We start from the raw sequence: 144179 nt of genomic DNA, 5'->3' as shown, positions 1-144179 counted from the left end.
CAAATGACTGGAGAAAGTTGCTCGCTTTTAGCAAGGAATGGAACAATTTACGGCCTCATTTCTACAAGAGGTCTCAGGAACGAGCGGATAGCGAGGATGATCCTGGGAAGAAGCATAATCTACTCAAGTTTGCAAGGAAATTTAAAGAGGTTGGTTCTTAGTATTTAATGAAGCTTGTAGTTATGTGAACTCCCTATTTTACTTGGCTGGCAATGCGATATCTTTCTTAATTGTGTGTGTTTTGGTATGGATTAATTTGTGAATTTTGTTTCGATAGATTGATGAAGATATGCAAAGGCATAATGAACTTCTTGGAGTGATCAAGAAGGCACCATCGGAGTTAAGTGAAGTTGTTGCCAGACATCGTAAAGACTTCACGAAAGAATTTTTTGCGCATCTTTACACTGTAGCACAATCATATCATGACAATCCAAGTGAGCAAAATGGTGAGTGTGTGCTCTCACCTTTTTGGTGATGTATTTATTGATAATTTGTTTGTGTGAACACTGTATTCCTAGTTGGTTGTGGCGGGGTGATCAGATATCAAGTCTAACTGGTAGCAAGATTGGAAGTTGTATAATTATGCTACCTGTTGCCTGTTCTAGAGATAAAAAAAAAACTGATACTGTTATATAAAAATATGCGCTTTATTTTCTTGAAAGATTGATTCACCTCCATCCATGGCAGTGGCATGTGAGCTTGTGGCAATAGCAGTCAGATCTCAATCACCTTGTCTGCTGTAACTTCGCTGAGATTTTCAGACAAGCATACTCTGTTGTCATAGCTGTGCAAAGTCCATGATGGGGATAGGCTTTTATCCTTTATTTTCTTCAAGTATAATTGGATGCTGCTCCAATGATTGGGCTAATCCTTCATTTGTCAAAGACTTCTTGTTGAACGTTAGCATGAATGGAAAACATGCCATTAGGATTGAGCTGAAAATACATTTTTTTCCCTGTTTCGTCTTGTGTATTGGGTGATACTCAGTTGTATTTTCTCGTTTGCAAAGCCCTGGCAAAGCTTGGAAATGACTGTGTGGCTGCTGTACAAGCTTATGATAGTGCAACAGAGAACACAGAAGTATTGAATGCTGCAGAAATAAAGCTCCAAGATATCATCAATTCTCCTTCCTTAGATGCTGCTTGCAAGAAGATAGATGATTTGGCTGAAAAAAATAAACTTGATTCAGCATTGGTACTGATGATCACAAAAGCATGGTCAGCCGCTAAAGAGTCCAACATGACAAAAGATGAGGTAGAGTGATTTCTGGCCTCAGACAATTGCTCTCTTCTCCATTCATAGATAGTGAGACAAAATAGAAGAGCAGTCATGTTACGCAGATGGATCACATGAAATTGTCAAGCAGGAACCATTACAAGAAGCAATAGTGTTTGTTACTGTCATGTCGTTTCCCCCTTCTAAGGGGAATGGAGCAGTGATTATTTGTTTGCCATGCCATTTTCATTCAGAATGCACAAACCAGCCCTTGGAAAAGAATTATCAGATTCATCATTTTATTTCTTTTTGTTAGATTGTTGCTCTAGCGTGGATCATCTGTTGCTCTGTGTTGCAGGTCAAGGATGTACTTTATCACCTATACAAGACAGCAGTAGGTAATCTTCAGAGGAATGTGCCCAAGGACATTAGAATACTGAAGTATCTTCTCACAATTGAGGATCCTGAGGAGTGTTTGTGTGCCTTAAATGATGCATTTACTCAAGGAGAAGGACTTGAGGGGGAGGATGTGGACTCTCTATACACGTATGTACATGAAATTTGGTTGTTTTATGTTTATTGTGCATGGATTTATCAGCTGTTTCTTAGTCATTGCTAGTTTGATTGACATAAACATCCTTAGTCAAGGTTTCAAGCATATACTTGGCTGTTTCTTGACCAAGGGAAATTGCCCTGATTGAGTACTTTTGTTAAAAATCATAAAGAAAATGATGGATACTATGGATAGGTAGGATTGCTTAGATCCTTCCTGCATGATTTTGTGATGGAAGCAGAGGTTTTTTTCCCGCAACTTCTCAATCTACACGTACAGAACATTTCTTTAATAACTTCATTACATTTGAATTGCTGCTATTTTGTAGGACCCCAGAAAAGCTATACAGCTGGATAAAAGCTATGGTAGATGCTTACCATTTAAGTCAAGAAGGCACACTCATGAGGGAGGCTAGAGATCTGATGAGTCCAAAGACCATAAAAAAGATGGAGGAACTGAAGAAGCTAGTGAAAGACCATTTCATGTGATTCTGGACATGAAAGCGAACCTTGATTAGCGTTGTCGATCACTCTTATCTTGAGGATAGTATCTGTAAGACTAACATAGATGATTGTTGAAACACCAGTAGCTCTTATAGTCCATCAAGGGTTGTTTTTTTTTTTATTTTATTTTAATATATTTGCAAATAAGAACTCCTCTGAAGCTACTATAATATTAAACATTATCTTAGGCCTAAATGCAGACAGGACCCTTGAAGGTTATAAACAACCTATCCCATCTAGAGAACACTGGCAGGCCCAAGGCAAAACTTCCAAAGATGGTTAGAAGTGAGTGCCACGTGGCTACACCATTAACCTACGCAATCGAAACAGGGCCCACACCCAAAACTTGAACCCATCTCATTGGCAGAAACTGAAAATCGTTGGCTACAGCTTCGCGCAAGGAATCACGCCCACAGCAAAGATTCCGCAAAACTCTTCAAGGACGGGCTTGTAATCCACATTATGTGGAAACACATAACTCTCGTTTAAAATATGTAATTATTTTTAAAATATATTAAAATAATATTTTTTATATTTTTTAAAAATTATTTTTAATATCAGTGTATCAAAATAACCTACCTGAAAATATAAGAAAATATATTAATTTAAAAAAAAAATAAAAAAAGTTAAATTTTCTTTTAAAAGCAATTCTAAAATGTAAAAATAAAAGTAAACAGTAATTGGACTTGCAAAAGAGGATTTCACTTCTCAAGAAAAGTGTGGCATATGTAAACTCGCTATGTTTAGATATTCCTTTTGATGCATCTACTTTCGAAGCATTTGCGAAATTATTGGCAACACTATCTTCATCCAAGGAAGTTCGATTTGTTTTTAACTTGAAAATTGCTTGTTCAAGGTATATATCTTCAACATTTCATTAATTCTCTACTCCAGTAAATTTGAAATCGAAGAACACTTGTCACTGTTAGCATTTTGATCATAATAACGATGCGTTTATTTATTTATCTTTACCTTCTTTTATAACTTCATTTAATTTTGTTTATTGTGCCACTTTCACCTTTGAGTTTCAAGTCATGCAAGCAAGTGCAAAAGTTGAACAATCTGTATGAAATGAAAACTCTGCCATTTCATTAAATACACTGTTGGAGAGTTCCCAAGCACTGCATCTGATAGATTGTCCTTAACTCTGTTTTTGTAAAATGTTAGAAATTTTTAGCTGACATTTCTAATCTTTATGCTCTGAATTTTCTTTTGCATGATATTCTCCACCTTCTCTTTTCCCCACCTTTCTTTTTTTTCGGAAGTGTTCAAAATAGAATGTAGCAAGATATTGCATTCCCTCTAAGATTAGTTGATAAGTTGAATACGTATTGCATTTCCTTGTAATTCATTTTGAACTTATGATGTAAAGATTGCACCTTTGTTTTATCAAGTTTCGGATAAAATTTGTAAGAGAAATGTAATTTGTTTCAGCAAATGGCTTTTCTGTAACTAGATGGGATAAATTGAGGAAAGTTTTATTGAATTCGGTTGGAAAAACCAAGAGAAATAGGGATACAATTGTAGAGGAAAAAAATTTGGTAACTAATTAGAGTTTGGTCGGGCTTCCTTGTGTTAATTCCCAAAATAGCTCAAAAATTGCACACTTAGCATTTCCTTAATTAAGCTTATATAAGCTGGTTTGATTACAATTCAGATTTAAATTGGACCAGTTGGCACAGATTTCATGGGAGTGACCAAAATTGGTTGAATTGGCTTTCCATGAACGAGAACGTTTAATAAAGTAGAAATAATGATTGCTAGCTATAACAACTGAAATGCCAAGTGTCACATTCTTTGCTTCTCAAGAATTTAGAGTGTCTTTGTTTTTGCATTTAAAAAATTGCTTTAAATTAATTTTTTTTTATGATTTTTAAACATTTTAATATGTTGATGTCAAAAATAAATTTTAAAATATAAAAAATATTATTTTAACGAATTTCCAAAAAAAAATCACTTTAAAAAACAACAACTATCACAATTTCAAACACTACCTAAATATCTAGGTCTTTCCTTTAGTCTTTGCTCATTCTATTGGTGCATCTCTCTATTCTTCTCACTTCAAAGAATCATTACACTCCCCTACCCATCAAGGAACCTTATCCTCAAAGTGAGGATAAGTCTCTTTGATCCAATCTACATAAACCCAATTAGCATCCTCCTCTGTTTGGCCTTGGAACTTTAGAAATAATTCTTTTTTACTTTCTTTTCTTGTCACTCGTTTTCTTTGCCTCAACACTGCCTCTGATTTATGTTTCATTAACTCTTCCTAGAAAAGGGGTAGCTGCGGTACAAGGTGGTCTTCATTCCTCACCTTATTCTTCAAGAGTGAGACATGGAAGACATTGTGCACCATAACGTATTTGGGAGGCTTCAATTGGCAAGCCTACTGCACATCTTTTTAATTTGAAATGAGTTGTAAGCTAACTTTTATTGTTTATTCGATGAAATGCTTAATTGATGAAATGTCTAGTGCTTGAGGTAAAACCAGTCCCCCTCTTTATATTTTTTGTCTTCCTTCTTTTATTAGCTTGTATCTTCTGTCTTTTTTGGGCTTTGAGTAGATTTTGTATATTGTTATGTAATATTTTTGTTCTATGTTTGAGATGACTTTCAACCACTTAGTTTACAGTCAACCTTGGAACATAATTGAGTGATATGGGTGGTTTGTAACTATAAAGGACCTTAAAAAAAGGTAGTTTGTAGGGAACAATGGTGGTTTCTATTTAAACATCACTCTGCCATGACCAAACCACCTAGATAAGTTTTTAGAATTTTTTCTGGTGAAACACCACAAGTACATTTCTGGAGTTTTTTTGGTAGCTTTAGTTTGTCCATCGGTTTGGAGGTGGTAGGTAATTGACATTTGATTCTCAACAACTTGAACCTTGAATAGCTCTTGCTAAATTTTTTTGGTGAGTCTAGAAGTTCATGTAACTTTAGAACTTGTTGTGAAAACACATGTGCTGCCTTAAAAGCTGAGTAGGGGGTGAGGCAATGACATCAAATGGGCATAATTTGAGAGTCAATCCACCATAACTAGGATTACAATATTGTTTTCAGAAAGTGGTAACCTCTCTATAAAATCCATTAAAATGGATGGTTAGTGTATTTGTGGAATTGAAAGTGGTTGCAATAAACTAGAGGGTTTAGTATTTCTAGCTTAGCCTTTTGACACACCTTACACCTTTTGATGTGAGCCTTTCCCTCATATTTCATACATACCTGGAAGAAATCCCTCCTAACCTTTGAGGGTCTTCTCAAATCCTAAATGCCTTCGTATAGGACTATTATGAATATATTTCATGATATCAGGCTTGAGGGGATAACGTTATATATATATATATATATATATATATATATATATATATATATACATATATATATATATATATATAGTTCCTCTCTTTATAGAATAGTAATTCACCATGTAGTTGATATTTTAATGCCTTGAGTGAATCCCCTTCTAGTTGTTTAAGGATTTTCTATATTTTTTAGTTAAGAACATATATTGCCTTTCACTCTTCCACATTGTAATAGCTAATAATTCTCTACTATTTAACTTTTATATTCTTCTAGATAAGACATCCATAACTAAATTATCCTTCCCAGCCTTGTTGTCAACTATAAAGTCATACCCTAGAAGTTTAGAAACTCATTTATACTGAACCGAGGTTTTAATTTTCTATTTTTAAGGTATTTAAAACTTTTTTTTTGCCAGTCTTGATTCTGAATGTTTGGCCCAATAGATAGGGCCTCCATTTCTACACTATCATCATAAGACCTATAACCCGTTGATGAATCACATTTAACTACAAATGGTTTAGCAAAATAATGTAGAGCTAGCACTGATGGATAAGACATTGTCTGTTTGAGTTGTTGGAAAGCCTTTTTGGCTTTTAGGTTCTCACAAAAGGCCTTCTTTTTAAGTATATTAGTTAATAGGCTAACTAGGATACCATAACTTTTTTATGAATCTATGATAATAACTAGTTAGGCCTAAAAACCCTTAAAAAGACTTAAGGTCCCCAAGAGGCGTAGCGTGGTGGTAAAGGGTTTAAGATCTCCACAGCAGGTCTCGAGTTCGAGTCAGGGCGTGCACCTCTTGTAAGAGCCTGGGACAGCCGGGGTTTTACTCACTTACCTGGGCCCACAAAGTGTGCTTTCCGGGAAGTGGGGTTTCCTCAAATCCAAAAAAAAAATTATTAGGCTTAGGCCATTCTACCATGACTTTTATCTCAAGTATTCAACTTTCTTAGACATAAATCTACATTTAGATGTTTTAGCATGCAATTTATATTGAGTCATGACTTTTCAAAATAGATTTCAAATGATTAATATGCTTTGTTTCATTATTGATGTATACTAAAATGTCTACAAAAAACATTAAAACAAATTGTTTAAGGAATGGTTTGAATAACTCATTCATGAGACTTTGAAATATGGATGGTGTATTAGTTAGCCTAAATGGAATTAACAAAAACTCGTTATTCCTTTCATGTGTCTAAAATATCATCTTTGGTATGTCTTTAGACTTCATTCTTATTTAACGATAACCATACCAAAGATCTAGTTAGATAATAGAGTAGCTATGTAACTTCCAGGTAAATTCTTGTATTTTGATTTATTTTTTTTTAAAAAGGACAAAAATAAATAATAATAATAATAATAATAATAATAATAATAATAATAATAGAAATTGATGGAGTAGAAATTATGATCTAATGAGGTTAATGTTGAGCAATGATGAAATTGAGTGTCAAACTTTTGGATTTAAATGTTTTAAAACAAAACAAGGAAGTCCTTAAACGAAAAAAGAGGGAAAACTTGTAAGTATTTAAACAAGTGGGGAGTGAAGAACGAGCCATACTTGGCCGACCATGCTAGGGCTTGAAAGGGAGAAGAAATTGAGTGAAAATTTATCAAGACTCATCCAAAAAAATTCACAAAAGAGATAGAATTAGTGATTAAAGTGTAATAGGAAGGGTTTGAACAAGAAAATCTCAAAGGATAACAAGGAAGTTTTTTTTTAAAGTGGGCGATATTGAGAGGAAAATAAGGAAGAAGAAGGAAAATAATTTTTTATGGTGATTTCAAGCTTTTCATTTCTTATTTCTTTAAGTTAGAAGGTAACAAACCATTTTCTCTTAATTAAATTGATATATTTAGTGTATTAAGATTTTATTAGTTATATTAATGTATAATTATGGTATGAGTTGTGAGGTTGATTGGGTTAATCTATGAAATTGTGATGAATTAATGTTTAAATAAATAAAATAATAGTGAGTAATGTTTCAATTTGTAAAATTAAAGAAAAATTATCAATCCCTTTTCTTGAGAAGGGGTTTTGGCCTAGAAGAAGAAGAAAAAATGATGAATCAATAATTGATGACAACTTTATTAGGATGTGAATTATAAAGGTGTTAGATTAGTAAAAAATTAATGAAGAAGACATGCCTATATTAAGTACTCATGGCCGACCAAAGGATATAAAATATGCATATAATGAAAATGTGTTTATTTGATTTGAATTATGATTTAGCAATCCATAATATTATGTGTGAAATGAGTTGATATTGTTGATTGATAATTAAATGGGTTATGTGATAATGTTGTTGATGAAGTAATTAAATTAGTGATGAGTTGATATTGTTGATTTATAATTAGATGAGTTATAAGGTAATGTTGTTGATGAAGTAATTAAATTAGTGATGAGTTGATATTATTTATTGATAATTAAATGGGTTGTGTGGTAATGTTGTTGATGAAGTAATTAAATTAATGATGAGTTAATATTATTGATTTGATAATTAAATTGGTTGTGTGGTAATGTTGTTAACGAAATAATTAAATCGATGACGAGTTGAAATTATTGATATGGAATTAAATTGGTGATGTGGTGACATTATTGATATAGTAATTTAATTGATAACGAAATGAATCTGCAGGAGTGGGCGAGGCTACATGAACCACTCAGCAGACAGGTTCAGCTGCAAGACGTAAACACCAGGTAGGTGTTTAACACCTTGAACTTTTGAAACTTTAGAATTTAAACAATCTCCATGATAAATGAAATTTTATGCGTCATGATGATAAATTTCTGATGTTAATTTGTTTTCTGATTATCAATTGGTAGGCCAATTATCATGGTTTGGAACTAGTGCCCTGTGAATAGGCAACTGGCGGACCAGTTATCCTGGGTTGGAACTGGCACCCTATGAATAGACATTTTGAATTGGATTATTGATTTGTGACTAGTACTGTGCAAATGGGTTATAATTTTGGAAATTTCTTTGTAAGTAATTAATATATAAATGCAAATTTTAATTTGCTTTAATTGACCATAATTATCTTTTAAATCATCATGTAGGTTCATCTCAATATCGCGCGTGCTAGTAGCTTTAGAGATTACTCTTATTACTAGTAGATCTTTTGGTCATGTTAAGAAAAAGAGAAATATAATACTTCCTGTATATTTTAAAGATCATTTTGTTGTATATGTATGAACTTAAATAGACTAGCTTATTTAACTTGTACTTTGTTATGTAACTATTTTCCAAGCATAATGATGAAATATAAGCACTTAGTTAATATTATTTGTTTAATAATATTACATAGAAGATTAAATATGATTGAAGGAGAAATATTAAATGTATAATTTGTGATTATATGTGTAATTGTTAAGATAATAGTTTTTCTTTTAATTTAGTTAACATGATTATTCCTTGAATTGATATGGTAGAGAATATGAGATATTGTTGATTGTGAAATGTTGAAATAAAATAGAAATACTAAATTGTTGAAAATGGTTTGTTTGAGACTAATATTGAAAATGTTGATAACTTGTGATAGACTAAATTAGAGGAAATTCTGTCGAAATTTTTATAAAAAAAAATTGTGAAATTCCAGATAAATTATTTGAAATTTTAAGGCTATTATAGGCTCCATGCAATTCATCCAAGAGTTCCTCTACCATTGGTACGAGGAACTTATCCTTAATAATTTTTTTGTTTAAATCTTGGTAGTTCACACATGTTCTTCACAACACATTCGACATCCTTATCAATAGAATTGGGGGAAGAAAATGGACTTTAATTAGGTTTTTTGGTTCTAGATGATAATAACTCAACTATCTTTTCAATCTCTAATTTTTAATAATATAGGTAATAATAGGGCTAGAAATTTATAAGAGAAGTTCCCTCTTTCAGCATAATTAAATGGTTTTGGGCTTTTATTGGTGGAAGCCTTATAGGTTTGAAAAAAGTTTACTAAATTCCTTAATGAGCATCCACACTAGGGTTGGAAAATGTTCTGAAAATTAGGCTTGGGTTTCCAGGCTTTAGATGCGCAAAACCAATCTTCTGATTGCCTTCTTCAATTCTTTTAAAAAATTAAGCCCACAATCACCTTAAAGGGTTGAACATCTATGCTCATTAGTTAGGCCTTAACTCCATTTTAGAACTTCATGGTTACTTGAGCAAAGTCCCACAACTTGAGCCCTAAGCGCCTTTGAACCACATCACACGCAACACCATGCAATATTTTCCTGGTTGGATTACCCAAGCCTCACTATGAAGCTCAATCATATTGTACTTCAAATATGAGATTTAGACATCTTCTCTCACTCCAAATCTTATTCTCATATTTATCCTTACTCTTCCATTTCTTGGAAGTTGGAACTAGACAATTGCCTTTCCTTCCATATAAAAACTAGCCAAAAACATGCGGTGATAAGGGTTTGTGTTATAATAATTGAAGAACAGTTTTCTGACTTGAATCTAGTTGTCCCTCTATGGCTCTGCATCTCTGCGGTGATGTCTATTAATCGACGCCAAATGAGTATTAGGTGGTGATTCCATTAGTCTTTTCCTTTCTATTGCCCAATTCCCCCATTACTAAATAGCCAAAAACCTGCTGGATTGACGGACCTGACCAAACCAGACAGTACCGATTATCAAGAATCGGAGATAGTGAAAGCTAGTTACCACCACTCGGGACCCATAATATTGTCCAAGTCATTGAATTTAAAGACAACTCGACCTCTACTCAGAACACAGAATTGGTGGCCCAAAGCAAGTTCTAAATATGTCGTAAGTTACCCTCAATCACTAACTCCTTAGAAGGCACTGTTGCCAATGGCATATTGGGCCGAAAAGTCTAGCATTCAGCATCTGCACAAGCGGCTTCACCACCCATGTTTGGAGATGAAGGGGTTATATCTCTTAATGGAGCAAGATAGGCATCATTTTGGTCAATTGGCTAGTGGGAGGATGGATGCTCTTTTTCGGCCTTTAGACACCAAAGATCGTAATGAAAAGGGAGCGTGGCATTTCAGGTGGGTGGCAATGATGCCCCTAAATCTGGGAGGGAAATTCCCTCCTTAGTCTTTTGCTAGTACAGAGTCTTTTGAAGTCTTAAGAGAGTGACAGTGATGAATCCTTTACAAAAGATTTCGAGATTGTGAGTTGTGAATTTGTGCTTGGAGTTCTTGAGAAACAACCATCACGCATCTTGCACGTGAGAATATTCCCTAAATATTTGTCACCCACTTCAGAATCTAAAGTGGCTTTGCCACTTGAGAAATGCACTTTAGACTTTCAAGGCTCAGGCAACATAAACCACGCATAGATAGGAACAAAAGCTTTTTCATTTCCCACTGGCTCACAATCTTTCCTTCTCTTTTGCCACCGAATTTAGGCATAGATTTCCTTCGATTGAAGTGGTAGAGTGTGTGCATGGGATACCTACAGACATGGGGAATCTATGAACAATTAATTATTAATGTTCTAGACTTTTAAAGCTATACGTCTGCACACACATCACTTGAAGCATTGCTTTATTCATATGCATTTCTAGATTCCTAATTGATTGTTCAAAATAACTTTGATATTTTGCCTGGATTCTCCTCTCAAAATAAAAAAAAGCCAACGTAAAATACAAAAGAGAATGCAACAGGAATTTGTTGTTATTTATTCGTAAAAAAAAAAAAAAACCATTGTTTTCTATCCCTTCGTCTTCTACTTTATTTTTTTCTTTCCAAACCAGAAGTATTTTCTAGAGGTAAATTACTAATTTTTTATATGGAGGTTTTATTGTTGAAAATTATTTTTTTTTACATAATTATTGTATATAATTGAGATCAAATTAAAAATAGAGTCCAATTATATTTAGAGTTAAGACTTTGTTTGGAAATATTCACCAACATAATTACTTTAACATGGAAATTAACATATTTAAAATCAATTGTGGATTAATGAAAAATAATTCTAAAAATCATCATGCAGTTGACAAAGTTTTCAAACCCAGAAACTTTAATTTTACATTTAAATATTACAAGATTTTCAAATGGTTTGTATAGTGGTGCCTTGAAAAGTAAAAATAGACTAGCACCAGAGCTTATAAAGAGAAAAGGGTGGCTTTGGATTAAAATTGAGGTACGCTAGAATCGAGCTAGGGTTTGGGTTAATTACAAAATATTTTTTTGTTCAAAAAATTATTTTTTCATCGGGTTTAATACTTTGTTTAATTTGTGTTTTGGTTAATATTTTAAGTGTTTTTAATGTTTGATTTAATATCTGAAACATTTTTAACTTTAGACATTTATTAATTTCCTTATTAATAAATGTCTTTTTTATTAATTTTTCTTTCCTGAGGCAAAAGTTTCATTTCCTTATTAATTTTTTGAACAAAAAATGTCTTTTATTAGTCGTATGTTTTTAAAAAATAAAAAATATCATAATCTAAAAACAAAGTTTCAAACAAAAATAAAAATAAAAATCAAGTTTTCATAATTTTTATTTGATTGTATTACAAAATAAAAAAATAAAAATTAATTCAATAAAACTATATAAAAAAATTAACACTAAGCATATGCTCATATATAATTACTAACAAAATTATTTTAAATATAACCACAAAAATTGTAATCTTATTTGAAAAGCATGGTATAATCAAGTTATTTTTTAGATAACATTGAAGCTATTAATTTAAGAATAGTTTTTTAAATTAAAAAAAAATAAAAGTGTTTCTAGTCTAAAAGATCAAGCTTACATGTGTGGCCTCTTAAATGTAAAGTCAAGACGCAAGCATCTCAAATTTATCTATTTTTAAAACCTTAATAACTTCATTTCCAATCTCAAGATATAATTACTCTAAAAATAAAAAATCAAATTGAATCTAAAAGGACTTTATAAACCTTAATTTATTTTTCTAATATGGTTACATTAAATAACCAAGGGGTCAAAATGGGTTACAACAAGATGATTCTTACATATTTTACATGTGATACGTCTCTTTAATGACATATTTTCTAAGATATAAATTGAAAGAAATATGATGAAAATGATTCCTTATCTTTTGGCTATAAATTTCGTATTATATGTGATGTTATATACAAGACTAAAATGTATTTTATACTTTGAGCGTAACTAGTAAATACCAATCTAATCCAGGTGAATGTCACTGAAGGATAATTAAAACATTCTTAAGTGCTTAACAAGGTCTAAGAATGTCTTTTTGGTCTATGAAAGAGATGAATTATTATAATTCATGATTTTACACTTTCATGAATAGTTTCTTAGCTGCTGGCATGTTTTGATTGGGAATGCTTGCTTGTTTGGCTTTTGTTTGGCCGTTGTGCATCCTTTGGGAGTCTGGCTATGTTACTTATCTTGCTTTAGTGCTATAGCTAAGAGCTTTTTTTTTTGTTGCAGCTTTAGTTATTCCCACTATTTATACTTTTTTATGCTATGTATTAGGTCCGGCACCTTGTCTTTAATTAGGTTCCTCATCTAACCATTGTCAGCTAATAGGCTCAGGGAGTACGTTCCTTCTTTTGTAAATCTTATATATGAACTTGATGGTTCTCCAGCCTTGTATATTTTTTTTATGTGATATATATTTACTTACCTTTGATAAAAAAAAAAGAGAGATGAATTAGTAGTTCATGGTTATTTAGATGTTAGTCTTCAATTAGATATTGATGATAGAAAATCTATGTCAAAATATGTTTTTACTTTATATAATGGTGTTGTGAGTTAGAAGAGTCCCAAATCAGAGAGCATAAAATATTCTATATTTGAAGTTGAGTTGTAAAACCAAACAAAAAAATAGTATTAGGCCGGCCTATGCTAGGAAAGAATTAAAGGAAATAAACTGGCCTGATCTAGGTGGAAACTGTGGGGGGGACCGACCTACTCTAGGTGGGAATTGTGGGAGAGCTAACCAGCCCTAAGATAACCCAAAAGAGAGATAAGAACAAGCATGACCAGCTCTCAAACACCCCATCTCATTTATGAGGAGTATAAATGCACGAGAGGAAAAAAAAGATGACTTTTCCTCTCTCCTAAAACCGGTTGCAGCCCTAATTGCAACAACTCCTCTCTCTTAAAGAAAAACCTACCTAAACCCAATTACATGTTGTCTTGTTTGTTTGAGTAAAGGGAGAGTTAGAGAAAAGAGAGGTGATCAAAACTATGGAAGAAGAGGGAGCATAGAGGGTCAGCTGGTGCAACAGGAGAAGACGAGAAGAAAATCGAGAGGAAGAGAAGAACAAAATCATCAAAACCTTCCCTAGAGTTGTTAAAAACATGAGGTAAAGGAAGTATCATTTCCTTGGCTGGTTGTTACCTCGTGATTTTGGATGAAAGAGAGGGTGATAACTTAAAATGAAAGATTAGGGTTCTTATACTTTAACTCAAAGAATTAACTACTAAATGAAAAGATCTAAGTAGATTAAGGAATGAAAGAACACAAGTGTAGACCCTTTACAAAAACAAATATGAATGTATACGAATGATTTTGAGTGTATAAGTTTAAAGGAGGGTCAACCAAATTAAAAGGATAGGTGGAATGTGAATGAAATGATGAAATGTATGGATCATCTTGTTAAACTCCTAGAAACATGTTTGAGCTAAAACATACTTTATGTTTATGTTAATGTCTTGATTTTTCATATATGATTGATGAACTTGTGAGGAAGTGAAATGAAGTAATGGAATGTGCAAAATTATGATCTTGTTAGGCCTTTAGATAGATGTTTTAGTTGAAACAGAAACCATACTATGTTAATGCTTTGATTTTGTTATATGATTAATGAATTTGCATGGTTATGAACCAAGTGAATAAAGGTGTGATTATAGCATGTTATTGTGAATATACCTGTGATAGAAATGATGAATTGCATGTGTAAATTAGGGGGAAAATGGACAACAATATCCGTCCAAAGGAAAAAGAGGGAAACCATGAAGGAAACTTTGCATGGTGAACACCCTTAGAGAAATAAGACATAGGATGGAAATGAAACTCTTGTGTAATATGAATTGATTATTAATTGTGTTGATGAATGGATATGATGGAATTGAAAACATAGAATGTATGATTGTGGCAACATTATGTTTTGGCCTAGAAATGATGGTTAGGAGAACCTTTGCAAATTATACATGTTAAGACTTGGTTGTGTATTGCTTAATAACCTTATGATAAATTAGATGTGATTTGGTAACAGTCTATGTCTAACTAGGTTGGGGTATGTTATAAGGGGGAAAGCTTAATGCAGACTTTATGTTTAGCTTAGGGAAAAATTAAACCAAGAAATGACTCGATCATCGCTGATGATTTTTGAGTCGGCAGCGACTCAGTTTCACTGATAATTCTGAGTCAGCAGTGAATTCATTTTCGCTAATAATTTCTGAGTCGGCAACACTCAATTTTTGTTAATAATTTTTTAGTCAACAATGAATTGTGTTCGCTGATGATTCCATATGTCAACTGTAAATTCATTTTCGTTGACGATTTCTAAATCGGTAGTGACCTAGTTTTCATTGATGATTTTTGTGTCACCATTGACCTAGTTTTTTATGATGATTTTTGTATCACAAATGACTTAATTTTCACTGATGATTTTTGTGTCACTAGCGACCCAAATTTTCACTTATGATTTCTGTGTCACTAGCGACCTAGTTTTTAATGACAATTTCTATGTCACTAGTGACCTAGTTTTTTGCTGATGATTTCTGTGTCACCGATGACCCAATTTTTACTGATGATTTTCTATGATAGTAGAGACTTAGTTTCATTGATGAATTCCATGTCAGAAATGATTTAATACTTGTGATGATTTCGTCGTCAGTTTGACCTAAACCACCACGAGACTTAAGAATTAAACACTAGAATTCTCGGGGTTAACCTACATAAAAAATTAAGAGATATGTCTGAATATGATGACTTTTATTGTATGATTATATGACATAAGGAACATTTTCATGTGAATAGGCATGTTCTTGGAATGTGTGACTACAACTAGGCCTTCGACCGAACAAGGACACTTCACGGGAGGAACAGGTAAGTGATCGGGTTTGGATATTAGGATTAGCTCTGGTTAATGGCATTCAAGATGGATGATCAGGTTTGGATATTGTGATTAGTTCCGGCTAATGACATCCGAGATGGATGACCGAGTTGGGTATTACGACTTAGGTTCAGCTAGTGACATCCGAATTGGATGACCGAGTTTGAGTAATGCAATTGACCATGGTTAGTGGTGTCTGTAAAGGATGATCGGGGTAAAGTGAAGTAATTTAACCATGACCAATGTATTAACTACGGTCCCTACAACTCTTATGGAGAGGTTGTGACGTGTGCGTAAGGATAATACAATTAACCAAATAATAAGGGTTGTATTATGCATGTAAAAAGAAAAGGGAAAGAATATACTTACTTAGGTTATTAACGAAAAGTAATGATAATATTCTTTTAAATATTTATTATCATGTTTAGATTATTTATAATTCTTGTATCAATTTTGCATTATAACAAGGACGTCACACAATCAAGGTGCATAGGAACCCCGTTCCACGGGTCTATATGTTTTGATATGAACTATGTATCTACATGTTTTAGATTCTATGTATTTTGTATAAACAAATGTACTAGTTGTGAAATCATCATTTGTTACTTTTGTAGAGACTTGTATTAATAACTAAATAGAACACGAATATGGATTTATGAATATGTAAATATAATGTTATGGATATATGTATGGGGTATTCTCTTTTATTTGGATGTTGAATTATAAAATTATATGAGTATTGCACTATACCAATGAATGTATCCTATTTGTTAAATCTCTGAATACTGTTGTGAGAAACATCGATAACATGATGACATACAAAAAAATATTTACATCAACTTTTTCCTTTTTTAATAAATATCGGATTATAAAATGATAAGAAATCTTGAGCCATTACATGAGTACATCTCTGCATTTAAGAGGATAAAAGAGGTTATTTGGATAATAATAAAAGGTTCATTGTTGAACTAAGTGTAGTTCTTAATATTGTTGAACTAGTAGCTCTGTATGTGATAACAATAGAATCATTGCACAGGTATAGAAACCAAGGTCTCATTAATGATCCAAACATGTACCTAGGCAATTCCATTTGATTAGGAGAATAAAAAAAATAAAATATTAAAAGATAGAGTGAGTACTTACTAATGAGAATCTTATAGATCCTCTTACTAAGTCATTGTCCTCACAGAAGCATTATCATCATATAGAGTGATATGGTATTAGATATATAAGTGATTGTTTTTAATGCAAGTGAGAGATTATTAGTGAATATGCCTTATAGCCAATTGATTGGTTACATGAAGAACTAACTTGGTTTAAGTGAAAACATATTTTATTATTAATAAAGGCATTCTTTATCTTTAATATTTATTTATGTTTGATTAGTGAATCTAATGTATGATTAATAAATCTATAATAAAGATAAATTTCGTGGAAACAATATTTTACAAAGAAGATTACAAAGTTGTTTAATTATAATATTTTTATAACATCAAATTATTATTCCTAAATATTCATGTCTAATGCTTTATTAAGACTAAATATTAATTAGAGTCATATTATTGGTTCACTCAAGAAATAGTGATCCCTTTCTTCTAAAAGGATTTTAAGAGATTTCTCATTATTGATTCAGGTGAATTACTGTTAGAGGTCGAACACTTGGACAAGTTATGATTTGCGACAACCTAGCCTTAAAGAAGTTAATCAAACCTAAAAAAAAAAAAGACTTGATCTTCAAATGTCGCATGGACCTTAAATGACCTTAGATTGTTTAAGGGGATTCTTGGGAATCTAATTTTTTTTCTTCAGAAAATCATTATTATTATTGTGTTTATATGCTTTGGGAAACCCAATGTTAAATGATCTATTGTTTTGTAGTTATCTATTTCAAAGAGGCGCTCGGGAAAACATATTTGTGATAGTTGTAGTTGGGTTATTTGGTGATGTAGAGTAGGCATGATAAGGTAGACAAGTGGCATTAGTCATGTAATTCTAAGTGAATTAGGGCCAAAAAGTCTCCCAAAATCATTTTTATATCTTTTTGGCTGATAATTATAATCAACCATGTGATGCGCTTTTGATTTTTTTCATTATTGAAATCTCTTTATTTCTTGAAACAAGATTTTAGTTGTTTTGTTCACTCAACCAATTTTAATGGTCTTCTCTACTTGTTCAGCCACGAATATAATCTTAACAAAACTATAAAATGGACTATTAAAAGTGTTGATGGAAAGAGAAACCAATTCTTTTTTTCAAAAGATATGGCTGAATACAAGCTACAACTTCCTGCCAGTGCTGAGCAAATTATTTCACTAATTCCTATCTTTTCTTCTTCATCGCCTATAAGCTTGCCATAATAAGCACTACTTCCAAGTTAATCTTATATTGACATATGAATGCCTCAACCATATCTTTCAATTTCTTGATTTTACTTCCATCGAAGATCATGTACCATGAAAAAACAATGTGAGTTAAACTTGTATGAAAGAAATAAATGAGGGGCTTATCATCCTTGATTATTTCTATCATTTTACTATAATAAATTTTCAGATGGGTTTCCAGGAATTCAAATTCTATATGCTTGATGAAATTTGACACCTTGAATTTTTAAGGAATAACTATGTTTGAAGCCAAGCACATCTTTGATGCTCTCATAGAATTGTACATCTATGCCTTCGATCTCTTTTAGATGTTCTTTAATTGTCAAAAACTTCTCGGCCTTTAACTCTTTTCTAGGCTTGTCATTATTAACTTCTTTTATAATAGGCTCCAGAGTGGGGTTGATTCTTTCTTGTGGCAATATCAAAAAAGGATAAGGTTGAATAGTCCCAACAAAAGTTATTAACTCGGGTTGGCTAACATATTGGTCTCAAAAGGGCCCATTATTGCTCGGGTAAACAAACCTTAAAAGGTAAACTCAATGCTTATAAGGTACAAAGAGTTTAGATTGAGGTAAGTTATCAACTCGGGTTGGCTAAAATATTGCTCTTAAAAGGGTCTTTTATTGCTCGAGTAAACAAACCTTAAATGGTAAACCCGATGCTTATAGGGTACAAAGAGTTTAGACTAAGGTAATTCCACATCGGCTACTACTCGTAACCAAGTAGACTTTCAACGAGCATATGAGCTTTCATGCGTGTTAGCTCAGGTAAATTCATATTGGAACATAACTAATCTCTCATGCTAACCTAAAACTATACATATATAAATGAAAGTGACATGAATGAGTGCATGGTCATAAGTCCATATCAAACCCAAGATGCATAATAATAAAATGAAAAAATAAATAAACAAGAGCACAAAAATAAACAAACAAATCACACAATACAGACAATCATATAAAAATAAAAAGGATAACAAACACATTATTTATGAATAAGCTAACAAAACCTAGCCCTTACTAAGTTACTAGTGACTCATCATTCTATCATAGGGAATATGTCAGTGAACTAAGGGTAAAATAGAAAAATAAAAGTCACTACATAGTTTTATGATAACCAAAAACCCTAAATGGTCTTCATAATTTTAGGTAAAAGACTAGTTATGTAATAAGAAAGATGACAATCACCCTAAAAATTCTATCTAAGTTAAGTTGTATTATTGCTTGATTTTTTTATTATAAAAATACCTATTATGTCATTGCTAAAGTTTGCCTAAATTAGTTCTAATCCTAAGACATTTATTTAGGACTTAGTCTTAACAATAAGCCAATCTTCACTTCCAAACTGCAAACATTAGACTTGAGAGGATGATGAATGATAAATTAAGCTTTAAGCCTATTTTCTTGATTATATCCAAAATGTTCCAAGGCCTCTACTCACAGTTATAATGCCTTTTTTAAAAGAAAAATTCAATTTTTTATTAATTGGAAAATAAGGTAATATACAAAATGGTTCGTTAGAAAGTCATGCCTTGAAAACTCAATCATATAAAGTAATTATCTCAAGACAATCATGACATATCGAAGGTATATAATTACTGGACTTCTAGCGATGTCATGTTTTTGCTTGTTTTTGCCATGAGTTTATTAGCTTTTTTTGCTATAGGATGCAGATGCTTCATATCCTTTATTTAGAAATTCCCCTATATTTAAGTCTATAGACTTTTATTGAGTATAACTTACCATCATAATTATCTTGTCATGCATCTTTTTAAATCTTATCCATACCAGGCTTGCTCAATGCTATTATGGGAAGGCAACTTGGAAGAAGGTTCTAGTCATTACAAGTGGTAGGTTGGCTAACATATTGGTCTCAAAAGAGTCCCTCGTTGCTTGGGTAAATAAATCTTAAAAGTTCAATCCAATGCCTACAAGGTAAAAATTGTATAGACTAAGGTAATGCCACATCGGCTACTAATCATAACCAAGTATACTTTCAACAAGAATATGAGATTTCATGCGTGTTAGCCTGGGTAAAGCCATATTGGGACATAACTACTCCCTCATGCTAACATAAAACTATGCATATGTAAATGAAAGTGACATGAGTGGGTGTATGAGCATAAGTTCATATCTAACCCAATATGCATAATATAAAAATGAAAAAAAGATAAAATAAATAAGAGCATAAAAACAAACAAACAAATCACACAATAGGCAATCATATAAAAATAAAAGGCACAACAAACATATTATTTTTAAATAAACTAACAAAACCTAGCCCTTACTAAGTCCTTAGTGGAGTTGTTATTCTATCATGGGGGATATCTCAGCAAACTAAGGGTAAAATATAAAAATAAAAGTCGTCACCTAGTTTTATTATAACTAGGAACCCTAATTGGTCTTTAGAATTCTAAGTAAAAGGCTAGTTATGTAATAGAAAAAATAGCAGTCACCTTACACATCCTTTATAAAATAATAAAACAGATTGATTGATGGTAGATTAGGGTTGTTATAGGGTGAAAGTTAGAGGAAATAGGAGTGGCAGTAAAGATGATAGTGGTGGCTATTTAGTCAACGTGGAAGAGAGACAGGATATGTGGTTATGGTGAGGAAGAGAAAATGACAATTAGGCTTGCCTACTAAGAGTGGTGATTTGCTAATAGGTGAAGCTGTGTTGATATGGTGGTCGGTGGTAAAGGTGTGTTGGTGGTCGGCAATTGAAAGGTATGAGAAGAATGAGAGAAATAAGGGATATCATGTTTTTTTTTAACCAAATGGATTATTTTTTCAATGATAGTTAATGTTTTTTTATTCCCTTAAGGATTTTTCTTCTAGTTTTTCTATATTTTCTCTCTCTGATGTCTCTCATTGTTATCTCGTAAATATTTTATGTCTCTTGTTTTTTTTAGTGTATTATTTCATTTTTGTTTCCTTTGACTACTTGATCTATTTATAGATTCTTCCTTGCTAATCTTTTCACATATTTTGATGAGTTATCTCCTTAACTCTTGGACTTTGAGTTATTTTGGAGAGGAACTCAAACTCTTGTTATTTATTTTGGTCACTAATTCTTTTCTTACCTACCATTTCACTTCATAATTTGTTTTTTTTTTCAATTTTTGATTTCTTTCTCAATGTGTTGGAAATAGAGTTCAAAATGGGTTATTGCAGCTATTATACAAAAAGAACTTTTATTGAGACAACAATAAAGTTAAGAGAGAATAATTGTTGTAATGTTGTGATTACACAAATTAATTATCCTAACTTAAACAAACAAGATAGAACAGAGCAAGTAAATGGTCTTTATGTTAAATGATTCAAAGTTAAGGGGTTGAGATTAACTAAGTTATGCTAGGATAAATGAAATAAGTAATCAAACTAAATTAAATAAACTAAAACTTATTAAGATAAAAACCTTGGTCTCAAGTAAACATCCATCGATGAAAATCAAAACTAATCATTGAAATGATACATCAATTTATATTTTGAGCATTTATCATTTCTTAATATTAGTCAATTAACAAATCCACAGTATAACTAATCTTAAGCATTAAACAACCACATCGTTTGCATTAGTAATTTAATTCAATAGTAGCCTTAAGAACTAGAAAGGTTGATAAATCTAGATAACATAATTGTTTGCAGTCTATGTTCGATTTAATTGGATGTTTTTTCTAAGATTAACAATATAGATTTGCTCTAATTATTAAACTTAGTTGCTTTACAAGTTAAATATCACAACTCTAGTTTTGATAGAAAACTTAGCAATAGATTGGTTAGAATAATAACATAGAGTCCGCTCTAACAATCAAGCTAAACAATCATAGGAAATAAGCATAGGAAAGCATGCATACTTACCATATAAACTAAAAAGAAAAGATAAAATAGATCTCATATTTTTTAAAATTTGAAGGCTTTTGTATCCTTTTAACCAGGAAAAATACCTTAGTCTTTCATGACTATTGAAAAACTAAGGAAAAGAAAAGATGAAATATAATTTCGGGTGTAGAAAAAAGGTGAGAGTTTCTTTCTTATTTTTGGTTGCCTCCCTCTTGTCCTATCTCTTTTTCCTTTTATCTGATGGAAAACCCTAATCCCTACATTCCTACTAGTCCGCTTATATCTTTTTTCTTCAAAAGATACCTAAAAGTTGCATGATTAGTAAAAACAACAACTTTTGTACCAAGTAAATAGGACCTGAATTTTTCTAGAGCAAACACTATTGCAAAAGGTTCTTTTTAAGTTGTATGGTAATTACATTGTATTTCGTCCAACATGTGGGAAGCATAGGTGATAACATGCAAATTCTTCCCTATTTTTTGCCCAAGTACAACCCCTACTGTGTAGTCATTCGCATCATATATTATCGTGAAAGGTTCATCCCAATTTGATGGTTGCTTGATGGAGGCAAATGTGACACGCCTTTTAAGTTCATTATGGGCATCTTTACATGTTTGATCAAACATGAAATCCACTTTTTTGACTAATAATTTGCTCAGGGATGTTGTAATCTTTGAGAAATATTTGATAAAGCATCGATAAAAACCTACATGACCAAGAAAAGAACGAATCTCTCTCACACACGAGGGGTAAGGCAATGATGAAATAACATCTATTTTAACGTTATCAACCTCTAAACCACATAAAGACACAACATGCCTAAGAACCATTCCTTGTTCTACCATAGAATAACACTTTTTATAGTTCAAGACAAGGTTAGTTTCAATACATCTTTTTAAGACTAAATAGAAGTTTTATAAACACTTATCAAAAGAATCACCATACACTATGAAATCATCCATAAAAACCTTAGTTATTCTTTCAACATAGTAAAAACAAATATTCATCATGCATCTTTGAAAAGTTTTGGGTGCAATACACAGACCAAAGGGCATTCTCCTATATGTATATATATCAAATAGACATGTTAATGCAGTCTTTTCTTGATCTTCAAGATTAATAACAATATGATTATATCCATTATATCCATCAAGAAAGTAATAAAAGACTTACTTGTTAAGCGTTCATGCATTTGATCCATGAATGGTAATGAGAAGTGATCTTTGCATGTAGCAAGATTGAGCTTTCCATAATCAACACACATTCTCCAACCACTCGAGATACAAGTAGAAATAAGTTCATCATCTTCGTTCTTTACCATTTTGATTCTGGTCTTTTTAGGCACCATATGGATTAACATCACCCACTTACTATCTATTATGGGGTAAATGACTCCTGCATCTAATAGTTTCAAAATTTCAGCTTTCACTACCTTTATCATATGTGGATTTAGCCTCATTTGTATTTTCCTTATTGGTTTTGCATTATCTTCCAATATTATGTGATGTATACACATTGAGGGACTAATGCCCTTGATGTATACACTTACTATCTATTTTGTGATCGCGCAACAATTTCACAAGCTTTTTCTCTTGCGTATTGTCAAACCTTTCGCTATGATAACAGGGAGTGTATTGTTATTGCCAATGAAAACATACTTCAAATTATCGGGAAAATGTTTCAATTCTAACCTAGGTGCCTGTAAAATAGATGGCAAAAACTTTTTATGTAAAAGTAGTAAGTTAACAAAAACATTACCATAAGGGGCGATTTGCAAAGCCAAAGTTGATTCTTGCACATTTAAGGGAATATATATGTTCTCTATGTCATCTATCTTGGTAAAATCAATGTCATGTCTCAATACTATGCTTAATCCATCATTGCAATCGAAATCAAGAACTTGTTGCACACACTTATCAATTTCATCATTATATGTGATAGAATAAACATTGTTGTAAGGATACTTCATTGCATTAAGAAAGTTAAATCCAATTACTTCATCTCCTACTTCTACACACAAAGTATCCTTACCATAATCAATTTTAGTGTTGACAGTTTTCGAGATTGGTCTTCCAAATAAGACAGGCATGTTGGTGTTTAAGGAATCATGTTCTATTAAGAATATAAAAATCGTATGAAATAACTAAACTATCAATCTTGAGTAGGACATCTTTTATCACACCAAGTGGATAAATAAAACTATGATTCGCAAGTTATATTACAACACTAGTTTTAATCAAAGGCTCAAGACTAAGAGAATCATAAACATGCTTAGACATAACACTAATGGATGCACCCAAATCTCATAAAGCCTTTTAAAAGCTTGCATTAGCAATAAAATATGGGATAGTAAACGCACTAAGTCTTTTTGCTTTAAAGGGAAATTGTTATGAACAACAACAGTTACAATTTCACCTATACTTACCATTTCATAACCTTTTAGCTTGTAAGCTCTTTGGTAGTACACAGATCAGAATTTGGCATATTTGAGAATTTTCTTGATAGCATCAATCAAATGAATGTTGAGTTCCACTTTCTTGAAAACCTCTAAAATCTCTTTTTCTTTATCCTCTTACTTAGATCTAAAAGAATTCAAAGGAAAAAAAGGATTTTTTAAAACTGAAATTCATTGAGTTATGACTTACCTTTGGAGTATTGATGGTTATTTTGGTTTGTAAAGGAGTAGGTTATTTCTTCTTTATGCTCATTTTAATTTTTATCTCATCTTCTTCCTCCATCTCAATTTGTTTTGATCTTTGCTCTTCAAGTTCTTTCCCATTTTGCAGTGTGATCACACTAACGTTATCTTTTGGATTTAATACTTGTGAGGGTAATTTTTTGCTGACTTGTGCTTTCAATTTCCCTACACTTAAAGCTACTTGCCCCATTTGCTTCTCTAAGTTATGAATACTTGACCTTGTTTTTTGTTGTAAGGACATCAAATTTTGTTGTAAAGTCATTATGTTAGAAGCTAAGGTTTTCATCATCTCACAAAGATCATTACTTAATGATCCCATATAATTGAAATTTGTAAGTGCAGGGGGCTATCTCGCTTGATAATTCTATTGGGGCTAAAATTCATGGGGTGGAACTATCAGCTTTGATTGCCTTGTTAAGGTAGGCTCCCATAGTGTAAGTTCGGGTGATCTCTCCATTCAGGATTGTACGTGTTAGTAAAGGGATCATATTTATGCTGGGACTGGCCATTGAATGTTCCATCAACTGTATTAACTTGTTTAATGTAGTCTTCTTACATTGTTGGGCACATATCCAGAGTATGGTCTTGTAACGAGCATATGCTACAAACTTTCACTTGTTATACATTTCCATAAGCCAAAGAACACATAAAAGAAGTAAAATCATTTACTTTAGTCTCAAAGTTAGCAATACTTACCTCGTTTGCTTAGGAAGTCTCCACGTGTGCCAAATTATTTCGAGTTGGCTGTCATATTTTAGATCAATTGGCATGTAGCCTCGGGTGTTTTATCTACCAACGCTACTCCATTTACCTCATTATTGATACTTTAGTCAGTAGGCATTAGCCCTTCATAGAAGTATTGAATAAGTAGTTGATCGAGTATTTAATAATGAGGACATTGAATGCACAATTGCTCAAATCTTTGTCAATATTCGGAGAGTGTTTTCCCATGAGATTGCTAAATCCTACATATTTATTTTCTTATGTTGGAAACTGGAGAGGCTAGGAAATACTTCTCAAGAAAAATCTTCTTCATGACATTCCAAGTTCCAATAGAACTAGAAAGAATGGAGAAAAGCCATACTTTTGCTGTTCTTTTTAAAAAGAAAGGGAAAACTTTCAACTTAACTTGTTCTTCACCAACTCCATATGACTATGCCTGCGTAAACCATGTGGAATTCCTTGACATGAGTATAAGGGTCTTCCCCGACAACTGCACCAAAATTTATTGTAACGTCGCGGTCACACAAATTAATTATCCTAACTTAAACAAATAAGATAGTATAAAGCAAGCAAGCGATTGATCCTACGAGAAAGTTTTAGTTTAGGTCTTTATGCTAAATGATTCAAAGTTGGGGGGTCGAGATTATCTAAAATATGCTAAGGTAAATGAAATAAAGTAATCAAACTAAATTAAATAAACCAAAACTTATTATGAGAAAAACATTGGTCTTAAGTAAACATCCATTAAAGAAAATCAAAATTGATCACTGAAACGGTATGTCAATTTATATTTTGAGTATTTATATTTCCTTAATATTAGTCAATTAATTGATTCGTGGTATAACTAACCTTAACCATTAAACAACAACAACGTCCACACTAGTAATTTAATTCAATATCAGCTTTAAGAACTCGATAGGTTGATAAATCTAAATAACATAATTGTCTGCAGTCTATGTTCGATTTAATTGAATATTTTTTCTAAGATTAACAATATAGATCCACCATAATTATTAAACTTAGTCGCTTCACAAGTTAAATATCACAACTCTGGTTTTGATAGAAAACTTAACAATAGATTGGTTAGAATAATAACTTAGAATTCGCTCTAACAATCAAACTAAACAATCATAGGAAATAAGCATAGGAAAACATTCATACTCATCATATAAACTAAAAGGAAAAGATAAAATAGATCTCATAGTTTTTAAAATCTGAAGGCTTCTGTATCCTTTCAACCAAGAAAAATAACTTAGGTTTGCATGATTATCGAAAAACTAAGGAAGAAAAAAGATGAAAACATAATTTAAGGTGTAGATAAAAAGGTGAGAGTTTCTTTCTACTTTTTAGCTGCCTCCCTCTTTTCCTATCTCTATTTCTTTTTATCTAATGGAAAACCTTAATCCCCATATTTCTACTAGTCTTTTTGTATCCTTTAAAAAAATTAAGAGTCCTTTACAAAGTACACAATCTATATTTAAGTAGTACAATAACTCTTTCCTATAAAAAAGAAAAAATAGTCTTGCATAAAATCTTCAAACTTTGACTTTGGACTTAGTCATATTAATTTACCCAAATAAAGACCTTTTCCATATTAATAAATAATTGACATGACAGTTTGGATGTTTGGGAAGTACATTGGACTTGTTTCTTCACAAAACCTATATGCTGGTCGAATTTATGAGTTATCTTGAAAAACTCATATCTCTCTCATATGAGCTTTTTTTCAGATGAAATGTGGTAGGTTGATATGTGAGTTAGGAATCCAAAAAAATTGAATTTGCATCAAATGGACTTCTCTAACACAGGATATTCAAGTCAGAATCGCCTAAGGTCAAAACTAGTAGAATGAGAGACTTATTTTTTAAGGCTGCGATTTCCATGCTTTATATATTTTTCGTTCCATAAATGTATTAAAAGGTATGGATGTTAGATTTATAATGTCACTAGAATCACTTCATTTAGACCTCTACAGCTCAAGTCCTGCATAAAACATCGATCAAAGGTCAAATCTGCCAATATTCAACACCATTGAAACATGGCCTAAATTTTATCTTCAAATTACTCTTTTTTGAATCTTACATCCAAAATTACATTCAAAATATAAAACAAAGAATATCAAGGTAATTTATATATAAAACATGGGTAAAATACTATGTAAATATGGATAAAACTATCGAATAATATGATTATATCAATAATGTTGGTAGATACAACAAGCATGAGTCGACATTTTGTTGAATATTATGAGTCGCATCAAATAAAGATACTAGCTACACAACATGATAATAGTTTAATTAATATTCATTGTTAGGATTTTATTTTTATCATGATATTGTATGCATTTTTTTTTTACTATAATAGAATAATTAATTTTTAAAATTTTATGACTAAATAATTAGAAAATACATTAATATAATTTAAAAGCAATCAACAACATGACTATTGAATATAGGTGACATTTTAGCCATTAGAATATAACCTTTAAGAGGCTACTAAAATATAACAGTTATAATATTTGAATTTTAAAAATAATTACAAATAATCAATTTAAAAAATAATAATAAGATATTTATAACTCTTTATTTTAGAAAATATGAATGTGAGAATACTATTTTAGAGAGTTTTATAAAATGGTTTTCTAGCTATTTAAGCTAAATACTAGATCATTGACATATGCTATTATGGGTTAGATCAAAATTTATTGTTGAAAGTAAAAAAAAAAAAGGCTAGGCAATACTAACGTGTTTTCTAGTACAAGAAATTTTAATCGAGTAAGAGTTAATTTGATATCACTCGATCAATTTAGCAAGTCAAAAACAACCCAGATGACCAATAAAAACATAGTTTGACCCAAAAAAAAATCAAGACATCTTTTTTTAAAAAAAAACATTATTGAGATGGAAACATTTTGGATCAACCATGGTTAGTTAGGGTTAACCTGCTAAATCTGCGACTTGGGTTATGATACTGTGATAACTCCATAAAAAGCAAATAAAAAAAATTATGAAACTTAATTCTCAATCCATCCGATGTTAAAGGAGAAAATTAAAAAAATAACAATTAAAAAATAAAAAAAAAATGATCCAAGCCAACTTAGGTTAATATACCAAACCTACAACCTTGTTCATGAGACCAAGATAACCCCATAGAAAGTAAATTAAAATAAATTATGAGGCCTAATTTCCAATCAACCCAATGTTGAAGCACGAAATTGAAAAATATTCAATTAACAAGGCCACAAAAAAATCATTTGAGTCAACTCGGGTTAACTCATTAAACTCATGATCTAAGTTATGAGATCAAGATAACCTCACATAAAGCAAAAAATAAATTAATTATGAATCATAATTTTCAATCAACCTAATGTTTAAGGATAAAATCGAGAAAAAAAATAAAAACAAGGACCCAAAAAATACAAGTCAATCTAGGTTAATTCGTCAAACCCACAACCCGAATCGTTAGATAAGAATAATCTCATAAAAAAACAAAATGAAGTATAGAGCTCAATTTTCAATCAACTTAATGTTAAAGGTTAAAATTAAATAAAAATAAAAATAAAAATAACTTAAATCAACCTGAGATTGGAATAAAACTCGAGACCCGGGTTATGAGATTGAAATAACTTCATAGAAAACAAATCAAAATAATAATTCATAGCAAACATAATATTAAAAAATAAAATTAAAAAAAAAAATAAAAAATATTCAAAACACTATTTGAATGAACAATGCTTTGCAAGTAAAATCACCATCTCCTTTAATTTTTATTAATTAATTTAGCTAAAAGTAGAGAACATTTTCATTGAATTCTCTTATTTACCTACGCCCGTGTTTAATTAAGCATAGCTCTGTCACGTCTTCGTGGGTGTTCTTGAATGCTAGCAGAAATGTTGCTTTTATTCTAAGAAAAGTTCCAATATTTTTGCACAGAGGCATGCAATGAGTATGGAACCAAAAAGATTAACAACATTAATGTTGCGTTAGTACTTATTAAGAAGGTTGTCAGCGTGATGAGGAGCTGAAAGACGTCCCTTTGAAACAAAGGGTTTGGGATGGTGTTTTTTCAATGATGAGGAAATTCCATGTTTCTCTTGTCATTTGTTAGTTCCCATTAATTTGCATGCCCGCGCTGCATTACGGGATTTTTTGAGCATGCAATGAAAAGAAAGTACAAAACATATATTTCTCAAGCTTAAAACAAGATTTTTATTACTGAATTTCTTGTTTATCCTAGTAAAAACATGATATTTAATGGGAATCATTATTTTTTTAAAAAAATCATAATTGTTAAAGAAAACTAAAAAAATATATATCAAAATAATATATTCATAAAATTAAAAGTTTTAAAAGTCATAAATACGATAAAATCATGTTGAAAATCCATTAAAAAAATTAATAACAAAAGAAATGATTTTAATAAAATTTTCATGAGCAATTTAAGATTATTATTATTGTCATTTCTAATACATAATAATTTTAAAAATAAATTGTAAAAAATATAACTAAAAATTTATAATATTATTTAAGAATTATGTCAAAATTGAAAAGTAAGTGAACTATTAAGTTTATTTTTTTAGATTGTAAAAAAATAAGTACGAAAAATAAAACAGAAAAGAAGAGGCTAGGCGTTGGAGGCTCAACCACACGCCTAGCCTTACAATATTATTTTTATTAAGTGGTTGATAGCATGTTATCCACCATTTATTTTAAAAAAAAATTAAACATAGATAACGTTTTGTTTGCTGCAATACACGATATGTTATCTGTTTGTCTAGTTAACAGTAGCCAAGTGGCCAGAAACTTAGCAGAAACTCGCCTTTTATTTTTTGAATTACACAACCCATTTTTTAATCAATTTTTTAATTGAAAACACCTGAAAAACAACATGAAGAACTCAATAAACTCACATATGCCTTTAAAGTTGTCCAAAAAACAAAAAACAAACTTGATAATCCAAATTTTTCCAAGTATTTTTTCTTGAAATTTGAATGTCAATAACAACTTTCATCTAACTCTGCTCATTGAATGAAACAATTAGACATCAAACTTGCTCTTTTTTGTAGATGTAATCATGACAACCAACCACCTCTTTTTATTAATTTTTTCACGAGTCTTTCTCTCATCCAAGAATCAAAAATTAAATATAATGAACATGTGGATCAAAATAAATATTGCCAAAATTTTTGGATCAAACTTATTTGTCTCCATGTTTTACTCTTCTTTCTTTTGAATTAGTACTTATACCATAGTTGCAATTCCAATTGCATCTAATTAAGCCATTGAAGGATATAATAGAAAGAAAATAAAAGTTCGAAAATGAAAAAAAAAATACAGTTGCTTCACTATACCATCTGATTTTCCAGTTCTTTTAGATGTTCTAGGTAATTTAGAACAGTAAATCTTAAGTTACCAAACCATTTAGTTTATCTCATCTAGGCTAGGACGTTGTCAAGACCCAATTAATAAAACTATTTTTAATTTGTTCTGTTTATACAACGATTTTTTTTAGGCTTTATCAAATGCATTTTATCATTAGGTTATCAATAATCTCTGTACTTTTTTCTTGCATAAACCAGTAGCCGAACCACACTCCAATAGAGTTTTACATGTTCTTTAATTATATATATATATATATATATATATATATATATATATATATATATATATAAAAGAGCATCTACATGCAAGGTATCTATTTAGCAATATATAGTACTTTGTGACGCTATAGTGTTTGTAAAGCTTCTACCAATACAGAAGCAAACCAAAAGAAACCTAGAAGAGATGGAGAAAACAATGTATATTCAGTGAATTGTGACAATATTGTTTTTCTTCTTCTTCTTCTTTTATCCTTTTAATTTTTTTTATTCTTTTAAATTTTATCCTTTTATACTGCATTAACGGGAGATTAAGCTTGATAATTTGTTTTTTTTTTAATTTCTATTTGAGGTTATTTTGATGTAAAAAAAAATATTACATAAATTAAGTCTTCTATAGTTTAATCTTTTTTTTCACCTTGCCTACACTATATTCCTCTCGCATATAATATAACATAAACATATAAATTACTCATTAATTTTTTTTTTCAATATCTTCCCTTTTCTTCTTCCCTTCTCTCCCATCCTTTCTATCTCTTTATCTCTTTTATATTTCAATCAAATCCATAAATTGAGTAAACTAAATGTAACAGATTTCTTAATAAAAACATATATGGGAAAGTTAAAATCCTAAATCAAACCAATTTGTTTGATATTTTGCAAGATTTTGAAACTAAAACCCTAACGCCTAATCTTTTTCTATAATTTAAAATCTGATCCGAGGAAACAAATTCGGACCTTGCAACATTGAGGGAACAATGGAGGTTTGCCATTAAGCACTACAGTAAATGGTACTGTCATGCTTGGGGCATTGTTATTCTGGCGGGCGTGTTGTTTGTCGTGCTTCTTTTTTATTAAGAATCATGGAGTTGAAAGTTGCTCTGTGAACTTTGAATAATTTGATGGAGTCTGGTTAGGGAATCATCTCCTGCTGAATAATTAACAGCACCATGTTCTATAGGAGTAATGTTACATAAAATAGACTTCTTGTCTATTATGTCTCTGTAATTAACCAGAGGAGGGATAATAGGGAGATGACTTTAGTTGATCTTGTGGTACCCAAAATCCAAATTTATCTCATAGATTTGGGGTTGATTTTGTATTAAATACCCCTATTAAAATTTTAGCTCTTTTCTAATTTTTGACAAAGCTATAATATTAATTAAGTTGAAGGAAAAGTAGTAATTATATGTTTAATGAAAAAAATGCTATATTAATATTACAATGGCTCTTTAGACGTTAAATAAATCTTGTAAATAAATTAATATTTTTTTATTGAATTTTTTTTTTGGTGATAGTGAGTGGTTGTAATTTTCTAAACAACAAAAAAAAGTTAAAAAAAAAATTGATCAAACCATAGGAGGCTCAACGTAATTTCTTCTTAAAAAAATTTAATATTGGGTTGATGCTTGATTTTGTAAAAACAAATCCAGTTTTATTGCTTGCAAAAAATTAAAAATACAAGGAACAAAATTGATTGTGAGGCATGAATGCGTATATTTCTTACATTGTTCACGAGTTGTCTTTTATTAAAAAAACATTTCCAGAATAGTTTTTCATTTTCTTTTTTTATCCTAATAGTTTGAAAATTTTATGTTTTGATCCAAAAATCAATTTGTCTATTTTAGTTTTTAAGTTTGAGAAAGAAAAGAGAGGGGGGGGGGAGTCACTAGAAAAATATAGAATAGAGAAAGCAGTCAGATAACAAGATTCCATGAATAAAAAAAAAGCAAAATTGGTGTTAATATGTTCCTTCTAATGTAAAGAGTGTCATTGAGGTGTCTTTTAGCTTCCAAATTGAGAATAATTATCATGATTAAGAAAGATGTTTTATTTTGTGTTTTTGAATTGATTTAGGGTTTTTGTTTTTAGAAATTAGTCTATTAAAGTTCTAAGGGTGCTTATTAAATGTTTTTAGGTGAAAATAATTTTTTTATCGAGAAAACCCTAGCCTAATTTTTTGACCACAATCTAAGCAATGTTAGATTCGGATTTTGACATAAAATTTTCTACTGTCTAATTTTACTCATTGAGCATAACTCCTAATAAAACTGTTGGATTGAGTTGAAACTTTATCAGAAGATTCCAGAGATAATTAGCTATATTAGGGTAAACTTTCAAGTCAATTAAAGTTCGGGAAGATCTTGTGATATAGGTCAGAACAAGCTGTATAAATTTTGTTATTTACTTTCTTTTGACTTGTAGACTTTCTATTTGACAAGAATTATTTTTTTAGAAGGATGTGGTAGCTTGTTTTGAAAATTTTCTAGTTCTACAAAGATCTTTAATAGACTGCAGCATAATTTTCAAGTGTAGCAAGGATTCATTAATGTTTCAAAATCATTTTCTTATAAAGACTCCTTATCCATCCAAGAAACACAAGGAAAGAAAGGTTGGTGGTATTTAATGATAGATTAGTTAACTTATTTTGGGGAGTTTCTTAATCCTATAAGGAAAGTTAAAGGAAGACAACAAGGGTTTTCATGTTTAAGAAGATTATTTAAAATTACAATTAATTATCCTAGCTTATTTTGGATATCTAAAGGTGGCAACAAAGACCCTAATGTTTATATGATGAAAATTTCGTTCATGACATTATTTAAACTAGAAAATTTATCTATCTTAGGTTATTTTGTTTAATTAGATGCAACTTGTGTTATATTTGTTATTTTTATTATTTTCTTCATGTTTGGGCTTAATTAATACTTAGTTTTCAGCTAAAATCCAAGGTTTGTTTGGATCAGTATTTTGGGCTTACCAATATAGGTTTTGGAGCAATTTTATAAGTGGATCAATTTAGTCCACAAGGATAAATTCATTAAGGTTATTTTCTATGAGTTAAACTCTTCATAAGCTTAAAATTCAACAGTTATTGAATAATATCATTTTTTATTTTTAGCTTGTGTGTTAGAGTGATTCTTGCATTCTTTGATTTTAAAAAAAACTAAACCGACTTATCAAAGATTAACTGGCTTTGTGGCATTATTTGATTTAATTTCAATAATGATGGTACCTTGAGACAAGTTTTCATTGTGTCACACTCATATCAGACTTCTTTCAGCTTTTCAGGATCAGACTTCAATCTTGATTGTGAGTTGCGTGATCACAAGATTCGCATCAACCTCTTTGACGGTTGAAATTTGAGAAAGAAAACAACGTGTTTTCTACTTTATTAAAAAAAAAATGTCATCGGCCCTTTGCGCAAAAAAAAAAAGGTTAGCCATGCGAGGCATATATTTTTGGTCCAGGTAGATAACCCTTTTCTAAGATTTCTTTTACAAGATTGTTTTTATTTTTTTTATTGAATTGCACTATAAAAATAAATACGTGACATGTTATTTGAATTATTATTCAATTTTTTCATGGTTTTTAAATAATATTATAGGTTTTGTGGGAAGGCTAACAATTGCATTTTCAATTATTATGTACCTAATAGTAAAAAATAAGAAACAATTGCTCAAAATATTTAATGAAAATAAAATTTCTATTCTTTAGATTTTTTGATGAGTTTTTATCGTGATTTTAGCACATTTATTAATTTTTTTCCTTCAATAACATACAAGATATTTAAACATTATTTTAATATTCTTTAAACTTGCTTTTGAGATCACAGGAGCTTTTTATTTAAAAGAACATTGCTTGTATTAAAAAGAAATATGCTTTTGTTAAAAACAATAAAGAGATGCACTAATAATGTGTGTTAATAAAAAAAAAGTATTAATGATAACTAAAAATAAAGCTGAAAAAATAAAAAAAAATGGTATAGATCAAGATATTCAATCTTGCAAGTGGAAACTTTACCAGGTTGTGTTTACTAATTTTATTTATTAAAATTAATTTTTTATTCAATTAAATGATATTAAAAATAAATATACATATTAAATTGATTAAATAAAAAAATATTATGAAAGGTTGTACATATTATAAATATCATATGAAAATATACAACTTTTATTTTTAAAAATAAAGTTCTTGTATAAAAAAAATTAAAAAAAAAATTATAGATGAATCAAAATAATCTTTTAAAAAATTAAATACAAACAACACGATAAAAAAATTCTCTATAAAAAAAGGTTATATCAGCAAAAATAAAATAACAAATGAGAGATATTAATTGCAACATAAATTTAAAAATTATTTTAAAATACGATATATCAAAAAAAAATCAGTAAAAAAGAAGAAGCAATACGAGAAGAAAATTAATATCCTGGTTGTCAGGGTTTAATTCATTAAACCTGTGACTTGGCCTATGAACTCAATCGGTTTAAATATTTTTTTCCCTTAAATTTATATTCAGCCTTAAAAAAAAAGAGGGAAAAAAAAGCAGCGCCTCTATTTAAAAAAAAAAACTGGTGACATGTCGTCTGCCAAGACAAACGATGTGTCGTCTACGAGGCTAGATTTCAACCACCATAATGGTGGCAAGAAAATCGAGTAGCTAGTCTTTTGGCTAAAAAAATCAATTTTCAAGTTACTTCAACCCTCCAAAAACACCTCACCAACATCCTTATAACACTAAAAAAATCATTTCATCAACTCCAAATATCCAAAAAATGGTCCAAAAACTTAAAATCAAATCGGTTTGATTTTTAGTTTTTTTTTTATTTTTAGTTTTTCGGATCAAATCGAGTTTTTCATGCAACATCAAGACTTTAAAAAACCACAATGAAACTCGTGGACACCAAAAAAACTCATTTTGGTGGCCAAAAATAGAGTAAACGATGATGTTCTCTCTCGTTATCATAATCTAGTAACCTCTCTCTCTCTCTCTCTCTCTCTCTCTCTCTCTCTCTCTCTCTCTCTCTCCTTTCTTTAACTAGAGACTGAAAAATAATACAAATAAACTTGTGTACTGAAATTGATTTTTTAAAAAAATAAAGGGATTTAAATTGTATACATTGCGTTATTTTTAAAGATCGAGAACCTAAGTGTATTTTTTTTAATCAAATGTAAGAATATAATAGATCAAAATGAAACAGGCTAGGAAGCTAGCAAGTTATATATATACATATACAAAATCAAAAGCAAAAGGGAACATGCTCTCATTCGTAAAAAAATACAGGGAAACAACTACCTAGAGAGAGAACTAAAAGTATCACATCGATTAGCTAAGGGACCCAGGATCCAGCAGGTGCCAAAGATAACCAACCAAAAATAATACCAACTAAAAAAAAATCCAACAGCTGACGCAATCCTTCTGCCTTAGGCAGACAAATAGATTTCCAAGCAACCAAAGTAGAAGTGCTCTTCCTAACATCCCCAGTCTAGAGGAAGTTCCTGCATATGCTAGTGATTTGTTTGATAACAATCTCTGGCAGCGGGAAGATGTTTAACCAAAACTGCACCTTCCCATATAAAACAGATCTCAAGAGCTGTTGCCTTCCAGCAAAAGTGAGGTGCTCGTCAATCCAGCCTTGAACAAACAATTCCAAGGAATATAGGAGAGGGGAAAACTGATTAGCAAGAAGCCTTTGAGGGCTCAGGGGAACTCCAAGATAAGTGAAAGGAAAGCATCCTTCACGAAAGCCTGTAGTATGAAGAATACTTAGCTTCTGACTAGGACTAACACCTCCAAAGAAAATTAAAGACTTTCCCGAATTAATATCCAACCCTACAGTCTTGCTAAAGATTGTGAGCTGCTGCAAAATACCATTAACTGAAGAGCAATCCCCTTGAGAAAGCAGCAAGACATCATCCGCAAAAACGAGGTGGCTAATGTCGTGGATACCATATTTTGGATGGAATCGAAAGTCAGGCTGCCTGGATATGTTGGGTGCACCATTTCTACCTGCGCAATGGAACATTTGGATAGAACCTAAGTATATTTTTCATGAAATCTCTGGTGCACCACCCATGTTTGATGTCTTTTTTCATTTCGGCCCCCCTTTCAACTTCATCATTGATTAAGAATTCAAACGCAATTAGCCTTCGACTAAAACGCACAAGATAAAACTTCGAGAGCTAAAATGGATTATTGAAAAATACACAATATATCCACGGTGTTTTGTGAGTATGTGAACAATGCTGGGTCAAAAGTAAACACTTCAATCCTTTTAGAGTTTTACTTAATTGGTGAACATCTAGTAGTGATCATGCAGCCTGACAATTAATTAGTACTAATCATATTGATCAATATGTTATGCTAATCCACTTGGCAAGTAAATTTTCCTTTTCTTTGTTCGTTTTGTTTTCTTCCTCTTGTTTACATACACTAATGCTAAGCTGACGGAGCTTGCTCTTCTTTATTCAAGTTGGCTATTTACCGTACAACTGATAAGGCAACATGTTACCTTAGCCAGCTTTTTTGGAGATCAATCCATGTAAACTGTTGCTTGTCTGCATAATACTTTTGTAATATGTATAAATGGTAAGTCTTCGATTGAACCTAGAATCACTATATACTTGCATCAAAACCCCAGGCCTCCTTCCTTGCCACCTAAGTTAGCCCTGAGTGACCTGTTGTACAAAAAGCAAAGGAAATTGATTTGGATGATAGGTCGTCTGGAAGACCAAGTACATGATCCAAATTAAGCATGACCCTTTCCCTTTCTGGCTTTGGGGGAAAAAGGTCTCTAATCTCAATCATTTGCTTCTCGACGACGAGAAGGAATATGTTGCGCCAGCTCCTGCCTGTCTCTCTAGGCCAGGAAGGGGCAATGAGGCTGCAAAAGTTTTGGAGGTGGACACATGATTTTCGAGAAAAAGTTTTGTACAATAATTGTACTGTGCTACTGTGGCCATTGCTCTTACATTCACCAAATGTCAAAGGCTGCAATTATAGCTGCCATGTTCTTTTTCATTGAATTAGCCAAATGGGGCAATTCAATTGGTGGGGGAGAAAGCGAAACCAACAACTAGAAATGGGTCCATTAATTGTCGAGTTACGAGAGGTTGCTGCAGCAGAAGTGGCCTTGCAAGCATTTCTGCCATCATTTTGTTATGCGCGCAAGAGAGGGGAAAATAATTCAAAATACCAAATAGCAGTTCATTTTACAACCACCACGAACCCCTTTTGCTTTGATGTCTTGCGTACTTTCGAGCCAGTTTTGCATTCAGGGATAAATTTCTATCTGGATTAGGTTATTTAGAAATATCAAGTCCTTTCAGCTAAAATATATGTAGATGTTTTGAAACAAGTGTTTAGCTAGCTCTTTCATAAAATTACGTTGTCTTACAGCATAAAATTATAAAAAACTAGAGAGGAGTTGAGGCACTCTCCTCCGTAAATCATGATTAATTCGAGTTTACTCGAATCGATTTAATATATTGTTTTTTTATTATATTTTTTTAAGATATTATCTAAAATTCTTTATAATTAAATTATATTTTTACCGGTTATCCAAGTTATTTTTAAACCATTTAAATCAACTAGATCATATCGGGTCAATCTTCGTATAATTTGAAAAAAATATATCTATTATAAAACACATTAATATTGTCTGAATTTCTTTTTACGTTCAAAATTTTTTTGAACCAACTTGCTACATCGGTCGGGCCGATGATCTAGCATGAATTGTGCACGAAAAGCATTAAAGCACTTTTGGATGTGAGGACCTAATTGAGCATTTTGGATATATTAGGGATTTAATTATGAAAGATACGTTGGAGATTTAATTCAGAATTTACTGTATAAGGGGGTATTTGAAAGTGCAGTGACGGTTGCTAGCTTTTCAAAGTGTTTTTTGGTCGGAAATCCATTAAAATAATATTTTAAAAAAAAATTATTTTTGACATCAGCACATCAAAATAATTATTTGAAAGCACCAAAAAAAATTATTTAAAATAAAAAAAAATACATAATTTAATTTTTTAAAAAAATAATTGTGAAATGGTTTCGAGGACTCATCAAGGTTAACTCTTTTGTATATTAAACAGGATAACCTATTGGGTCATAAAATAAAATATCCATGATAGTTCCTAATTTACCTTCTCTTTCTTTTTCGATGAAAGCACTATGATTTGTCTCATCTTTTTGCTTGAAGTAGATTTACTTTACACAAAACACAATAATTTTGTTTAGACCGTACATTAACAAGGAATTTTTTTAAATATTTTTTTCAGAAAGTAAAGTGAGAAACTAGAAATAAAGTTTTATAATGCTGAGAAAGAATCGTATCTAATCCTACTAAAAAATAAAAAATAAAAATCTCTCTTTTATAATAAAAGAAATAAAGTTTTATAATAGCATGTTTTACTATGGTCGGAGAGTCTAATAACTTTTGTTTTAAAAATGTATTATAGATATTAAATTTATATTTTTTATATAATTTTAATATATTATTGTTAAAAAATAAAAAAAATTATTTTAATAATTTTTCATGTAAAACAAACTTTTAAAAAAATTATATTTCATAACAACAAATATACAATTAACTTATTGCCCTCTTTTCTCATTCCTTGACCATCTTCATATTTTTTAATATTTTTCAAGAAAGTACACGTGGAAATAGCTTTGAAAAAGTAAGTAAAACCAAAAACAGTCCCCAAATGATCTTCACCCACCACTCAACTCACCACCATTCATAACTCCCCACGTGTCACTTGCTTCATCGCCGGCAACCGTGCTTCGCCGCAAAATGACATCAACCTAGCCAAACTTTGTTGTAAGCATGACACAACATCTATTATACACTACCCCCCACCCATTAGCTACGTGGATTACAAATAGTGTTATTTTTTTTTTGTTTTCTTTGCATTTTGACTTTTTTTTCCTTTAGTTATTAAATTTTTTATTTAATTCTTATATAATGAGTTTATAGAAAGCTAGAGTAGATAATTTATTTTAATTTATCTTTATGTGATTATTACAGTATTAAAAAATATCATAATATTGTGATGGTATCATAAAAATATATTAACATCGAGATATGGTTTATTTTTTAAAAAAATATAGTTAAATAAAAAATAATTTTTAAAAAACTAGGTTATTAAATTTTGTAAAGTCAATAATCCGGTTTGCGAGTTTGATGAGATAACATTGGTTGCCTCTATTTGTGGGTTTAGCGAGGAACTTTTTCTTTTTCTTTTTTGTAATTGAACTTAATTATGTGATCATCTATTTGTTTTATTATATAATTAATAAAATAGTTATGAAAAAAAACATGTTATTAAGTTTTAGAAAGTCTGTTGATGATGTGTATGGTGAGTTTAACTTCTTTTTTTTTATATATAAATTTATTCTTTTTTAATTTCATCCCTTGATATTAAATTGAATGAAAATTGAGATTCATAATTTATTTTGTTTTATTTTCTATAAGGTTATTATAATCTTAAAAAAAATCTTAGTATTGGTTTGACACTTGATTTTATGATTGTTTCTTTTTGTTATCATATAGTTAAATAAACAATAGTTTAGAAGAAAAAATAGGTTATTAATCCCAATGCAATCCATTATCTAATTTGCAGGTTTGACGTATTGAACTGAGTTATCCAATTCACGGGTTTAGTGGGTTTACCTATCAAATCTAATATTGTTTTTTTTCCACTCTTATTCAATATTGGATTGGTTGAGAAATGAAATTTGTAGTTTATTTTTTTATTTTTTATAGGGTTATCACGATATTAAATAAATGTTTTTTAGGGTTGATGCTCGATTTTGAAAGCATAATGTTATCATAAAATTTTTAAAAAATATTTTACAAAAATAACAAATTTATTAAACCTATTGAAATCCATGACCTAGGTTGCAGGGTGACCAAGGTCGATCCAATCTAGCATCATTTCAATATAAAAAAATTGTCATCTTAAAGTTTTTTTAAAAATTATATCATATTTTTACTGGTTATCCAAGTTGTTTTTGGACCTATTAAATTAAATAATTCACTTTGAATCAACTCCCATACGATTTAATTCGAAACTCGAGTTAGGTAAGGAATCGAGTTGACATGTTCAAAGATCGAACTACTTGATTGAATTTAATAATATTGATAAAAAATATCTTCATACTCAACATTTTATTTAAGTTAAAAAAATAGTTTAACATTTGGTATTGTGTTACAAAAAGAAGTGAGTAAAAATTTAAAAAATTAATTTATTTAAAATTAATTTTTTATATTATTTTAATATACTGATATGAAAAAATATTATTTTAATGTATTTTAATATTTTTAAAATAATCGTTGTTATATTTTTAAACATAAAAAAAAAAAAAAAAAAAGATGTGCGTACGTTAAAGTGACAAGGGGTATGGCGATGGTAACGGGTTGACTGTAGTAACGTTCAAAAAACAAAGAAAAAAAAGGAAATAAAAGGAAGAGTCTTTTTCAGTGATTATGAGATTAATTTTTTTTTATTCTGTTTTCTTTTGTGGACTTTAGAGAGTGTCTCTTTTGGGTCTTGTTTACTTGCAAGGAATGGATGGTGGTGATGTTCATTCCTGATGCCAACTAGTATTAAAGACAGTGAACCAGTGTTAAATTTTTTAGGTTTAATTTCTTGGACTTTCTGGAATACTTGAATTGCTTGAGAGATTTTGGTAGTAAGAGCTGAATTACATACACACAGAGCCCCCCCAAAAGAAGAAGAAGAAACAGCAGCAAACTTTGTTCGTTTATTAGTGTACTTTTTTTCCTTCAGGGGGGGGCTCTTCTTTTGGCTACTTGGGAAGTTGAGACTTTTGGCGTCGTTTTTGCAAATTCATGATCCATTGAAGCATGCTGTACAGAGGTAAGTGAAGGCTGATGACTTACTTTAATCAGTATTTTCTGGATCTTGGTTTTATTTACACTTGTGTCCGGATTAATTGGAAAGGGAAGTTACGCAGTATTGGTGCGGATAAAAGCATGCTTTTCTGTGTTTAATGGTTGTTTCTGAGTTTGTGTGTTTAGGTTAGAGAAAGGGTCCTTTCTTTTGGATGGTCTCTTTATGTTTAAGCAATAGCATGTTTGCTTTATGCCATATATAAGAACATCTTGATCGATTAAGAGTGAGTCCAATTCACCATCGATTCTGTTTTTATTCCTTCTTGTTTAGCATAGTTTGTTTTGAGTGGTTGGATTTTTGTGGAAAAAGAATCATCCCTTGAAGCCTTGCTTCCAAAAAAAATAAAATGAGATCGATTTAGGCCATAATGTTCATTGGCGTTACTGTTGGATGAAACCACATAGGTTTCTGGAGACAATAGCCACATAAATTATAGCTGATCATAGACCATTCGTTCAATCTTGCTGATACTATATTTATTATTAGTGCATAATCCATATTTCGAGATTTTGAAGAGAAGAAGTCTTGAAGCATTTTGAAAAGATTTATTGTGATTTGAGGTGGACATGTGAAGCGAAATTTCCTCACGGAGTGGTCTTTGATTCATTGTCAATCTGTAGAATGTCCTCACATGATGGAGAGGTTTCTAGAAACAAATATAAATGAAGAAACAGTAGGAAATGTTAACTAGCAAGTGAAGCAGCTTCCATCATACAGTTATTTTAAGCAAGACATGAGGGCACCGTTGCTGATTTAGCTCAATAAACCAGTTAGAATCTCTAACATCGGAGTGCCGTGGGAGAATCAATATTGTGCGTTACCCTTGAAAACTTGTCTGTCTACTCTCTTTCCTGTTCCTACTTCCTCTGGCAAAGTAAATATGACATTGGTTCGTTTTTTCATGTCCACAACATAGGTTGCCTTGCTTACCCCTAATTTTTATATAGGTTGGCTTACTAACCCCTAATTTTTATATCTGTGTTGCTGATGCTGCCATTGTTGATGAGTCCAATACTTGGCAAATTTTTCAATGTGTTTGCCTTCATGAATGAACAAGAATAGCTGAAGTTGCCATGTCAGTGCATGTGTCTGAGCATTAAAGTTTAACCTTAGTGAGTGTTTGATATCTTAGCTTTGTAAGTCTACATAGTCTGAATGACAATGCTTTACAAATTTTCTTTTGTATGTTTGTCTCCTGGATAGCACAACAATTCACGAAATTTGGGTAGGATTCTTTTGGAATCAGTTATCAGTAGATATCCTTTTGAGCTCTGTCCTTGGATGAGCATCATTTTGACCAGAATCTTATTTCCCCTTTTCCTTTCCATTCTATTGATGTTTTTGCTATGCATATTATTTCTTGTTTTGCTTAAGAATGACAAGTTCCATGTAATTTTATTACTACATTGATGTGATGCTGCAGCTGACTAAATGTGTCTGTTTGTTTTGCTTTGTTTTCCATTTTTTATTAGATTCTTTTAGAGCATGAGCTCTACATCAACTCAAATTGCCGCCCTCAGAGGAATGGGCATTTATGAGCCCTTTAACCAGATTAGCTCATGGGCACACGCCTTCAGAGATGATGGTAGCCTAAACATTGGCCCATCCACAATTGTGCAGGTGGATGCTGGGCTAGACAACAAGGTAATGATGCATGATGTTTTCCTTCTAATTAATGAATGTCAGGGCTAACTATGCTTACCAGGCGGCCTGACTTTTCTGATTGACTTCCTCTAGAGTGAACATGTTTCACATGAATCAATGGAACCGTACAGAAGTGATCAAGAAGCACACAAACCTGCTGATAAGGTTATGAAACTCCTTTCCTCACTCTCGATTAATCAAAAACATATAAGCTATTATTCTTAAATTTCTTATGAATTATACCAGCTTTGTGTGGAGAAAATGTGTAGCATGTGAATCCTTTGGGAAACTAGATGAAAAGATTGCTTCAAATAAAATCCACAAATGGGAATTTGTTGTTGGTACTATTCTCACATAAAGACTAGTAGTACACAAAATAATGAATTTTTGGATGTTTGAGCTTTTGAGAAGCATCCTTTCTTATTGAACTGGATTAAACTCAATGGGATTGGATGCTCCGTTTCTCTTTTGTGCAAAGATGAAAAATCAATGAATAGATGACTAACAGTGCACTTGAAATGTTCACAAATCTAACTGCAGATACAAAGACGATTGGCACAAAATCGTGAAGCAGCTCGCAAAAGTCGCTTGCGGAAAAAGGTAGAGTTTACTACATTCTTATACAAGTATTTGGTGATGAAAGGTATTTTAACATTGTAGTGCAGAATATTTATATTTCAACATTGTTTCTTAGGCTTATGTTCAACAATTAGAATCCAGCCGAATGAAGTTGGCCCAGTTGGAGCAGGAACTTGAAAGAGCTAGGCACCAGGTGAGATAAAAACTCTATTCCATCTATTATGTTTCACTGTTTAACTAGATGCATTTCCCTATTTATCAGTCACTGATGAAAATACTGGTTAGGATTTCCTGGAACAACAAATTGTCTCTTCTAACAGCTCTGTGAATGCCTGACTGCAGGGTGCTTACTTAGGCAGTGCATCAAATTCTAGTCATTTAGGATTTTCAGGAACAGTAAATCCAGGTTTGTGATTCCATGTGCTAACTTGATGATATTTGCACAGCATGGCAAATCTTAGCAACCCTTGACACATAAAAGCATGATGAAGTAAACAGAAGAGTATACCTTACAGACTTCTATGCAGAAACTGATCTTCCTTGAAGGTTTCTCTTTTAGAGATTTGTCTGAAAACATGGTGCCAGATGCTGCACCTCGTCATTTTTCGTTGCCAACTACAGAACGGAAAGTTGTTTATAAACTTTCTGTTAAATGTTCTTTGTGTGTTTATTAAGGCATTATAGGTCCCGTTGTCTCTTCTTTCCTGTTTTTATTTCAAAATACTGATGGATGCATGCTGCTAATAAACTAATCACTAAATGTCTCACCCACAATTTCCACATTTGTTTCATTCACTTGCCTCTGCAGACAATTTATATTTATTTAATATCTATTCAAGGAATCTCGGAACTTTGGCCTTGAATTGCCTAATTACCCCTTGAAACTATTTTGCATCTTTATCATGGTGATTGCATTTATTCTTTAATTCATACATATGTGTTGTGATCTAAATGGTTCTGATCATTATTTCACAGGAATTGCTGCATTTGAGATGAAATATGGACATTGGGTTGAAGAACAACATAAGCAGATCTCTGAACTTAGGAAAGCATTGCAAGCTCATATAACTGATATTGAGCTCCGAATACTTGTTGAGAATGGCTTGAACCACTATAGCAATCTTTTCCGTATGAAAGCAGATGCTGCAAAGGCTGATGTATTCTATCTGATATCTGGCAAATGGAGAACGTCAATAGAACGCTTCTTTCAGTGGATCGGAGGATTCCGCCCATCAGAACTTCTAAATGTAAGTCTTATTCCATATAATTTATTGCTTGAAGACTGATTAGGTATTGGTGGTCCCTGATGATGCTGGCCTCTCTATTCATGAACTTTTCATTTCATTTTTTACACAGGATAAAAGCTACCTTTATAGCATTATGTATCCTAAATATAGGATTGTGGGTCTTAATAGTAGCATATGGAGAAGTCACTGTCTATATATTTTGCTGTGATGGACTTCAGTATCAGCTTCTTCAAGAGACTGCATACCTTTGTCTACATTGTTCTAGCTCGCTACTCTATCACTATTTGCCCAACATCTTTAGAATACATACATAAAATCTTATTCCCCCTTTTTTTTTTTTTGTTAATATTTCATTATTGTTATGTAGATTTTATTCATCAAACTTCTAAATCCCCCCCCCCTGCAGGTTCTCATGTCACAACTTGAGCCTTTGACTGATCAACAACTCGAGGATGTCTGTAACCTTCGTCAATCATCTCAGCAAGCTGAAGATGCTCTAACTCAAGGAATTGATAAACTCCAGCAGACTCTGTCCCAAAGCATAGCAGTTGATGTAATGGGTGTTGGGGGTTATGGTCAGATGGCTGATGCCGTGGAGAAGTTAGAAGCTCTCGAGGGATTTGTGAACCAGGTAATAATTTCTTAGTGACATCTTGTTAGTTAATGTGCACTTGATATCTCTGAAAGCTGAATTAACTCATGTTTCATGAATTCCTTCCTCGTGTCATACATAGCTCACTTAACAATTTTGAACAATACAAAACCAAGTCATAATCATATATAATAAACAAATATTGCCGTTGGGAATGCTGAATGTTAGTATTAATTATGAGCACTCTACAATTTAACCCTTGATTCTTATCCGTATACTGGATCATGTTTCTCTTTTTTAAAAACAGGCCGATCACCTTCGGCAACAAACTCTGCTGCATATGTCTCGGATATTAACAATGCGCCAAGCAGCTCGTGGTTTACTTGCATTAGGAGAGTACTTCGACCGTCTTCGTGCTCTCAGTTCTCTATGGGCCGCTCGTCCTCGTGAACCCACTTAGTTAACAGAGGTAGGATCCAAGAAAACCACTCATATCTAAGTTGATTTCCCTCAAGCACCTGTGCCTCTGCAGGGGAATGAGTTCTTGTGGCTTTTGTAATACGGACAAATATTTGATCCAGTTACATGTTTTTTCAAAGCAGTTATTCTTAAGTTTAAACGGTGTAAATATGAATCTTGATGATGCGTTCCTGAAGCAGCAACCTTACTTAATTAAGTTGATGCTCGGTGCATGATGTATATATTGTTAAAAAGTGTTAGAAAGTTTCATTTGAAATGCAGGTCATGTTTGTACTACTTGGCTACCTCCCTGTTTAGGCATATGCGTGTTGCTAGGAAAATTCCTTCCCATTCTTTTTTTTCATTGCAAGGACAATTCCTTGCTAGGACAATTCCTCGCCATTCTTAATTTGACATATCTGTTAAGGTTAATACGCTGCCCAATGGGCTAAGGTAGAATCATTATTGAGTTTCTTGCCCAAGTGCACATCTGATTAAAACACCCCAGACTGACAGTACACTCAAATCTATCTTGATATGGACAAAACTATTGTTCTTGGGTTTACCATGGTCAAATCTATTTAATCAGGCATCCCAGCTGATGAAGTGGCTGAAACTTCAAATGGATCTCGGGCTTCACAAGGCTGCTTTTGGATTTGAGTATTTGGGCTTGATTATAAGACTTACATTTTTCTGCAAAACAAGTCTGTCTGTCTTAAGGTGTGGAAGGTGCATTAAGGGCTCGTTTGGAAACGTGGCTGCGGTTATATTTTTAAAAAATTTAAAATTTTTTTTTGTTAAAATTTAATATGGTTTATATGTTTTGGATCTTTTTGATGTGCTGATGTCAAAAATAATTTTTAAAAAATAAAAAAAAATCATTGGCATGTATTTTAACACGAAAAGTTATTTGAAAAACACCTGTAACTATACTGCCAAACACGCTCTAAATGGATATTCAAAAGGGTCTCTTGGTAAGCTTTTAAGAGGCCAAAAGAATAAAATAATAAATAGTAATACCATGTTGTTTGATAATTTTTTTTTAACTTGACATTAATCAAAATAAAGTAATTTTAAACCAAAACATGTTTTTTTTAATTAAAATGTATCGTTTTATTTAAATAAAATAATATTATTTTAACAAGTTTAGATTTAATTAGGTTATTAATTTTCTTTTTTAATTTTGTTTCTCAATCTTTGAATTTGTTCAATTAGATCTTTAATTGAATTCTAATTTTAAGAATTAATTCAATTTTACCTCGTAAAATTTTAAAAAGATCCTTTTATTTTAGCGTGTTTTTCAAATTGATTCTTGGTCTTAGATATTTTTAATTGCATCCTCAATTGGCTTTCAAACTTCTAATTTCTTCAGTTTCACTTCTATTTTCAATCGAATTTGATCCTTGAATATGCGTACCTTTTGCAAAGAGGTCAATGGTCTTGAATTTTTTAATTTGGCCCTTAAATGACCCATAAATTTTAATTTTCTTGCAATTTTTTCTCTGATTTCATCCTATTGAATTTGTAAAAACTAAATTTGGTCCTCTAGAATTATAATATTCTCAATTAAACCCAAATTAGGCTTCCAAACTTAATTTTTCACCTACTAAAAGTCCTTGATAAAATTAAGACATGCAATCAAATTAGCCTTAATAAAATTAATTTGACCCATTAAAAGTTTAATTATGTCCTTGCACTTAATTAATTCTTTTAATTTTTTTTTCAAATTAATTATTAAAATTAATTAAACATTTTAATTAGAACTATAGTTAAATCAAATTAGCCTATTAAAAATCTAATTAAGTCTTCAAACTAATTTTTTATGCAAATTTATATGATATTCATTTAAGTTAACATTGAATCTGTATTGTCTTTTAATCTTAGATTCTTTAGAGGTACAATTGGATTTCTAATTTTGCACTTAAATCCCTCTCCATCATGTCATTGCTAATCAAATTGAGAAGAAAAAAATCATTGATTGAAAGCATAAAAAAAAGGACTAGAGTTGACACTATTTTTTTATATATATAAAAAGGCATGTCATTTGTTTCTTATTTCAATTTTGGTCCACTAATTCAATCTCTTGCAAATGACAAAATCAAATTCTTTTTTGTGAAATCCAACGCTAACTTGCTGTTACGATGTTTTTCCAAGATTACGGTAACTATACAAGAAAAAAAAAATAACAACCCTAAATCTTAATGAACAAAACATCAAAGGATGAAATTGAAAAGAAAAAAAATTAATAACAAAACAAATCAACAACCCAAATCCTAATAAACATAAAATCAAATGATAAAATTAAAAAAAATTAATAACCAAGAAAATTACCACAACAAAAATAAAATGAAACATTAGTGCAATCCAGATGAATACCTCACAAACCATAGTTATTACTAAGCTCTTTTAGTTTATTTTAAAAATTTTAATTTAATTTAATGCTTTTGATATTTAAGTAAAAGACTTGTATTAAATTATGTTATGTTTTTTCCACTGAGTCAACCACCTTGCTTAAATCACACTAATAAACAAAAACCTAAAAAAGGTTACATAAGCACTATAGACCAAGAAATAAAATATTGTGGATTGAAACAATGTTTTGGTTTTTTTTTCTTTAACAAAAATTGATGGCCTTGTTGATGGGGGTAATATGGTCTTTTTCACATGACTCATTAGTCATTATTTGATTGATTAGGGGAAAATTGATCTTTTATTATTTTTAGAGCATTTTTAAATGACTAAATTACTTTTAAAAGCAAGATTTTTAAAAATTGATGTCCAAGAATTTTTTTTGACATTTTACTTTTTCAAACACTATAAAATAATTAAATTATTCATACACGTAAAAATCCTTTGACTAGTATCCAGGAGCTTTTTAGTATTGTCATTATGGTTTTTTTGTAATAATTAATTTTATTGAAGGAAACTTCAGTGATTGAGTAAATATATATATATTTTAAAAAGAAATAATTGGTGCAAGCATTGCATGAGTTAGGGCATGGATTGTTGTCGTGCTATTCGAGTTACATGTGTGGGGAGGTTTGGTGGCCAAACAGTGGCTTTTGGGGTAGCGTTTGAATTGTCTAAGCAACCTCTTTATCCCTCAATGACGTGTGTGGTCAACGGATAATTGATTTAGCGCATCAATCTCTCTTTTTTCTTCTTTCTTTCACTTCCTTGATTTACACGCATGGCCTTTCAAAATCTCAAAGAAAACCTCTAATTGTTTTTTTCCTTTAAATTTTATACCTTTTCTTTTTATTATTATTTGTTTTATTTAAAATGATTTATAGAATTTATTTTTCAATTTCATCATCCTTTAATTTTTTTTTTATCTAAAAGATATGGTCTCCATTATTTTGACTGTTATTTATTTTATTTTAGATGATTTTTAAATTATTATTTTGTTTACAATTTTATCGTCCTTCAATTTTATATCCTTCTAGATTTTATCCTTAATCTTTTGACTACTACTTTCTTACTTTGATAAATTTTTTAAATTGAAGTTTTTTTTGTTTTTTTTTCCTTCAATATTAAATTGGTTAAAAATTTAACTTTTTGATTAAGCCTAGAAATAAGATTTCATGAGTTGCAAGTTGATTTGCCCGAGTTTGATTGTTTGTTTTTCTTTTTCTAAGCTCATTTTATTAGTTTTATCCTTTGTTATTTATTTAATTAGATATTGAGCTCTGCTATTTTTTTTATTTACTTTTGATAGGATTTTTCATTGATTTTAAAAATAATTCAGGTTATCTCACCCTTCAACATTAGATGGAGTTATCTCGGTATTACAACCAGGTCATGAATTTTGCATGTTGATTCAGGTGGGCTCAAGTCTAGTTTTTTCGACAATTTTTGGATTATGTATTTTTTCTTTAATTTTATTCTTCAATATTTTGTTTACTACAAATCAAGCTTTGATTTTATTTTTTTACTATTTTGCTCTCTATAGAGTTATTGCATTCTCATTTAATTTCTTTATTCATTATCAAATAAGATCCTTCAACATTTGATTTTTTTTATATATATATATATATATATTTGAACTTGACAGCATTTGATTAATTAAAAATTGATTTTCATGTTTTTTTTCTATGAAGTTATCATAATCTTATACTTATGATCACAGGTTAACCTAGTTTAACTTGAGAGAGTTTTCTTTGTTTTTTTAATATAATTTTTATTTTGATTATTTTTAAGGTGCTAAACTAGATGGACTCGAGTTGAATTTTTTTAATATTTTTTCGTTATAGTTTATTTATTTACTGTCATTATATTTATGTTACATTTATCATTAAATTAGCCAAGCTAATTAAACTCAGATAAATAGAGTCTTAATATTACTAGAGAGGCTTCACCATTTATCTTTATTCCTTTCAGACAAGGTTTGGTTACATGATACAGTGTTATTTTTAAGTCCCTTTTCACATCAACATCTGCTGTTGATTAACTTGAACAGAATTCAAATGAATGAAAGAAAGAAAGAAAGAAAGAGAGGTACTTTGACAATGCCACCACGGTGAAGTCTTTTAGCATGTAAAACCTCAAAACGAGTGAGAAAAGTGTGTTGTGTATCTGTTGCCTACCTGAAAAGTCACAAATCAGAATCCTTAACATAAGCTGAATGCCTGCCCACAATTAGTTCGATGAGCGGTTCTTCCACATCAGAATCAGACTGCGTCTTGTCGCGGCATACAAGAATCTTTTCATTACCAGTGACGACTGTTACCTCCTCTTTGCGGGTCGAAAGTTCATTTGCAACAACCATATGCATCCTGTACTTTTTAAGAGCCATTTCAGCTTTCTCCAAAAGAATCTTCGAATCTGTCTCAAGCTGTTGAATCCAGTGGGGATCAAAATCAGGGCTAACTAGAAAATAAATCCCAGGTTGAAGCTTTTACTTAATAATAATAACAAGCAACATGTCAGGTTGTGATCACCTTTTCCTTTTAACGTAGGGAGAAGGAGAGGTCACAGTCAACAAAAGTCTTTCAACAGAATCATACAACACCTCTTTTCAAATTCAAATACTGCTAATATGAAGTTCTCTACTATGAAGGTACGATCTGATTGTCAAGAGAGACAAACATATCATCAGTCTTCCGTTAAGACACAGGAAATAATGAGGGACCACACTCCTACTTAACTTCCCTGTATATGTACTTAGTAAACTGAGAATAAGCAAAAACACAGAACCAGAAATTAGGTTTCTGTTTAAATATTGTGCAGTGGCTGTTCCAACTGCAGCTCGTCATCTAATAAACCTTTTTCAGCGATATGCTCTAACATCTTTGAATCCCCAAAAAGACATCAGGAAGGGTGGCAAATCATCTAACCTTGAATGATATGCAGAAGGCCATGGGGGCCCATGTTTTCTTCAGCGCTGAGAGCATTTTTGGGACCTGCACCAGTCGCATGTCCAGAGGGCCAGATGCTGACTGGATCTTGTGCTCTGCCTGAAGATATAATCGTGCTAATTACAATCGAAAATATACACGGGCATTTCATCTTCCAAATCAATTATGTATCAAGATCCCAGGAACAATTAGTTGCTATTAGATGAAATCCTGGGCCTAAATGTTGTCAGAACTAATCAAGAGAGCATAACAAGTTTTAAATTTATTCAAGCATTACCATGCTCTTCCATGGAACATAAAAGTCAGACACAGCAGCAGCAAGATAATACACAGCATGTGATCCAAGATCCCTCATTGACATTGCTATGTTTCGTAATATCTGCCAATCATGCAAGACATTGATTCAGCACATGAAAGTAGAAAAGCTGTTGCGCATATCTGTGTGTGCGGGGAAAAAAAAAGAGCTTGGACAGAAAGAATACAGATAACTAAACTTGTAAGGAAACAAAAAAAACATTAATTACTGAAATTCATAAATTAACATCCAAAACACTGAATGACTAATGAAGAATCCATGGCCTGATATGGAAATTGTTAGGAAAGACTGAATTTCAGCCAGGATGTTCAACTTACTAGCATCACAATTATAGTAATACTCATTGAACAGGCAACATTCATGAAAAGCATGCATTGCGCACAAAAGCATATGAAAGAACAGAAAATACGATTTCCATTATGAACAAACAAATGGATTTTTTACATGGACAAATGAAATCATAGGAAAATATTATGAAAGTTAGCACCTTGGTTTGGAATCTGGAAAGAAATTTAAAAGCTGACTGAAACTAGCCTGAAGATACTCAAATATGGTTGTAAATGGAATTTTTAACAGGTGACCTCCAGCTACAGCCTACAACAAACATGAAAGCCTGAATTGGTTCATTGTAATGGCAAGCTAAAATTTTGCCTTCAAACTACATGAAAAACAGGGTCAATTGAGAGAAATTTCAGAACACTGGATGTAAGTTATCAATAGTTCATACAGCATGATGATCACTAATGGCTCTCTTCACTGCTTCAGTATATGGTTGACGCACTGAAATATAAAGAAAAATAGTTACATAATTGGAACCCTCAATTGTGTATACAATTTGATTCATAACAGAATCAACAAGTTATCACTGTTTCTAGCTAATCTTCCAGGAGAAAAAATTTGGTTCACGATAATTTCTGAAGAATTTACCACAAAACTCCTAACCACAGATGTTAGACAAATTACCCGAACCAAAACAAGGTTTGTAAGTGGAAAGAATGCCAGCCTATCGTAACAAATTAGGCCACACACTTAAGTCATGCCATAGAAGAATCATTTATGATCAAGTCCAATCCATCAAACTGAAGGATTTACATCAGCAGGTTAAATTTATATGCAGAAAAGAAGAAGAAGAAGAAAAACCTTGAATAGCAGAGTCTTCAGAGCACTCAAAACATTCAAGTAATGAATCCTCAGGAAGAGATCGGCAATATGGCTGGAAGGTTCCCCTGCATAAGAAAGCCGTATACTATCCAAAATAAAATATGTTTTTGATATTTTCTCTTCTTTTCTCCTTCGAATCACTTCCCGACAACAATTAGTTGCAACAGAAAGGAGCAACAAAGATATAACTAATACTATATCAAGACAGAGAAATTTACCTCCTATATAAAAATATAACAGCATATCCAGCCTTGATAAAATATCTGCAAGAAAATCGTTCAAAACACACTCAATTGAGAACAGTCTAGAAGAGGGTTTCTCTATTTTATAAGTTCCAAAGTTGATTACTCAGTAGAAGTAGCTCCTCTATGGCCTGAACTGAAATTATCAATGTAACGCACGCAACATTGCTCCAGCGGAACTGTGGTGCCACCAGATGTCACACACACAACCCCCGTAGGACTCCCTTTTCCCGCATTTACTTACTGATCAAAACAGCCAACACCTGATTAAACACCAGTAAATGAGTTAGTTTCTTGCCTGGTGGCGGAGAATTGAATTCAATGAAATCCTTCAATTTCTTGGCAATCCCATCACAGTCTTTTAGAGGAGGAGCTGAATCAAAAAATGATCCGATTTCAGCATCCAATGGAGTTTCTGATACTGAACCATTTCTAGAATCCATTCAAATTCACTGCGATAAAAGAGAAATCACCATTGTCGAGTTTAGAGAATTAGACATTAAATGGCAATGCCAACCAGCAAAACCAAAAACATAAAGGAAAAAAAAGTTATAACAAAACCCAAAATAGATGGAAAGATAGAGAAATTGATGTGTACAATAATAGAAAGGGTTCGTAGAGAAATTAAGAGCATACCCAGAAAACTTAAAAAAATGATAGAGAAAACAGTCAGGTCAGGTCAGCTCTGCTCTGCATTCTGAAGAGGAGTCGATTCTCAATTTATACTAGTAGTGGAAAGAGAATATCAGCTTGGCATATAATATGAGCAATTATGGATGAATTATGAACAGCACACGACTCATACGGCTCATCTCATCTAAAAAAATACAAGTAACTCTCGTGAATTATAAACAACTTTGCTAAATGTTCATTGGCATGACATCACATTGGTGATACATATACAGTTCTATTTTATCGTATGATCCTAAAAATAACCAGTCTTTTCTTCCAGCTCCATTATTATTTTAATTTATTATTATTATTAAAACATATTTAATTTTAATAAATATTATTTAATTTTTTTTTATTTTTGATGTTTAATAAAATTTTATTTGCATAATTGGTTTTTTTACTATTAATTTATATAATTTTATATTATTTATTCTAAATATTTTAAAAAAATTAAAAATCCCATGACAGATTTATAGACAGAATGTATCTGTTAATATTTTATTGAGAGTTAAAAAATATTTATTAGAAATACCACAACCACCAATGCTTTTACAAACAGATATAATCCATTAGTATTTTACATAAAGTTGAGCAGACACTCTTCCAAGCGGACATCATATCACTCAGAATACGATGGTCGTTATCTCTGCGTATGCAATGGGAAGGATGCGCACGATTTGGGGGCAGGATTGCCTTGAATTCAAACCAGAGAGATGGATCATGGAGGACGGAAGAATTAGACATGAGCCGCCACATAAATTCTCGGCATTCAGTTCAGGGCCTCGGATTTGTCCTGGGAAGGACTTAGGCCTCACGTTGTTGAAGACTTTCGAAGAGACAATCATTTACAATTACCATGTTCAGGTTGTAGAGGACCGCGTTGGAGCACCCAAGAATAATTTCATGCTTCACTTGGATCATGGCTTGATGGTCAGGCTTAACAAGAGATGGACTTAGTAGTAGTTTTTCTTGTTACAAAAAAATAAAGAAGAAGCTCGAACACGAGATCTTCTGGGGAAGAAGAACCTTACTGCCAGTTGAGTTCCATCCACGACTTGGTAGAAGCTATATTTGTCCTATAGTACGAGTCTGTCTTGGATTTAATAAAGCCTAACATAATGTTATGTGTGTACTCTGGTTTGTTTCATGTAATAAATATTCTGACTAATATCATGCTCATGTTTCAGAAACTAGAAGTGTCCTGGAAGAATATTATGACATCATTAACTCATTATTTAATTTGTTTCCCCGTCCACAGAATATTTCTTCTAATCTCAAAAGAAGAAGAAGAAATATTGGAGCCAAAAAGATAGATTAATTTACCTAATGTTTACCTCTGAAATCAATCATCCAGCCAACCTTATCTATCTATTATTATCTTCTTGAAGGAACAGGTTCAAGATCAATTTTGCAACGGGAAACCAATGGGAATCCAAGAAACGCAAGACTTGAGGAATTAGGTTTTCTCTTCAAATTTAATTATGAAGGTGCTGCACAAGTCACCAATTATAGAATGAATTGAAGAAGAAGGTATAAAATCAAGATTCGAATTTCCCAAGTAGAAGCTAATGGCTCAAGATGTTACAGGGAAGCAACTAACTAATGGGTTCACACGTGGAAAATTCAAATCAAGGGAACAATTGAGAGAACGGTGCGTTTTAAAGTAAATCATTAAGTCCAAAACGATGAGTTTTATAGAGTTTATAATTATGTTATGAGTAACGTGGAAAGGAAAGAAGTCACGAGTTGGTTGTTAGACTAATAGCATTCTGTTGCAACAGAGGCAGGCATGAAATAATATTTACCGGAAATATCACTATCACCAACAGAATAAATCCGTCTGTATATTTCTAGCAGGATTTTTTTTGTGTGCATTTTCAGTCTGTAAAATCATCAGTAATATTTTTTTTCCTGATAAACTTAGTGACGGAATGTGATATTACTGACAAAAGACATGCTGACAGACGCTTTTCGTCAAGAATTTAGTCGGTAAAAAAGTTACTGATGAAGTCTAAATCTCATACCGACAGATGTAGTGCTTAATTTACATCTATCTCTTGATTTTTCTAATTATGTCTTTAATTATCATTAATAATTTTTTATTTTATTTATTAACACATATAGTTCTTGATTTATTTAATTAAATACATATATAAACCTTTTAATTACACTTAAGATTTTTTATGTAAGAAAATGACTTGGGAAAGGTTGCATTAATTTTTTTTCATTAAAAAGAAAATATCTAGCCCATAGCAGAGCGCGAGTAAAATAGCTAGTAATTTCTACGTGATGGGTCATAAATGAAATAATTCGAATCAATGATAATCATTGCATAATATTGCGTCATCCAACCCCCCCCCTCCCAAAAAAAAAAAAAAAAAAAAAAAAACCCCGGTGTTTCATCAAATTTGGGCACTGAGTCCAGAACCTCCATGAGCCGATATTGTAGACATACCTATGAAGTTTGACAATTATCAGACAGTAAAAATAGTTGAGGCAGGAAGCGTGATGGTAAAAGTAGGTGTGAAAAATGGATAAGAAAATTGAATTAGTAGCAACGTATACGGTTAGCGTTGAGAGAACATTAACTAGCAACGTGACAGATGATCAAGAAATCAGACTAGATTGAAATTTCATAAAAGAAAGTGGGCAGAAACCTATACCAGCGGCACTATTATCGTTGCTTTCCAAATCAATGAAGAAAGTCAATGAAATAGCAATAGTTAGCTAGCTCTAGTGATCAAGTACTGATTCCATGGCTGGATCATGTGCAGGAAATGATGTCAATGTCAAGGTTGATAAGATAGTTAAGTAGATGGGACAAATGATAGCAACTCCTCATGATCCTTCAGGACCACACCTCTTTTGCCTAAACCATGTCTTGATTGATTTAAAGTCTGGATCCATTGATGAAGACACCACTTTTTCGACCATGGTTCAGATTTGGGGTTAGAGCCATTACTTCTCCAAGCTACTGTTTGTATTTCTTCACTTATACAGGTTTAAGAATAGTACTACTTGATCTCCTTTTATCCCTCACTACTCAACTATCTTGAAAAAGAATGAATATACCCCATAGATTTTGATGGAACTATTTCGTAATAAAAGCTTGCATTAGGGATTGGTCAAAATCACCATCCATAACATTGCACGAAATAGTGAAGTGGACCTGTATTATCTGTGTTGAAATAGATTGTTGTGAGCCCGCTCTGTCTACAACTCCTTCCACATGCATGGGGTTTTATGGATATGGTGGCCTATAAAGATCACATTGATTGCTAGCTCCCAGGTAAATCTAAAGGCAAACGGGTTTTGAGCCCGACGTGAATCAAACACGCTACCATTGCGCCACGGATCCACTGGCGATATACACATTTGACAAATTATGAAGTTAAACCGCAGGCCGGTACACCTGCTTCCCGCCAAAGCCAATTGTCACCGGAAGGAAGGAAAGAAAGCCTCTTTTATACGTTATCAAGACCCCTTTCTTTAAACCCCATTCTCGTAGGAGAAGAAGAGAAACGTGTTATTTTGCATTCGTTATCATCCACTTGGTTAGTCTTTCTTATCACCATGGCCGTCAATAATTATTGCCAAAACTCTCACAAAGAGGGAGAATGTCGTTTCAGCCTCTTCTAGAAAACCCTTTTCTTGGCCCCTCTTCTTCCACGTTAGCTCTCTTCTTCTTTTCTTGGTTTTGATCAAAGTGTTTCTTTCATGAAAATAGGTCTCTGCTAACTTCTGTTATTTTGGGTTTCTGATATTTAACTTGTTTGTATGTTTAGTTACTATTTTAATTGTTGAAAATGGATCTCTATCTGATAATCCATTCTAATTTCCAATCACGGGTTGGTGACTCTATGCATTAGTGTTACCAGTTGTTTCTTTAAGATTGGGGAAAAGCTGCATTGCAGAATGATTGATTAATTGTTATTAAAGTTTTAAGCTTCATCCTTTTCAGCTTCTATGATTGAATAATTGTTTGAAAGGTACTCCTAGGACCATCTTTTCTGTGTGTTTGAGAATGTATAGACCTGTTTATGAAGCAAGTTTTATCAGATGAACACTAACTTGGAAAGTATCCATGGGTGCTTTCTGGGCTGGTAGGTTAATACCCTGATTCTAGCAATGAAGTTCAGTGGAATAGTGTACGTCAGAGGTTTGTAAAGTAGCAAAAGGGAAAGAGATGAAGAGGGCAAGAGAAAGAGAGAAAGATAAAATTTGTTAATTAATCATTCTTGCTTCGTTCTTGTTGATAATCGGTTACATATAGCATCAAGTATGCTAACTAAGAGCAGCTAATAGTTCCCTATGCTTAAGCCAGGACATGACAGTTCTCTCAACATAATAAAAATAACAACTTAGTAAACGGTGCGTCTTACATGAGTAAACGGTGTGTTTTTGGGATAGCCCTACAAATTTTTCAACGGTTATATAATTCAAATGTCTTGATTCCTTCTTCCCTTGTTACTCATCTCCTCTTGGCAAGACCCGTGACAATTCTCCTCCCATCAAAACACCCTTGTCCTCAAGAGAAATCTTAAGGCAAACTCATCAATGAATTCCCAAGTGACCTCTGATGGTGGTAAACCCTTCTAAAGAACCAAGACTTAGGTGACAACCTGATTTCTTTGCTTCACCACTCTCCTATCCAGTATCACTTGAGGCTGGGGAGAAGGATCACTTAGAATGACAAGTAGTTCTTCATGTACTCTTTTTATTTCCATCATGCCTTTTTAATTAAGACACCTGAAAGACTATGTGAATTATAGTTGATATTAGCAAACCTAATTTGTATGCTACTACACCAATACGTTCACTTACTAGATAAGGTCCATAAAACTTAGTTGATAGTTTGTTTGTGACCCTATTAGCAATTGATACTTGTCTGTATGCTTGCAATTTGAGATAAACACAATATCCCACAATAAACACCCTTTCACTCATTTTCTTATTTGCTAGTTGCATCATCTTGTATTGAGCTGACTTGAGATTACTCTTGATGACTTTGAACGTATCTTTTCTCTTCATTAAGAATTCATCTACTGCTTCATTATTAGAGTCTTTAGGGAAATTGGATACGGATTGGAAGTGTGTATCCGTACATAATTTCATAGGGAGTAGACTTGGTAGATGTGTGATAATTGGTGTTATACCATTATTAAACCAAAGGTAACCATCTTAACCATTGATTTGGAGGTCCAACAGTCATGCACCTTAAATAGTTCTTTAAGCATTCAACTGCTTATGTCTACCCATTTGTCTATGGATGGTAAGCTATGGAGTAGTGCAGTTCTATCTCTTGGTATGTAAATAGCTAGATTCTTTCAAAACTGACTTAGAAACATTAAACCTCTGTGAGCTACTATATTGGCTAATACTCCATGAATTTGTAAATATGATCCATAAAAAAGTAGCCATTGTAGTAGCTAAATATGGGTGAGCCAAGGCTATAAAGCTTGCATATTTATTGAACTTGTCCACCACTATAAAATTAACCTCCTTATTGTTGGATTCGGGGGGTCCTTCCATAAAATCCATGCTAATGTCAATGAATGGTGTTGAAGGAATAGGAAGAGGCTGTAGTAGGCCAAGACTAAGTACATTCTTAGCCTTATTCTTTTGACAAATAGGGCACTCTATTATATACTATCTCACATGCTTCTGTTGTTTTCTCTAATATAATAAACTCCATACCCTCTTTGTAGTCATAGTGACACCAGAATGACCATTGATAGTTGATTCATGATACGACGCAATTAATCTATTTTATAACTCATTGTCATTTCCAACAATGATTTTTCCTTTCCTGTTAAAGTGGTTGTCTACCCACTTGTAATGGGGATGAGAGGAAGGGTCATTTATAATACTTTGAATATCATCATATTTTTTCCATGACTTTTTAATCTCTTTAATGACATTGGTGGATATTATAGACACTATCATAACAAATACTTCCCCACTAGAATTCCTAGAAAGTGCATCAATTACAACATTTCTTTTCCTTTTCTATACTCAATTTCAAAATTAAATCCTAATAACTTGGCTAACCATAGGTGTTAAAACAGAAGTACCTTTTATTCCAAGATGTACTTGAGGATAACATGATTTGTTCTGATTTTAAAGTATCTGCCTTATAGGTAGTGTTTCTATTTGGCCACTATATGTAGTATAGCCATCATCTCCCTCTCATAAGTAGATAAAGCATGTTGTTTCGATCCTAGAGACTTGCTGATATAGGCAATAATATGGTCTTATTGCATTAATACTTCTCTAATGCCAATTCCTGAAGCATCGGTCTCTATTATAAAATGCTTATTAAGATCAAGTAATATCAACACAAGAGGTTTAGTCATGACTTCTTTTAGATATTTGAAAGCTTTTTTTCTCCCTTAATCCACTCAAAAGCTTCTTTTCTTAGTAACTGGGTTAAGGGTTTGTAGATAGACCCATACCTTTTTGAAAAACCTTCTGTAGTAATTAGTGAGATCGAGAAACCATCGCAGCTATTTAATATTTTTTGGTAGAGGCTAGTTCCTTAAAACTTGAGTTTTTTTATGGATCATTTGACACCTAATCCTTGGAAATTACATGTCCCAAGTAATATACTTGGTTGCTGCAAAAAACACACTTGCTTTTCTTTACCAGCAATTCATAAAGTTTAACTAGCTCAAACACCATTTTTAAATGCTCTCGGTGTTATTTTATGGAATGATTGTAGATCAAAATACCATCAAAAAACCCCAACACAAACTTTATAAGGTGTTTTCTAAACACATTATTCATTAGATTTTGAAAAATAGCAAGAGAATTAAATAACCTAAAGAACATGACTAGGAACTCATAGTGGCAATTATAAGTTTTGAATGCAGTTTTAAACACATCTTTAAGAGCCATTCTAATTTGGTGGTATCCAGATTTTAAGTCTATTTTAGGACAAACAATTACACCTATAAATTCTTCTAGCAATCCATCCATCAATGGTATAGGAAATTTATCCATAATAGTGAGTTTGTCGAGAGCTTTGTAATCCATATAAAGCCTTTATGAAATGTCCTTATTCTTTACCAACATTATTGGAGAGGCAAAAGGATTGTTGTTGTGTTTAATTATTCCTACTTCCATCATCTTAGAAATCATTCTATGAGATATCTTTTTGTAGACTTAAGTATCTATAAGGCCTCGAATTTATAGATTGTGCTCCCTCATTCAATGGTATGATATAATCATTATTTATAAGTAGAGGTAATCTATTGGTTCCTTGAACGCCTTCTAATAACTATTCAGTAGGTTTTCTAAAGCAGTATCTCTTCCTACCTTAGGTGCTTGGATAACATACATGAATTGTATAGTATTTTCATTATCTGCAACAATCCTTAAACTACCTATATTAATTCCTGATAGCTAAGAAGAATTCTTCCACTATCCATTAAGTTGTTCAAACCTAAAAGTTTGTAGCTTAGCAGGTTCAGAACCTTTTCGTAACACCTTTTGACCTTGTCAATGACATTCATAGCTCCTTATAGTTAGATTCAATGTCACCCAATAGAGCTAACCACTGGATTCTCAACACCATATCACAGTTATTTAACTCCACAATGAATACATCAGCTATAAATTGTAGCATTTGAAATGGTGAAGGTTATTGGGAGTTGAGGTTTGAAAAATTTTGCAATTCCAATAATAGATTTCTTCTGAAGGCAAAGCTTTCTATGTCATTTAAGAGCTTTACTTAAAAGAATCTTTCAATCTAATCAAAGGTCCAGCCTAGTCTACTTCATTCGTTAATAACTCTAGAAATAGAAGGATGTCATCAGTTTGTGGTTGCACTTTCAAGGGTTGTACCTATGCTTTAGATTGAAGTTAGAGTTGATGGATTCCACTCCATACATTTTGTATTAGATGGAATATAGCAAATTAATAAATATACCTTTTACTAGTTTAGAAGAAATTAAAATCATAACTACGATTCACTCAATTAATTTCTAGTTAAAGAGCTTGTTGAAAGTAAACTTATTTATGAAAATTAGTTGACCCAGTTGATTAGTTGGGAAGTGGTCAACTGATTGAGACAGAGCAATCTGGTGGAGTAAGTTGAAGTGGTCGACCAGTTGAAAATCAGTTGACTGGTTAAGACGGCAGAATGCTTTTCCTGTTAGATTTAGGATTTTCTTGTATTAGTTTAATTTCTTGATTGTCTAAGACTTTATGCCTATAAAAGGCTTGTAATTCAGCATTATTAAGTAATACAAAAGAGAGAGATAATAATTAAGAAAGCTTAGAGAGAAATACTTAATAAAAGTATATCTTCCTCGTAATCTTTTTCTTGTTCTTGAGTTTTTGACTTTGCATTACTGTTTTTGATCTTATACCATACATATTTTTATTCCAACAAGTGGTATCAGAGCTTATGTTTGATTGTTTATCATGATCAATCCAAACTTCCCACTTCAATGTCCTTGTTTGACAAAGTATAACTATGAAACTTGATGTATTAGAGTAAAAGCTTAGCTAGGTTCCTAAGATGTATGAAAAATGATTGAGAAAGACTTTGAAAAGCCTATAAAAAGAGCAACTTTGACTTCAGTCTAAAAAGAGGATGTGGCAAAGGCACGAAAAAAGGATCAACAAGCACTCACAATCATCCACCAATGTTTGGATAATGTCACTTTTAAGATAGTGGAAAATATAATCACTACTAAACAAACATGGAAAATTTTGCAATAATCAAACCAATGAGCTAAGAATGTGAGAAAGGTACGTCTACAAAAGTTATGTGATGACTTTAAAAAGTTATATATGCTTGAATTGGAAAATATTTTAGAACACTTTGTAAGATTATTAGTCATATACAATCAAATAAAAACATATAGGGAGAAGAGAGAAAAGACATGTGTGATAGAGAAGATCCTACACTTATTGCAAAAGAAGTTATATTATGTGGTGATTGCAATAGAGGAGTCACAAAATATAAAAGTTCTTTTAATACAAGGTCAGTTCTTTTAATACAAGGTCTTATGGGAAAATTACAAGCCTTTGTGAAAAATGTCAATAAAATTCAAGAAGATGTGGGTGCATAAGCACTTTTTTCAAAGTAAGATGGTTCTAAATATTCTCAAGGAAGTAGAGGACATGGACAAAGCAAAGGAAGAGGCAAACTTGGAAGAAAAGGTCATGGCAGCATTAATGGGTCAACTGTACAAAGCAAATTGATTGACCGGTTACACTAACAGTGGCAATCCAAAATCCAGGTTTGACAAAGCAAAGGTTAAATGCTACAATTGTCAAAAGATAAGTCATTATACTAAGAATTGTTAGAATTCAACCAGAAGGGTTGAGGAGAATGCCAATCCTATTATAGAAAAGAAGAAAGAAACCATTTTATTATTAGTTTATAATGAACGAATGCAAGCCAAAGAGAACATGTGGTGTTTAAACAATGGTGCCAATAATCATATATATAAAGATAAAGACAAGTTTATGGAGCCTGATGAATCAATTAAAGATAATGTCACATTCGTAGATTATTGAAAGGTCTGCATGAAAGGAAAATGTATAATTCTCATAAAATTGAAAATAAAAGTCATCGATTTATTGGTGATGTCTATTATATCCCTACTGTAAAAAGCAATATATTGAGTTTGAGACAATTATTAGAGAAGGGTTTTGAAATTAAGATAAAAGATCGTACCTTGACATTTACTTTATACTTATGGAGCTATGATTACAAAGGTAACCATGACAAAGAACATGATGTTTTTGTTAAATATAAAGATGGATGTGCCTAAATGCTTAAAGGCATGTGTGAAAGATGAGACTTGAATTTGACATATGAGACTTAGACATGTAAACTTTGATAGCTTGGAGATGATGGTATAAAAGAAGATGTTGAAGATTCTATTATCCATTATACATCCAAATCAGTTGTGTGAAGGATGTTTAGTGGGCAAATAATTTTACAAGAGCTTTCCAAAGAAGTTTATATCTAGAACAAGTCAACATATGCAAGAGATATATACAGATATTTGTAGTCCTATCAAACTATGTTTGTTTGGTAAAAAATTGTATTTTCTACTTTTTATTGATGATTATAGTAGAAAAACTTGGTTATACTTCTTTAAAGAAAAATCTAATGTGTTTAGTTGCTTTAAGAAGTTTAAGGTATTAGTTAAAAAATGGTTATTCTATAAAATCATTGAGGATAGATAGGAGGTGAATTTTGTTCTAATGATTTTAATGAGTTTTATGAAGATCATGGTATAAAGAGACTCCTGCAAGTGCCTATATCCCCACAAAAAAATAGCATGGTGGAGAGAAAGAATATAAGCATCCTCAACATAGTAAGAAGCATGCTAAAAAACAAAAGGATGCCTAAAGAATTTTAGGTCAAAGCTGTAAATTATGCTATTTAATTGTTAAATAGGTGTCCTACTAAAGGTTTGATTGGCAAAACTTCACAAGAGGCATAAAATGAAAGAAATCCAAGTGTTACTCACTTGAAAGTTTTTGAAAGCATTGGTTATGTGTATATAGATGATCAAGTAAGGACCAAACTAGATGACAAGAGCAAAATGATGATTTTTATGGGTTATGGCCAAAAGTCTAAAGGATATATGCTCTACAACCCCAATAAATGGAAAATGGTGATTAGTAGAGATGTTGAGTTTGATGAATAAGGAGCATGAGATCGAAAGGTAGATGATGGTGAGAAATATGATTTTTTACCAATTTTTTATGAAGGGGAGGAGAGATATGAAGATCATCAAGAACAAGTTACACCTCCAAAATCACCAATGATGTCATCTCCACCTATATTTTCTTTTTCTAGTGGAAGTTCAAGTAATGACAGCCCATCAAGTCCACCAAAAAGGATGAAGAGTCTTGATGACTTATATGACGTAACTACTCTTATTGATGATGATGTAACATTATATTGTCACCTTAATATGTGATCTTATAGTGTTTAAAGAAGCAATAAAAGATATGAAATGGAGAGTTGATATAGATAAGGAGATTGTATCAATTAAAAAGAATGATATATGGAAATTGGTTCTTAGACCAAGTGGAAAGAAGCCAATAGGTGTCAAGGGGATCTGCAAATAAAAAAGAATGTCAAATGAGAAGTGGAGAGGTACAAGGTAAGGTTAGTGACAAAAGGTTATAGTCAAAAGCATGATATTAATTATGATGAAGTGTTTGCTCTAGTTGCTAGATTAGAGACCATTCGATTAATCATTGCCACAACTACCAACTATAAATGGATAATCTATCAAATGGATGTCAAATCAACCTTTCTCAATAATTTTCTTGAGAATGAGGTCTATATTGAGCAACCTATGAGTTATGAAATGAAGGGACATGAAGACAAGGTATTAAAGTTGAACAAAGTCTTGTATGGATTCAAGCAAACCCCAAGGGCTTGGTATAGTTACATTGATGGCTACTTTTTAAAGAATAGATTTGTAAAATGTCCCCATGAATATGTTATCTATGTAAAGATAAAGGAAATGATGATGCTCTTATTATATGCTTGTATATGGATAACTTGATTTTTATAGAAAATAATCCAAAGATGTTTGGAGAATTCAAGTAAACAATGATCAAGGAGTTTGAGATGATAGACATTAATCTTATAACATACTATTTAGGGAATGAGATCAAATAAGGAGAGGATGAAATCTTTATAAGCCAAGAAAAGTTTGCAAAGGAGATTCTCAAGAAGTTCAAGATAGAGGAATGTGCAAAAGTGAATGATCTAGTTGAGTGTGGAGTAAAGATGTTAAAGAATGATGAAGGGAAGAACATAAACTTTACAACACTCAAAAGCCTAGTTGGGAGTTTGAGATATTTGACATGCACTCGTCCAGATATTTTTTTGGAGTAGGACTTGTGAGTATGTTTATAGACACACCAATTATGACACACTTCAAAACTTTGAGGCGACTTCTTCGCTATATCAAATGTACTGTTGATTTTGGCTTATTTTATGGATATTCTAATAGCTTTGGTCTTATGGGTTATAGTGATAAGATTGAGCTGGAGATATGGATGATAGAAAAAGCTTCACTAATTTTGTTTTCTACATAGAAGACATAACATTCACATGGAGTTCAAAAAAGCAATCCATAACCACTTTATCAACATGTGAAACTGAATACGTAGCTATTATATCATGTGTTTATCATTTCATATGGCTAAGGATATTATTGAAGAAATTATGAATGTCATAAGAGAAGCCTAATGAAATTTATGTGGACAACTCATCAAACATTACATTATCAAAGAATCTAGTATAACATGATTGATGTAAGCATATTGACACAAGATTTCATTACCTACGAGATTACAATGCAAACAAGGAAGTTAAAGTCAAATATATGAAAGCACAAGACCAAGTCATGAATATCTTCACAAACCACTCAAATATGATGTTTTTATCAAGATGAGAGATATGTTGGGAGTTATGAAGAAATCAAGTTTAAGAGGGGATGTTGAAAGTAAACTGATTTCTAAAAATTAGTTGACTTGGTCAATCAGTTGGGAACCAGTTGACTTGGTCGACCAGTTAGGAATCGTTTGACTGGATGATGTGGTATAATGTTTTTCCTGTTTAGATTAGGATTTCCTTGTATTAGTTTAATTTCTTGATTGTCTAAGACTTTATACCTATAAAATGCTTGTAATTCAACATTATTAAGCAGTATGAAAGAGAGAGAATAGCTAAGAGAGTTTAGAGAAAAACAATTAATAAAAGTATACCTTCCTCGTAATCTTCTTCTTGTTCTTAAGTTTTTTACTTTGCATTATTATTTTTTATCTTTTATCATGCCTATCTTTATTCCAATAAAGTTTTTGAATTAGTAAAGGTCCAAATCTCGAATCTCTTCTCGCACTTGAGACGAATTGTCCTAGTTTATTATATCTTAGTTCCTTAAATCTCAGAATGCTCTGGCTTAGTGTCATTCCCTAAAAGAGGATCCCCTGCTTAAAATTTAGCACTACTTTGTTTGTAGCATTGCTCAAATTTAAAGTCATTTTTAGAATGCATACACTCTCTTAAAAATTTACAACTAATTAATTATCCAAGAATAGATTCATTTCTAAAATAGGGTTACCCTTTAAATTACAGTCTCTTCATATCAGAAATTGCAACAAACTCATTGTAATATAAATTGGAATCTGTAAACACTCTTGTTTCTCTCTTATTTAAGTTTCAGTAAGTACAAGGATAATGAAATCCTTCTTTGAGAAGACACTATTGCCCCCTTCACTTATCACTCTTGGCATCCTAATCTAAAATCTTTGGACTATGAGAGGCTTTAACACCTCATCTCTCTTCTATAATTGAGGATCTTGCATTGCCCCAAGCTCCAAAGCATGCCAAAAGTAAGGCCGCCCTCTTTACTTTATTCTCTAACTATATCCGTGTGGAAACGAAAGACTTGTTTCCGAGAAGTATGAATATTTGATTTATATCTTCTGATAAGTTGTGTGTATAAACTCTAACTAGTATCCTATTTGGTTGCCTATATAACATGTGAATTCAAGATTTAAAAATTATAAGTTATTTTTCTAAAGATGTGGAGTCTGTTGAAGATGTTTTGAATTTCTAAAGTTAAGGATTGTTCTACTAATGAGGAATTTTTTATTGATAAGACTATAAAGCTAAGGACTCTTATGTTGATGAGTTTTGTTCTTAGACACACCCCTTTAATTGAAAGGGTAAGGAAAGAACCTTGAGATCATCGCGTAGAAAGTTAGATTGAATAGAAGACAACAACTTTGTGAGTGCATCTGTATACTAGTTCTTGGTAGAGACAAATTCGGCAAGAAGTTGATCTTGTATGACTTGATCATAAAAAAAGTACAAGTTTATTTCAATGTGTTTTGTTCGAGTATGAAATAATGAAATATTGGACAAATAAGTTGCTTATATGTTGTCACACTAGAGTGGGAGATTGAACAATCGGAATGTAAAGGTCATTTAGCATATATTTAACCCACTAAATTTTTGCAACAACAATTGCAAAAGCCTTGTATTCTACTTCTATATTACTATAAGTAATAGTCTATTATTGCTTGTAGCTCCATTAAATCATAGACATAGTAAGCACAAATGGATTGTCTATCATCATGATCTGGCAATCCCCACGACTTCCATCATCGTTTTCTCAGGTTATCCCCCACGAGACTCCATTGGAAGTGTGAAGAAAGCCGCCACCAACAGCTCTGTAGTGGCAGGACTCCTAGAATTCAAGACCCAGCAGGATACTAACACCCCAGCGAGCTTTATCCTTCTCCCATGAAGGAAGTGGCGTGCTAGAAGACTAACACGCAAACCCCTATAAAAAGCTAACTAAGCAGCCATCGCAGGGGGGGAGGAAAGAAAAAGAACAGAGACGGGAGGAAGAAGCTGGAGAAAACAAAGAGGGGAAAAAGAAAAGGAAAGGAGAGAAAAACAAAGAAAAAACACAGGAGAGAGAGAAAGAGAGAGAAGATTGAAAAAAAACCAAAACAAGAAAAGGAGGGAATGAAGAACAAGAATGAAAGGAAGAGTAAAAAGAAGAAAGCATTGTCCAGAGGTGCATCACGATCTTCACGCTTTAGTCTTCAGAAGAAGGCATTGGCAAAATACACCCTTATGCCTTTTCCATATATTTTATTCCCTTTCTATTTTGATATCTGGTCGAATAAATCCCTTTTCGATATCAGAAAATTCCTAAAATATTTATGAGTCTTCATGGATTTATTTATGGGCCCCTCGCGTTTTTTTTTCTTTTGCGTTTTGTTTTTTTCTACTATATGCTTAATATGCGGACCATTACTTTTAAATGCAAATCTGTTATGTAATGCTTTTTATTATTATTATTGTCTAAAAAGAGTAAATAATAAAAAGGGTAACAAAAACAAAAAAAAACATAGAAAAATTGTTTCTTCATTAAAAATTCAAAATTTCGTGAACTTATTAACTAGCGCCAAAGTCAGGAATATCATATTTTTTTAGGTTTGTTCAATATTTACCCATGTCAGAGGTGGAAATATTCGTAAAAATTGTTCACTGACGCTAGAGTTAAGAACATGATAGGAAGAACAAAACAAAAGGAAGACAAAACTCTTAGCAATTTTAGACAAAACCAACAATGCAGTTGATGTAACCATATTATTCGATAATTTCACCCATATTTAACTAGTGTTTTGCCTATGTTTTATGTATAAAATGCCTTGATATTCTTTGTTTTATGTTTTGAAGGCACCTTTAGATGAAAGATGCAAAAAGGAGTAAATTGGAGGTAATTGGCAGATTTGACCCTCAGTCGATGTTTTGTGCAGAGCGTGAGCTCTAAAAGTCAAAACGAAGTGATTCCAGTGGCATTAGAAAGCTAACATCCATACCTTTCTGTAAATATAAGTCAAGAAAAATAAAAATACAAAGAGCATGGAAATCACATCCTTCAAAGTCAAAACTCGTATTTTGTCAAAGTTGACCTTTGTCCATTCAAAATTCAATATTTGGAGCTGTAGATATTCAATTGATGCAAACTCAATTGTTTTGGATTCCTGACTCAAAGGTCTATAAACGCTCCAAATTTCAGCCAAAACCAATGTCATATGAGGGAGATATGAGTTTTCAAAGATGACAACTGAATTCTGCCAGCAAACAGGTTTCGTGAAGAAACGAATCCAAATTACATCCCGAAGCATCAAAACCGACATCCAAGTCTTAATTTCAGCAATTTAGCTCCTCAAGAAAATCAATCCAGAAGGTCAAGGAAGGCAGCCACCAACCTCAAACCACCAACCACAAACCAGCCGCCAGCCGCCTTCACACTACCACCATCTATTGATGTTCACACTTGAACTTTGATTTTCTTACTTACAATTTGTGTATAAATAGGCAGCTAAGTTTATGCTATTAAGAGAGCCAAGAGAGAGGGGGAGAGAGTGCAGTAGAACAAAAAAAAGAGGGGTGGCAACCATAAGAGAAGAAACACAAACTCTCCCCTCTACAAATCAGAAATCATGTATTCTTTCATCTCTAGGAGTAGTTGTTCAATAGATATGCAAGGCTAAGCTCATTTTCTTGGTTGCAAGGACGCAAACACCTTCAGATTTCAAGAATTGTGAGATTTATTCTTCTATTTATTTTCAGTTTGTATTATGAATGAGTATGTTTGTTTTCCTATGCATATTTTCTATGATTGTTTATCTTAATTGCTAGAGCGGACTCTAAGTTATTATTGTGAACAATCTATTGCTAAGTTTGATATCAAAACCGGAGTTGTGGTATATAAACTTGTGAAGCAACTAAGCTTGATAATTGTAGCGGAACTACGTTATTAAACTTAGGGAGAACATTCGATCAAAGCAACACAAGCTGACAACTTGGTTGTTAAGATTAATGAATTTATCTAGATCTTAAGGCTGCCATTAGAATAAATCATTAGTGCGGACACTGTGATTGTTTGTTGGTTAGGGTTAGTTATACAGCGGATCTGTTAATTAACCAACGTTAAGAAAAGATAAAAATTCAGAATATAAACTAGAGTTTTGTTTCAAGGATCGGTTCTGATTTCTGTAGGTGGAAGTGTGCTTGCGACCAAGGTTTGTTTTCTTGATAAGTTTCAATTTTAATTGATTTTGTTTGCTAGTTTAATTGCTGCCATATTTTAGATAATCACAAACCAAATCCCCCCAATTACATAACGTACAACATAAAAAACTGACTTGAAACTTCCTCGTGGGATCGACCCCTTGCTTGCTCTATACTATCTTGTATGTTTTAAGTTAGGGTAATTAATTTGTGCGATTGCGACATCGCAACAAATTTTGGCGCCGTTGCCGGGGAGGTAATTTTAGTTGATTCTTGTGCTTGTACTGTTATTTTTATTTGTTGTAATTAAAAAAAAAACATAATTTTTGCTTGCGACGGTACTGTTCACTTGCGGCAGCGGTACTGTTCAAAACAGAGTTTTTGGTGGAATTAGGTATCGGCCTTTTGTTTCTTGAAGGGAAACGATGTTCTGAACAGGACTAGTGAAACTCACTAGCCCCACCCTATTGAGGCCAAATTCCGCTGTTTTCTAGTGTTTTTAAGCAGTTTTAGTTTTCTACCGTAGGATTTTCGTACAATTTGCATTGTTTTCGATCTCTTGTGTGGTTACTTTCTTTGAGTTTTCTTAGCAATTTATGCCTGTGACCCGTTCTACTAATCAAATTCAATTGCAGGTTGATCTTGAAATAGAAAGCACTTTACACAGGTTAAGAAAGGAAGCTCGCCTTAACACCATGGCTGTTGCACGACAACAAACACTAAAGGAGCTTGTTGCTCCTAACGTGGAAAATCAGCCATTATGCATAAACATCAGCAATAATGTAAACTTTGAGCTCAAATCTGGTTTTATACATTTGCTACCAACATTCAATGGTCTTGCAGGAGAAGATCCTCATACTCATCTCAAAGAGTTCCATATGATTTGTGTTAGCATGAAACCGAATGGAGTTGATGAAGAACAAGTTAAGTTGAAAGCTTTCCCCTTCTCTTTGAAGGGGGCAGCAAATGCATGGCTTTTCTCTATTCTCCTAGGATCTATTGGAACTTGGAATGTCATGAAGAAGATTTTCCTTGAGAAGTATTTCCCAGCATCTCGAGTTGCCAACATAAGGAAAGAAATATGTGGGATTCGGCAATCTCATGGAGAGACACTCTCCGAATATTGGGAAAGATTTGAGCAACTCTGCATTCAATGTCCTCATCATCAAATACCTGATCAGCTGCTCATTCAATATTTCTATGAAGGATTGATGCGTACTGATCGTAGTATCATTAATGCTGCAAGTGGAGAGGCATTGGTAGATAAGACACCCGAGGTTGCACGCCAATTGATCTCAAACATGGCAGCCAACTCAAAATAGTTTGGCACTCGTGGAGACTTCTCAAACAAACAAGTAAATGAGGTAAGTATTTCTAACCTTGAAAATAAAGTTAATGATCTTACTTCTCTTGTGCGTTCTTTGGCTTGTGGAAATGTACAACAGGTGAAAGTTTGTAGCATATGTTCCTTACAAGGACATACCTCAGATATGTGCCCAATAATGCATGAAGATTACATTGAACAGGCTAATGCAGTTGATGGAGCATTCAACGGACAACCCCAGCACAAATATGATCCCTTTTCCAACACGTACAATCCTGGATGGAGAGATCATCCAAACTTACGCTATGGAGAATGTGGGTGGTTAACATGCAATTATTCATGTTCATGATATTTTCTATATAAATCAAGGTTTGAGAAAGAAGAAGACATGCAACAACAACAACAACAACAATTTTTCTCTGTAATTTAACCAAGTTTATAGGATCTTGAAAACCTATATATCGATAAGCTTGTAATCTCGTAGGCTGATAACTTGTAGGAAAATAGTTTATAGGCTGGTAACTTGTAGGCGGATAGCTTATAGGTTGATAATTTGTAGGCAATAACTAGTAGACTTGTAATCCAATAAGCTTGTAGTTTTCATTACCAAAAAAAACCCAAGAAAAATATAAACACATATTGATCCATGTTCTCTTGTTAAGGATTTTTGCTCCATGAATATAAGTTCTTTGATCTTGAATTGTTATATTTTAATTCAAAACATTCAAGTTATTTAATTTCTTCTTAAGTTTACAATTATTTGTATGCATATAAAACGAGAACAAAAGTGTTAAACTTATATTAAAGTGATATATTTATAACTCTAGAATTACAAGTATAGAATTGTAAGGATAATTCAGAATCTAAGTCTAAAGTTTTAATATAAAACTACGGTATTTTTGTTCATATCAAACCTAGTACTCAGCAAACTTAGGTAGTGTTTGTTTTGTGGTTAAACCATGTTTTTGAAAGAAAAAAATTGTTTTAATTTAATTTTTTTATATATTTTTTTATCATTTTGATGTACTGATATTAAAAATAAAAATATATATTATTTTGATATATTTCTAAAAACAAAAAATATTTTAAAAAATAATTGTTATCACAATATCAAATACTAACTTGGTATTCATCTTTGAAATTTAAAATCCTTTTAATTGAGACAAGAACAAAACAACCCTAAAACACATCACATACATTAGCATATGAACTGAACTAAACAATCTTTCTTTTTTAATCATTCATTAAGCTAAGTGGTATTCCTTATCACTATCTTCTTTTTCTTTGAAGTCATCAATACCAGTTTCTATCAACATTTATATGCGTAGTGACATCGATAAGAATAGAGCTTAAAAACAAGAAAGTCTTTACTCTTGCATTTCTTCTTCCTCCACGCAATTTAACTGAGTTTCTTTATTTGTAATGTAGTTTTAAGACCCCCATGATTTCCAATCCCCTATTGCTACTGCTAATTGCAGAACACGGGAAGAGACAGAGTTGAGTTTGATCTGAGAGGTAAATGGCAACTTCAGGGGTTCCCCTTTATCAAAAATATTTCCCTAGAAAGGGACGCAGGATTTATGCATTCTAATGTGCTCGTGATACATTCATATCTTCGGCTGACTTTGTAATGATTTGAGAAAACCGTGTACACTTGAACTTGAGTATACCTTTGGCAGCCCCCCAGTTTTATCTGTTTGTAGCATTGCATGTGTTCCTCAGAATATATTTCTAATTGTAGGAAAAGGTTGTGTCACTCAGGCAGATCGAAACAGCAATATCTTTGAGAATATTGACTGGCATGAGAAATATATGCAAATCTTGGTCATCCATACTGTCTTTTTTATGAAACTCGACGCTTTCCGTTGCTTCACTAATCCATCAAAACATGTATGACGACAACTCTATTGAAAACGTTGTATATGAATTGGAATGGCTTTCATGACTACAGTGAGTGAGGATCTGGAATGAGTAAAATGTTACAAGGTCAAGCTCCAAGAAACCAACATTGCGAAGTAGTAATAACTGTCAAAATGTAGGGATATGTATCTGTCATATATATAAATCTCTGATGAGAGAATCTGATGTAGCATCTAAGCGGAGAGCAATTAATAAATCTGGAAGTTGGATTGAGTCAAAATGTTATTCAAGACTTGAAATAGGAAATTAAGGTAATGACAAGCGCCCATGGACACAGGCGCTTGTGGGTTCAACGAGCACAATACTCTCGGAGGCTGCTAATCACCCAGCAACTTCTAAGATAGGGCCGGTGCCTTGGATCAAGATGTATGGATGAGGGGCTCCACCGCGCGTGCATATTCATTGTATTCTTTTCCCCATTTTTACTTGTTAACGTATGAGAACTGGGGCAAGCAAGGCAAGGCTCTTCCAGCCCAATCCGAACATTTTTGTCTTGCTTTTACCATTTTAACATCTTCCATTTCCGGCAGACATGGTTTTATGGGGCTGTAGTCTACTCAGCTCGAGAGGGGGGGGGGGGGGGGGAGTGGCCTACAGTGGCCCTCGTAACAGGACCAACCAGCCGCAAATGCTTTAAATGTAGGATTTCAGTACTCAATCCCCACTTTTAAAACTTATGATAAAGGATAATAATGGGGACCTCTTAGCCTACACAAAATATTGATTGGGTTTATAGCCTTTTTTCAATCCAGGCTCTAACTGAGTTTGGAACCCCATCGCCAACCCTATTCCCACAGCCAATAAAAAAAGCAAAACTTTTATTTAATAATTTTCTCAATCAAATGAAAGCCCCACTTTCGAATCAATTTTCCGGCTTAGAATTCAAGTCTTATTTGGACCACCATTACCTTCAAGCTGGAAAACCATAAATCATGGACCAGAGCAGCTTGTTCAACTAAAATCAATAAATAGCCCACAAACTCTTAATCATGAGCTATACTTTCCTTGGCAGCTTTGCACCAAACCACACTGGCTTCTCCATCCCCCTTAATTAGAACAGCTGGAAAGCCAACCAGGTTCAAAGGAGATTTTTTAGTGACTTTTTATTTGTTTATTTCTGAGTGAGCTAGGGATAGTACACCAAAGCCTGAAAAAGATGCCAGGGACCAAATTTAAAAAAAAAAAAAAAAGAAACTGGGTGCTTCTTGATGAAGCTGGTAACGCATGCATGATGATGAAGTAAACATTACATGATGATTTGCAAAGCCTTACGATGGGTCTCGGACCATTTAAATATGCAGCTATGTGTCAAAACCTAAGACACACATGCAGGCCAGTTCTTATTCATTTCCATGTCCAAGGTCTCCCTCTCTCCCTCTCTCCCTCTCTCTTTTCTTACATGCAAATAGATTGACACAAGACAAAGGAGGAGGTTGAGTCACTCCTGGTCAGGATCGACAAACATGTCACCTGTCAGAAATTATGTTGTAATAGCATCTCTCCACGATCGCTATGCACCATGGGGTTGCAACCACTGATTTGACAACATGTGGCGTGTTCCCATTAGCATATGATGAGGCAAAGCCTTAACCATATTGGCATGCAATTCTAGATCAAAATCATAATCATGAAAAAGTGAAGCACCCCCCTGCCCCTATGGCTTTCATTAGATACCCATCCATAAAGCCTACAGCTTGCTAGTACGCTTCTTACACTCCTATAAATGCCTTGGTTTTGCTAGCTAGCTAGCTTGTAGATTTATAATGGCACAAGGCTCCCCTCCCCTTTTGGAGGGGAGGAAAGGCACCTGTGGTGGGAAGGAATCCTGAAGTGGGTTTTGCCTAGTTTAACTAAATAAAAACCATTGATAGTCAAAGAAGGGTAATGGGCTATAGGAAACAAGGAATAAGGTTTGGACTTGAATATGATCATGGGGTCCTCTCTCCATGTATCATCATTTCAAGTCTCCTCCTATCTGTTTCCTTATTAAAAAAAGAAAGAAAGAAAGAAAGCAAGATGAGCTTGTTAGTTGACCCTCTCTCCATTTTCTTATCTTCCTCGTAGGGGCGAGTGTAAAAGCCCCCACCACCCTTGATGACTCTCGTGCGTACATACATACATACATGTAGTCATGCACATATACATAAAAATGCACAAAGGACACAAGTGGGTGGCGAAATGATCAAATACTCCGTGGATATTATTACATCAAGCTATGAATGGAATTGATGGATTCGCACTATGGCAAGATCGGTTTTTGTAAGTGTATGTTTAGAGTATGCTCGAGAAAGTTGTAGCTTTTAGCTTTTAAAAAGATACAAATTGTAACTTCTGAGAATAACTATAATATTAATTTTAAAATATTATCAAACACTCGAAAACCACAGCCACAGCCACAGCCAAATCAATAATTCTCGAGTAGCCACTGAGTATTTGCGACACAAAGGTTAATCTATTTTGATGCGCAGAACAGCAACAGTACTAGCGATGGATTACACAGAGAACAAAAGCAAATATATTCCTCCTGACCCATCCTGGCACGTCTTGAAACCCATCGAAACCATGCTCTTCCTTCAGTCATGTCAAAATATATAATGTGTTCGTGGCCCATCGTCTTCTTATGGGAAAAAAGCTTTCCACACGTAAACATTATATAATCAAGGATAGTCTCAATCCAAGCCATCTCAGCCATGGATTACGGGAGATTTTGTGCTCAAATGATTAAGTAGATAATGTAGCCTAGTATTTTGCTACATTGTATTTAGCACCGGTCGGCGTAGATCACTAACTAATAAATCGTTTTCAAGACAGATTCACTTGCTTAAAAGAAAAATAAATAAATAAATAAGGGTTTGAAAGATTCCATCCACCACAAATAAACCTTGCCTATCATCAATCATTTTTAACAAAGTCAATTATTTCAAGCCATTTTTCTTAAAGTTTTGAAGAATTATGATACCACCAGAGACTCATCCCTACTTTTGCATGATGGAGGCATCAACATTACACCATGATTTTTATTTTTAAAAAATAAAAATAGAACAAAAAAGAAACACTATGGCATGATATACATAGGTTTGTTTGTTTTTGTGGTTGAAAAACATTTTTAAATTTTAAAAAAATATTTTTTAATATATTTTTAAATAAAAAAATATTTTAAAAAATAATAGTTATAACAACTTCGATAATAATTGTATCCAGAATAGAGATTCAAGGTACCAATGAAACTTGCAAGATGTGGATGATATACAATTCACACTTAACTACACCATTGGCTACAAAATATATTTTTTTTCTCTTGATTGTTCTCCCGAGTTTCTCAGGTTAATTTGTTGTTCAATTAAATAAAAATTAAGACAAGACAAGATCCATGCTAAAGAATGTCGATACGTGGCCAGAAGAATAGAGATAACCCTACTTAGGAAGGTTGAGCATATCTGATTGTTATCCAGTAGTGTAGTTTCTTGCTTGCCATATGTCCTAGCTAGCTAGAATGTGTAGGCAACGCTTTTTACCCTAGCTCTTACTTCACCCTTTCTCCTTTCATAAGCAGAACAGTGATTTAATTGCTATTGTTTATGATAATTTGGAGCACCTTCTTTTTTCCATTTCAATCTTTTATTGTAGAATCTAGCATGCAAAATCCTGTTGGAGCCAGCAATGTACTCGATGCTGGTCTAGAAAGAGTGGAACGCCTCTCCTTCCCTCTTGTTTTCCTTTGAAGAGGAGACATGAGTGTTATGTGAGAATATTCGATATTGTTTGTTCAAGTATTCAATTATTGTCTGCATAAAGTCCTCGAGTACCATTAACCAACAATTCATTTATTATTTATTTAAATTAATGTGATTTTTCCTCCTCCTTCATCATTATTACAGGCAGAAGCTAATTTCCAGTAATCATTGCGATTTTGTGGCTATATAAATTCAAGAATGAAGCATTGACAACGTTCCCTTTTTATTTTATTTTATTCCCAAGAAATTGCAGAAATAGGTAAGGTGGATGCAGGAATAATTATAATAACAAATCTCTTTTTCCCCTTCTTTTCTCTTGTTCATCATGCCTTCTCTTAGGACTTCTTCTTCTTAATCTTTTTTTTTTTTTTAGTTTTTAGTTAAAACTGTTTTGTTGTCCTCGCGAAGTTCGAGAAAAGAGAGAAAATTATTTTATGAAATCATTATGTTTTCCCTTTATCATTGAACAAGTCATCCTAGCTAGTATTTATATGTTAATTATTATTGACAAAACTATATTAGTTCAAAATTATTTTAAATGAATTATAAGAAGTAAAACAAGGAGTGCATGGAGGACAATGGATAATTCTCAAGAAAATACAAGTATTTAGAAGCTAAATATAGCCCAGTATGTAATTAAATATGAATATCCTATTAATTATTAGATTAATATGTCGTTGTCTCTTACAAATTGATTTGGATGGTAAAAATAAAATGACATCTTATATTTTATATGAGATCTCTTTAGAAATGTGATATATTTAAATTTAATTATCCTCATGTTATAGATGTATTTTAAGCTTTAATTCCAATGTGAGTATAATAAAATACATATAATTATGAAAAAAAATATTTTATATAGGATGTGTAAAATTAAATCAGGGATGTTAGGGTAATGTTAGGGTTAGGGTTTCTAAGATTAAATCAGGAATTTTACTAAATTAGGTATAAAATATGTTAATTAGTTATGAAATTAGGTTGATAATTTCGTTATTTATGGTGAAGATTAATGAAATTGGGTTTTCACTGATTCTGTTATCGTTGGATTTTGTTGACAAATTATGTACCTTGATTAATCACACGATATTTATAAATTAAGCTTGGATTTTGTTATTTTGTTTGACAAAATTAATATCTCATAGTATTAAAATAAGATGCTTCTATGGTGGTTTCATTGTCAATACCAACAATGGTATCACTTACAATGAAGAAAGTAATGAGTTCTTAACTATTACATAAGATCTGTCTCTTATCGAGCTATCTTGAATGTTATGTGATCGATTTGGCTGGAATATATTTAAGATTAAAGTTAAAATTACTTAGATGATGATGCAAATTAGGGTTTATCCAACTCGTTATATCAGTAGACTCATTTGTAGTGATAGAAATGTGAATTCAATGTTTGGGTTTACCAATATCAATAGGATAAATATTTTAGAGCTTTACTTGAATAGTAAATCTAGGCTATGAAACTCCTCTAATATGGACTTCACTTCAGTGTCAAGTAACATTCAAATGACCACAAAGGCATCACAAGTAGTTAGTCTACATAGTTTAGGTGGTAATACAAGGAACTAAATGTCGACATAAGAAATTATAGATATGAAAGCTCGGTTGGGTATGATATATATTCCATATTATTATGGAGAATCCAAATCAAGTGACGATAAAGATAATTGTTATATTGGTAGAGTTAAGGAAGATGGAGAAAATGGGGATGTTGAATTAATTAACCCATTAAACCAATTCATGGCACCTTCAACTTTTTAATTTAAGTATGTGAGTGGGTACGCTCAACACGCAAACAATGACTATGCTTTAAGTCATAGGCATTCAGGCTTATCAGGTGATGAATTATATGTAACAAAAAATTCAGGGAAAAGCCTGGGTGTATTACAGTAGTTAAGCAATGACATATCAAGAATTCAGTATAGTACAAGGGTCAGCGTTCAACTAGAATTTATGTGTAATTGGTATGTATTCAAAAACCAGCATGTAGATGGTATTTGTTTGAGGGTATCATATAGCTTACCTAGATCTTTAAGATGCTAAGAGAGATCAAATATTTATGGAGTGGTATCTAACAATTGATCTAGGTACCTATATGAGATGGTATTAATTTGTCCATAACACGCTGGTTAATTGCACCTGCATGGCGTGTTTCTTTAGGCGTCCATGAAATCCGATTTATTATAAACCCTAATATCCAAGACAAAATTGATTGGAATATAATATATATATATATATATATATATATATATATATATATATATATAGAGAGAGAGAGAGAGAGGATGAGTGCTAATTATTTTTATTGTATTTATTATATTCATTACTTAGTACAAGAGGTCGTTATCCATGAAGGTATCGATGAGATAGGATATACCCTGACCAACAATATGCTCAATTTGTATTGTGGTGGACTTCGGGAAGTTGAGGAGACTGAGCCTCTCGAAATGGCCTTAGCGAAAGATGAGATCGCTTATCATTAATAAGGATATGTAGTTAGGAAGGCAGGTTCGTCCACGAGCGATCTACGCTCGTCTACAAGTTGGGCAATTTTCATGTTGACCCCTATATGAATACTACAGGACTGTCCTCAAGTTGAACGAGTTAGGATGGTACAAACCTTTTCACGAACTGAAGTGATTTTTAAATGTAGTTAGATTATATACTTAATGTTTTAAGAATTATTAATTTAGTTTAGATTTAATGAGATGTTATGTGAATTTTCCTTGTATTTAATTATAAATTGTTAATTTTGATGAATTGTGAAATGTGATAATCTTTTAATTGTGTTGGGGAGATGAGTTATAAATTGTGTTTCTGAATTGTTATTATTGTTGAGTTGGTTTTTTTGTGGTAAGGAGTTGCGAGGCTTGAAAAAACTGCTTTAGCCACTTTTTTTTGCGAGTCGTCGATGTGACATGCAACTTGCAAGTAGCGGATGAGATTTACGACTCGCCAAACTGTAATATTTTTTTAAATAGTTATAAATTATGGTATTTTGCCTATAATTTTTACTGTGTTAATATAAATAAATAAAAAAACTCGGAGTGGGATTCTCTTCAGGTTTGTTGATAGAAAAAGAATTAGCTAGCTGGTTTGAATTTTTTTTCTTTTTTAATTTATCAAAACAAAAGGTGAAACATGTACAAGAAAGAAGAAAAGGGAACCTGTCGACTTCGGCTATTGCTTCATGATCCTGTAGATTAGATGCAACAGAGGGCTTAAAAATAATTCAATTCCAACTCCAACCTACACCAAATTGGATTGAAGTCACATTCATCACTTCATTCCATACCATCAAACCAATACCAGAGTTGGTGTCCCCATCATTAATATTAGCAGAAATGTTTGCAAATCACTTGGGCTTGAAACGAAGAAGGCTTTTCAGAAATCCCTTTATTATATAAAAAAAAATAAAAAAAAAATGGAGGATGAAAAGAAGCATCGGTGGTCCCCTGGCTACCCCCAATTTAATTTGGAAATTAATACGGCACCCAACTTGCCAAGACTGGGCATATCAAGCCCTGACTTGCTCGATCGCTTGATTGGCTGTGGCCCTTCCCCCCCGCCCCCACTGTTAGTACATTTTCTTCTTGAGAAGCATTCTTTTCCCTTGGAAATTCTGTATGAACAATTATTCCTCTGCATCGTTTTCAAATGTTAGAGCTGCTATGGACCATCCAGTTGTATCCTTATAGGATCATTAAGAAGAAAATGAAACATTCTCCTACATGCCAGCCAGCCAAATCTAGGACCCAGTAAATATACAAGGGTGGGATTTAAATTAAAATAATTACTTGTGCAGTAATTCAGGCTAAGCTCACGTTCATGTTCCCATGCATGATGTAAAATCTATTTACATGAGATCTCCATACAGTATTACTCCTAAAACATGCATGGGAAAGGAAAAGAAGAAAGGCATCATCGCCTTTTGCTTCTGGTTTAGTTGAGGCCGGTGGATTTTTCACACTGCTTAATTCGCTGGCCGTACGTCGATAACCTGCCGGCTACTTCTCAGCAACCCACCCACCGGATCCTAAAACTACAGGCTACAGCCACCCAATGTCACTTGCTGTAAGTTGATCGAATCATCTTTGCACATTTATCTTTCCTGTTTCAGCAGTGCTGATGGAATAAAGATGTCTGAAGGAGTGTGGAGCTTCGTAAGCCTGGAAGAGTTTATTTATTCTGCATGGAAGGCAGATGAAATGATTCTCTTCTCTCCCCTACTAAGGGAAACAAGATTGAGATCTTTAATTAATTCTTTTGCTGGAAATTAAGGGGCTTGCCTTGACCCTAATAAATACTAAAAATGTTTTTGGAGAGTTAATTTCCAAGGGTTTTTTTTTTATCTTGATTAAAATTTGCAACCCATCTCAAGAACCATCCATTAATAAGGAATATTTTTAAAGGGAATAACCCGGTTCTTGCATACCAGAATGAGCTTTTAATCTCTATCTATATCATAGTTAATTTTATCATTATAGAATAATTGAGTTTTTAATATATTATCTTCTTGATTTTTTTTCATCTAAATTAATATAATCATATATGTATGATTTAAAAAATTAAAACTAAAAGTTATAGAGGTTAATAGGAAAGTTCATTCTGGATTAAAATAGTAAAATGATTATTTTATCTTTTTGAAAAAACCAACAACATTGCTAACAAGATTAATAGGATTTTTTTCACATCATAGATTGATCATTTCCAAATATATTTAGATAAAACGGTTTTATTATATTTTTTTATATAGTAAAATAACTTAAATATTACTCTTAATAGCAAAAAATATTAAACTTACGTAAAGGGGCTTAGTTATCTTTTTTATTTTTTTTAAACATTAAAAAATGACTTAATTAGTCTTAAAATTAAAAAAAAAGATATTAAGTTGTCATCCAAGGCTTCTTTATTATTATTTTTTTGTTATAATCAGATTTACTTTGAGGTTATTTAGTAGTTTAACAAATATAAATATTATTACAAAAAAATATATGTCATGTCAATCCGTGGGCGGCTCTTATACCCTTCAAATGGTTTCCACGACAATGTTTGAATTGACTCGGCAACTCCTCTATGAGACAGCAATGCTTGTGGCCAAAGGGGTCTCTTGTGACCCTTTGTTTTTCTTTTTTCTTTTTTTCTCTTCACTTCAATTTTCATGTCTAACCCTTTAAAATTTTAAAACAGCTTTTCAAATTATTTTTTTTCGGATTTGATTCATGTTCTTTTTATTATTATTTGTTTTATATAAAATAATTTATAAAATTAATTTTTTTCAATTTCATCCTTCTTTAAATTTTTTTTCACATATTAAATTCGAGGGTTTTTTTACCTTTTTTATTTTTAATTTTTTTCATTTAATTTAGTATTATAGTATTTTTAATTAAATTATCCAAGTTTATTAAACTCTATTGAGTCAATGATCTAAATATCATGTTTTTCTAGGAACACTTGCATTGCCTTAGTATTTCTTTTTTTTCATTGAAAAGAAATTAAATTGACTCGCGGTGTATAGCAGGTCACTTGTTTAGTTATACAAAGGTCACTAAAGAAATAAAGAATGAGAGGAGAGGAAGGTTTTAAAGAGGAAGAGATGTTTAGTCTTGGGCGAATTTTTAATTCTTTATATATATATATATATATATGAGCGTAATTGTATAAAGATTTTCTTTATTTTGTTTTCCTGGAGCACGTATTTAGTTGAATATTTGCATCTTGTCAGATTTAGCTTTGGTGTATAATCACTAAATAGATACTGTGAATTCGTGATAGAGGCTTGTTCACGCTGAAGGCATTATTTATTTATTTTTAATGTTTTTTTTTGTCCCAAAAAACGACCATTTTATTAAAGAAACGTCGCCGGATTCGAACTGAATTATAGGATAAAAAAATAAAATAATGTGTTCTCTTTGAAATAGAGAATTGAGTTAGAGTTGAGTCGAAACGCACCATCAACAACAAAAGTTGACGGTGGCTCCTTCTCCAAGAACAAGCCGAGACCAACTCAACTCAAGGCAGATGAATTGAAGGAGCCTTTTTTGGACAAGAGAACCACACAAAAATACTCCCACAATTATTCGTTTATTAATTCGTGAGGAAATTAAAGTATATATGAACACACATTGTGGATATTATTTTTAGTATTATAAAGAGTTTTAATTAAAAATGAAAAAGATGATGTTTGTGTTTTATAACATTAATTAAAAACATAACATATAAACTAAAAAATTATAGAAAAAGTTGTTAATATATACTAATCAAAGAAAAATCCTGAAAATTAAAACTTTGTCATCTCTACGGTACCACAACAATATAATAAAAAAATTAGCAAAATTGACAATTATATTATATCTACATGAAAACAGATTTTCCTTTTAGAATATAGTATAATAATAATAATGGGAATACATGGTGGATGATTATGGTGGAAGAGAAGGGGCGCCCAAATCAATGACACCATGAATAATGGTCCCTAGACATTAGTTCCTCCTCGCATTCCAATGAAATCTCTAAAGACCAACATCCTCTTAAGATCTTCCCTTTCCTTTCTCCGAAAACCCACGAGCACCCTCCCAAGCAAATTTCTTGAAATTAAACATAACTCGATATAAATAAGATTTCATGGTCCCCCGTCCGCTGCCTACAAAAAATAATAATAAAAAAAAGATTTATTTATTTATTTATTTAAGAGAAAGGATTGAGATGAAATGAGGCAATATACGACGAGGGAATAAAGGAGGAATTAATTATTTATTTGTGCATTTAGCCAAGTGGGAAAAAACTTGGGAGCCGAAGATCATACACGGCATAATGAAGGAATCAGGAGAAAAAAAATGTCACAAAATCCCTTTTTCAAGATCCGCCGTTTGATGGGGTCGTGAAGCTCTACCAAACGAATGGCCTGGATTGACTTCATGCTGTAATAAGAAGATTGAAAAGAAGATAACTGAAGGGAATATTTTAACCGGTAAGATTTTAGATTTATTTTTTAAAAATTATTTGTTTTAATAATATAAACTTTAAGATTACTAGAGATTTATATAATTATTAACTTTAAAATTTAAAAAAATTAATTAAAATACATGTAAGTTAGCTAGCTTGTACACCCATGATTAAAAAAGGAATCAACCTCCTCTCTGTCCCGATAGGGGAAAAAAGAGATATAAAATAAGATCAGAGGAGGCCTAAAAAAGACTGGGTTTTTTTTTTGGCACAGTAGAAGGTGACGGAACACACATACAAAGAACCTCATCATTCCATTCCCTCCTTTTCAAGAAAGAAAATAAATCTAGGACGAATCAAACCCACAAATCTCAATAGAATAGAGGGGCTGAGTCAGTTGCTCGAGGAAGAAGAGGCACTCGAACCAAAAGCAGAGACCCTCTCGTGTGTAAAATGGATGGATCGAAGGAAGGAATTACGAGCTGCGGAAGCAGAATCTCGGTCAACAACCCAGTCAAACTTTCTACAACCCAATAAAAAAGCCTCACTCTATCATCATGCAACATTGCCAACTATGTATAGATATATATAAAATAAGCATCACAGCTTGCCTGCCCCTCTCTCTCTCTCTCTCTCTCTCTCTCTCTCTCTCTCACACACACACACACACACACACACACACACACACACACACACAAAAGTATAATTTAATAGGAGGGAGGAGGAGGGCAGGACATAACACAAAAGGAAGAAATTGGAAGGGAGCTTATGAAAGAAATCATGTCTTATAGGCTTTTTCCTAAGCTTTTCAAATATGGTAAAAATTCCTCTGCTTCTTCTTCTTTATTTATTTGCAAATCCTTCAAGTCTTTTTTCTCCTTTCTCTTCCTTTCTGCCCATTAAACAATGAAAATGGCATATTACCAATCATCCTTTCCCCTCTATAGGAAACACCCATCATTGCTCCCAACAATCCTTTTCATCCTTGGAAACCTGAGCTTCTAATATATTCCCTCCCTTCCATTCTTTCTCTCTTATGCTTCCCTTCACTTCTCTCAACTTAAATACCCCCTCATCTCCATAACCTTTTCTCTCCTCTCACAAACACACACCCTCCTCCTCCTCCTTCTTCTTCAACTACTCTTATGTAACCATCCCATCACTGTTCTTTTTTAGCCTTATAGAGAGAGTTGTGCTATAGCGAGTGAGTGATCAGTGGTCCTCTCCTGATTAGTTAGTTTCTCCTCTTAAATTACTACAATGGATCCTTCCTCTGCGAATTCTCTCAATGGTTTCTACTCCTTTCTAACCAGAGGGATCGATGATCTTGAACGTGTCTATCTCTCTAACAACTTCATGTCGATTCAATTCCTTCAAAGGGTTCTCTCTTTATTAAGATCTTTTCACTCTCAGCTGACCTTGCTTGTCCAAAAACTCCATTTGCCTGTTGGGGATAAGTGGCTTGATGAATACATGGACGAGAGTTCTAAGCTATGGGAGGCATGCCATGTCCTTAAATCAGGCTTATCTGGGATCGAGAATTACTACTCTGCTGGATTCAATATCACTTCTTCTCTTGAAAACCATCGCCATCTTAGCCCCCAGCTATCTCGCCAGGTTAAAAAAGAAAAAAATACCATAACTTTGTCTCATTTCTTGATTCATTTCTATAAATATATGTAACTCAGAATCAAAAAGTATGGTTCTTTATAAAAATAAAAATTGAATTCTTGTAACAGGTTACAAGGGCAATCTCCGGGTGTAGAAGAGAAGCAGTGGGATTAGAAGAAGAGAATAGAGCTTTAATGGAAACAAGAATCCAACCACTATCTTTGAGGTTTGATGAGAAGATTTCTATTGAATCCAAACTCAACGGATTCAACGGTTTTCGTGGGGTTTTGTATGCAATGAGAAACGTGAGCTCTTTGCTATTGATGATCCTGCTCTATGGACTAGTGTATTGTTGGCCAGAATCAAGTTTTCTGCGAGGAGGGTATGAAGGGTGCTTGTTTTTCGGATCAGCTTTCTTGATCTCCACAGGGAGATTGCAGCAGAGAGTAGCGGCAGAGATAAACCAGATAAATGGGAGGCCAGGGATTCTGCTCTATGAGTTCAGGAGATCAAAGATGGCCATGGAGGAGCTGAGAGGGGAGCTTGAGAGAAAGTGTGGACAAGGGGGAGCTGTAGAGTGGGAAACAGAGGTGGGGATAAGAGAAAGAGTGGACAACTTAAGAGGGTGTTTTGGGGTGTTGAGATCTGGAGCTGAAAATATTGTTGGGCAACTTGATGATTTCTTTGATGAGATCGTTGAAGGAAGGAAGAAGCTTTTGGACTTTTGCAGTCACAGGTAGGAAGAGAGAAGGGGAAAAGGAGTCAAGGCTCAAGAGAAAGAGAGAGAAATAGAATGATTGAAAAAAGAAAAAAAATTAAAAAAAAATACAAGGTAGACGAAGCAGTTGTTGGGGTTGTTGTACCCTTAACCCTTCCCTCCTTTCTCTTTTTAATTTTCCATTTTCCTCTCCTCCTTCTTCCATCCATCAATGTGGATTTCTTGTTTTATTACGGTTGCAATGATAATTCTGTAGGTTTTGGTTAAAGGAAAAGATAGCATAAAAGTGGGAATCCATGAAAAAGATTTGGCAGAGGAGTTCAGGGGATAGTTAACATGCAGGGACTAAGTTGTTACGCCTTTTCACATCCATCCCTGCTTCTTCTTGTATTTTTCTCCCAGGAGAGAGAGAGAGAGAGAGAGAGAGAGATTAAAAAAAAGAAAGAAAATCCTCGTTAGCATTATTTTATTTTGTGCAAGAAAAGTCTCCAAGTGGTTTTCCCTCTTGTTCCAGTTGCGTAGTCATACAAGCGCTATCTAGTTGTTATAGTAAATGACTAATCATTCTAGCGGTGAAAAAAACAGAAAGAAAGAGAAGGGAGGCTTAGGGCTCAACAGGGGATTCCTGGGTCTCGCTTTTATTTCAAAGGCAGCCCTCCTTTCCACTCTGCTCTTGGGGGTAGGAAGAAGGAAAGGTTTTGTCTGATTCCGGCTCACTTTGAAAGAAATGGGGTTTGATGATGAAAGCTTCTTAGCCAACAGTCTTTCTACCTGACATGTCGTTTCTGATCTCTCTCTCTCTCTCTCTCGCTCTCTCCTCGCGCTCTGTTGCCAATTTATCTGCCCTTTTCTGGGGTCTAGGGAATTATATAAAATACACAAGAAGATATGGAGGGGGGGGGGGGGGGGTCACTTTCAAGTTCTTAACCGTATCTCATGCTTTTTGTCCCTTGCCGGAAATTCATGCCTTGCCTCCCCTCAGGGGTTCCATATGAGAAGGCTGAGTGAACTTAAAGTATAAAATAATGGAGAAGGAGAGAAAAACATGACGACAAAATCTAGCTAAATGAATAAATAAAGCTAGCTGCACGAGAAGCAGGCAGTTTTTGGGCTGCAAAGTTGTGTTCCAACGAAGCTGTGGGCGGGAGGCAGCATACTGAGAATTATCATTGCCCTTTAAGCCACGATAACAGGCCTTCAATTATGACAACCAATTATGCATGTCCTTCCTTCCACCCCATCCTTCTAACAAAATTTACTAACAGAGCAAGCACTGCTAAAAGAAAAATGGAAGCTCACAGTTGTCCCCCACCTTGCCTCTCGTGAACGGTGAGTTAAAAATAAGATCCCCATAACAAAAGAAAACCAAAGTTATGACTAGCAGAAGAATTCACACAGGATTAAAAAAAAAAACAGTTGAACAGCCAGAGAAAGAAACGCAGGCAACCAAACAAGTATTGAAATAGACAAGGCTTCCAGCAGAGCAGCATATCACCATTTAAATCTGCATTAGGGTTCATTAAAGGAGAGAGGCAGAGTCATTCACCCAAAACCAGATACCATTTCCACGTTTTGCACGTTCGATCATAAGATTATGCTACGTGATTCTGAACAATCAAGCATAACGAAACTTATCTGACCCTTGACAAATTTTAATTGGCTCGTAACAAAACCTTTACACAATCAGGAATAAACAAGGTTGGGATAGTGTGGCAACACTCTAGAGATTCACTATATCTGTAATTTACACGACGAATGAAAAGTAACAGCTATATTGGGTGGGGGGGTGGTTACCATGCGGAAGGGGCAGTAAGTCGAAAAAGGCAAGGAAAAAAGATCTATAGCTATGCATGCAAGTAGCCTCTATTACATATTCAAACGTCAAATCCTGGCATGGCAAACTGAGAAGCAAATATCTCAACCCGGTTTCGAAGCTCAACAATTTCTTTATTGTTATGAAGACCTTTGAGAAAATCCTTTTTTCCATGCTCCCTCTGCACAACAGTCGTTATATGAGAGGCCTTGAGAAGAAAGTCAGCAATTTTCTCGAAATCAGCCTCTAAGCAACCTCTTGATGTCATAGCAGGAGTACCTGAAAGAGGTTAAAATTATGAAAAACTTGGAAATTGAAGAAAGCATAATGCCCTTAAATTACCATGTTAGTAACTTAACATTTAGATGCAGGAATTCAACACAATGAAAATTTTGAAATCAAGGAAATTGAAGGGATTAGGAATAAACAAGATCCATTGTGAGGCCACTCTGCAAGCTAACAATATCATCTTCTACTTTCTGCTGCAAAAAAATCTTGTGCTGCCTTTAAAAGTATATCTAGAATACTAGGGAAATTTGATTGGAAATTTTAAACTTGACAACCCTACAAGTCTTCAAATTAATTGAAAATTGATAAATTACTGGCTTGGCAAGATTACAACTTACCGATTCTCACTCCTCCAGGACAGATAGCACCATTGTCACCAAATATGGCACTTTTATTTAGAGTGATTTGGCACATTTCACACACCTTCTCATAACACTTGCCTGGAAGAAAGAATGTGGTCAGTAGGATAACAAAAGAAACATACATACACAAATGAATGGATAATTTTATAAAATACAGTCAACAGCATGCATAAACACCCACTTGCTCATGTGCACTAGAAGAAAAATAAAGCATATACAACCAGGAAGAAAAGTTACGTGCACAGATAAATAGGAAGTACATTTACATAAACAGTTGAAGCTATTTAATTGGAATGAGCACCCCACCCAGGTCTCCATCTACTGTAGCCTTGTTACTATAAAAGCTACCATTTCTACATGAAGATTGTACCACAATAAAGCCAAGTATTGAATGATGTCCCTACAAGAACTTAAAAAGAAAAAGAAAGTGGAATCAGGAATCAAATAGGACTGCTACTTTGAGCAGTATTTGGGGAGAATATAACTGTTTAGAGCAGTTTTTTGGAAGGCCCATGACCAGGAGCTTTTTCCCTCCAATGATTTCTTTCTCTGGACAGGTAAATGATACATGCACTTGAGCTCTGCCATCATCCACTGGGTCCCAACTAGAACTATGGGTCCCAAGAAGAATCAGGCTATCTTGGAAAGGTAAATGGTAATTTAATAAAAAAACAGGCTTAATCCTAATGCCTACATTAGCCCCCTTTGATATAGAAAAAAAGTTAGAAGGGAGAGTGAAGGGGGATATTCCAGAAAGTAGTTGCAGCAATAAGATTCTACAGGAGAGTATTGTCCATTTCAAGTGTTCCTTTCCCAATTTTATGATCTAAACAGTGACACAAGTATAGGTGAGTAACGTTTCCAACATTGGCAATTCATATCTTTTCCACTTAAATAATACATCACTCTTCCGCACAGATATATCTGCTCAAAGACAAACTCTGAAGCCTGCATATACAAGAGGTAGTGATTTTTCTAGATAATGACTACAAGTCTTTTTAACAAGACAAGGCAGTAAGCCGAATTGCACATGACAATCAAACTGAAACTCAAAGTAGTCAATGTGCTAAGAGAATTCATCCTATCTAGAACTCCAATGCTACATAACCCTAAGAAATACAAGCATACACCATTTCAATTTTGAATATCAATAGAATGAGATGATGTCAGCCTACCAACAAAAGCGTGCATGGTATGCAATCTCATTGTGAGGTTAGTGCTTCTTTGTTTTACACACTCTATGCTCATAAAAAAGGTTTTAGCGTTATGAAACAGTCCATCAAACAAATATGGACTGGACAAGTGGAAACGAGCACTTATTGCTGTTGGGAACAAGGCAAGAAAATGTGTAGATGAAAGGAGGGATCAAGTAAATTTTGAACATCCAGTTTCAAGGGTGAATTGTGTAGCACAAAGGTATGTTAAATTTTTTTCCATTTAGAACTGATTGTATGGTTATAGCCAATACTTAATATTACAACACCTAGGAAGTAATGGCAATCTACGCACCCTTAACACAAATTGCTGATCAATGAAAAAATTACAAGTACGAAAGACAATATAGTGAGATGAACAACCTTAAGCTTCATAAAAAGTGTAAATTTCCATTGAAATTACTTTATTTTTCTGGTGTAACTGGGCGAATTATGAATTCTGTTTGGTTATTCTCACAATCAAATAAAACAGGCTACAAAGAGGTTGGCAAATTATGAATTTTGTTTGTTCATTCTCACAATCAAATAAAAGAGGCTACAAAGAGTTTCAGATAAGTGGGAAATTTGGAAAACTTATAGCCCCTAAGATGCATAACAATTATTTGTTTAACAGCCAGCTTAGTCTAAGTGATTTAAGTTTATTCATTTAAAAAAATGAGTAATGTCTTTCTGTTGTGTTCCTGAAATAACAGTATACAAGAATAGATTGCCTTTTAGGAGTGGAATTGGGATTGGGTACCTTTCCCAACGTTTTCCGCAAAAGACCTACCTTAGAACTCGACTGTGATCCCTGCCTCAAGGAGAGGGTGGGGAATGTGGTTATGGGAGTATATTTTTATTCATTTTCATAATAAATGATTTTAACTAAGTAAAAAATGATACTTTATACCCATCAAACAGAATCCATTGACATTAAAAATTTGTAAAGTAAAAAGAAAAACATAGTGATTGAATTGCATAACAGCTAAAGCAGGGGCAGAGTTGGTAATAATTCAATGCATAAGCAAACACTAAATCTTGAGCTAGCTACTAATGTGAAGATTGTGCAAGGATAGAAATATATTACCTGCTAAGCCCCAAGTTGTTAGATCCCACAGCACCAAATGGTTATCAGTACCGCCAGTCACCAATCTGCATTTTCTTCTCAACAAAGCAGACGCTAATGCCTGAGCATTTTTCCTCACCTGTTGCATATATGCTTTGTACTCTGGTGTAGCCACTTGTTTTAAGGCTATGGCAAGAGCAGCGATGTGATTATTGTGAGGACCCCCTTGTAATGATGGATGGACTGCAAAATTTATCTTTTCTTCAAAATCATAATGGCTGCTACCATCACCATGACTAAGCATGCCCTGCTTCCTCAATTTTGGGCCTTTCCTATAAAAAATAATCCCCCCTCTAGGACCTCGAAGACTTTTGTGAGTTGTAGAGGTAACAATATCACAATATTCAAATGGACTAACACATTCCTGTGAAAGACAGATAAGACAACAGTAAGGGGAAAAAAAATATTGTGATAATTATAGATCAATGTGTAATTGCTGTTCTAAAAACTTGTTCTTCTAAATACAAATATGGACTCAATAGGAGTGGTTCTTCTAAAGTATGCTTTCAGCAAATAAATCCATATTAAAATCTAAATCCTAATGCACATTAGATCTTCTATATTCTAATACACGTGTTAATGTTTAGTTTAGGTATTTACAGCAGTAGGCAAGTGGTGAAGATAAGAAACCAGGCAATTCTAAGCTATAAAATTCCATTTCATAAAAAAAAAATGATCGATCCGAAAAGGATTCTGCATGTTTCAATTTTAAGCTTTCACAAAAAAATCAGAACAGAAGGAGATGCACATCTTTTCCCTACAATTACCTTCTTGCAAGATGTTAGAAAACAGTCACATTTCCTTCTCAATAGCACAAACCAGCAATGTAGAGAGATTATTTGAAATATGCTCTACCACACAATGGCCACATAAAGAGAGAGGCGTGTATCTATGTGTTAATGATATGTCATGTGTTATATCACAGCATATATTTCTAAATGCATCCCAATATCATGCACGCAAAACAATTTAGAAGTTGTTAAACAAGAAGCAATTCATGATACTAAAAGCACAAGCTGATCAATCAAGCACTCCTGCCTTTAGGTGGTAACATTGTACCCTAACTCCAAATTCAAATACAATATCCATAGATTCGAAATAAAAATGGTAAATAAACAAGTTACGAAAAATCAAAATTCCAAACCTTAGCTGCCACAAGCCCGCTAATGTGAGCCATATCACACATCAAAACAGCACCAATCCTATCAGCAACTTGTCTAAACCTCGCATAATCCCACTCCCTCGGATAGGAACTCCCACCACAGATCAGTATCTTAGGTCTAAAATCCATAGCCTTCTCCTCCATCTTATCATAATCAATATACCCAGTTTGTGGGTTCACTTTATAAGGCAAACTCTCAAAAAAAATCGAAGAAGCCGACACCCTTTTTCCTCCCGGTGTATAATACCCATGACTCAAATGTCCTCCAGAAGGCGAATCTAACCCCATGATCCTATCCCCAGGCAACAAAAGCCCAGTGTAAACAGCAAAATTCGCTGAAGTACAGGAATATGGCTGCACATTAACACCCCATTTATCAGAATCAAGTCCAAAAGCTGCCAAGGCGCGACTCCAACAAATCAATTCAATTTGATCAATATTTTGATTTCCCGTATAATATCTGGAACCAGGCAATCCCTCAGAATATTTATTAGTTAAATGACTACCAAGAGCTTCCATAACAGCACGGCAAACAAAATTCTCAGACGCAATCAATTCAATACCTTTAAACTGCCTTTGCTTCTCCTTCTCCATAATCTCATGAATCTCAGGATCTGCGATTGGAAGCGGGTGGTTTCCCCATGCCCGAACCATGGCCCGACGAGACTCCAAATCAGGGTCCATGGCAACCCGTTTGGAAGAATTTGTCGTCGATGATGACGCTGATGATTGAGAACTGTTATCTCTCGGTCTCTTTATACACATTTGGTGACCCAAAATGCTAAATTGCTCATCTTCGGTTTGATTCTCTTCGTTATCGATGCGGGTTTCTTGTTTTTGATCGAGTAATTGTAGTGGAATTGGACTAGAGTGAAATCCAAGTGATAGACCTGATTGTGCTGCTTGTGTTAAATCCATCACAAAATAACAAACAAAAATGGAGGCTTTTTTTAGGGCTTTCTGGTTCTATTTTTTTTTTCAAGGGGAGGAGTAGAAACAACAGAAACAGCGACAACAACAACAACGTCTGATGCAATTACAGTGAAAGTAACGAACTCTTGCTGGTGTTCTTGTGTTAACAGAGGCTTCCATCAAAATCAGAAACAAACCCTAATTCGGAAAGAAATTGTGAGCGAGAATTGTTTTTGAGGGTAGTTAAATGGTAAAGGGGAAATGAACCTGGACCGAAAAGGGGAATGTTTGTGAATTGACCGGAATAGCCGGTAGAGTCAATCTTCCTTATAGGTGAGACCGTGAGAGAGAGAAGTGTTAAGCTCACGCGGACTAAATTTAGGTCAGGTTCAGTGACAGTTACACCTGCGCGTCTTTTTTATTTTTTATTTTTCAATAAACTCTGACCGACCTTGACGTAGAGAGCGATTATGGTTTGGGCCCAAATGTCCAGTCTCCCTATGGGCCGGATCCCATTAATTTTGCTTACATATCAATCCATCAAACACTTAGCTGTCTAAACTCTAAAGTGGTTGCTTGCTTGTGTCGATGGAATGGAGGTCTCCTCCTTCTCCCCGTCTTCTCCTTCTCCTTCTCTTTGGGATTATTTGGGCTTGTTAGTTTTACGTCCTGCTCTCGCAATCTTGTTTGTGACTTCGTTTATCTCTATTGGTATGTATTTTGTTCCTTTTTTGTTTCGTGGGTGACTGTAATTTGAGGATTTGACTGGTGGAAATTTGATGATCAGGGTGGTTTTTAGCATGGAAGCTAGTGCTGGTACATGTGCCTTTGGTTCAAGAGATTTTCGGCCTGCGTAAAAAACTCACGAAGCCTAAGCCACTGACCCGTCGAATATCAAGAATTTATAATACCATTGATGCCCGAAATTCCACTCCTGCTGGGTAATTTTTTATGTTTACTCTTTTTCTTTTTTTTCCTTTTTTGCTCATTGTTTTATATTATTAAATTAAAAATTTAGGTTGGAGTCAGAATTTGAAAGTTCTATTCTTCGATTTATGTAGATAGTCAATTATATGGTTTCTGTTTATATATATATATATATATATTCACAAAGTACGCTTTTAAGCTAGAATTAAATCAAGTAATTTTATGATGATGCCTCAATAGCCTGGAATGTGAGCTGTGCTAGTTTTTATCCTAAAACTACTGGTATGGGGTTTCCAGTTGTTATGTTGATCTTGAATAATACTACAGCTGAGGAAGCCCACAAGGAGTGTTTATTTGTTTTATTGACACCTGGTCACGAAGCAAAGCATGAGATATCTTTGCCATGGATGGTAGGCTCTAGATCATTGTGCTGATTGATTTTATTGCCCTGGATGCGGTCTTTAACCTTCTATATTTTTTGGATGGGTTTATATTGCTTCTTTCAGGGCTAATGTTGACCTAGTATGGGGTAGATAATCTGTGAAGGAAATGTAAGATGGATAGTCAAACCTTACATAGAATGCCGTATGAGTGGATCGATCTCTATTTAGATACAGCATACTGTTTTGTTAGTTTGTTCTTGAGAAACTATTGTCTTTGTCAATTGTGATGAATTATAATAGTTGTTTGAGAGCTCGTTGCTGTGGTCAGGATTTCCAAGAAGAAAAGGTTAAGGTAGTAATGGTAAAAGGGAGACTAGGTTTCTCAGTTTGCCCATGGCTCATCGAAGAACAGAGGATTCATCTGGACAAGCTCCACAAACTTAATCTCAGGTTCTGTAAACAAGTGACTTGGAATGGTCACTGGCCCTTTCTTCGTTTTTGGTTCTCTGCCAAGTCGAAAAGAAGAATAACCTCTTTTGGTTTGTTTCTGACATTATGGGTACTTGCATTTGAGGTTATCATAGGAGTTAGCAAGGGCATTTAGTCTTTGATGCTCAAGTCCTAGAAGGGGAAGAATGGAGCGCCGGGATTTAAATAGTGTTCATTGAACAATATGGATATAAGGGGACTGTATTGGGGAAACACAATGATATAATTTAACTTTCTCTAAGAATCTAGTGTATTATTGAGTGATGGAAACAATGAATAAACGCTAGGTATGTTAGGGAGTGTTTGGTATGATAGAAAAAGATGACTGGACAAGATAATTTTTTTGTGAAGTTGTTTGGTGCACTTTGACAGTACAAAAATCAATTTTTGTCCGGTTTAAGGTTATTCTAGGGGACAAATTTTTGTCCCGCTAAAAGGATAGAATAAGCTTGTTCAATTCTCTGTACAAGAGTTGTTATTTATGAAATGGCTATGCCCTTGCCAAAAGGTAGTTTACTCACTCTGCTACACTAAATAGACTCTCCTCTCAAGAAAGCTCTCTCTCTCGCTCACACACACACACAGACATTCAATGCACGTGTTTCTTTTTTCTTGCTTTCGTGTTTGGTTGCTGAGAAAATCAATGCAACAAGAAAATAAAAACTGTAAAACACATGTACCCAATCTCTCCTTGACAACCTCAACAATAACTTTTTGTGAAGTTGTTTGGTGCACTTTGACAGTACAAAAATAAATTTTTGTCCTATCCAAGGTTGTTCTGGGGGAGAAATTTTTGTCCCACTAAAAAGAATAGAATAAACTTGTCCAATTCTCTGTACAAGAGTTGTTATTTATGAAATGACAACTTCAACAATAACTTCCATGCCTTTATGAACTTGGGACCACTTGTTTTCACTAGTTAAAGTATGCTTAGAATCCCTTACATAATGATGAGATATTGGAGAATAGTTGGGTCCTTCTATTTCAACTGGGGAACTGTTGACACTGTCACCTTCCAAATGGTGCTCCCTCCCATCCAGGAAGTGCTCAAAATCAGCATCCACTTCACCACAATCAACTATACTGCCATTAACATTTTCCTTAACTTCTCAAACATCAAAATCATCAGCAAACTCATGCTCCTCATGATCATCAATCTGAAATGGTGTCAAATCACCGTGAAAGACAAATTCTGAAACATCATCAATGGCTTCAACATCAGTTGCTGTGTGCTTATCTTCGTGGGCAGCAGGATGCTCTTCAAATTATTAGGATCATAGTAGAAGCTAAGGTTTAAGTTTGATTTTCTTGTTTGGTTGCTGAGAAAGTTCAGCAAGAAAAGAAAGGAAAATTGTTGAATGTTTGTGTTTTTGTTTATCTTTCATGCTACTTATTAAAAACAAAATTAAATGCTGAAATGTGGGATCTTTGGTTGAAAACAACAGCATGTTTATGTATGCTTTGATAGTTAAAAAAAATATATATATTAATTTTTAGGATTAAAATATGTGTTATAATCTTCACTTAAAACATTAGACAAGAGAGGTATTACTGTCATTGTCATTACAATTTGTTGTTCTGTCTTGTTCAATGTCTACCAGACAATAGGATAAATTGTTCAGTCCAATGCACTCCAAACATTACCTTAGTAAATTATGAAATCTAATGGGAGGATTGGTGGCAATGCAGGATAAACAGCTCTGGATTAGCTGAAGATTGAACTTCACTTGTCTAGACGGGGAGAAAGGGATGGCAAAGGAATGAGAAACTACAGCCATCCTCGGTTCCCAACAGAGAATCAAGTTTCAGAAAATCTGTAGTCTCATGATTGTTGTTAATTGTTCGAGAAGTCAGTGTCAATCTGAAGTTGCATGATTGTTGTTAACGTTCCACGCACGTCAATTATCATTGTTGATTGGTATTTTGCATCAAACGAATTTGAGCTATCATGAAAAGCGTTTCAGTAAACAAGAAATGCTGCCCCTTCCAGAGTGCAGAAAGAGTAGATTCAGCGGGTATCGTGCCATCTTTTCGTGATATAGATTAACCATAGCTGGTCTTATTAACCGATTTCCAAGGAGAAATCCACGCCTGAATTCTTGAATTATAATTACCTCTTTGTACTCTGGAGACTCTTCACGTGCAATGGCCTCATCAAGCTACAAGAAAATAGAGGCAAACTCAAGTATTAACAGAAGCCAATGTTGAATGTGTTCAAGTGCTGAGACCCATATTACTCAAGTTTACAAGCATTATTCCACCCTTCCCTCCCAGAAGATATACGTTCTACTCATGATTCTGACAAAACCATTTATGATACAGTGGCTCTCATAGGGCAAAAAAAAATGGAATTCCGTTAATTGAAAAATCATAGGTAGCTAGCACTATGAAGATGACTTTCTAATCTGGAAGTAAATCTAGGAAGCAGAGGTTAGCAATTGAACTGCTAATCAAAATCTCAAACTTCCCCCAATTCCAAGTTATTTTCAATTTGGAAAAATATCACTTGCAGTCCAGAATTTATTTGTTTTGTTGTTTGTTTTATTCATGCATAAACCGATTTCTGGAAATCATTGCAATATGTAGAGGCAATAAAAATAGAGTATACATAGACCAAGATCAATCACAAGCCTACGCGCAATCTCATATCCAGTGTTAATCATCAGCACAAACAAGAAAAGGCATCGTTCATAACACTAATGAAGTAAACTCGAGGAATTTTCACTTACCGAAGGATCAAAAGGCTTTCCAACCGTTGGCACAGCAGCCACCTGCAAGCTCCTCATCATGCCCGCAAAATGCTTGTATATACCCTGGTAACCTGTATCAATCTTCTTTTCTTTACCTGTTTCCAGCTGTACTTGTTGCTTTGCTCTCTCAAAACTGTCCACCACGGGCAGCAGGCTCTCAATCACTTCTCCCTGGGCATCACTCCTGATGTTAAGCTTCTCTTTCTCCGTCCTTTTCCTAACATTATCAAAATCTGCTTGCAAACGGATACATTTCTCCTTCCCAGAGGTTATCTCAGCCGATGAAGGTGACACTTTCTTGACTGATTCGTTATTCTCTTTTTCTATGACGCCTATCTTAGCCTCAATATCCAACATGGTCTTCTCATCTCCGCAAGAAATAGCCTGCCTGTAAATCTTCAAAAGGTTCTTCAGACCGGGTCCTCGTTTCGGACCTTCTTCCTTCTCATTTGTCTAAATAAGAAGGAAGGGAAAATAAAATCACAGAATGATTTGATAAGAAACTTCCCCTTTTTTCCAACAGAAAACAAAACAAAATAGCAAAACTGATGACCTTGGTTGTTTACTTTGATTAATAAGAGCGGGTGGAAAATGAGGAGAAAAACATACGGTATATAGGAGTAGGAACAGAGTCTTGAGGTGCAAGAAAAGCCTTCAAAGAACGCCTGTTCTTGCAGTTAATTGGGATTGGAGAGGAATTGGGGAGAAGGGAGGCATTGATGGGTTTGCAGAGACGGAGGGGTCTGTGGAGTAGAGGTTGAAGGGGTAATGATGAGGTTTTGGTTTCTAGGGTTTTGGAGGGTTTTGAAGAGAAAGAAGAAGCGGAGAGGCGAGGAGGAGCTAAGAGAGTGTGGTTAGAGAGGGAAATAGCCATAGAAAATTGATGATTTATCTATAGGTCATAGCTCTCTGTTTGAATATGAGGCAGTGGAGTTCTTGAACCTCTGATCCACTCTGGATCACTCGCTCTCTCAGATTTTTCTGGAAAGAAGAGTTTAATTCATTTCTTTAAACAATATTTTCGTTCAACATCAGAAAATCATGAAATCTTGATTCTTCCCAGGTTACTTCCCATGATTTCCCTCTTATTATTTTTTGAAGTTATACTAACTAGATTGCACGCACGTGTTAAGTTGCAGGATAGAACGAAAAAATTATATTTTATGTAATAAAAAATATTCCAAAAATTATTTGATATTAAATTTGATTTAGATGCTTAATTGTTAAACTTTTTTATTCAAATATTTGCTTAGTTTATTTGTACACCTTGTAAAATGGGCTTAAAATTATATAGTTGACTTTAACTATTCAAATAATAATAAAAAAATTAATAAAAAAAATTATCACTTTACTCGACTTCTAGTCTAATCTAAATTTAAAATTAAATTATATAATAATTATTTTAATATAATGTAATCGACTTAATCAATTCAAAAATATCCTAGCTAAGTAGTAGAAAAATAAATCTAAATACAAAATCAAAAAAAATAATTAAATTAATTAAAAAATACTTGTTGACCCGACCCAACTCTTTATTTAATGTAAGTTTAAAATTAAATTATATAAATATTGTTATAACATGATTTTATGTACTTGGCTGATTTAAATATATCCCCAATGATCGTTAAAAAAAATTGTGAATGAAACTTTGTTTTAAAAAGAGGGAAATTTAAAAACAAAAGATTGAATTGGAAGAAAAAATATTCCCTTTTTTTTTTTTTTGGGTATTGAAGTTAATCATATCTTTTACACATAACTGTATGCCTATGCTGAGTAATTATCCAGCACTACTAAGCTTTTGTTCGGTGTGCGGTTCAAATAAAAAAATTGGTTAAAATTTAAAATTATTTTATTTAAAATTAATTTTTTATATATTTTCAGTATTTTGATATGTTAATATTAAAAATAAATTTTAAAATAAAATATTATTTAAATATATTCTAAAAAAAAATTTAAAAAATCAACTACAACCACACTAATAATCAAGAATTATTATAAAATACCTAAAAACTATCCTTATATGTTTGGTACAAACAAATGAATGTTTTAATAGTTTTGCAAAAAAGATTTTAAATGTAATCACAATATTCAAAAGAAAAAAAATTTCATTTTTATTATAAAATTTTTACATATTAATTATTCTTTTTTTTTCCTTTCAATAGCATACAGAATATCCTTATTTTTTACTTAAAAAACTATTCTTCTCACCAGAAATGCTTGTTTTTCTTTAAAATAAAAAAAGTTCACGAAAAAGAAAACTAGATTTTTCATTAAAAATCTACATACTCTTGTTTTAATTCAAATTATTATAGTTTTTTCGAATATTCTTTCTAAGTGTGGTTTTTTTTTATTTAATAAACCATGTTGCTAATAAAAAACCTTTTTTTTTGTCAAAACAAAAATAAATAATCATGAACTAGAGAAGACGATTTTGATAAAAAATAATAATAATAATAATAATAATTTTTTATTTCAAAGTTTTATTTATTTTTTTACAAATTTGTATTTTTATAATTATATAATTAAATAAAAAATAGATTGTAAAAATTATCCACGCCCACTCAACTCAGCTGGTATCTACTAAACGGTAAATGCACACAACTGTAATATTCATGTACGTATCCTCCTGATGAAGCAATCATTCTCCATGACCAGCAAAATAAGAATCTCTTATTTTTAGGTCAAATGAGGGGACCGCAATTCAATTTCCAGGTCAAAGAAATAAGGCAACAACATGCAAATGCCACAAGAATATCCAGCACTAAATTTTAAACATATGCCAAGTCAATTCTCTTTAGTTCTCAACATCACTAACTAGAACAAACTAGCATACACTAACACCAACAGAGACCAGTTACTACTGCAGGGGTCTATTCAGAAGTCAGCTCCCTGCATGCAGATAGAACCTGCAAACATGATGATCCAACAGAGTATGTGTCAGAAATGGCTTCTTGATAAATAAAATAAAAAAATTTCACACTGAAACTGCACAAAGGCCTATTTGTTTTTCGGCTCCAGTTCTTTTTCTCCACGCTAATCAAGAACAGCGAATCCAGCACTACGAGTCATAATAAAGCATTTTAATTCATCATTTCCTAATAAACAAGGCAAGTCTAGCTATAAATGTGGCGCTCATGAAAGGAGAAGAGAGTAGATATTCTTGTCCTTTTGGATTTAATACATGACAAGTCTGTTCATCCACTCACCCTTTTCCGTGACAACCAAATGCCAAAAGTGATTGAAAATAGTTTTTATAGTCTTTTCCTTTCATCTGCCATCAATGGAACTATTACCCGACAGTAAAATAAAAACTGTCTTTGGCATATCAGGATCAAAAGAGATTTTTGGCATTTGTGGGTCATTCGCAAGAAAGCTGTATCATGTAGTTATAGTTGCTTCTTAATAGTAAAATACTTGCAGAACTTGTTATATATTAAACAGGAATTGTATTATCTGATTCCCAATTACATGATAAAATCAGGAGATTGGAAGAAATCCTTCGGAATGTACATCACCGAACTTTTGAATTTGAACAGATTCTTCTAGTATTGACCATCAACCATATAGCATGATGCTTTTACTACACAGCAATCCATAGAAATCCTTTGGAACTTTGTTTTGCTTCAAAACAAATAAATGGTTTTGACTATTCATCTCAGCACAAACTATATTAGAAAAAGAATTAGTTCTTCAGAGGCATTTGACTGGCTGTAGATATCTTTGAAAATCAAGACCCAAGAAAAAAAATTGTGTATAGTGTACCATGTTATGCTTCTGAAAGTCAAAGAGCTGTTTATTTCAACTAATTTGATTGTCACTAGTATATTAGAACAGGACCACTTACTCCTCAATGGACACCATATTTACCTTCTAATGAAAAAAGAAACCTGCAGTTTATTTCAACAACAAACAGGTTTGCTTAGGAATAAGTTAAAGAATGCAAAGATCTAAAGATATCTATAAATCAACGTAGATACTGAACAAATGTAAGGAGAAGTGTCAGTGAGGAATTGCTCACACTGGAACCACACTCTCTAAATCTAGTGCAAGATTAACATGTGCATGATACATTAAAACAAATTCCTAGGGAAGCATGATACATGAAAAGAATGTAATGACATTAAAGCTAAATGAAGAACATTTGAGATAAGGCTCAATTAGTTGAAATTGCATGGCAGTAACCATATTATAGGAACTTGATCATTAATTAAGTATTTGTAAACAACTAGCCAAGATGCACAATCAAATTTAAAGAAGTAACATTTCAGGCAAGTTTAAGATAATAGAGTTTGTGGGGTCCAGTCACAAAAAACATACCTGCACAGCTACTTATATGCATGCGCTACAGAACTACTTGTTCAAGTAGGACATGCCTCAACAGGTGAAGCTCTTTGGCATTGGGCATCAATCCTGTTGAGTAGTTCTGTGTAGGAGGAAGTCAGTGAAAGTTCCAGTGCATCAACACCTTCAGTTTCAGTGCAACATTTACTGCTGTCATCCATGAAGCCAACATCATCAAAACCATTTTCAACAGGCTGGTCCATGTGAATGATCTTACCAAATAACTGAATAGAGTTAATTCCAACTTTCTTGGGGTTGAAGCCCCTGTTTCCAACAAAACCTATGCCAAAAGAATATGCACTACTCTGGCTCTCAGGTGATAAGTTCTCAGACTGCAAACTGCCAATGTTCATCTCACTGGGCATTCTTTTCATCTTAGGGACCAAGTTGTTTCCAAAGGCCCTGTCACTGAACACCTGAGGAGCATTTTCACTTATAAAGTTGGATAAACCGAATGTGGAAAAAGGATCTTGCCTGGCTCCCTGCATGCCAGCAGGAAAAGTACTATAATTCAACATTGAAGCATTCGTGTGCCCCATAGTTGAATTAGTTAGATCTGACATGGGAAAAAAAAGTTCTCCATCTGTCAGGAACCTAGAATCATTTGGATATCTCAATTTCTTCATTGGGGGGAATGCAGCTTGAAGCTGTGGAGTGGTTGCAACAAATTCAACTTGCCAAGGGCTCACTCTCTTTGCATTCTGCAAAACTTCAGGCTCATCCCACGTAATCTGTGCAACAGAGAAAAAACAAGTTGAAAAGGCAGAAAATACGGTAAAAAGATCAAAAGTTTTCACTCTGTTATAATGAAGAAATTTCTGAATGTTAAAGCTTATATATCGGCAACTATATAACTGAATCATTAACAGATAGTCACTTGTGAAGCTCATTACTTGACCTAAAACTTTTAGACACTTGAGAACTAAGAAGATTGAAAGATCTGGTTAAAATTACTAGACCTTCACAATCAAACTGCAGACATTGTGAAAACCTAGACATAAATAAAATCAGAGAGAGGAACAGCATGAAAAAGATGTAAGAGAGTTAAAACAGCATACGCTGATATCCAATTTGCATGTGCAATTGAATCCTGTTCTAACAATAATCTTAATTGAACCCCAAACTATTATAACATCTGCCTGACCTAGCTTTCTTGACATTGGGCAAATAAAATGGCCCCTATGAAAGGGCAAATGCCTCATGGAACAAATCAGAAGTCCTTAACAAATTCCATAGCGATATTCTAATTTCAATGAAAACCAAGTTCTTAAAACTTTAAGTGGTACTTCTCCACAAGGAATTGAAGAAAACCTCAATCACGTTTCATAACATATAGCTTGAAGATAAACAACGTAGCCTGGGGTAGAATGAAGAACAAAGACAAAAAAAGGTACGACACAGTAGCTTAGCTGCACTACACTGCCCTGAAAACTCAATACCCAAAGCACCAGAGCCACAGGAAACAACATACAAAAAAAATTAAGAAAACGGGGAAACTGTGAAAAGAATACCACCATTTCAAGCATCACCCAGAATCAGATATCCAATTTATAAAATACATTGCTCCATTAACTGTTCTTCATTTTCTCTGACATCGTTTTCATTGATTCTTAATGATTAATATACACTCCAGATATCATTAGCAAAAAATCGCAACAGGGGAGATTATCCCAAAGCATTTTTCTGTTCAAAGTCAAAATTAGAAGGTAATGTTTAGTGCATATGCAAGCCATTTGAACTATTAAAAAAGATATACAATCATTTAGAATGGATGAATTTCTGCTACCTACCTCAAAAGCAAATGATCCCGCTATCCACCCAAATCATTTATTTTCCATGACCATAAACGGTATAAAAACAATTAACCAATCACACTATAAACCAAACAAAAATGATAAATCAACAGATACATTATAAAATACATGCCTGAAGCATGCGCCAAGGAGAGCCACGCCATGCACCAGAGTCTGGTAAGCCAGTACCCGAAACAGTCCCCTGAAACCAAGTCATTCTAGAAGAATCCTCAGTCTCCATGGCCATCTTCACTCTCATCCCGGCAGTCCAAAACACACCAAGGGCAGCCTCCACCGCTTCAGCCCTCACCACAAAATCTGAGTACCAACCTGCCCTCGGATAATACACAACGTCAAACGGCAAACCTTTAGCCGCCATCTCCACAGCCTCCGCCACAGCCTCCTGGGACAACCTCCCTCTCCCACTCATCGAAAATCCCTCCTCTACCTTCACTTTGCCCTCTCCACCGCCACCAGCAATCTGCTCCCTCCACCTGGCACTGTTATTAAGCCTAACTGCCCTCCTCACTCCAATAAACATCTCTCCCTTCAAATTCCTCATAAAAACCACCGAGTCACCCGCAATCAACTTCTTATTGTTCACAAACTTACTCCATCCAGTAGTTAGCAAGTGCCTGCGTGGCGTCCCTCGATAAATGTGTCTGAAATCCCAACTAATTCCGTGAATATCGGTGACCGTTAGAGTCTGAACCGGAGGCTCCGCCTGGTAGTTTAACGGAGGGAAAATCGAGTCGGCACAGAACCTCGGGACGGAGAAACCACCACCGTTATTCGCATCTGACGGCGTTAGAATCTTAGCGAAGGCCAAAATCTTATTCTCATCGTCATCGACGTCATTAACACCTCCACCCTCACTTCTAGAAGGTTCTAGAAAGGAGATAGGGAGGTTACAGGAGTGATTATTGAGAGGGAGAGGGAGAAGGAGAAGTCTAATGAAGACCTCATCGGTTACCGGATCGGCGAGGAAATCAACGGCGGAGATTTGGCAAGAAATTAAGGGTTTAGAGAGAGCGAGATTGGAGAGAAATGGGGGATGAGGCGCCGTAGACGATGAGGATTGTTCGAGATGCCCCTGAGGGAAGTAGTAAACCCTAGAATTAATGGTGGGGATTTGAACGGAGGATCCAGCACAGGCTCGCCAGATCCGCGGGTCCACACGGCTGAGCTCCGTCAGTTGCGGCATTTGTTAGTTCGTTTGGGTTTCGAAACCGAGAGAGAGAGAGTGACAAAGAGTGAAATGGAAACGGTTTATTAACATATGAGCTCTGCGTGTGTGCCTGTCCAGACTCTACAGAGAGGGAGAGTGTTGCAGTGCTGTAGGGGAGAGAGTGCCGTCTCGAGGTTGAGTACGGGGAAAAAGATGTTAGAGAAGTCGAGGACCCTTTTCTTTTTTAATTGGTTACACACTGTGTTTTACGGTTTTGGCCACGACATTCTTTCTAACTAACTTCATGATTTGCAACTATTTTACTTCACCACGCTATTAAAACCCCCGTGCTTTACACACACTCTGTCTCCTTTCTTTCTTTCTAATTCTATATCCAATTTACAATATTAAAATATATGTTCAAAGGATGCTGATAGTTATTATTATAACTAAATATACTAAAATGAAACGGTGATTTTAACAGTGTCAAATATTGTTCAATCACTCATAATGCATTATACACTAAAACAGTGTTATTTTAATTTTTTTCATTTTTATCCTTTAATTTTTTTTCCGAACGTGTCTTTTAGTTGTAAAATTAACACTCAATGGCATCAATTTTATTGAACAATGATAAAATTAAAAGACAAGGGACCAACTTGAAAAAAGTGTTGGAAATTAGTGTGTGTTTAAAGGCGGTATAAAAAATACACTTTAATCCCCTAATTTATAAAATTAGACCTTCTCGATCCCTTATGTTTTTCTAAATTCAATTTTAATACACAACTTCAATTCTACTGTTTTTAAGTCCCTGGGTTTCTTAAGAAGAGAATTTTTTGTTGGATTTCAGCATATATAGAGAGAGAGAGAGAGAGTGAATTTTAATTATTTTTTTTTCGATCGTGTCTTTTAGTTGTAAAATTAACACTCAATCGCATCAATTTTATTAAATAACGACAAAATTAAAAGACAAGGGACCAGCTTAAAAAAGGTGTCGGAAATGAGTGGTGTGTTTAAAGTCAACATAAAAAATAAACTGTAATCCTTCAATTTATAAAATTAGACCTTCTCGATCCCTTATGTTTTTTAAATTTAATTGTGGTACACAACTTCAATTCTATTGTTTTTAAGTCCCTGGTTTTTTAAGGAGAGAAATTTTCATTGGATTTCAGCATAGAGAGAGAGAGAGAGAGAGAGAGAATCATTATTTTCGCATATTTTAGCCACCAAATTTGTTGATGTTTGTGTCCACGGGTTTCATTTGATTAAAAAAGTTGAATGTTGGTTGCTTCAAACCTTGATATTACCTAAAAAGTAGATCAAAGTCGAGGAAGAAAAATCTAACTCGGTTTGATTTCATGTTTTGAAGCTATTTTTAGAGTTTTTTAGGTTGATAAGTTGATTTCTAGATATTGGCTCGTAATATCTAGAAAATTTTAAAAAATATATAAGGTCAGGTGCACGTGGTTTGGGTCACCTGGCCCAAGTGCATGGGCTCTTTTTTTCATAAGCCCTAACGCGCTGGGTCGTTAGGCCCGCACACTTGAGCTTTGATGGTTTTTTTTTGAAATTTTTTTGGTCTATATCTAGGTGCAACATAAATTTATTAAAAGAAATTATTAGACCATGTTAAGCCCTTGGTGCGAATCGCTGATTCGACGGGTCGTGACATAACATGTAGGGTTTCTTTAATTCATTTCCCTCGTGAATTGAAAAAAAATGTAATTTAGCTTTTGTTATCATTGATTTTTTTTATTTACCTTCAAAAAAATAAAAATAAAACAATTGCATCATTTTTTATTGCTTAGCTTAAAAAAAAATGCATGATTGGTATTATATTTTGACCTAAGTTCTAAATTTTGTTTATTGATTAAAACTTACTAGGATCAATATAGTACGATATATTTTTAAAGTTTTAACTTAAATTCTTTTATAATTCTTTTACTTGCTTCTAGATGTAATCCAATTTGTGGTAAATTAAAACTTAATAAAGGTCATATTAGGAAAAGAATGAGAGAAGGAAAAAGAAAGATAAATTATCCAGACATGTTAACTCATTATGACTCATGTCCATTACCCAGTTTGTAAATTTCACGTGTTAACCCAGGTAGATATAATTTATTTTTGTTTTTTCATTTCACTACCTAGGTTTTTTTTCCGGTTTAATCACCTGGCAATTCTTTGTTTTTCACATTTAAGCTAGAGTTAAACAAGACTAGAATGACATGCGTTTTTCTTTTTCAACCAGATCATCATTTTGAGTTAGACAGCCAGTTTATTGTCTCCTTACTTGGTCGAACAAGTCACACCAACTGTTTTTTTTCATTGTTAATGTTTATGCTAGTTAATTAATTTATTTGGATACATTGGTCGAGTTTGTAATCATCATTTCAAATATTTTATCACATACAAGAAAAAATAACATGGTTTATATTTTTTTTAACGTAGTTATATGGTGTTATCCCAGTCTCTTTACTCAGATTTGATAGGTTGACCTGAGTTATTGTTTTTATTCTTTTTTTATTTGATTTTATTTTCATTTTAATATTTTAACATTGGGTTGATTGAGAATTGAACTTCATAATTTATTTTTTATTTATTTTTTATAAGGTTATCACAATCTTATAACCCAGGTCACGGGTTAAGCTGATTGACTTGAGTTATTTTTTAATTGATTTTCTTTTTAATATCGAGTTGATTGAGAACTAGGTTTTATAATTTTTTTAGTGTGCATTCTATGAGGCTTTCCTAGTCTAATAACTCGGGCCACGAGTTTGTGTTGTTAACTTGGGTGAATTTTTGTGTCATTTTTCAAAAAAAAAAAAATTAAGTTCATCTTTCAACATTGGGTTAATTGTGAACTGAGCTTCATAATTTATCTCGATGTGCTAAATTTTTTAGTTGAATTTAGTTTTCAGTTTCATTCTTCAACATTAAGTTGATTGAAAATTGAATTTAATAAAAAAAAATATTTTGCTTTCTATAAGGTTATCAATGTCTCATGACTTGGGTAACAGATTTGACAGGTTGATCCAAGTGTATCTAATATATTGCTGTTTGTTTCAATACTTAAAAAAAAAAGTCTTGATTTTTTCTTAGTTAAACTATATATTTTTCGATCATTCGGGTTGTTTTTGGACCTGTTAAGTTAATTAGATCATATCAAATTAATTCCTGTATAGTTTTGATTTTTTTTATTAAAAAAATATATTAACAATACCTAAATATTTTTTTATTTCCAGAAAAAATTTAACCCGAAGCAAAACAAAGCATAGTGCATACAATTATCTAGCAGCCATCTAGAAAAAATAGTTTGTATAAGTGGACATGTATGCACGGTGATGTCATTTTAGCTTTTTAGATTTATATAGTAATTTAAGTGAGATTATCTCATTTTTCTATATATATATATATAGAGAGAGAGAGAGAGATGTTTATTTTAACAAGTGGTCCTGTAAGGAGAGGATTTAAATCGAGGGTAAACAAGTTGATGTAAAATTAATGAGAAATAAGGAAACTTTGTCAGAGTAAATAAATGGAGCGAAATAAAGACCAAGATTCGAATTTGTGACAGCAAAAGCATGAGCAGCACAACAGGTACTCAAGTGAGAGACCTTAAGACGACAGTTTTCCAGTACAGTTACTCACAGCGCAGCTCTTTAAATGAAGACAAATCTCGTACATTGACATAGTTGTATTGGCAGTGATGATAATGATTATCACGAAAAGAAAAATTGACAGCACGCGAATCAACCACGAGGGAGTGGTGACGCTGCATATATACTGTTGACTGTCTCCCATATATATATATATATATATATATATATATATATATATATAAAATAAAACCAAAGATGTAAATATAAAATATTGTTATATATATAAGAAATATATCTCTTTGTTTTATTTATTTTAATATATTTTGTCTCGAGATATCAAACAAATGTTAAATAATTATATGAAAGGTGTGTTTTAGCTAGACAATTCAATTTATTTTTTTGTTAAAATTTAAAAATTATTTTTTTATATTTTCTGGTTATTTTAATTTTCTAGTGTAAAAAAAAAATAATATTTTGATGTATATTCAAGTGAAAAATAACCACTACTATATTCTCAAACATCCTTAAATAAAAATAATTTACTTGTACTATATCTTCAAATAAGTTGCTGGGAATTATTAGAATTAAATTCAATTCACATGGTTAAATAAATTCACGTGTTTGGAACTTTTTAGGTATTGAATTGAATTCCAAATAAAATTTAATTTATAAAAAAATCAATAAAAACAGTCAAGAGGGAGACCCTCTAATTTGCTCAAGTGATTAAATTATAATTGATATTAAAAATCATTTTCCAAAAATATCCAGCTCTTTTTAATTTCTACGGCATCGGATACCAGTTCTGTCAATAACTTGCCTCTACCACCCAAAAAAATCTCCCATTCAAAAAATAATTTTACAAATAGATTGCATTTACATGTATGTAAAGGTGAAATCACATTCAATCCATAAGGATAATTGCAATTTGTCAAGAAACAAGAATACATTATTCATATTTGTATCAATGTTTACTGGATTAAATTAAGTCAACAAAACAAGCACTTTTTTCATAGTTTTTAGATCCGGTTCAGTGGCAGGCCCGGTTCAAGGCCCAGATTCCGGGTTTTGACCAGGTTGTTCAGTTCAAGTCTTTTTTTTATAATCAAAACGATATCATTTTAGTAAAAAATAACAACAGTCAACGAGTTGCAACCGGGTTTTGATCGAGTCTTACCGGGTCACACCGAGTTTTTCCTTTCCCTATTTTTTCTTCAACTAGACCCGGTTCCAGTCTCGAGTCAGACCGGATTTCAAAACTATGCTTTTTCTAATGTTTTTACATGAAAAGCTACTAGCAATTTCAGAAAATTTTCAAAACACCCGAGACCTCCAAGTTCTTAGAATTGATTTTCTTTATCCATGGTTTCGGATTAAGAGTAAAATAGTTAAGATTTCTTATATTTCAAACAATATATTTAAATTTAATTTTATAATTTAATATTTTATCCCAAGTTATAAATCTCCTATCTTTAAAGACTCGCAATTGGAGCTAAAGTCAGGAGACCAAGTGGTAAAGAAAAAAAAAGAAAAAGAAAAAAGGTTACCCTTATTCTCGCCTTTGCTGTTTATTGCCACGTTCAAGGCCGTTAAGCAAAGACTAAGACGTGTGAGGTTTTGCAAAGCAAATTGACAGCATTCGAGCGCATGAAAACCAAGACATGAAATCTTTGAAGGGCCATAACTTATCAACCGCAAATCAAAATCATGGAAGGAATAGGCCATTGAATTCAAGATGATGACACATTTAAAATAAGATCCCCCAATAATTATTTTTAATGGGAGAAAGTAGTCTACAGGACGGTCAAAATTGTTGGATACTGAGGGTAAATTTTATTTGGTCCCTAAAATATATTTTTGCTTCGAATTAGACATTCAATGTTAATTTTATATTTAAATTTTTAATTTTGGCAATTATATTTTATTTTTCATTATAAAAATATTTATGTTAATTCATTGTAAGAATTTAATATGATCAAATCAGATTTTATTGAAAAATATATTCAAAGTATAAAACCCTCCTAGCAATAATTTTCCGAGACATGTCCACTTATTTTGAAGTCTAAGTAAACTTGTTTCAAGAGGGCATATGTAGAACACAAAAACTTTCTACCAATCAAAATTCTCCGTGTGTCATTTTTATTTTATTTTTATATAAAATGATAAAATAAAATTGAAATAAGTGACTTGAAAAATAAATAGGTCTTTTATATATTTCTTGGCCATTGAAAGGTTAACACATGAGAAGAGATATTTAAGATATCTTGTCATAAATACAAGATCCTATAAATAAAGATTAATCAATATAATAATATCACGTGATATTAGAAAATAATATGTGAACCCCTAGAAATCTATACAAATAGAGGACCTCACCTTAGACAACATGAGAGAATTTTTCTAGATGCAAAATTTTCTTCAAGACAAGTTTTTTTAAGTAAAGAAGCTCTCTTAAAAGCTTTACAGTCTTTTTTATATACGCTTGAAGTCTATAAAAAACAAAAATTTGTTGAATCAAGTCTAAAAACCTCGTAAGATTTATTTAACATTAAAGATGCTTTTCAGATAACGAAATCATCAAGTTTCGCTCTGCATTACTCGTCTAAATTTATGCTCTTATAAAGTGTAAATCTTAACTTGATTTCACAAATAAATTAAGCATTCAAGGAAATGATTATTTTATTCACTTGTAAAAATATTTTAAATAAAAATTATACAAATCATATATTTTAATAAAACTAAATATTTATACACGTCAAATAATAAAAATTGTGTCTACAGTAACATAGGATTAGGGGACTACCTTCCCATTTAACAAGGCACTCATGGTGAGGACACATCTCGGATCAACAGTGTGGATGCTGATTGAGGTTGCTCGTTGCTGTCATATTGCTCATCGGACAGCGAACAAATCCAACCACTAAACAAGGACTTGAATTTTCTGCCTATGATTTGCCTTCCACCTCTTTTAATAAATGCCCGGGTTTGGCTAGCTTAGGGTTTAGAAACAGTTTTAAAATGTGTTTACCATTACAAACTACTTTTCATACTGAAATATATTAAAATAATATATTTTTTATTTTTTAAAAATTATTTTTAAAACCAGCACATCAAAACGATCCAAAACATATAATTTTTTTTTGAAATTTTTAGAAATACAGGTTGATCCAGGGGTGATCATTTTCAGTTCGATTTTTATAAAAAAATAACCAAACCAAAATTTTTTAAAAAAACTGAAACCGATTCAAACTGATCGGTTTTGATTCAATTTGATTTTTAAAATAAAAACCAGTTTAAATTTTTAATCGATTTAATCGAGTTTTTTTCATAATTCAAGATTTTTTATTTTTTTACTCACACAGCTTACGTTTCCAAACAGCTTGTTAATTGTTTTTGTTTAGGGTTTCGATAAGTTTTAAATTTCAATTGTAACTGGGCTTCGTGGGCTTCCTTTATAGTCACCAGGCCTTGGGCCTTTTCAACAAGAGATAAGTTTTCTTCCTTAATTTAACGCACCAACAAACACGAGGTCGTAGATTAATAATTATTTCCCTCAAAATCAACAATCATTTATGGCAGCTTTACACTAAACATGGTTTAAAATAAATTAAACTACCTAATGAACTACGACACGTTTACATTAAAAATACCTATGTTTTTTTTGGTATTTGTGAAGAAATAAAATATATGACTCCCTCGTGGATAGGATAAGAAACTAGCTTTGTAATCAGTGTTATGTCATGTACACGATTTCAGTGTTCATATTACGGATATATTTTATTATATTGCAGCTTTTTTAGTTGAAAAACATAAGAATATTGCTTATGCTTAATAAAATATAAATCATCAAAAAATCATTAATACTAATTAAGTATTGAAATAGAAAGATAATATTTCTTTGAAAAGTAAAAGATAAATGAGTATGAAAATATTTAACCTTAACCTTTTTTTTTTGAATTTATGCCTTTTTTTTCTACCAAAAATAAATAATTTTTATTTTCTAAAATACATCATGCAAATGTGTTTTTTTATATCAAATATAAAAATAATTTCAATAATCTCTTTCAAACATTATTTTTCATATTACAATAATATGAAAAATTGCTCAAAAAATTAAACACATACAAAATAATTTTTTTAAAAAAATCTCTATAAAAAAGGTTAAATAAGCAAATAAAAAAAATCCATGTATGAGTGATATTAATTAAAATATAAATTTAAAGATTATTTAAAAAACATTAAAAATAAAATTAAAAAAATAGTCTATGAGTTGTGGCTTAATTTGTCAAATTTATAATCCGGATCATGAACTCAAATGGGTTAAATAATATTTTTCTTTTAAATTTATACTTAACTTTTATATATATATATATATATATATATATATATATATATATATTAAAAAAACAAAAGAAGGCCAAAAGAAAATCAAGGGCTGAAAAAATAATAAAAATAAGCTTTTGTATCAAAATTAATTTTTTTTATATAAATTTAAAGAGATGTATAATTTATGTTAATGTTTAAAGTTTAAGGAGCTAAGTATATTTTTTTAAAATGCTCTGTTACATCATCCATGTTGGTCCATCTTCTTTTAATTCCACCATTAATTAAAAAATTAAAAGTAATTGACCTTTAATTATAATCAAATAGTACAAAATTAAACTTTAAAGATTAAAATAAATTATTAAAAATTACATAATTGATCCACAATATTACATGAATTCATGACCCGTGACAGCTACAGTTAAAACACATTAGTGATAATTATATTGTTGGAAAGCATAATAAATCCCTATTCCATGATTTTCTTAACTTCTTTTTCCTCCTCTCATTGTTTGGATCATCTTTTGAGATTAAGATTTGATTATCCATATCAAGTACTATCCAGAATGTATCATACTAATTATTAATGGAACGAAACTTTAAACTGTTGATGGATCACAAATACCATTTATGATTATTAAAGAGCATTATTATTTCCAAACATTTGCGCCTCAAAAATAAATTAAAATCCTTTAATTAAGGTAAAATAAATGCAATATTTCTAACATTCACCGTAAAAAATCAGACTGTTTAAGATCTTCACCGTAGAAAATCAGACTGTTTAAGATCGGGCCAACCCGTTTAATATTCGTAACCCATGGGCCGTGGCGTGGGTGCGTATGGAAATGCCAAACCATCATGAGTCGTGGCGTGATTGACTGGGAGAGGAAGAGGCGTCGTCGACGTGAGAGAGATCCATCCTCTGACCAACACGACAAAAAGTGGCACATCTATGCCTAACGTTTGACGGTCAAAGGGCATAATTTCACCAAACATGTAATAAAACTAAAAGAAAAAAAAAAAAAATTCTCTGTCTTGGTTTTTTTTTCCTTCCAGTCTGCTAAGAACATGATAGAAAGACAACAAGAAGGGTGGCATTAGAAATTTAATTTCTGTTATGGTGAATTATTCAGTTCTCTCACAACAACAATGAAGGGCCGAGTCACTACCAAAGCATCTGTAAAATGGATTCTGTTTCTCTGTGTATTTTGCTTCGCTATTGGAACTCTCTTCTCTAACAGGTGCACCCTCCCTCTTCATTTCTTCTTTTATCTTTTTTCTTTCCCCCTCCATTTTCGACCTTTATTTTTTCTTATATTGACGTCAAATCTGTTCATTCGAATCGGGTTTGTGTGTGTGTGTGTGCAGATTATGGGATTCCTCAGCTGAACCCAACGGTCAGCAGCTCCTATCCCAGCGTCGACATGAACAAGTATTGCAAGTCATCAATGACGATTCCACAACTAACAAGGTTTTTAATTAATTAATTAATTATTATTATTATTTATATCTTTTCTATCACAATTCATCAAAATTAGTTTGCCCACCTTTTTGATTGACCTTTTTCTTTTCTTTTTGGTTCTAAAGTCATCGCTTTTTTTTTTTCTTTTTCTTTTTAAAGAATCTTTCGCATAATAACGATGCAATGGACGAAGTGTTGAAAACTCATGAAGCAATTCAGTTAGTGTTTCTTTCACTGACCTTAAGTTAGCCTTTTTTATTTTGACTTTTTCATCGTTGTTAACATCGGTTTCACTTTTGTGGAATTATTGGATGCCTTCCAGATCATTAGATAAGTCAGTTGCGATGCTTCAAATGCAATTAGCAGCATCTAGGAGTTCTCAAGAGATGAGCCTGGATAGCTCTGCTGCTGTGTCAACCTTGTCTCGCGACGGATCGGCAAAGCAGAAAGTTTTCATGGTTATTGGGATCAATACTGCTTTTAGTAGTAGAAAGAGACGTGATTCAGTTAGAGAGACTTGGATGCCTCAAGGTTTTAACTGTCTTCGGTGCATTTCTTGTTTGTTTATGAAAAACTGGGTGTTTTAGCTTGATCGTTTTAGTAATTTTGCAAATTGTTTTGTTATTTTATTAGGGAAGAAGCTTATGCAACTGGAGCGTGAGAAGGGTATTATTGTCCGCTTCATGATTGGCCAAAGGTGAATTAGTTTTATAGTCTTTTGCCCCCTTTAATCATTTATTGTGCAAGTCTGAGAAGTTTCTGTATGTTCCTTTGACACCATCTGTAGGAGAGAATTTTATTGGCTGTAGGTTAGAAGACTTGATCTTGTTAAGCATGTGAAACTACTGCCTTCATTTAACATATATAGTTCATGAGTGCATCAGCCTCTATTCCAAGAGGCAATTTCTAATGTATGAACACATTTTTGCTGAATCTTCATGTTGCATGTGGGGTGGTTATTTTCTGTAGCTAGACTTAATGATGATACTCTATCATCATTCTCATCCATGACCATTTCATGTGGAAAAGGAGGGATACATGCAATTAAATACAGAGCGACCATGAGCCCTGACTGTTTTAATTGCATAATTTCTCTTACATCAAGGCTTTGTGTTGCCCATGCCAGTAATTAACCACTCTCTGCAATGGTTCTTATATTTATGCTGTCAGGTGGTATTTTTGAAGAGATACATCTTTGTGCAATGTTAGTTATTTACCAACACGTAATCCCTCAGATATAATCCTTCTTCTGGAACAGATGGATGGTCAATGTTAGAGAGCTTGGTTTTAGCTAAAGGTTAGACTCCGAGGATGAGGGAAGTAGGGATTGCCCTTTGCCACCTTCCCCTCTCCCTCCTCATTCCTCTCTTTTCCTGTCTGTGTGGTTTTCTGTAGTGTGTTGAATGGCAGTATCCAGCAATATAACTTGCAATTGCAAGTCGTTGATCCTGAAATTGCTGCATTAGAATACTCGGACTAATATAAACATCATAAGTTGACTTGACATGAGGTTGTATCTTACTATATATATCTGCACAAATTTCTATATTGTATTGAATTGGAATTGACCTTGATGACATCTGCATGTATTTGTTTCAGTGCAAACAGCATTTTAGACAGAGCCATTGATTCAGAAGATGCTCAGCATAAGGATTTCCTTAGGCTGGTAAGAAAACCATGATGCTTTTTTCTGTATCTTGAAAGATACAATATACCATGTCAGGAATTGGTTCTCATTATTTTAAATTTTATAGGAGCATGTTGAAGGATACCATGAATTGTCTGCAAAAACAAAAAATTTCTTTTCCACAGCAGTTGCAAAGTGGGATGCAGAGTTTTATGTCAAGGTGGATGATGATGTTCATGTTAATCTGGGTACGCACTGGCTCTTAGCATCCTTGTAAACATAGATTCTATAAAATATTCCCCACTACCTGAGATGATCCACACCCTTCTTTCTTCTGTAGGTGTGCTAGCTTCCACACTTGCTCGCCATCGATCAAAGCCCAGGGTGTACATTGGATGTATGAAATCTGGACCTGTTCTTTCCCAAAGGTAATTCTTTTAGGCCCTCTCTATAATGATGAGAATATTGATTTTAATTATCTTTTTGTCTCTACAAATTGGTGTTATTAGTGTTACATATATCTTGAATTTCCTTTCTATTCGTTAGGAATGCCAAGTATCATGAACCAGAGTATTGGAAATTTGGAGTCGAGGGGAACAACTACTTCCGACACGCAACTGGGCAGATATATGCTATCTCAAAAGAACTGGCCACTTATATCTCCATTAACCAGTGAGGCTAGGAATTTTCAATTAGGAATTTGGTTGGCTGATTCACCTGCTGGGATGCCACATATGGATTGTGGAGCTCTATTTTTGCTAATTTTTTTGAAAATTAATTTCAGTTTTTTTTTTGGGTGTTTTTCAAGACAGTTTATGTTGTGATGCTGATTGTTACTGCAGGCCCATATTGCATAAGTATGCTAATGAAGACGTGTCTCTTGGTGCATGGTTTATTGGTCTTGAGGTTGAGCTCATTGATGACCGCAACATGTGCTGTGGGACACCACCAGGTATTGCTCTCAAAATATCAGTATGAACAGCATATGTTGCTCTAAATTGCATCACAGGCAGGGATTTAATAAGTAAAAAGAAGAATGAAATATGTTTCATGCTTAAGATTGTTACGAGCTTGAATATTGGTTTTAATTTAATCTCGCAAATGGCATGTCTGGGACAACTAGGCATTTATATGGTTCTACTCTTCTTCCCCATTTCAAGCTTGTTACTTGTGTTTTAACTCTGCCACTTCAGACTGCGAGTGGAAGGCACTGGCTGGCAACGTGTGCATTGCATCTTTTGACTGGAGCTGCAGTGGAATCTGCAAATCCGTGGAGAAGATCAAATTTGTTCATGAAAAATGTGGTGAAGGAGATGAATCTGTATGGAGTGATCTCTTTTAAAATTAGGTTGAATTGTATTTGTTGGCAATCAAAGATTATGGAGTTATTCAATTGTGGTTACTGAGAAGGCAGGATGCAGAGTTGAGATGTGGAAGGCAGTCCCCATAGATACTGTACAGTTCACCAAATTCTGAACATATACCTTCTTCAACTTCTGAATGACGCCCATTTGAAGAGTGCTGGAGCAAGACCTTTGGAGTGGATATTTCTGTAGAACCTTTCAATCAAAACTGTTACTTAATTGCATGGAAATGGGTTTTGGAAGATTGTGTTGTGCAGATCTTCTAGCTTTTTTCGTAGTTTTGGCAGGATACAATGTATGTACACCCCAACATTATACTTTCAGATAGGACTAAGGAGTAGAATCACTTCGTTGGAGGCAAAAAGGAGAACAGATAGTTCAATGCAATTTATGAGATAGATAGATACACACACAAGCTGGCGAGTCGGTGTTGCATTCCAGCACGAGTTTTCTTGAGCAGCATTAGCTTCATTGGACTGGCAACACCTTTGTTTAGTTGGAAAAATGGGGAAAAGATGGCACTGCTTATGAATGATAATGCAGATTCTTATTGTCTTAAATGGAAATTTCAACATTCAATTTTAATGATCGATTTCTAGTCTCCGGTTATGATGGCTTTATATTTCCAGATTTTGGCAGATTCAGAGCTCGACATTGAACTTTATGGCAAAGCCATTTATATGCATTATGAATTTCGAGCAGGGGAGGGGAGGGGAGGGGAGGGGAGGGGGAGGGGACGGTCGTTCCCATTTTGTGGTCTGGTTGCATTAGCAGCAAAATTAACGCAGTTTGGACTTCATGTTAAACATTAATATCAAATTAGTAAGCCAGCATTTTCCGATTTCAGTTTTTGACAGGTGTGGACCCATGATAGGTCGCGTGGTAAGTTTTTTTTTTCTTTTGTAAAAATGATGTTTGTAGCCACAAACACGAAATTACAAAAAAAAAAAATTACATAATAAATAAATCAAATTAAAAAAGTAATCATTATAATCTAAGGTTTTTTTTTTTCCCCGAAGACAATAAACAATACAACTTAATTTCTAGCTCATTAAATAGATAAGGATAAAATTGGATAAAAAAAATCTAAAAAAATTAATCAGGATCAACTTAAGTTAGCATAACAAACCTATAATCCTGGTAATTAAGGTCGAGCAAACCCGAGTTATTCTGTCAAACCCATGACCCAAATTATGAGATCGGGATAACCCAATAGAAACAAAGAAAATAACAAAGCCAATTTTCTTCTTTATTTTTTAAAAAACCAATGTCGAATGATGAAAGTAGAAAAAAAAATAAGTAAAAAAAAAACAATGTCAACCTGCTTTAACTTTTTAAACCCGTGTCTTGAATCATTAAATTGAAAACACTCTATCTAGAAAAACCATGAAACTAAATTCTCAATCAATCAAATGTTGAAAGATGAAATTGAAAAAAATATTCAATTATATAAAATCATTTAAAATAAAAAAAATAACAATTAAAAGAATGAGAATCAAAATCAAAATGCAAAATAAATTTTATTTTTTTTAAAGAGTGAAATTAAAATTAAAAATTAATTTAACAAAAGAATTAAAAAAAATTAAATCAATAAAGAAATAACGATAAAAAATGAAATAAAAAACAAAGCAGAATTTTTATTGAAAGATTAAATTGAAAAGAAAAACCATTTCAACAAAAGAAAAAAAAATAAACATCAAATTAAAAAAATAACATATCCCAAATTAAGATTGAATGATGAAATTGAAAACAAATCAAAATTTCACAAAAGAACAAAAAAATTAAAAATCACAAGAATAAAGACTTAAGTGGCAATACCCATAAATCAAATGACAACTCTAAAATCTTGCATGGTAAACACAAATTTCACGTGGAGGGGGGAGAGAGAGAAATAGAAGGGAAAAAAAAGTGTTACCAATGATAAATCATGTCACCACTAACCACATGCGTTGCCCTACAAGAAAAAAGACATATCAATGCTTCCAACGATACGAAGAAAAGGGGATTTTAACCACTAGGAGGCGCCTTACACGCCTACCGTATGCGTCTCCCACACAATGGCACATGCCACTTTTTATTTTTATTTTTTGTTTTATATTATTCAAATACCAAATTTCTCTTTAGTTGATCTGATAATAATGAAAAACTCATAATGAAAATACAAAAAAAGCCCCTTGACTACTTTTAAATTTTTTGCTTTGAATGGTATTTTGGTCATTTTACTATGTTTTTCTTATTTTCTTATTAATTTTTATATTTATTCAAATACTAAATTTCCTCCCAGCTAACTTGATAATATTGAAAAAATCATTCTGAAAACACGAAAAGCCCCTTGACATCATTTTAAAAAATTTTACTTTAAAGTGCATTTTGGTTATTTCATTGTCTTTAAAATGAATATTTTTTTTTTATTTATCTCCGGTCATTTTTGGTAATGATTAATGGGTATTGTGATAAGACCTTAGTGTCTCTAATAACTAGTTTTAGTTTTTTGATGGGAAAAGCAAAACCATAAAAATATTGTTCCATTGAATAACGTATTCACTTACTATTTACAGTGTCTCCACCCTCTTGTTTTAGCTTTTACTAGATTGATGACCCGTACTTTGCTGTGAGCCGGATCAATTTCTTTGCCGCGTAAGAAAACGATGCTAAAGCGTTATCATTGTATTTTAAAAAACAAAAAAAATCAACAAGTCGACATAATAAAAAGAAAACTAAAAAAATAATGATCGTTAAACTCTAGGAATCAAACTGTAGAATGATGAAATCGAGAAAAAAATTAATGAAAAAAATTATTAAAAAACAAAGCACCAGCATAACCAAGTAAGGTTGTCAAAACTCACGTGTAATATCATGCAGACAAGATAATCCAATAGAATAAAAAACATATATAAAAAAACAAAATTTAATTTTAAAGGATAAAATAACATCAATTGAGGAAGAGATGCTTATTTGTTATAAAGACCCCAAGATCAGCTTTGCTAACCAAAAAGAGAATGAAGAACTAGTAGATGCGAAGCAATTGATGTAGTTAGATATGATTGCATGCAACTGATGATGTAAATAACATCAATTAGGTAGAAATTAAATTAATTAGAGTTTGCATTGAATTTTAAGATTAATTGTCTTAGTTAAGGATTTGTTTGAATTGTGATAAATTAGCTATGAATTAACACAATTATGAATGCTTTCATACAATTGAGTATGTAAATAACATCAATCATGTTGAAATTAGATTAATTAGGTTTTGCATTGAATTTTGAAAAGAATTTCCATAATTGAGTATTTGTTTTTTAAATTGTGATAAATTAGCTATGAATTGATACAATTAGAAAAATATTTCATGCAACAAAGTAGGTAAAGAACATCAAATATGTTAAAATTAAATAAATTAGAATTGCATTGAATCTTGGGATTAATTATCGAAATTGAATATTTTATTTGAATTGTGATAAATGAGTTATAAATTAATGCACATTCCAACAAACACATTAATTTAAAGTAAAATAAATAAATAAATAAATTTAAATTTTTTCAAAAACACTTTTAAAATACAAAAACAAACATTCCAACAAATTAACCATATATTTTTTGATTTTTAGTTAATTTCATGAAGCATAAACTACTGCGTTGCATTAACATTCCAAACATGTAATCATATGAAGATGATTTATAGCTGTTACATCTTGAATGTGCATCGATAGAGTTGAGACTTTCTTCTAATTGTTCCCCTTCGTGCCTATCTTTCATCTCTATACCAATTTGTTTTAGATGCTTAATTCTATGTGACCTTTTATTTGTTGGCTTTTTAGGTGTTTTTTGAAGGGATGAGTAAAAAAATCAAAAAACCAAGAAAAAAAAAACTAAAAAAATCAAACCATGAAAAAAATCGATTAGAATTTAAAAAAAACCTGCCTGTTCGGTTCGGTTTTGATTTTGTAAATCTAAAACAAAAAAAACCAAACCAAAACAAAAAAAAATCTAAAAAAAAACCGAAGCTTTCTTCTATCAACGCGGATATGGTTTATGTAGATGAGGTTTCCTTTTAAGAACTTTGTTAGTTGAACATGAAAAGCAACATCTTCATCGCTAATAATTGCACAATTCGTATCCGAGAAGTTGATGGGGTTTTTATTCTTAGGTATATATAAATGTTAAATGAGTTTGCTATGAAATCACTGCCTTGTTTTTTAATGGTAACGTCAGTGTGTGACTGTGTGGGTGTGTTAAATTCAACTGAGCTCTTTACAGAATTTTAAATTACTTCGTGTAAAAATTGATCCAAAATAAATTATATAATTTAATAAATTTAAAAATAATTTGAATAATTAGTAAAAATATAACACAATTTTTAAAAAAACTTTAAGACGATATTATATATATATATATATATATATATATATATATATTAAGATGATGATTGACTGGATTGATCTTGGTCAACCTACGACCAGGATCATAAACTTTAATTAGTTTAATAATTTTATTGTTTTTGTAAATTATTTTCATTTAATTTTATTATAACATTAGATGCTTTCAAAATCAAGCACCAACCCTAAAAAAATATTTATTTGAGATTGTGATAACTTTATAAAAACTTAAAAAAATATACCATAAATTTCAAGAACATCGAAATAAAAAAAAATTTTAAAAACAAAAACTAAAATAAAACATATTAGGTTTGATAAATAAATCTACTAAACTTGTGAATTAAGTAATCCAAGTTAATATGTCAAACTTACAAACAAAATTAAAATAAGTTATCAACTTTAAATCCTCATTAACATAAAATAAAAAAAATTAATAAAAAAAAGATTAAAATAAAAAAAAATAACAAATTATAATTCACAACACAAATGAATATTGGGAAACAATGTTTCCCTTTTAGCTTAATATCACACGCTCTTAATGTCTGCATTGTCTTCGTTTTGTTTTAATTTTTTAGAATTTAATTTTTTATTCGGCCCGCATCATAGCACGGAGATGGCTCGTATGTTTTTCGAACTGTGTTAATAAGCTACTCTCTCTCAACCAGAAGTGAACTCAATTAACCCAACTCTCTCCCTCACTCACAAACAAACACAGAGGTCTTTTTCCTGATCTTCCTCCTCAAATGCGAATTGAAGTCTCTTCATAGAATTGAAGAAAATCAGCTGTAAAAATATAAGAAGGTAGACAATAGAAACAGAAATTTGAAGAGAAATGGAAAACTCGGACATATCGCTGGGATTGCACGACTTCCTAGAACGGATGCGCCATCCATCCGCCGCCGATTTTGTCAAATCCATTAAAAGGTCTTTCTCTCTCTAATCGCTCAGAGCACACACAGAATCTATAAATAGAGTATTTATGATTGTATTCGAGTCTTTTTTATTTTATTTTGTTTGTTTGTTTGTTTATACATAATATCTTAATTCCGATTATTTGTCGATGTTCTTCTTTCTGTGAGACATGAAATGCAATTACTATAATAAGCTTAAGTTTTAGAGTTAAAAAAAAATGCAATTTTTCTAGATACTAGATGGTATTTAACATCACTGTAGAAACGATAGTTTAGACCCCTAGAAACGACTGGGTTCTTTCTTAATAAGAATAGAAAGCAATTCCCACGAGGAGGAAAAGAAAATTGTTTTTTGGTGGGTAATAATAGTTTTGAATGGTGGGTTTTCTTTTGGTGCTCAATTCCGTTTGTCATGTCGAAATGCTACATTGTGGGTCTCTTGAGTTTAGTTACAATGGCTATATGAGTTTGCGGGGATCCATCTATTTTTAGGAATGCAACGATGCAGGAAGCTACTTAGCTGTTGGAATTGAGTTGAGAAGGCAGTTTTCCTGTGTTTCCTACCCGCCTACCTTCCAAAGTATTAGTATTAATGCTAAATGGCTTGCATGAATTTGTTTAAGCTCTAAAATATAAGGTTTGACTGTGCGATGGTACTTCTGTATGGCAGCTTTATCGTCTCCTTTTCAAACCATGCTCCTGATCCGGAAAGGGACAGTGCTCTCGTGCAGGAGTTCCTTGCCAACATGGAAACGGCTTTCAAGGCTCATCCGCTTTGGGCTGGTTGCTCTGAGGAGGAGCTCGAGAGTGCTGGCGAAGTGAGTTGATTGACTTTTACCTTGATGGCAATCCATTATGATATGAAAACTGTGATATATTAATGTTTCCTTATAAGTTAGCCAGATCTTTTTGAACAGACTAACGTCCTGTTCAGCACCCCTCCAAAAAAGAAGAAAAGGGGAAAATTTCTTATCATAGGCACAACACTAATTACTTCTTGCTTAATGAATGGCAATTCTTATTGATGTTCATTTCTTACTTCTGGGCTTTCTCTAATATACAGGGACTTGAGAAGTATGTTATGACAAAGTTATCTTCCCGTGTATTTGCTTCAGTTCCAGATGACGTGGAAGTTGATAAGCAACTTTCTGAGAAGATATCCTTGATTCAACAGTTCATTCGACCAGAAAATTTAGATATTAAGCCTGCCTTTCAAAATGAAACATCATGGCTGGTGAGTTGATGGTTTTCCATAACCATCGATTTTCTTTTCGTGGCATGGATACTATTTTCCCTTTGCACAGAGTGCATTTTGCAAATCTGTGTTTGAAACAATGGATGTGTTCCAAGCAGCCACAAATTCGAAACACAGCAGCAGCTTAAACCAGTGGCATTAATTTATGCTTTATATAAGAGGCAGAATTCCTCTTGTTAGCAACCTTTTCTGTTGAAAACATTGCATGTATGATGCATTGCTGTTAAGCCTGCCCTGTCCACTCTTTTTTTTTGACATTAATATAACAATGGAAGACATGTCTTTTTCAATATACAGAATCGTGCAAAATGGAGGTGACTTCTTTTTTCTTTCCTCATTGCTAGGATTACCAATGTACTGCATTGCCCTTGTGAGTGTCAAATTCAATCATATACAGGTTGAAGAACAGCCTGTAGATGGATCCAATCTTGTTATACCTTGTGATCTGAAAGTAACTCCAAATATTTTTGTTGTGTTTGCTTGCTAAGAAGGCATGATCCATATATTGTCCTTAACGGTAGTAGTCAATTATTTATCTCAGATAACTAAAGCATGAAATACTCTCACAAATATATCAATTTACAAGGTGTACAGGGCATCTGAAACTGTTCATATTAATGAAAAACAACTGTTAACAACTGGCCATGACTTTTATCAATCATCTGCTGTTTCAATTTTGGGATTCATCTTTTTTTTCCCTATAATCCGTCTTATTAATATGATGTTCACACCACCCTGTTTTCCATTTATTTTTTGTCAAATCAAAGAATTTTATCAATCTGTGTTTGCTTGCTGTCAGACTAATTGAATAATCAGAATAACAAAGTTGACTGGTAATGTTTATTAGATACTACTGTATACAACTGTTTTTTACACTTATGTAATACGCACCTTTTAAATCTCTTTATAGCTATGAGTTGTGGCAACCAAATCATTCTCTTTTGGCTAAGTGAACTTATTACTTGGGGGGGGGGGGATTTCCATTGGGTGGTAGTAACCAACTATATTCCTGGATCATATCTCAATTATCTTCAGCTTTGCCTTATTCATTTCTTTATGTTTATGTTGGCAGCTTGCCCAAAAAGAGCTGCAAAAGGTTAACTTATACAGAGCACCAAGAGACAAGCTTGTGTGTATCCTCAATTGTTGCAAAGTCATAAATAATTTACTGTTCAATGCCTCAATGGCTTCAAATGAGAATCCTCCTGGAGCTGATGAATTTCTTCCTGTTTTGATTTATGTCACTATAAAGGTGAGATAAACAATTGTAATAATTAGATTTACTTGGCATTAAATTTGAAATTGTTCTGAATTTTGCTTCCATACCAAAGGAAATTATTTGTTCTGAATTAACTGTTCACTCAATCATAATCATCATTGGTTAAAGTTGATTGCTGTGTTTTAATTAGCATTTCTAGAGGAATTTACTGGACTAGATTTGAGGTTTTCATGGCAAGTTCTGATTCAAAATGCTTATGATCTCTGGGTTTCGACCCTCCAAGTTTCTTAAACATTTGATTCAAATTTGAATGCAAATCAAAACTTTACATGCTTGTGAAGAGTTCATTTGTGTAATTAATAAAATTTCCTATGCACATCAATAGATTAATTGTGTGGACACAAGTTGATGTAGTTCCTCTTCTGTTGATCATTTAATCTGCCTCATAACATTTTGATCTTTACTGCCCTAATTTGTTGCGATCTTTTTTTTCTAGAACTCTCTTATAAAAATCAAACTAAAGAATCATAGATTATCAGATCAATTCTGTTAAAGTAAATTCTCATTATGCAGATATTGTCCTTTTGACTCTTGAAAGCCTGCATTTTTGCATTAGAACCATGCCTGAAAACATTAGTGGATGAAATTCAATACTATTCTCAAGCAACCCAAAAGGCTTTTAATCCTTATAGTCTCGTCTTTGGTTTGCTCAATTAAAAAATTAAATCCACATTTCATTTTATTCTCTACCAACTCAGATTGATCTGCTTCACCAAAATTATGCAGGCAAATCCCCCACAACTGCACTCGAATTTGTTGTATATTCAACGGTACAGGTGTCAATCTCGACTAGTTGGAGAAGCAGCCTATTTTCTTACGAACATTCTCTCTGCAGAGTCTTTCATCTCAAACATTGATGCAAAATCACTTTCAATGGAGGAATCTGAATTTGAAAAAAACATGGAACTTGCTCGAGACCTTACTGGCCTTTCAACTGATTTGAATGGTCTGTCTACTCAAAGTGATCAAAATGCAGGAAACAATTCCAGAGCAGAACTTATGGAATCCAAACATCGAGCTTTGAGCTCTAAGAAGGAAAGGGACTTGTCAATTGGATCTAGATCTTCTGAAGTGACATCTATGAGTAAGGATCTGCAATATGCCAAAGATGAGTCGCCAATGGAAAAGATTTCATCACTCTCAGATATAGAGAATAAAGGAGCAACTTTGCTTTTGAAGGAGGATCTGACAAGTCAGGTCCTTAGAGAATACCCATACTTGTTTGCCAGTGTTGGTGATCTAACAATCAATGATGTAGAAGGCCTACTAAATAATTACAAACAACTTGTCTTCAAGTATGTTTGTCTTTCTAAAGGGCTGGGTGTTGCTAATCCATCTCTTCCTTTGACTAGTTCTCAGACGCAAGTTCATGGTGATGTCAAAACTCTGAACTATGACCAAAATACCACAGCAGTAGAGGCAAATAAAGAGTCACGTAAACATACTGGTATGACAGATGGTTTAAATATGGTTTCCCTTGTTGACGAAGAGAATGTTGAATTGAAGCCCAGGAACCATCAAGATAGCACAGCAGGAGAGCCAAATGACGAGTCACAGACACATACTAGTATGACAGATGGTTCAAATATGCTTTCCCTTGTTGGTGAAGAGATTCTTGTATCAAAGCCTAAGCAGAACGAGGCAATGGTGTCTCAGTATGAGGGAAAGGATGAGAATTCTCAATGATAGCCACTGGGACATGCCTCGAGATGAGGAAAAGCATGAGAGTTCTTAACAATAGCTCACGAGGGCATGTCTACTGTGGGAGTAAAATGACTCGGTACTACAGTGGCCATCAGAGCTACAGTTATAACACTATCTTATTTTGATGTTGCAACGAGTAAGTTATAACACTATCAGTCAATGTGTGGTGAGACCTTTCAGCGAGGAAATGGAATTGATCATTCCCTCTTTCTTACCTTCATCAAATAGCATTTCCCCGGAGAAATGGATTTGATAGCAGCTCGATTCTGCAAAGCCTCAACCCAGACCACACACGAAATTTGTTAAATACTTGTAGAACAATTTGATTAGCCATGATAAGGTTGCATTTGAAAACTGGATGATTATTTTCTTGCCTTCATTGCCTGTCTATTTACCTCAATCAAAAGGCATGTCTTTGCAGTTCTTTTCGTACTGTTTTCCTCTCATGTTCTCATTCAGCATCTGAGCAAGTGAGGATGTGATGGTACAGGCGGTTGTGGTAATATGGACTGACCCCTATATCATGCCATTCCTATTTGTTTCTGTATGAAATGTGATTGAAGGTTGTGGCTGTTTCGAGTTTTGACACTTTCTTTTAATCCGGCTTCTGGTCTATGACGTATAGTTTAAATCTTCATGACCAAGCAGTCAAGGGTGAATAGCGGATTTGCACTGCAATTTTTTTTTCACCCAATGAACCAAAATTAAAGATAATGTTGAACGCCATATCGATGTGATATAATCAATTATCTTTGGATTTGTCAAAGCAGGTGACCTCAAACAACGATCCTGATCAGCAGCTAAAAAAGTTGAAACGTTCTTATTCTTTTCCTGCCCTGAATGACTGGTTTCATTTCAAAAGATGGCAATGACAAAAATGTGACATCTAATCACCTACTTTGTTTGATCACTATTTGGAACTGGGATGTGACATTGGCTCGTCTTCTTCCTGTTATACTTCTCGATAAAACCATGTTCTAACTTCAATAATGCTAGGCCATTCACCTCCATTTGTGGAAACAACATACAGTAGTAGTGCATGTAGGACAAACAACAAAACCAAGAGAATTTAATTTTATGGTATCTTGGAATTGATCTTCTCTGAATCTGGCCATCTGGGTCTTTTTTGTTTTGCCTGTTCATGTTAGGCTTCTTCATAGTCAGGCATTAAGTTATGTTTGTTTTAATTTTTAAGCTTTTTAAGTGTTTGTTTGTGTTTTTAATCAGTAAAAAACATGTGATAATTATTATTTGTTTTTTTTTTTCTGTCAATGTCATTTATTTGGGTATCAATTATATAATTTTGGTATTTCTCTAGACTTGGAGGGTTGTTCTAAGTATATAATGTTGAATTAGATCATATGTTGAGATTTTTAGGTAAAACTTGAATTTAAAGTTTTTGACTTGGTCTTTTTGGCAACCTATCAAGTTTTGTATCTCCTTTGTGAGTGGTGTACTTCTCTTAACTATGTATCTCTAAATTAGTGATTTCTTTTGTATTTTTGTGTTTAATATTGTGATAGCTTTTGTGATTGTGATTTGAAAAAAATTGTTTTATAAAAAGTACTTTTGGTTAAGGTTGGTTTGACATTTATATATGTTTGATTAAAACTGTGTTTGAAATTAAGGTTGAATAAAAAGTAGTTTAATGTGTTTGGTTAAACATGCTACGTTATCATGCGATCTCCTTCCAATTTATGTAGTGTTATTGAATAATATTAAATACTAGTTTTTGAGTAAAATACAATTAAAAAAAATTGAATATTTTTTCAGGTCGAACGTGGTTCGATGAACAGTAGAGTCACTATTCACATGAACAGTGCCAAGTGAATTAATCCACTTGGCAGTGTTTACTTCTTGAATTATAGCACTCGAAAATTATAATTTTCTATTTATTTCTATGATGAAATAAGTGCTAGTTGCAGCATTATAAAAGATGAGTTGTGCTCTTAATGATTTTCATATATTGATATACCAAGTTAAGTATATAAGAATACTCTTAATGAAAGATCACCTATATAAGTGAAAAATATGGCTTTTTCTTTGATAATTTTGATATAGGCTAAATTCTTTAAAGCACTCATGAATCCAAGAGTTGTTCATGAACAAATGAACACAACAATGAGAACCAAAGGAAATCTCTAGGCACATAATCATATGAATACTATTTTCTTGGTATGTACAAAAGACTAAATAGTTCAAGACATTAATTTTACTGTTTAGCCAAATAAATTCAATAGTATTTCACCAAGGAAAGTTCAAAGCCAAAAGTTTCATATATATATAATGATCCATTAAACTAGTATCTCTTTATGAATCTTTGAGTCATTTTTAAACTGATCAATTTTTTTTTTTTCATTTGGGGGATTATTGGAACATTGTTTAAAACATGGTTAATATACAAATTTGGGGCTAAAACCTTGTTGGAATTTAATCTTCAACGTTAGCTCTTTAACATGAAATACTAACATGATTTATATAAATTGTAGATGAAAATGAAATTGATCTTAAACAACTTTTGGTTGATATATTTTGGAGAAACCCATAACTCTAAAAAAAATCCTATCCCTCGTAGGAAAGAAACAAGCTTTCCTAGTGGTTTATTTAGTAGCATGTCACACCATGACAAATACAAGAGTCTTTGAAATAAAAGGAAAATATTGGGAAAAAAGAAGTCATCACCTAGTAATTAAAAAAAATTAGAAATCCTAAAACAAGCAATAGTTTCAAAGATTTAGGTAAGGGGTTGGTTATTTTTAAGGAAAGATCGATGTCACTCTTACTCATCCTTTCAAAGAAAAGTTACATTTGCTATATGTTTTCACCTAAATTATATTCTATAAATTATCTGAATTATTTTTTGAAATTATTTTATTTCATTTAAAAAAGGATATCGATCCCTGATAATAGGGAAATTGTTGATAGATTTGATGTTAATCCATAAAAATAGTAGATTTCATCAATTTAGACCTTTTAACAAAAAAAAATTGATGTTAATTCCTAAAATAAAAGATTTTATTGATTTAGGATTTTGAACAAAAAAGTATTTGAAATTAATCCTTAAAATACAAGATTTCACCGATTTAAGTTTCTGAAAGAGACATTTTGATGTTAATCCCTAAAACATGAGTTTTTATTAGTTTAAGATTTTGAATATAAAATCAACGATATTGCACATAAAAACATCATTGCATAAAAATCAAAACTTTCACATATAAAAATCAAAACATCCACTTGTAAGATTGATAACATTGCACAAATAATTCGCCATAAATAAACCAAAACAACACATTATTTAACACAAATAAATCAACTTGACAGAAGATGAAACACTAATCATTTAGAATAGATAAGTCAAAAGTAACCAAATTTCACTTCAATCTCTTTTTTTCTAGTTTTGATTTTCAACCATCAATCTTCTTTCTTTAATTTAATTTTTCATTTTTCATATTTCATTTTTTTTCATATTTCATTTTGTTTTTTTAAAAGACATCAACAAGAGAGAAAAATCGTAAAAAATTACAAAATGGGCACACAAATGGCTAAAAACATATTTATTCTTTTTTTTTTTTGCTTTTTTTTGGATTTTAAAAGAATAATTTGGAAATAGGGGTCAAAATTGGGTTATGATAGGGCACTCGATATTTTAGATGAGAGATGACCTCAACAGTGTAAGCTTTTGGTTTAAACTCACAAAAACACATGTGCATGGCCTAACCCAACCTGGCTAGTGCTTGGGCTTTGGGCTAAGCCTGGGCCTAGGCTTAACTTTAGGTTTACTGTAAAATAATTTTTTAGGTTATAGAAGATTCTTTTTTTACCAATTTAATTTTGATTTCCCGTCATAACTTTAAGTTTAATCAACTTTTTTAGTTTTTTTTAGAATTGATTATTCATAACCTAGATAGTTTTTGCAGTTTTTTAAAAACAAAATTATTAGGTTTAATTCTAGTTTTATGACGGGAAATGAAAGCTGATTATGGAGGGAATTTAATGTCGTACTAATCAGAATTAATTCATATCATTTTTTGTTCCAAAATTCACTCTAAAAAGGAGTTTTGAGAAAGGTTTTCTAAATTGTTTTTCTAAATTTTATACATTCTTCCTCTCTTTAGTTTTTTAATCTTCTCCTTAGTTGTGAGTTTTGTTTCTCCTTTTAATCTAGAGTTTAGATTTGGTCTTATTGAGAGATACTTGAGGTGCATTATATTTGGTTCATAGACCTTGTTTAAAAGTGCATATATATAAGGTGATGTTGTTGAAATCTTGAGAGACTTATTATAAACATCTTTTGTACCAATGATTCATTCTTGACAACAATAATATCTTATCAATTTTAGAGTGCTTCAACAAATAAGTAACCCTTTTTCATTTTGTCTAATTTAATACACTAGTATACATATTAAGATTGTATTTTAGTCTCATGTGATATATTGAATATATGCATAATATGCATGTTACGTGCTTAATATGTTTAAAATTGTTTACAAATTTGCCATGATATATAGAATTACATGCTTGTAGTTTCAAAATATATGAACTCTAAACTTTTCTTGAACATATAATTTGTTTAGAATCCTCTTGTTATGATAAACTAAACTTACTCATTTTTAGGTTTTTTTTTTCTTCTTATCTTGCAGGGTAACCATTTTAGATATTCTTTTCTCTTTTATATTTTCCAGGAAACAAACCTACCTTAGTCACTTCAAATCAGGTAATAAACCCATATGATAAAAGTCAAATGAATTGGATGGTAAAATGCATTACAAAAATGAAAATCCTTTCAATCAAGTTCATATAAACAACATATTAAGACTTAAGAAGACATGTGGAAATGCAGGTTGTTGGAGATGGAACAAATATTTGGTCGAAATAAAAGTGGATTATGCAAATGGATAATGATGATGATGATGATAAAGGGAGTGTTTGGGAACACGGTGCAAACCACGTTCCTTCAAAATTTTAAATTTTTTTTCTTAAAATAATTTTTTAATGTTTTTGGATCGTTTTGATGTGCTGATATCAAAAATAATTTTTAAAAAATAAAAATTTTTTTTATTTTGATGCATTTCGAAGTGAAAAACACTTTAAACCATCACCGCTACCACAATCTCAAACACACCCGAAGTAAAAGGTCATCTTTTCTATCCACTCTCCATCTTTGGATTTTATACATAGTAATAATAACATCAGTAGAATTATAATAATTTCACAGCACCACCTACAATTATGAACTAACCAACATGTCACTTGTAAGGATGATAAAAGAAGAATACCAAATTCATTTTCACATGCTTACATATTTGACTTGTCTATTGAGTTGTGTACATCTACTTTCTTGGATAATTTTATGCATACGTGATTAGTATGTGATTGGTCCTCCATTTTAGTTTTAGACACCAATTAAAAAATACTCTCACTACTCCTCTATTATTATATTGGACTTAAATAGTGACAATATTTTTTATTTGGTGACTATGACCAATTTTTTTTAGAATTGTGAAGAGGGTTTCTATATATATGCATGTTTTCTACTATTGAATGAATTATTTATGTTACTTCCAAGAGTTATTACAATTTTACTTGTTCAAAATATGATGAAATGCATTAATGTAATTTTATAAATGTAAAAGAACAATTGTTACATTAAATATGGTTTTGGATTTTGGATTTAATGGTTAGCAAGCATTCAAAACTTTCTTGTACAACTAAAACAATCTCATCCTAAACAACAAAAAACTATAAAATGATGAACATCTTTGAATGAGAATTTGAATAGATAAAGTGTGGATTTAAAATCAGTTAGCAATGATTTTTTTTGATTGACTTGGTGAGAAGTTAAATCAAGAAATCCTAGTAGGATTATGAAAAAAAAAGTAGTTGCATTAATTAGCATCTGTAAATTGTTACCCTTCATTTAATTTTATAAGTACACATAAAATTTAACAATAATAAACTTGTCTATATATTTGGCTAATGGATATATTTATCTCAATTGACTTGAAGATTTTGTGAACTAATGTAATTGCCATCTTTAGCTAGGGACTATTAAAGGGCTTTAGCCTTAAGAGTCTTGGAACATGCAAGATTCATATATTTATTAAGTTTGGTCAATAAACTCAAGTAAAGTTTTGAAAGTCTGAACAAGAGAGGTTAGCTCATGTTCCATCTGAGAAGCATGACCAAACTCAATCCCAAGGTAAAAACAAAATATTAGGGATCACTCTCCAAGTCTTTATGATCATATATCTTTAAAAGGATCAAAGATCTTTCTTCAAGTCTCTCGGACCATCTTTCTCTAAAAGGATCTAGTATCTTTCTCCAAGTCTCTGTAAATATTTTTTTCAAAAATATTAGGGATCCTTCTTCAGGTCTCTATTCTACTCATCTCTAACAACATCCAAGACTTTTTTTTTCCTAGAATGTATTTTTTCAATACATACATAGGCCATATTACTTATTTTTACACTTATCCTCTAATATTATTCCTTGATTACAACTCCTAACAAGAATCTCTCAAGGTACAATCCATACTAGAAGTAAAACCCAATCTTTAGAGGTCATCCTATAGGTACACATAACTTAAATACCCATAACATTTGTTCTAATCAGATTAGCCTCCTCCCATATTCTCCTTGGTAAACAAATGAGAGGGTAAAATAAATATCTTGATAATTGAAGCATGGTTGTAGAGTTTGGTAGTGCCATGGGTATAAGATCATTATTCACCCTCATTAGGGTTTAGTCAGAATTCCTTCTCAAAAACCAAACAAACACCTATTTTGGGAAGCTGCCTAGGAGAGAGCTCGGGATAAATCTATTTTTTAAAAGGTTCCTTTTATAACATCCTCAGTGATCACTCTTAGTTTAAAAGAACTGTAATTATCTCTAAGGTTTCTCCAGCCTATAAGCTTACTGGTTCTATATTGGACTTTTTAGTAGACTAAAAAAAAATCAAAAGATGAATCTTTTGAGCCACCTCTCATTTGATGTTGGGTCCCTAATATGCCTAATAGAGTCTAATTTATATACATATAATAAATGATATATGGGAGATAATGCATGTGATCCTTTACATAATTGTATACATGGTGAGTTTTTCCTATATACCCTATTTGCATCCCTCCAATAAAAATACCTAGGCTAGAAAGTTGATAATGCACTTGATTATGTTTTGGGCCAATTACTCATATAAAGTTGTCTTAGTATTGCTAAGCTTGGCATTTGGTTACATTTTCCCTAAGGTGTCTTCTAAGACGAGGAACATCCTCATATCCTAAATGGCCTCTCTATAAGAATTTACAACATACTGCTTCTCCCTTTTAGCCTTTTACATGGTTAGTTTTCCTTTAAAACAATTTCATATAGAAAACTTTTAGGACTATAGGAGAAAATATAAAACTATGCCAACTCATGGCCTCTATCAACACATTCTGATATAGACTAACAATAATGAAAGACACTTAAAAAAAGTACCTCCCTTAACTGTCTTATTAACTTTTGAAAGCCACCAGGACGATCTACTCATTTAGGTGTAACTAACTCATGCATAAATTATATATATATAAAAACATCTTAACAAAACCTAAGAGAGAGAACTGATACCTAAATTTTAACATATATATATGGGGATTGTTATCTTATGTCCCCTACAGTTGGCACTTTTAGTTTATTTTCTTATCCTTGTAATACTCTTTTAGATCTAGGCTACATACTCATTCTTGATCTTACATGATATCTTAGCCAACTCATTTATGGTAACATAAATAGGGTATAGATCCTCGAGTTTTTCCTTAGTTTGTCATGGTGAAGCCCAAATAGGACTCCTACATTTATGATGACTCAATCAAATATTATGATAAAGAGGTAAAATAAGTGAAACTAACCTACTCAGAACCAACAAAATGAATGGCCTATACCCTTTATTATGATAATAAATCCTTGGAAATGGAAAGAAAAATGGCTAAACAAGTAAAGTAATAAGGGACAACACTTAAAGGTATTATATAAAGACATATACCTTATTATATAAATTGTAACACCTTTTTTTTTAACAAAATTATCAAAAAGATACATGGTGAAACATCGTGGATAAGTTTGAAATTCTTAAATGTATTATAATGACTTATCTCCCAAAGCTTGATGCTATTTACCCCTAAAATCACACACTTTGGATCATCATTACCTATCAAACAAGATAAAAGATGAATATTAGGAACCAAATAAATATTTATTAATCAAACCTTCCTATTGCTCCACTTATGAAGGTTTTAGATATAAGGAAAGTGAAAGGGTTGTGCCTTAAAGGCCTTGAAATGTGCAAGATTTGCATATTTACTAAATTTGATCAATAGGCCATGAAAAACAAGTTTTGGGAGGTGAATAAAAAAAGCAGGCCTATACGCCATCTAAGAAAGCATAGCCAGGCTCATTCTCGAAGTAAAAACACATGCAACAATATGATAGCTCCTAGCGTATATGTTTGCCTACTTAGGCTTAGAAGTCATATATTAGAATTGGTAGTCACATTATAGGCTCAAGATTTATATTCCCAGACCCTTGATGATTTATGTTAAAATAAAAACCCTTTCTAGTGCATGGATGACATGTGGCATTTCCCCTTCCATGAAAATAGAGGGAGGCATTAAAGGTTTTTGATCCCCTTTCATGAATAATCACATTAAGGAGTAATTATAACTAACAAAATAAAGAGCATGTAAAAATAAATCCCTGCGATAACACATATATACAAAACCAAAAACTCACAAGGTTGGGGAGATGAAGAATTTTAGAATATCTCTTTCATACACTTCACAACACCATAAATTTCCCTCCACCTTTATTGATACTAACTTAAGTATTAACAGGTCTTTTGATCCTATTAAAGGACTTGTTGTACAAGTATTTGAGAAGTCCAAATTTAATAGTCATATTCAATTGCTCGACCTCCAAGCTCAACAGCCCATTATGGAGGAGGCCAGTCAACTTTCTTAAGAGGCCTACAAATCATCACCCCATTAACCATTTATTTTTGTCCATACCTAACGACACATTGACTATTGTAATTCTGTAATTATTTGCAAAAAAAAAAAAGGATAATGATAAGGAAAGAGAAATTGCATTAACATTAATTATATGTTTTTTTTACTATATTGAAAAGGTTTGTCGAGCCTTGAGTTATACAATGGGTAGTCATTTTTTGTTACATAATAATCAAATAAACTAATATTATTGAGATTCAAATATGCTTTACAAAAAGCGTTATCCAGTAAACTATTTATGCTTGTGTTTTATTTAATTGTATTAAATATGTTTATGGTATTACAACATTATCCACTTGTATAAATAAATGAGACAAAATGTTGAGATATTTTCATTTTTTGTATGGGGATATAGAGTTAATTTCCTAATTATTAGGTTTTAGATTTCCTATATAATTATTTCCTAAGTTATCTTATTTAGTATTGTGTGTGTGTGTGTTATACACTTCTCATTATCTCAACAAGAAAATCAAAAGAATATTTTTTTATTGAAAATATAGATTCATAACTAGATTTATAAAATCCTTGAACCTTTATTTTTTTCCTTATTATTATCTGATTTTTTCCTTTTTTGAAGTCCTTTAGTCCTCTAGGAAAAAAAAACTAACATATAGAATCATTTTTTTCTTTGATGTATTAATAAGAATATATTGTGTTTGTGAATGATTTTCTAAAAATAATAGAGACATCTGGAAAATTCACAACTTCTCAAAATGGTGATTTAGAATATTCATCCAATTTTATCAAACACTTTGATTAAGGTTGTATGTGATCTAATTGAGCTTAAATTTTGTTGGAACATTCACAACATAATGTTATATAATATGATCAATGGAGACCAGATTTGGAGCAACCTAATTGGTGTTTTTGTCCATAAACAATAACCTTGATTTTGTGATTTACATAAGAGGGGAAAAATTATTTATGTTATTTTGTGATTGATTTAGGTATCTTGGATTAGAGAGAGAGAGATAAAGAGATAATGAACAAGAATTCATCAAAAGATTGTGAGAACTTCATCTATGTTACTAGTCTCATTGAGCAAGCTAGACGCTAGAATGAAATGGTGGATGCAATGAAAAAAATGACAAAGCTTGATATTGAATTAACAGTGGAAGAGAGAAACTTAATTTTTATGGGTTACAAGAATGTAATTGGTGATATGAAAAAATCATGGAGAGTCTTGTCATTAATTGAGTGGAAGAAAATGTAGAAAAAGAATGAGAAAATTGAACAGGATCAAAGAGTATAAGAAGAAGTGGAAAAAGATTTAACTGACATCTATCATGCTATTATGATTGTGATTGATGAGCATCTTATTTTATCATTTATAGCTGATAAATTCTTTGTGTTTTACTATAGGACAAAAAGTTATTATTACCAATAATTAACTTAATTCAAGAGTTAAAATAAGAGGAAAAAGGTAGCTAATTGATTACTTAAAACATATATGACTACTACAACAACTATAAACCACACTAGGCCTAACTAATCTAAGAATAATAATGGTGTTGACAAATCTACATACAAATAAAATCAGATAGGTCATACTAAGAGTTAGTGCTATGATTTTATGGAATATCTAAAATAGTGGGACCATACTTGTGATTCATAAAATAAAATTTCAAGAAGGCTTCCACTATAATAATTATTCAAACCAATTTAAAATATGATGATGTTGAAAAATCCCCACTATTGGTAATAGTTGTAGATAATGATGGTAAGGTTTTAAATATTTTTACACTTGTTTCTAAACCATTGGGAAAGGTTTTTTTTTTTTTTACTCTTACTAATACTTTGAATTTATATGTAGCTCTAGTTATTCTATAATTAGATTATAACTTAATTTTCCAAATAACATTAGTTTTATCTTGTGCAATAATTTTTTTAACTTAAATATTGTGTGTTTAAGGACATTCAAACTAGACAGATGATTGGTTATGATATTAAACGAGGGAAGTTATATTACTTGACTTAATGTTAAAAAGTTCTGATAGGTTACATCAATCATTAATAAAAGATTTTTCTGAGGGGAATAAGAAGAAGGTTGAAATCTGGTTATGACATTATTGTTTGGGGCATATTTCCTTTGGTTATCTAAAAAAAAATTTATGTTTTTTTTTTTTAAAAGAGAGTCAATGTTTCTAGTTTTCAATGTGATGTTTATGGACTAGAAAAAAGTCATCATGCTTCATTTCCAATAACATTAACTAAAATCTCACATCCATTTTTTATTATATATTTTATTATCTAGGTTTCATCCAAAGTCACTACTTTGGCTGGTTCATGTTGGTTTGTTATCTTTATTAATATTTGTATTAGAATGATTTGATGGGCTTGATGAAATCTAAAGGTATAGTGAAATTTTTATTTTAAAAGTTTTATAAAATGGTTAAATCTCAATACAAGGCATGTGCCTAGGTTCTTTATAGTGATAATAAAGAAAAATATCATAGTTATGAACTTTAAAAGTATTTGGAAGCACATAAAACTATTTATCAAACCACTTATTCCAATACATTTCAACAAATAGGGTTGTTAAACATAAAAATCAACACTTATTAGATGTTTTTCATGTTTCATGAATAGCTCATGTGAAATTATCTTATTAGAGAGAAGCAATTGCCCTTGTAACATGTTTAATCAATCAAATTCCATCTAGTTTATTGACTTTTTAACACTAGTTTAGGCTCTCATTGACGCAATTTATGCCCTAACAATCCTATATTTACCACTCAAATTGTGAATTGTGTCATATTTATACACCTCTATAAATACTAGAGTAAGAAGTTGATTCCTCAAGCATTGCGATGTGTTTTCTTGGGTATATCCATCATAAAAAAAAAAGGATGTTGATGTTATCATTCTTGGACTCAATAGATGTTTTTCTTAGGTATTTTTTCTTTGGTCCTAAACTTTAAGGAGGAGTTCAAGGAGAAAATTCATGCTTTATATTTTGATTTTCTAGGCAAAATATTGGATCTTAGAGTGGCAATTCATAAGTTAGATTGAATAATCAAGGAGAGAGTGAAGTGGATTTAAGTGGTATAATCTTGGACCAAAGTGATGATGAACACTTAGAAACTAAAGTTGTCACTCTAACAAATGCTCCATTCGAGTTAGAATTTCTTGTAACTAATTTACTAGATCAATCCATTATTAAGGATGTTATTGACTTAATATGTGAGTTAGTCAGAAAATTATTATATTATTATACCAGAGGTATTTCTAAACCCACATATGAATCCAAACTTTCGAGTAAAGTTAAATATACCGAGGCATTACGTGTATACCTATAATTTGTTAGGATCAAATTTGTCATTAATAAATCAATTATATATTATATATATTTTTAATAGTGTGTAAGAACCCTTAGCTAACCCAAGACAGAAAGTAATTATAAATAAAAAGATGAAATCCTTGCAAAAAAATAAATAGAATATAGGACCTTGTTGTTTCTCCGCCGGGAAAGAACCAATTGGATGTCAATGGATTACATGGTAAAGTACAAGGCTAATGGCACAATTGAACACTTTAAAGTAAATACTGGTGGTGAAAGGTTGTATTTAAATCCATGTGATCAATTACAGAAAGATATTTGTACCTATAACCAAAATTAACATACTTTAAGTCTTATTATCTTTAATTGTGAACTTAGATTGGTCATTATAATAATTCATATGAAGAAGGATCTTTTACATGGTGAATTGTCTAAAAAGATCCACATGGATCTCCCACCATGATGTATGATTTATGAAATACAATATCAGAAAGTGTGTAGGTTAAAGAAAATCATTGTATGGATTGAGATAATCTCCAAGTATAGTTTGAGGAGTTTATAAAATCTGTGACAATCTTTGGCTACCAATAAAGAAATTCAGATCATACTTTGTTCCTAAAAAACAATATGATAAGATTACAACATTTATTGTATATATAGATTATAAAGTAGTTATGAGAAATGATCCTAAGGAAAGGAAGGCCTTGTAAGATTACTTGACTAGAGAATTTGAAATGAAAAACCTATGTACTTTAAAGTATTTTCTTGGAATTGAAGTATCGCCATCTCATAAGGAAATCTTTCTATCTAAAAAAAATATACCTTGGATCTTCTACAAGAGACTAGTATGTTAGCATATCAACTAGTTGATACACTAGTAGAAGAAAGTCTAAAATTATATGTTGAGTCTAATCAGATAATAACTAATAAAGAAAGATACCAAAGACTTGTGTGGAGATTGGTGTACTTAGCACACACGAGATCAGATTTGGCTTATGCATTGAGTATTATTAATCAGTTTATGCATAATTCGGAAGAAAAATATATGAATGTAATTATATATATTTTGAGATATTTAAAGGCTACACCTTAAAAGAGAATTTTGTTCATTAAAAATATAAATTGTTAAAATATAGATGCATATATTGATGTTGACCAGGCTAGAGTGGTAGATGATAAGCGATCTACTTCTAGTTACTTTATCTTTATAGGTGGTAATCTTGTTATATGGAGGGAAAAAAACAAGGTATGATTACTTCATCAAGTGCATAAGCTAAATTAAAAAGTATGAGCATGTAAAAGTAAATAGGTTTTTTGTTAAGTAGGAGTTGGATAAAGAAAAATATAGAGTTGTTTATGATTAAATTTAAATTTAAGGATTAATTGGCCGATATTCTTACAAAATCAATTTCAAGTTGAGTGTTTTAAAAGTTTCTAAACAAGTTGGACATATATAATATTTATGCGTGGGAGATTGTTGAGATTTCTTGGATAAAAATTTAGAATTAATTATTTGATTATTAGGTTTATGATTTTCTATATAATTAGTCTCCTACGTTAGCATGTTTGTCGTTGTATATTTTACATTTCTCATTTTCTTAATAAAAAAAGTCATAAAAGTATTTTCTTTATATTTACAACACAAAATAGGTTTTCTATTTTTTTTTTAAGCAAGATAACACTCTTTCTTAATTTGTTAGCTACACGTTAATCTAGAACACAAGGGGACATAGAGGGGGTCAGCATATGATTTTTTACCAGCAGTAGCAGGTTAACTTGGCACAAGGGACCCTTAAGAAATCATCACCCCTTATTTAGCTATCTTTCAAGTTCGAATACTGCAATGTAACAAAATAATGGCCCCTGTCTGTTTGTGTGAGTGTGTGGGGTGGAATTTTCAACAACGTTCAAGAGATTTGAGTTCTGACTTCTGTGTTCAAGTTCTTAATCAGGAGTTAAAAGACTTGATAAAACAGAAGAAACAGGGCAAAGTACAATACACTTTAATAATTCAAATTAGATAGTGGTGGCAGAATCAAGATAAGTAGCCACATATTGACATTAAACATTAGCCTCTTAACTCTGGAAAACTCAGCTCCTATCTCTCCCCGCTTATGAAAATAAAAAACTAAAAACATGAGGAGCTCGATGATGTCTTTTTAACAACCCTTCCCTTTTCACAGTCTCCAAAACTTTCTAGTCCTGTTGGCCTCTTTTTGTCTCTGTAAAGGCTTGAAAGAAGGATCAAGAGAAGCAACAAGAAAGATTATGGGTAACGGATACAACCACCATTTTCACAACCAAAACCTTCACCTCCAACACAAGAGCACATTCTTGCCTATGTTATGCTCAGGAGCAACCATCAAAGATGTGACTCTTCCAAAATGGGAATACCGGTCCATGTCCATCTCTAGTACTGGCCCTTTATCTCCAGAGATCGGTTGCATGGGGCAGGTCAAGATAAACAGCAAGATAGATGGCTTCCCTACTTCTAACAAGCTCACAGTTACTACCAAGAATAACAATAATGTCAAGTACTCCAAGCTCAAGAGGATCTTCTCTGGCAAGAATCTTACTGGCACCACCACATCAATAGCCAGTAGCACTGCTCATAGAAGAAGACAAGTGATGGTGAATGGTGCGAGTGGACCCAAGATTGATGATAGTAAAGAGAATTCTGTTGCAGTTAGCATAGAGAATATGGATCCTCCTTTGCCTGTAATCAAGAAGGTCCAACAACCAGCAGATGGTGGAGAAGCGAGTAGTCTTTGGAAGAGGAGATCCGGTGGGCTAGCATTGAAGAATTTGCAACTTAATAGGAATAATCTTGCACCAACCACTCTTTAATGAGCAGCTCCAAGCAGCAGGGGAGATGTATATGGTTATTAATGATGTATTTGTAAGTCCAGTTTTGCAGTTATTAATTTCTTAATCCTGCGTTGTAAGAGCAAACACAGTAAGGTGGTGCTGTTAAGGATGTATATGAATCATCTATCAATGATTAGATCTACAGACTTTTACTGCACTCCCCTTTTCTTGTGAAAATATCGATATTTAGATCATGTCAGTTGGATTTCATGCCAGTAGTTTGGGTGTCAATTGTGGGTCATATTCAATACAGGGACTTGAGCTTCTATTAAAGTTTATTTCGTCAAGTCACAAACCTAAATTCACATAAAGATAAGGGTAGAAAGTTTCTTAAATCATGAGGTGACGATGGTGGGGAGAGAAAAATGGAAACGTATATATTAATGCCGACGGAGAGAGCACAGAGCACATGCCTGTAGAATAAACAGGGAGGTCAACATTCAAATATTGTAAACGCTACGCGACTCATGAAACAAATAACCAAGTAAATTTTTAAATATCAGTGCAAGCGGGCAAGTCTAGATCACGACGAGTGCATACGATTGCTCGTCGACCATATCCAAGGTTTGGCCTTCTCGCACCCACACCTCCGAGACCCCCTGGCATCTCATATCTAAAGAATGGATTAATATCACCAGCATACTAATAAAGGTGATAAAGGCGGGGTTTCCTCTGTCTTGTCAGTAATTTTCCGAATGGGTAAATGGGATCACTGTTTCTGAAACTGTTATACGAAATTTGGCCGGAGCCTTTTTGTTCCTGGTCAAAGGAAACTGCAGAGTTCAGCACTTTTTTTTTTTTTTTAAAAAAAAAAACCAAAGTGCAGGCCAAGTTCTCTCATCCAGGAGATTTTCAGAACAAAACTTGTGAGGATTAACGCTTCGGGATATCTAAACCTACCTTAAATTCAGGCCACTTCTTGAGAATGAAAAAAACAAATTTCTCAGAAGCTCGGGTATCAAACACCTAATTTAAGCATAAAATATACAGATTATTTTCATTACATGTATACCAGATACCAAATTGGGTGGTGTAAGAAACGGATTAATTCACCAGAAAGCCAATGGCTCGGAGATCATTACATTCTCCTAGTTTAATTTCGTGGCATTTACATTTATACAGCTAAAGGTACAAGTCGAAGCACATGGCAATCAATTAATCCGAGTATCAACCATCAGCCTTGTTCTTTGTAAGGAGTCCAGATCAATTTGCTAACATCAACCTCAAGACCACCCCGACCAGCAGCTTTTAGATGACGATCCAGTACCTTCGGATCCGCACATATCACATGCTGCCCTTTCCTGTACTGAATCAATTCTAGGCTCTGAAGGGTAGTCAAAATATCCTCTGCCTTTATTGCTGTCATGTCACTAAGCTCCTGAGAGAGTATAGATGTCACTCAATAAAGAATTAACATGGCACCAGCCACGCGATCCAAATTGATGGGAACATATGTAAAACAAAGAAGAAACTATTGGAGATGATTTACCGATGGGTTCATATGTAAAACAAAGAAGAAACTATTGGAGATGATTTACCAAGACTCAGCATCAGAATGACACTGAAGGAACATTTCCTTTCCTCTTCCAGTAAAACTTAAATAGAAGTCAAACCTATCAAGTAAGACTAAACTTGCTATACAGCACATTTTATGGTGCCTTTGCCAAAGAGTGAAGGCATTGACCTCAGATTTTCAAACTTGGTCAGA

The 144179-nt window shown here is 32.6% G+C and overlaps 12 protein-coding genes and 1 long non-coding RNA gene across 21 annotated transcripts in view; 8 read left to right on the top strand and 5 right to left on the bottom strand.

The window, feature by feature from the left end:
• The window catches only part of LOC133693286 (uncharacterized protein At4g37920-like), a 3056-nt gene extending 686 nt beyond the window's left edge, over nucleotides 1-2370 (top strand). Inside the window, exons 2-6 of the mRNA XM_062114472.1 lie at nucleotides 1-149; nucleotides 278-446; nucleotides 1010-1254; nucleotides 1574-1761; nucleotides 2097-2370. The exon at nucleotides 1-149 is cut by the window's left edge and continues 228 nt beyond it. Coding sequence (XP_061970456.1) covers nucleotides 1-149; nucleotides 278-446; nucleotides 1010-1254; nucleotides 1574-1761; nucleotides 2097-2256 — 911 coding nt within the window. The 3' untranslated portion in view covers nucleotides 2257-2370. The remainder of the gene's footprint in view (nucleotides 150-277; nucleotides 447-1009; nucleotides 1255-1573; nucleotides 1762-2096) is intronic.
• Nucleotides 2371-41133: 38763 nt separating this feature from the next.
• On the top strand, nucleotides 41134-46378 carry LOC133693297 (transcription factor TGA7-like). The gene is made up of 9 exons (XM_062114485.1): nucleotides 41134-41524; nucleotides 43033-43204; nucleotides 43298-43369; nucleotides 43745-43804; nucleotides 43899-43976; nucleotides 44126-44189; nucleotides 44759-45030; nucleotides 45437-45661; nucleotides 45930-46378. The coding sequence occupies exons 2-9, from the start codon at nucleotides 43046-43048 to the stop codon at nucleotides 46080-46082; spliced, it is 1083 nt and encodes a 360-aa protein (XP_061970469.1). The 5' UTR covers nucleotides 41134-41524; nucleotides 43033-43045; the 3' UTR covers nucleotides 46083-46378.
• A 4041-nt stretch (nucleotides 46379-50419) lies between these two features.
• LOC133694422 (phosphopantothenate--cysteine ligase 2-like) lies at nucleotides 50420-54026 on the bottom strand. The gene is made up of 8 exons (XM_062115921.1): nucleotides 53794-54026; nucleotides 53264-53609; nucleotides 53134-53178; nucleotides 52895-52980; nucleotides 52289-52348; nucleotides 51716-51817; nucleotides 51418-51537; nucleotides 50420-50915 (listed from the first exon to the last, which is right to left on the bottom strand). Exons 3-8 carry the CDS (start codon nucleotides 53156-53158, stop codon nucleotides 50676-50678), a joined length of 633 nt encoding a protein of 210 aa, XP_061971905.1. The 5' UTR covers nucleotides 53159-53178; nucleotides 53264-53609; nucleotides 53794-54026; the 3' UTR covers nucleotides 50420-50675.
• A 31022-nt stretch (nucleotides 54027-85048) lies between these two features.
• LOC133694586 (uncharacterized) lies at nucleotides 85049-86985 on the top strand. The gene is made up of 2 exons (XM_062116152.1): nucleotides 85049-85969; nucleotides 86092-86985. The coding sequence occupies exons 1-2, from the start codon at nucleotides 85613-85615 to the stop codon at nucleotides 86701-86703; spliced, it is 969 nt and encodes a 322-aa protein (XP_061972136.1). The 5' UTR covers nucleotides 85049-85612; the 3' UTR covers nucleotides 86704-86985.
• Nucleotides 86986-88303: 1318 nt separating this feature from the next.
• Nucleotides 88304-93881, bottom strand: LOC133694585 (serine hydroxymethyltransferase 7-like). The gene is made up of 4 exons (XM_062116150.1): nucleotides 92608-93881; nucleotides 91425-91827; nucleotides 89121-89222; nucleotides 88304-88773 (listed from the first exon to the last, which is right to left on the bottom strand). The coding sequence occupies exons 1-4, from the start codon at nucleotides 93541-93543 to the stop codon at nucleotides 88556-88558; spliced, it is 1659 nt and encodes a 552-aa protein (XP_061972134.1). The 5' UTR covers nucleotides 93544-93881; the 3' UTR covers nucleotides 88304-88555.
• Nucleotides 93882-94080: 199 nt separating this feature from the next.
• LOC133694587 (uncharacterized) lies at nucleotides 94081-97269 on the top strand. Of its 2 annotated transcripts, none has more exons than XM_062116154.1 (3): nucleotides 94081-94248; nucleotides 94337-94478; nucleotides 97026-97269. In XM_062116154.1, the coding sequence occupies exons 1-3, from the start codon at nucleotides 94131-94133 to the stop codon at nucleotides 97054-97056; spliced, it is 291 nt and encodes a 96-aa protein (XP_061972138.1). In that variant the 5' UTR covers nucleotides 94081-94130; the 3' UTR covers nucleotides 97057-97269. The 2 variants fall into 2 exon arrangements, with proteins under 2 accessions (XP_061972138.1, XP_061972137.1); XM_062116153.1 differs by having other exon boundaries at nucleotides 94083-94248; nucleotides 94325-94478.
• Nucleotides 94485-95856, top strand: LOC133694588 (uncharacterized). The gene is made up of 2 exons (XR_009842309.1): nucleotides 94485-94874; nucleotides 94971-95856. It is a non-coding gene; the product is annotated as an uncharacterized LOC133694588 (long non-coding RNA).
• LOC133694335 (uncharacterized) lies at nucleotides 96805-98960 on the bottom strand. The gene is made up of 3 exons (XM_062115830.1): nucleotides 98715-98960; nucleotides 98066-98539; nucleotides 96805-97495 (listed from the first exon to the last, which is right to left on the bottom strand). Exons 1-3 carry the CDS (start codon nucleotides 98958-98960, stop codon nucleotides 97283-97285), a joined length of 933 nt encoding a protein of 310 aa, XP_061971814.1. The 3' UTR covers nucleotides 96805-97282.
• Nucleotides 98961-100827: 1867 nt separating this feature from the next.
• On the bottom strand, nucleotides 100828-105655 carry LOC133695132 (auxin response factor 17-like). 6 transcript variants are annotated; one of them, XR_009842370.1, is made up of 4 exons: nucleotides 104354-105655; nucleotides 102404-103158; nucleotides 101931-101973; nucleotides 100828-100992 (listed from the first exon to the last, which is right to left on the bottom strand). XR_009842370.1 is itself a non-coding variant. In XM_062116962.1 (3 exons), exons 1-2 carry the CDS (start codon nucleotides 105422-105424, stop codon nucleotides 102445-102447), a joined length of 1785 nt encoding a protein of 594 aa, XP_061972946.1. In that variant the 5' UTR covers nucleotides 105425-105655; the 3' UTR covers nucleotides 100828-101973; nucleotides 102404-102444. The 6 variants fall into 6 exon arrangements, 3 of the variants coding, with proteins under 3 accessions (XP_061972946.1, XP_061972947.1, XP_061972945.1); XR_009842371.1 differs by having other exon boundaries at nucleotides 101954-101973; XR_009842369.1 differs by having other exon boundaries at nucleotides 101931-103158.
• Nucleotides 105656-114291: 8636 nt separating this feature from the next.
• LOC133693885 (beta-1,3-galactosyltransferase 7-like) lies at nucleotides 114292-118369 on the top strand. Of its 2 annotated transcripts, XM_062115246.1 has the most exons (11): nucleotides 114292-114548; nucleotides 114676-114778; nucleotides 114929-114987; nucleotides 115092-115300; nucleotides 115403-115466; nucleotides 116369-116435; nucleotides 116524-116644; nucleotides 116737-116824; nucleotides 116943-117068; nucleotides 117239-117348; nucleotides 117590-118369. In XM_062115246.1, exons 1-11 carry the CDS (start codon nucleotides 114457-114459, stop codon nucleotides 117736-117738), a joined length of 1188 nt encoding a protein of 395 aa, XP_061971230.1. In that variant the 5' UTR covers nucleotides 114292-114456; the 3' UTR covers nucleotides 117739-118369. The 2 variants fall into 2 exon arrangements, with proteins under 2 accessions (XP_061971230.1, XP_061971231.1); XM_062115247.1 differs by lacking the exon at nucleotides 114929-114987.
• Nucleotides 118370-122739: 4370 nt separating this feature from the next.
• LOC133695131 (vacuolar protein sorting-associated protein 9A-like) lies at nucleotides 122740-127710 on the top strand. The gene is made up of 5 exons (XM_062116959.1): nucleotides 122740-123057; nucleotides 123715-123862; nucleotides 124108-124278; nucleotides 125372-125551; nucleotides 126305-127710. Exons 1-5 carry the CDS (start codon nucleotides 122966-122968, stop codon nucleotides 127262-127264), a joined length of 1551 nt encoding a protein of 516 aa, XP_061972943.1. The 5' UTR covers nucleotides 122740-122965; the 3' UTR covers nucleotides 127265-127710.
• A 14161-nt stretch (nucleotides 127711-141871) lies between these two features.
• LOC133694334 (uncharacterized) lies at nucleotides 141872-142450 on the top strand. The gene has a single exon (XM_062115829.1). It carries the CDS (start codon nucleotides 141872-141874, stop codon nucleotides 142448-142450), a length of 579 nt encoding a protein of 192 aa, XP_061971813.1.
• Nucleotides 142451-143410: 960 nt separating this feature from the next.
• The window catches only part of LOC133695350 (histone acetyltransferase of the MYST family 1-like), a 5789-nt gene continuing 5020 nt past the window's right edge, over nucleotides 143411-144179 (bottom strand). For both annotated transcript variants that reach the window (XM_062117294.1, XM_062117293.1), the window contains exon 9: nucleotides 143411-143849. In XM_062117294.1, the coding sequence (XP_061973278.1) occupies nucleotides 143646-143849 (204 nt within the window). In that variant the 3' untranslated portion in view covers nucleotides 143411-143645. The remainder of the gene's footprint in view (nucleotides 143850-144179) is intronic.

This window comes from Populus nigra, chromosome 5, assembly GCF_951802175.1.
Source record: "Populus nigra chromosome 5, ddPopNigr1.1, whole genome shotgun sequence".
Taxonomy (NCBI): domain Eukaryota; kingdom Viridiplantae; phylum Streptophyta; class Magnoliopsida; order Malpighiales; family Salicaceae; genus Populus; species Populus nigra.
Note: the sequence above shows the minus strand (reverse complement) of the source record. Positions and strands in the feature narration are given on the sequence as shown.

Excerpts from the sequence above, each read along its gene's own strand:
- LOC133693885 (XM_062115246.1), top strand. The coding sequence starts at position 114,457 with ATGAAGGGCCGAGTCACTACCAAAGCATCTGTAAAATGGATTCTGTTT. Across the intron at positions 114,779-114,928 it reads ACGATTCCACAACTAACAAG|AATCTTTCGCATAATAACGA; the intron begins GTTTTTAATTAA and ends TTCTTTTTAAAG. Across the intron at positions 115,301-115,402 it reads AGAGACTTGGATGCCTCAAG|GGAAGAAGCTTATGCAACTG; the intron begins GTTTTAACTGTC and ends TTATTTTATTAG.
- LOC133695132 (XM_062116961.1), bottom strand. The coding sequence starts at position 105,424 with ATGCCGCAACTGACGGAGCTCAGCCGTGTGGACCCGCGGATCTGGCGA. Across the intron at positions 103,159-104,353 it reads CTCCTTGGCGCATGCTTCAG|ATTACGTGGGATGAGCCTGA; the intron begins GCATGTATTTTA and ends TCTGTTGCACAG.
- LOC133694334 (XM_062115829.1), top strand. The coding sequence starts at position 141,872 with ATGGGTAACGGATACAACCACCATTTTCACAACCAAAACCTTCACCTC.
- LOC133694586 (XM_062116152.1), top strand. The coding sequence starts at position 85,613 with ATGGATCCTTCCTCTGCGAATTCTCTCAATGGTTTCTACTCCTTTCTA. Across the intron at positions 85,970-86,091 it reads GCCCCCAGCTATCTCGCCAG|GTTACAAGGGCAATCTCCGG; the intron begins GTTAAAAAAGAA and ends TTCTTGTAACAG.
- LOC133694422 (XM_062115921.1), bottom strand. The coding sequence starts at position 53,158 with ATGCTGTTATATTTTTATATAGGAG. Across the intron at positions 51,818-52,288 it reads CCATATTTGAGTATCTTCAG|ATATTACGAAACATAGCAAT; the intron begins GCTAGTTTCAGT and ends CATGATTGGCAG. Across the intron at positions 51,538-51,715 it reads ATGTTCCATGGAAGAGCATG|GCAGAGCACAAGATCCAGTC; the intron begins GTAATGCTTGAA and ends TTATATCTTCAG.
- LOC133693297 (XM_062114485.1), top strand. The coding sequence starts at position 43,046 with ATGAGCTCTACATCAACTCAAATTGCCGCCCTCAGAGGAATGGGCATT. Across the intron at positions 43,205-43,297 it reads ATGCTGGGCTAGACAACAAG|AGTGAACATGTTTCACATGA; the intron begins GTAATGATGCAT and ends GACTTCCTCTAG. Across the intron at positions 45,662-45,929 it reads TCGAGGGATTTGTGAACCAG|GCCGATCACCTTCGGCAACA; the intron begins GTAATAATTTCT and ends TTTTAAAAACAG.
- LOC133694335 (XM_062115830.1), bottom strand. The coding sequence starts at position 98,960 with ATGGCTATTTCCCTCTCTAACCACACTCTCTTAGCTCCTCCTCGCCTC. Across the intron at positions 98,540-98,714 it reads TTCTTGCACCTCAAGACTCT|ACAAATGAGAAGGAAGAAGG; the intron begins GTTCCTACTCCT and ends CTTCTTATTTAG. Across the intron at positions 97,496-98,065 it reads GAAAGCCTTTTGATCCTTCG|CTTGATGAGGCCATTGCACG; the intron begins GTAAGTGAAAAT and ends ATTTTCTTGTAG.
- LOC133695131 (XM_062116959.1), top strand. The coding sequence starts at position 122,966 with ATGGAAAACTCGGACATATCGCTGGGATTGCACGACTTCCTAGAACGG. Across the intron at positions 123,058-123,714 it reads TTTGTCAAATCCATTAAAAG|CTTTATCGTCTCCTTTTCAA; the intron begins GTCTTTCTCTCT and ends TCTGTATGGCAG. Across the intron at positions 124,279-125,371 it reads AAAATGAAACATCATGGCTG|CTTGCCCAAAAAGAGCTGCA; the intron begins GTGAGTTGATGG and ends TTATGTTGGCAG.
- LOC133694587 (XM_062116153.1), top strand. The coding sequence starts at position 94,131 with ATGGAGGTCTCCTCCTTCTCCCCGTCTTCTCCTTCTCCTTCTCTTTGG. Across the intron at positions 94,249-94,324 it reads GACTTCGTTTATCTCTATTG|GGTGGTTTTTAGCATGGAAG; the intron begins GTATGTATTTTG and ends TTTGATGATCAG. Across the intron at positions 94,479-97,025 it reads CGAAATTCCACTCCTGCTGG|GATAAACAGCTCTGGATTAG; the intron begins GTAATTTTTTAT and ends GTGGCAATGCAG.
- LOC133694585 (XM_062116150.1), bottom strand. The coding sequence starts at position 93,543 with ATGGATTTAACACAAGCAGCACAATCAGGTCTATCACTTGGATTTCAC. Across the intron at positions 91,828-92,607 it reads GCGGGCTTGTGGCAGCTAAG|GAATGTGTTAGTCCATTTGA; the intron begins GTTTGGAATTTT and ends TGTCTTTCACAG. Across the intron at positions 88,774-89,120 it reads TCCTGGAGGAGTGAGAATCG|GTACTCCTGCTATGACATCA; the intron begins GTAAGTTGTAAT and ends AACCTCTTTCAG.